The sequence below is a fragment of the Hyla sarda genome, chromosome 2 (assembly GCF_029499605.1).
Source record: "Hyla sarda isolate aHylSar1 chromosome 2, aHylSar1.hap1, whole genome shotgun sequence".
Taxonomy (NCBI): Eukaryota; Metazoa; Chordata; class Amphibia; order Anura; family Hylidae; genus Hyla; species Hyla sarda.
This window is the reverse complement of record NC_079190.1, coordinates 354,080,351-354,224,529: the sequence shown is the minus strand read 5'-3', so window position 1 is coordinate 354,224,529 and position 144,179 is coordinate 354,080,351. Positions and strand designations below refer to the sequence as shown.

The 144,179-nt window shown below is 45.0% G+C and overlaps 1 long non-coding RNA gene across 1 annotated transcript; it reads right to left on the bottom strand.

Annotated features, from left to right (window-relative positions):
- Nucleotides 1–42,762: 42,762 nt before the first annotated feature.
- LOC130357951 (uncharacterized) lies at nucleotides 42,763–104,729 on the bottom strand. Its single transcript, XR_008889335.1, has 3 exons — nucleotides 104,589–104,729; nucleotides 49,537–49,712; nucleotides 42,763–43,960 (listed from the first exon to the last, which is right to left on the bottom strand). It is a non-coding gene; the product is annotated as an uncharacterized LOC130357951 (long non-coding RNA).
- Between the last annotated feature and the right edge of the window lie 39,450 nt (nucleotides 104,730–144,179).

Genomic DNA, 144,179 nt, shown 5'->3' with positions numbered 1-144,179 from the left:
ACTCTCCGCATCACTACTTGGCCACCTAGCGGAGCAAGCGGCGGATGTCTCCTCCCCTTATTGGCTGGGCAGTAGCTGCAGACTGTCCTCTATTAGATCGTCCTCAGTGAATAGTGGAGCTGAACCCACAGTATAAGATACTTCTGTAGGAGAGGGAACAGCATAGGACAAAGGCAATGGGAGGACAGGGACTGAGTCTGAGTAACCCACCAACTTTTGACTGGGGGTGTCAGATGTCACTTGTGATGAAGTGGATGAGCGTTTTAACCAATCGACGACGGCAGATGGGTTGCTGGTCAAGACACGACCGCTGGCTGATAACGGGAGCTCAGACCTCTTGCTGCGACTCCTGCTGCCACTCGCCCCTAGTCTGCTGCAACCTCTGCCTAAAGTATTTAGGCCTCTGCCCCTCCTCTGTGCACATCCTGGCACTTATCTGCCTGACATACTTAGTGCGTATATGAGGGTATTTCAATACGCTTCACTACTCTTTAAACAGTAGTCGTCTAGAACAGTAGCAGGTGAGTACTATTGTTTGGACTTTCACAGTATGTAGGCCCTTGACAGATTAACAGGTACAAAATGGTACACTGTTTAGACGTAGGTATGCGGTATGCACTGATGAGGACAGAAAAATACACTACAATGAGCCTAAAAACTCTGTAATTTTTTTTAAAACACCAGCCGGTGAGTACTTTTGTTTGGACTTTCACAGTATGTAGGCCCTTTACAGATTAAAAGCTACAAAATGGTACAGTTCTTAGATGTATGTATGCGGTATGCACTGATGAGGGCAGAAAAATTGGCCTAAAAACTCAGTATTTTTTTAAAACACCAGCCGGTGAGTACTATTGTTTGGACTTTCACAGTATATAGGCCCTTGACAGATTAAAAGCTACAAAATGGTACACTACTTAGATGTATGTATGCGGTATGCACTGATGAGGGCAGAAAATGCGCTACAATAAGTGTTACGCCGAGCGCTCCGGGTCCCTGCTCCTCCCCGGAGCGCTCGCGGCGTCCATCTCTCTGCAGCACCCTGGTCAGATCCGCTGACCGGGAGCGCTGCACTGACATTGCCGGCGGGGATGCGATTCGCATAGCGGGACGCACCCGCTCGCGAATCGCATCCCAAGTCACTCACCTGTCCCGTCCTGGCGCGCGCGGCTCCGCTGCTTAGGGCGCGCGTGCGCGCCAGCTCTCTAAGATTTAAAGGGCCAGTGCACCAGTGATTGGTGCCTGGCCCAATCAGCCTAATTAGCTTCCACCTGCTCCCTGTCCATATTACCTCACTTCCCCTGCACTCCCTTGCCGGATCTTGTTGCCTTGTGCCAGTGAAAGCGTTTAGTGTTGTCCAAAGCCTGTGTTCCAGATCTCCTGCTATCCTTATTGACTACGAACCTTGCCGCCTGCCCCGACCTTCTGCTACGTCTGACCTTGCCTCTGCCTAGTCCTTCTGTCCCACGCCTTCTCAGCAGTCAGCGAGGTTGAGCCGTTGCCGGTGGATACGACCTGGTTGCTACCGCCGCAGCAAGACCATCCCGCTTTGCGGCGGGCTCTGGTGAAAACCAGTAGCAACCCTAGAACCGATCCACCGACACGGTCCACGCCAATCCCTGGCTGACACAGAGGATCCACATCCAGCCTGCCGAATCGTAACAGTGAGCCTAAAAACTCTGTAATGTTTTAAAAACACCAGCCGGTGAGTACTATTGTTTGGACTTTCACAGTATATAGGCCTTTGACTGATTAAAAGCTACAAAATGGTACACTACTTAGATGTTCGTATGCGGTATGCACTGATGAAGGCAGAAAAATGCGCTACAATGAGCCTAAAAACTCAGTAATTTTTTTAAAACACCAGCCGGTGAGTACTATTGTTTGGGCTTTCACAGTATATAGGCCTTTGACAGATTAACAGGTACAAAATGGTACAGTACTTAGATGTACGTATGCAGTATGCACTGATGAGGGCAGGTAAATGCACTACAATGAGCCTAAAAACTCTGTAATTTTTTTAAAACACCAGCCGGTGAATACTATTGTTTGTACTTTCACAGTATATAGGCCCTTGAGAGATTAACAGGTATAAAATAGTGCACTGCTTTGATGGGGGTATGTAATATGCACATATGATGGCAAAAAAATGCGCCAATATATACTTGGAAAACGTAATTTCCTAACACAAATGCCAGTGATTACTTTGGCATTCACTTTCCCAGTATGTACACTTGTTACAGATTTACAGCTCCAAAATAGTGCTCTGCTTTAAAGTACATATGTGGTATGCACATTATGAGGGCAGATATATGCACTACAGTCTGCTGAAAATACGTATTTTTGCTCACCACCACCAGTACACAACACTGCAGCAACACAGAAAAAATAAATGAAAAATGTATATTAAACACAAAATTGCACTCTGTCAGAGAGTATTAAAAAGGTAATTAACTGGTGGTTATTAGAGACACTGTGTGAACACTACTTTGAAAATGCAGGAAAACATTTTAAAAAATTGCGCTGTTAATCACGGCAGCCTTTCAGAGTAAGCTTCAAAAAGCTGGAGGCAGCTTGTTTTCATGTATGCGTCAAATAGATTCTATCTGCCCCTCTCTGATTAAGGGCAGCATTTAGTCACTAGGAGGTTAATGGCTGGAAAAATCGTTTGCTATGCCACACAGCACTGGCTGTACAACAACGGAGATGGGTATGACGCTGGCTGCCTTGAAAAAGGTGCTGGAATTCACTCCTGCCCCCCTCCGGATGAACGCCTGAATTCAGTCACTAGGAGGTTAATTACTGAAAAAATATACTTTCGTCAGTCACCAAGGAACACTGCTCGCTGCACCTTGATGTGACAGCATGACTGCCAATGACTGGATTGCATATGAAACGCTGTGCTATGATTGCTCCGTAGCATACACTAAACACAGACACTGCAGCTTGCTACCGATCTGTCTGAGTGCAAGGCATGAAATGAGGCTCGGCTAAATGGCCGCCGATACATAGGACTGTGACATCACAGGGCTGAATGGATGCTGATAGGCTGTTTCAATCATGTGACTCAGGGTCATCTCGCCTACATCCCGCCAACAAGGACCTGTTGTTTCTTTGCATATAAGACTGTGTAGTCTCAAGAAATGTCGCAGTGTCCAAGTTGACCCCTGTCCACCACTAAAAGCACCTACAATGGACATATAAGCACCATATTTGGCTTGGAATGCCTGGGTCCTGACATTCATGAGGTTGTTTCTTTGAAATGTATCACCTACCTAGATGCAGACTATATCCGAGTACACCCCTTTATTGTGAGAGTGTGCCTTAGTGACAGTGGCTTCTTTCAGTACTATAATGTGACCTACCACACTATAAAAGTGTGCAGGAATAGTTTGCAAAACATGACAAAAATTCAAGTGGGTTGACTTGGCCTCCAAATTCCCCACTTCAATCCAATAAAGCATCTGTGTGATGTACTAAAAAACAATGATCCATGGATGCCCCACACTGCAACTTACAGGAAGTACAGGATCTACTGCTTAGGAATAAGAAATTGGCCCAGAAATCCAGGTAGTTCCAAAGGGTTCACTTACAATTTCTACCAACTGCACACAATATTAGGCTTGTGGTTTTAATATTATATAACTAAACAACTAAACATAGAATATGTTATACCTAAATATTAGGGGTGTGAATCGCCAAGAATTTGGCGATTCGATTCGAATCGCGATACCAGTGTGGCGATTCGATATATCGCGATATATCGCGATACCGTCTAGGTGACGATACATCGCGATATATCGCCCACCTGGGAGCATTCATAGATCCCAATAGACGCCGCTGTCAGCTTTGACAGCGGCGATCTAGTACTCCGGTGCACACTTTTTTTTATGTTATCCCGTCCGGGCTGCAAAATAAAATAAAACGCACTTTTCTTACCTGCCAACGAGCCCGCGGAGCTCCGGTAAAGGTGTTCGGTCCCCGGGCTGTATTCTTCTTACTTCCTGTTAGCCCGGCACGTCACACGGAGCTTCAGCCTATCACCAGCGGAGGCGGGACATCGCTGCGGCTGGTGATAGGCTGAAGCTCCATGTGACGTGCCGGACTAACAGGAAGTAAGAAGAATACAGCCCGGGGACCGAACACCTTTACCGGAGCTCCGCGGGCTTGTTGGCAGGTAAGAGAAAGTGTGTTTTATTAAAAATTCCACATCCCTAAAAGAATCGATTCAAAAATATTTTGAATCGATTCTGTATCGGCAAATGAAAAATCGCGATTATCGCGAGAATCGATTTTTTCTTACATCCCTACTAAATATACATGTCATAAAAAATATATATACTTTTTTGTGCCTTTCATTGAAACAGTACATTAGGAAATCCCCCCCTAATGTCTTTTGGCTTAATATATTATGATGAACCATTTTCTCCAGACAACAGGAGAGGGGAGAAGACATGTCAGCATGTCTGGAACTTGGGGGTTTCCCTCAGACCTGTAAGTAACAATGTTCAATTCACCGAGACAACAGCCAAAAATGATGAAAGCTGATACTCATGCCAAAATATGAGTAGCATGGGTTTCAATAATATCAGCTTTCAGAGAACTTTATGGAAAGTAAATTCTATTGATCTATTTTAAGTTGGATGACTTTTGCATCAGGGAGAGGAAAATATGTTTTATTGAATTTTATTATATGCCCTATGTAAAATACAAGGAGCTAAATGGAGGATATGCATGGGTAAATATACAATAACACATAGAAGAAAGATTAAAAAAATAAAAGTACCTTCATATGCAGCTACACAAATTATTAGCAACCGTTTTACTATAGAGAAATTCATGAAAAATGTAACACTCACGTTTCAGAAGACAGGAACCCCGGTGGTTGTGGATCCGCTGGACCTGTGTGGCACATGACCCGGAGCGTACCAGGGAGCGGAGTCTAAAGGTGCCCCTGGTTTTCACCAGAGCCCGCCGCAAAGCGGGATGGACTTGCTGCAGCAGGCGGCACCCAGGTCGCTACCCTTGGCACGGCTCGACCACACAGGTGGCTGAGGACATGCGAGGCACAGGAGGCATAAGACAGCTCATAGTCAGGATAGCAGAAGGTCAGGGAAGGTTGGCACAGTAGCAGAGTCAGGAACATAGCAAATGGTCAGAAGGCAGGCAGCAAGGAGCAAGGTGAGGTCACGGAGCAAAGGATCAGATACACGGCAAGACAAAAACAGGAATTCTTTCTCTCAAGGCAACAAAGATCCGTCAGGGAAGTGAGGAGGGTGGAGGAGTTTATCAATGAGCCACCGGTAAATTACACTAATGAGCACACTGGCCCTTTAACCCCTTGGGGACGGAGCCCATTATGACCCTAAGGACGGGAGCATTTTTTGCAAATCTGACCACTGTTACTTTAAGCATTAATAACTCTGTAATGCTTTTACTTATAAATTTTTTTTTTCGTGACATATTCTACTTTATGTTAGTGGTAAATTTTCGGCGATACTTGCATCCTTTCTTGGTGAAAAATTCAAAAATTTCATGAAAAATTTGAAAATGTTGCATTTTTCTAACTTTGAAGCTCTCTGCTTATAAGTAATATGGATATTCCAAATAAATTATATATTGATTCACATATACAATATGTCTACTTTATGTTTGCATCATAAAATTGATGAGTTTTTACTTTTGTAAGACACCAGAGGGCTTCAAAGTTCAGCAACAATTTTCCAATTTTTCGCAAAATTTTCAAAATCGGAATTTTTCAGGGACCAGTTCAGGTTTGAAGTGGATTTGAAGGGTCTTCTGGTTAGAAATACCCGATAAATGACCCCATTATAAAAACTGCACCCCTCAAAGTATTCAAAATGACATTCAGTCAGCATTTTAACCCTTTAGGTGTTTCACAGGAATAGCAGCAAAGTGAAGGAGAAAATTAAAAATCTTCATTTTTTACACTGGCATGTTTTTGTAGACCCAATTTTAGAATTTTTACAAGAGGTAAAAGGAAAAAAATCCTCTCAAAATTTGTAACCCAATTTCTCTCGAGTAAGAAAATACCTCATATGTGTATGTCAAATGTTCGGCGGGTGCAGTAGAGGGCTCAGAAGCGAAGGAGCAACAATGGGATTTATGAGAGTGAGTTTTTCTGAAATGGTTTTTGGGGGGCATGTCCCATTTAGGAAGCCCCTATGGTGCCAGAACCACATTGCACACTATTATGGAAACGACACCCCTCAAGGAACGTAACAAGGGGTACGGTGAGCCTTAACACCCCACAGGTGTTTGACAACTTTTTGTTAAAGTCGGATGTGTAAATGAAAAAAAAATATTTTTCCACTAAAATGCTGGTTTTTCCCAAAATTTTACTTTTTAACAAAGGGTAATAGGAGAAAATGCCCCCCAAAATTTGTAACCCCATTTCTTCTGAGTATGAAAATACCCCATGTTTGGACATCAAGTGCACTGCGAGCGAACTACAACGCTCAGATGAGAAGGAGCGCCATTGAGCTTTTAGAGAGATAATTTGTTTGGAATGGAAGTCGGGGGCCATGTGCATTTACAAAGCCCCCCGTGGTGCCAGAACAGTGGACCCCCCCACATGTGACCCCATTTTGAACATTTACACCCCACTGGCGTTTGACAGATCTTTGGAACAGTGGGCTGTGCAAACAAAAAAATTAAATTTTTCATTTTCACCTACCACTGTTCCAAAAATCTTTCAGACCCCTGTGGGGCGTAAATGCTCACTGTACCCCTTATTACATTCCGAGAGGGGTGTAGTTTCCAAAATGGGGTCACATGTGGGTATTTATTTTTTTGCATTTATGTCAGAACCGCTGTAAAATCAGCCACCCCTGTGCAAATCACCAATTTAGGCCTCAAATGTACATAGTGCTCTCTCTCTACTGAGCCTTGTTGTTCGCCCCCAGAGCATTTTATGCCCACATATGGGGTATTTCCGTACTCAGGAGAAATTGCATTACAAATTTTGGGGGTCTTTTTTTCCTTTTACCTCTTGTGAAAATAAAAAGTAAAGGACAACACCAGCATGTTAGTGTAAAAAAATTTTTTTTTACACTAACAGGCTGGTGTAGACCCCAACTTTTCCTTTTCATAAGGGGTAAAAGGAGAAAAAGCCCCCCAAAATTTGTAGTGCAATTTCTCCCGAGTACGGCGATACCCCATATGTGACCCTAAACTGTTTCCTTGAAATACGACAGGGCTCCAAAGTGAGAGAGTGCCATGCGCATTTGAGGACTAAATTAGGGATTGCATAGGGGTGGACATAGGGGTATTCTACGCCAGTGATTCCCAAACAGGGTGCCTCCAGCTGTTGCTAAACTCCCAGCATGCCTGGACAGTCAGTGGCTGTCCGGAAATGGTGGGAGTTGTTGTTTTGCAACAGCTGGAGGCTCTGTTTTGGAAACACTGCTGTACAATACGTTTTTCCTTTTTATTGGGGGGGACAGTGTAGGGGGGTGTTTATGTAGTGTTTTACTCTTTATTATGTGGTAGTGTAGTGTTTTTAGGGTACATTCACACTGGCGGGTTACGGTGAGTTTCCCGCTAGGAATTTGCGCTGCGGTGAAAAATTTGCCGCAGCTCATACTTGAAGCAGGAAACTTGCTGTAAACCCGCCCGTGTGAATGTACCCTGTACATTCACATGGGGGGGGGGGGGGGGGGGGAAACTCCAGCTGTTTCAAAACTACAACTCCCAGCATGCACGGTCTGTCAGTACATGCTGGGAGTTGTAGTTTTGCAACAGCTGGAGGCACACTGGTTGGAAAACCTTCAGTTAGGTTCTGTTACCTAACTCAGTAGTTTCCAACCAGTGAGCCTCCAGCTGTTGCAAAACTACAACTCCCAGCATGCACGGTCTGTCAGTACATGCTGGGAGTTGTAGTTTTGAAACAGCTGGAGGCACACTGGTTGGAAAATACTGAGTTGGGTTTTGTTACCTAACTCAGAATTTTCCAACCAGTGTGCCTCCAGCTGTTGCAAAACTACAATTCCCAGCATGTCTGATCACAGAAGGGCATGCTGGGAGATGTAGTTATGCAACAGCTGGAGGTACGCAACTACAACTCCCAGCATGCCGAGACAGCTGTTTTCTGTGTGGGCATGCTGGAATTTGTAGTTTTGCAACATCTGGAGTGCTACAATTTAGAGACCACTGAACAGTGATCTCCAAACTGTGGACCTCCAGATGTTGCAAAACTACAACTCCCAGCATGCCTAGACAGCAAACAGCTGTGTGGGCATGCTAGGAGTTGTAGTTTTGCAAGATCTAGAGGGCAGTATAGAGATCACTGTGCAGTGGTCTCTAAACTGCAGACCTCCAGCTGTTGCAAAACTACAAATTCCAGCATGCCCACACAGCAAACAGCTGTCTGGGCATGCTGGGAGTTGTAGTTTTGCAACATCTGGAGGGCTACAGTCTAGAGATCACTATAGTGGTCTCAGACTGTAGCCCTCTAGATGTTGCTAGGCAAATACTCACCTGCTTCCGTCGCATCCGGGAGCCATCCTCTTCTGCCGCACGCCGCCGCAGATCTCCGTCGCCGCCGCCGATCCCCGTCGCTCCGCTGCCTCCGGAGGGGTAAGTGGACTCCGGCGCCGCTCCTCTTCGTTTTCCCCGTTCTGCCCCGCCTATTGTGGGTGGGCAGGACGGGGAAAACGAAAGTAAACCCCTCCGCCCCAGATCTGCTATTGGTGGTCGCGTCTAGATCACCAATAGCAGAGATCGGAGGGGTGGCAACCCTGCCACCTCACTCCTATCGCTTTAGGGGGATCGTGGGTGTCTTAGACACCCGCGATCCCCCTTCTATTCCGGGTCACCGGGTCACCATAGACCCGTAATGACCCGGAATCGGCGCAAATCGCAAGTGTGAATTCAAATTGCGATTTGCGCCGATCGCCGACATGGGGGGGTCTAATGACCCCCCTGGGCATTTGCACGGGGTGCCTGCTGATAGATATCAGCAGTCACCCCGGCCCGGTCCCCGCCCGGCGCGCGGCGGGGGCTGAAATTCCCACGGGCGTATGGATACGCCCTTCGTCCTTAAGTACCAGGATGCAAGGGCGTATGCATACGCCCTTCGTCCCCAACAGGTTAAATCTTAAAGCTCCAGCATGAGCGTGCCCTAGGGAACGGGGACACGCGCGTTGAAGCAGAGAGGTAGAGGCGGGGGCAGGAGAACCACCAGGTGAGTGACAGACTGGGGCTCGCATGGCGGCACGTCCCGCGATGCGAGTCCCAGCCCCGCCGGCAGCAGCAGGTAATAAGACCATGCACTCACGGCCAGCGTGTGCGGCCGGAGCGCATAACGAACAGTACCCCCCCTTTTGGTCTTCCCCTCTTTTTACGAGTTAGAAAACTCCTGAGAAGGTCATGGTCCTGGATATTCTCCTCAGGCTCCCAAGATCTCTCCTCAAGACCATAACCCACCCAGTGGACCCAAAAAAATTGTTTACCTCTCACAGTTTTTGTAGCAAGAATCTCTTTAACCTTGAAGATGTCAGAAGAGCCGGAAACAGGTGTGGGGACAAGATTCTTCTGAGAAAACCGGTTTATGACAAGAGGCTTGAGGATAGAGATGTGGAAGGAATTGGGAATATGTATCGTAGCAGGTAGACGGAGTTTGTAGGAGACAGGGTTGATTTTTTTGTAGAATCTGGAAGGGACCAAGGTAGCGAGGACCGAGCTTGTAACAGGGGATCTTGAAGTGGATGTACTTGGATGAAAGCCACACCATGTCAGCAGGAGAGAAGGACGGAGGAGGTCTTTTACTTTTATCTGTGTGGGCCTTCATGTGGGAAGAAGCCTGGGATAACGACTGTCGGGTCTGTTGCCAGATGGTAGGGAAGTCACGGACCAGCTTATCAACAGCAAGCACACTGGAGGAAACTGGGAGAGGAAGAGGAGAATGGAGATGGAGTCTGTAGACAACAAAAAAGGGGGACGACCTCGTGGACTCAAAATCCTTATCATTATATAAGAATTCAGCTCAGAGGAGAAGGTCGACCCAATCGTCTTGGCGAGCTGAAACAAAATGTCGAAGATAAGTCTCTAGGATTTGATTAACTCTCTCCACTTGACCGTTGGACTGAGGTTGGTAGGCCGAGGAGAAGTAAGGCCAGAACTAAGAGACAAACTGTACACCTTGATCCGAAACGATATGCTGAGGAAGACCATGTAAACAAAAGACATGCAACAAAAAGTACTTCACCAGCTACAGGGCAGAAGGAAGACCTGGTAGACAAAAGAAATGAGCCATCTTGGAAAACCAATCTACAACGACCCAGATGACAGTGTTATTATGAGATGTTGGCAAATTGGTGATGAAATCCATCGCAATATGGGACCAGGGAGTTTTGTCATGGGCACAACTTTCACAGGAACGAACAAAATCAGAAACATCACGTTCAAGATGGGGCCACCAGTAGTGCCGTGAGATAAGAAGTAGAGTCTTGCGTATTCCAGGATGTCCTGCTGCCAAGGAAGAATGACCCCATTTCAGGACCTTGCATCTCAATCTGGTGGGCACAAAGGATTTTCCCAGAGGAACTTGCTGAATCTCGGCAGGAGCGGCAGGAATCAAATGGTCAGGAGGAATAATATGCCTAGGCGTAGAGTCCAAACCAATGACTTCAGAAGACCTGGAGAGAGCATCAGCCCTGATGTTCTTGTCTGCTGGATGGAAGTGAATGAAGAAGTTGAACCTAGAAAAGAACAGTGACCACCTTGCCTGGCGGGGGTTCAAACGCTGCGCAGACTGAAGGTATAGAAGATTCTTATGGTCGGAGTAGATGCTGACCGGATGGGAAGAACCTTCCAATAAATGTCGCCATTGCTCCAAAGCTAGCTTAATAGTGAGGAGTTCCCGATCTCCAATGGAGTAATTCCTCTCAGCAGGAGAGAAAGTCTTGGAAAAGAACTCACAAGTAACAGTCTTGCCCTTGGCGTTTTTCTGAGTAAGAACGGCACCCGCTCCAATAGATGAGGCATCAACCTCCAAAGCAAAGGGCCTCTCCGGATCAGGTCTTGTAAGCACAGGAGCAGAGGCAAATGCAGACTTTAAACGGGAGAAGGCCTCTTCAGCCTCTTGAGGCCAAGACTTAGGATTAGATGCCTTCTTAGTGAGAGCCATAATTGGAGCAACCAAGGATGAAAAATGTGGGATAAATTTACGATAATAGTTTGCGAATCCCAGAAAGCGTTAAATAGCATGTAGGCCTGAAGGACGAGGCCAATCCAATGCTGCAGACAATTTATCTGGATCCATCTGCAGGCCCTGATGAGAGACAATGTAGCCAGGAAACCGAAGACCAGGTTTATCGAACAGGCATTTCTCCAGTTTGGCGTAGAGATGATTCTTCCGTAGTTGCTGAAGAACCAGACAAACATGAGTATGATGGTCCTCTAAGATCAGGATGTCATCTAGGTATACGACAACACAGGTCTAGAGAACATTACGGAAGACATCATTGACAAACTCTTGAAAAATGGCTGGAGCATTGCAGAGACCAAAAGGCATTACAAGATACTCAAAATGTCCGTCACGAGTATTGAAGGCCGTTTTCCACTCATCTCCCTTGCAGATACAAATGAGGTTATACGCTCCATGTAAGTCCAACTTGGAGAAGACCTGAAGACACCATGTAGACGGTCAAAATGTTTTGAGATAAGAGGTAGACAGTAACGGTTCTTGACCATGATTTTGTTAAGGCCCCTGTAGTCAATGCATGGACGGAGTGAGTTATCCTTCTTTCCAACAAAGAAGAAACCAGCTCCAGCAGGAGAAGAGGACTTATGGAAAAATCCCTTTTGTAGATTCTCCTGGATATACTCAGCCATGGCTTTGGTCTCAGGAACTGATAGAGGGTATATCCATGAGGAGGATTGGTACCAGGCAGAAGATCAATAGGGCAGTAGTAAGGACGATGTGGAGGCAGAGACTCAGCCTGTTTTTTGCAGAAAATGTCAGAGAAATCTTGGTAAGGTGGTGGCAGGCTAGGCAAAGGAGGAGGACGAGAAACAATTTTAGACTGAACTGATTAGAGTCAAAGATTTTGACAGGATTGTCCCCAACGAATAGTCTCTCCAGTTCTCCAATTCAGTCGCGGAAAATGGTGTTGCAGCCAAGGAAGGCCAAGAAGAATCTCTGAAGTACAGTGTGGCAGAACATAGAATTCAATCTTTTCTTTATGCGATACTCCCACTTGAATGAGAAGAGATTCTGTACGGAAGTAAACCATACAGTCCAGATTTTGTTCATTAACAGAGGAGATGAACAAGGGCTTGGCAAGCCGAGTATGAGGAAGATGATACTTGTGGACCAAGGAAGCATCAATAAACTCGCCTGCTGATCCAGACTCCAAAAATGCTGTAGCTCTGAAGGAAGACTTGGCGGAAGCGAGGAGAGGTAGTATTCACACCCAGGGACGCCTCTCCCACCAACCCTAGGTGTGAGCATTTCCCGGATGCTGTGGGCGAGCTGTACAGTCCTTGAGGAAGTGCTCCAGGCTAGCACAATACAAGCACAAATTCTCACTACGTCGTTGTGACTTCTCCTGTTGCGTAAGTCGAGAACAATCCACTTAGCCTCTTCGGCAAGAAGCGCAGGAAACAGAAGAGGTGGATGTTGAAACACGGGTGCTAGACACGGATATCTCCTTGTTCGGGCAGGTTCCCTCTCTAAGCGCAGTTCCTCCTGTCTCTCAGCAAAACGCAAATCAATGCGACTGGATAAGTTCAATCAAAGAAGGAGGATCACGTGCTGCGAGGGCATCTTTAATCCTGCTTGACAGTCCTTCTTTCAATGTGGCACACTAGGCCTCATCATTCCATGCAAGTTCAGAGGCAAGAGTGCGGAATTGAACCGCATAGTCACCAACGGAAGAATTCCATTGACAGAGGTTCAGCAAAGTCATCTCAGCAGAAGAGGCACGCGCGGGTTCCATAAAGACACTGCGAAATTCTGCCAAGAAGGCCGACAAATTGGAGGATACCGGATCACCATGGTCCCAAAGGGGTGTAGCCCAGGCCAGGGCTTTTCCGGACAGTAGACTATTGACAAAGGCCACCTTAGCACTTTCCGTCGGAAACTGTTCAGACATGAGCTCCAAGTGCATGGAGCACTGTGTAACGAAGCCTCTGCATGAGTTGGAATCCCCATCATACTTGGAAGGTAACGGCAGAAGTAGCTGGGAGCCAGAAGACACTGCAGGAAACGGTGGTGGGAGGGGGCCAGGTTGCGGTACCTGCTGCTGTTGTAAGGCCAAAAGCTGTTTCATCATAGCAGAAAGTTGAGAAAGTTGATGCGACTGATGTACCACAACAGAGGGAAGATCCACGGCTTCAGGCAGGGGTACCTCAGTGGGATCCATGGCTGGATCGGATCTTACTGTAACACTCACGTTTCAGAAGACAGGAACCCCGGTGGATGTGGATCCGCTGGACCTGTGTGGCAGATGACTCGGACCGCACCAGGGAGCGGAGTCTAGGGTGCTGCTTGTTTTCACCAGAGCCGCCACAAAGCGGGATGGACTTGCTGCGGCAGGCGGCACTCGGGTCGCTACCCCTGGCACGATTCGACCACATAGGCTACTGAGGAGATGCCAAGGCACAGGAGGGATAAAACAGCTCGTAGTCAGGATTGCAGAAGGTCAGGGCAGGTGGCACAGTAGCGTAGTCAGGAACATAGCAAATGGTCAGTAAGCAGGCAGCAAGGAGCAAGGTCAGGTCACGGAGCAAAGGATCAGAAGACAATAACAGGAATGCTTTCACTCAGGCTCAAGGCAACAAAAATCCAGCAGGGAAGTGAGGAGGGTGGAGGAATTAATCATTGAGCCACAGGTGAATTACACTAATTCTCCATACGACCCTTTAATTCTCACCAGTGCGGCCATTTAAATCTTAAAGCTCCGGCGCACATGCCCTAGGGGACGGGAAGACACGCGCCGGAGCATAGAGGCGGGGGCTGGAGAGGCACCAGGTGAGTGACGGATGATGCAAGTCACAGCCCTGCCAGCAGCAGGTAACGAGACCATGCGCTAACGGCCAGCGTGTGCGGCCGGAGCGCATAACATAACAAAAATGTTTATACCCCGAATAAAACTATTCCTACTTTCCTACTGAATCATATATGTATATATATATATATATATATATATATATATATATGGTGGCCTGAATGCCAGAGTGAACAGTGGGCTGTGCTGAGGGCTCCCGCTAACCCTGCTCTGTCACCCTGTATTTGCTTACCCTGAGTGGCCGCTCTTCTCCTGGTGGGCTCCTCTGGAGTTGCGGAACACCCGGGGCTGGTTTTCATCCAGATCCGGTGGCTGGCGGTGGAGGGGGCAGCTTACTCCTCGTGCGGCCTGGGCTGTGGATGGTCGCGCCGCGCATCTCCGGTGGCGATATTGGTGGTGGTGTGCCTTCCCCTGGTCCCGGACATTTTGTGTCATCTGGCAGTGGTCTTCTCCAGTGCCTGGCTCCCTGTTCTCTCGGCCCTCTCTGGCCGTGAATGCCATCACGGGCCTTCGTGGGCATGGTTTCCACCTGTGGGTTACTGTGGGGACTCCCGCCGTGGTGTGTGGCCTGTGCTTGATCCTTCTGGCTGTATGGACCCTGCTTCTCTTCTGCTGCTCCCTGGGGATTTAAAGCTTGGTGCCTGTTGGCACCCTGAATAGACCTGCTGCAGTATCGGCCTCATCCATCTGGGTCTGCTGCCTGCTGCCCTTCTGATACAGATTGTGAGTACCCTGGTGGGAGACAGCTTGTCTTGCTGGGACTTGTGGTGCAGTGCATGCTCCGTGGATATATCAGCAGTGCTGTTGTGTTACTCGATCAGTGACTGTGTTGACATTCTGCCTCTTTCTGTGACCCTGGCTTCCATGGGGGGCTCTTGGGGTAATAAAAGGAACAAGAAGTCCAAACTGGCTGCTGAGGCCTCTCGGCCGACCTTTAATGAGGATGCCTCCTCTGATGATGGGTCCTCTTGCTCTGGTGGCCCCTCTCAAAGAAATCCTGCTCAGACCCTGCTTGCTTCCAGAGTCTCTGTGCAGGTGGTGAAAGCGCTGAGCCAGTTTTCCAGGGCTCCAGACTGTTCTGGGGATGAGTCTCTTGATCCTCAGCTGTCAACATTTGAAGGGTCTACAACCCCACCCTGAAAGGCCTGTCTATGATGCTTCGCTTATGGATTAGCGGTTTACTGAACTTTTGGCTGCATTTACCTCCTGTCAATCTATTATGGTGACCAAACTGCGCCAAGAATTTGTTATCTTGCGACATAAGTCCCAAAAGATCCGTGAGCGCACTGAAGAGGTGGATCGTAGGGTCTCTGTGGTGGAGGGCACCTTGCACCCCTTCCCAGAGCGAGTGGATTTCCTCCAGCGTCAGGTTACTGGGGTTCTAAAACATCATTTGTGATGGAAGCAGAGTTTCCTATTATCTGGACTTTTCTGTGGAACTTCGCAAGCAGCGAGTGCAATTCCTCCTTGTATGCTGCCCTTTCTAAGCCCTGTCAAGGGAAGATTTTGTTTTTCCTCAGGCAGAGGAGTTAGATGCCCCCTTTTCCGTTGAGGAGATTAAACGGGCTATTAGGGAATCTTCCTCAGGGAAAGACCCCTGGTTTAGATGGGGTGATAGGTGATTGGTACAGGATGAATGAAGAACGATTGGCCCATATACTTCTCAAATTTTTCACTACATAGCGGACACAGATGCTCTTCCAGACTCTATCAGGGAGGCGTTGATTGTAGTGCTTCCTAAGCCTCCAAAAGATCTGTTACTTCCTGACTCTTATAGACCTATTTCCTTATTGAATGTTGATATTAAGATTTTGGCTAGAGTATTGGCTACCCGGCTGTATGGGGTCATTGATTCTGTTGTTCATCCTGCCCAAACTGGGTTTATGCCGGGTAGGGCTACTGATGTTAATCTGAAGCGCATGCAACACAACATAGCTGCTGTGGGGGAAGGCTTTCCTACAGGTGTGGTAGTCAGCTTAGATATTTATAAGTCCTTTGATTCGGTTCTGTGGCCCTATCTCTGGGAAGTATTGGGTGCGTTTGGATTTGGGCCTCGTTTCTGTGCTTGGGTTCGTTTACTTTACGAAAGTCCTAGGGCTCGCATTCACACTAATATGACTGTGTCTGCTCCTTTTAGCCTGGGTCGTGGGATGCGGCAGGGTACCCGCTCTCTCCTTTTCACTGGCAATGGAACCCTTGGCTGCAGCTATTCGTAGGGCTCCTAATATTTGTGGTATCCCCAAGGGATCTATTGTAGAGAAGGTTTACCTTTATGCAGATGACACACTGGATGCTGAGGGCTCTCTCCTGTCCCTTATTGACCTTCTTGACAGATTTAGTATCATATCGGGCTTATGGGTTAATTGGACTAAGTCCTCATGGATGACTCTCTCGTCTGAAGTTCCCCTTCCTTAACATCCTCCGGCCGGAGGACAAATGGTTTCCCGTTTCAGATATTTGGGGGTAGAGGTGGCTATGTCCCTACTAGATTATACGTCGTTGAACTTAGATCCACTCTTGAGCTCCACTGTGGAGCAGTTGAACACCTTGTCCTCACTTCCTCTCTCATTAGCGGGTAGGATCGATATTTTAAAAATTATATACCTTCCTAAATTTCTCTACTCTTTTCACTTAGCGCCTATGATTCCCCCTAGGACATATTTTAATACTTTGTGTGGTGATCTGGGATCCTTTTACTGGCGGGGGAAGTCTCCCAGACTCAGTGGGGCTCTTCTCCAGGCCCCTAAAAGGCATGCGCTCATGGGATCCTATGAAGCTCTCACTAATACGCTCTACAGGTATCACCCTCGCTCTTCTTTTCCTGTTCCTCTTCTGACTATTGCTAAAGTGTGGTCCGTGGTGTTGAGCAAATTTCCACAACTGCTGGTTTCTCCTAGGGCACCCTTGTGGGGGAATATGCATTTACCTCACCTACCACGGTTACAGGAGGCTGGTTTTTGGGGACCTCATGGAGTCAAATTTGTGTTTCACCTGTTTGGGGAGGATCAAGTTTTCTTGTCCTTTTCAGATATGAAGGAATGTTATGGCATCCCTGGAGATGCCTTCTTTAGGTATCTCCAGCTCCGACATGCAGTTCAGGTGCAGTTTGGCTCCCTTGCGTTTACCCCTGTGTTTTCTGAGGTGAATCTTCTCCTAGGCACTACGGACATTTCTAAACCCCTTACTCAAGCTTATGCGCTCCTCCAGACGTTGGGACCTAACCCCTTCTTACAGGCCTTTCATAAATGGGTGGCTGATATACCTGATTTGTCTGACAGTCTGGAAGGAGGTTGAGGGTTCTTGGTGCCAGCTGTTGGTGCCAGCTTTTGTAGAGTTGATTCCCTGTCTGCACCTTATAGCTAATCCTCGAGGCCAACTGAGTCGGCTGTTGTTCATGTTTATTATTCCACCTTGTTGGTGATGTATGTACAGTTAACATGCAAAACATAAATAAATGCTTTAAAAAAAAATTAATAATAATAATAAAAAAATTTATGTATATATATATATATATATATATATATATATATATATATAGATATGTATAGTGCTCAAAAAAATAAAGGGAACACTTAACCCCTTAAGGACCGGAGCTTTTTCCGTTTTTTCATTTTAAATTTTTCCTCAACTTTAAAAAATCATAACTCTTTAAAATTTTCACCTAAAATTCTATATGATGGCATATTTTTAGCGCCACCAATTCTACTTTGTAATGACATCAGTCATTTTACCCAAAAATCTAAGGCGAAACGGGAAAAAAAAATAATTGTGCGACAAAATAAAAAAATAAAAAGCCATTTTGTAAATTTTAGGGGCTTCTGTTTCTGCGTAGTACATTTGTCGGTAAAAATTACACCTTATCTTTATTAAACAAGTTTGGGAGAGAAACGGTTGATGATGAGTGGTTTAAGGAGAGAGACATGGAAGGCATTGGGAATACGAAGAGAAGGAGGAAGAAGGAGTTTGTAAGAGACAGGATTAATCTGGCACAAGACTTTGAAAGGACCAAGATAGCGTGGTCCCAGTTTGTAACTGGGGACACGAAAGCGGACATATTTAGCGGAGAGCCATACCTTGTCTCCGGGAGCAAAAATGGGGGGAGTTCTTCTCTTATCGGCAAACCTTTTCATGCGGGATGAAGCCTGTAAAAGAGAATTTTGGGTCTCTTTCCATATGGTGGAAAGATCACGAGTCACTTCATCCACAGCGGGCAAACCAGAGGGCAAGGGAGTAGGGAGGGGGGGAAGAGGGTGACGGCCGTACACCACGAAAAATGGGGACTTAGCAGAAGATTCAGAGACTCTGAAGTTGTATGAGAATTCGGCCCATGGTAGAAGATCTGCCCAGTCATCCTGGCGGGAGGAAACAAAATGCCGTAAATAGTCACCCAGGACCTGGTTAATTCTTTCTACTTGCCCATTGGATTGGGGATGATAAGAAGAAGAGAAGTTTAATTTAATCTTGAGCTGTTTACAGAGGGCCCTCCAGAATTTAGACACGAATTGGACGCCTCTATCCGAGACGATCTGCGTGGGCAAACCGTGAAGACGAAAAATGTGTACAAAAAATTGTTTTGCCAACTGAGGCGCTGAAGGAAGACCAGGAAGAGGAATAAAATGTGCCATCTTAGAAAATCGATCAACGACCACCCAAACAACAGTGTTGCCACGGGATGGGGGTAAGTCTGTAATAAAGTCCATACCAATCAGTGACCAAGGCTGTTCGGGGACAGGCAGAGAATGAAGGAGACCAGCAGGCTTCTGGCGAGGAGTCTTATCCCGGGCACAGACAGTACAGGCCCGCACAAAATCAACAACATCCGTCTCCAGAGTCGGCCACCAATAGAAACGAGAGATGAGTTGCAAGGACTTTTTGATGCCCGCATGGCCTGCGAGGTGGGAGGAGTGACCCCATTTGAGAATCCCGAGACGTTGGCGTGGAGAAACGAAGTTCTTCCCTGGAGGAGTTTGCCTGATGGAGGCTGGAGAAGTGGAGATCAGACAGTCAGGAGGAATGATGTGTTGCGGAGAGACCTCTACTTCCGAGGCATCCGAGGAACGAGAGAGGGCATCGGCCCTAATGTTCTTGTCGGCAGGGCGAAAATGAATTTCAAAGTTAAAACGGGCAAAGAACAACGACCACCTGGCCTGGCGAGGGTTCAGCCGTTGGGCAGACTGGAGATAGGAGAGATTCTTGTGATCGGTGTAAATGATAACTGGAAATTTTGATCCCTCCAGCAGATGCCTCCATTCCTCAAGTGCCAATTTAATGGCCAGTAGTTCTCGATTCCCGATGGAGTAGTTTCTCTCCACCGGAGAGAAGGTCCTAGAAAAAAACCCACAAGTAACAGCATGCCCGGAAGAATTTTTTGTAGAAGGACCGCTCCAGCTCCCACTGAGGAGGCATCTACCTCCAATAGGAAGGGTTTAGATGGGTCAGGTCTGGAGAGCACGGGAGCAGAAGAAAAGGCAGACTTGAGCCGTTTAAATGCGTCTTCCGCTTGGGGAGACCAGGACTTGGGATTGGCATTTTTCTTGGTTAAAGCCACGATAGGAGCCACAATAGTGGAAAAGTGTGGAATAAATTGTCTGTAATAATTGGCGAACCCCAAAAAACGTTGGATAGCACGGAGTCCGGAGGGGCGTGGCCAATCTAAGACGGCAGAGAGTTTATCCGGGTCCATTTGTAATCCCTGGCCAGAGACCAAGTATCCTAGGAAAGGAAGAGATTGACATTCAAACAGACATTTCTCCATTTTGGCATAAAGTTGATTGTCTCGAAGTCTCTGAAGAACCATGCGGACATGCTGGCGGTGTTCTTCTAAGTTGGCAGAAAAAATCAGAATATCGTCCAGATACACAACAACACAGGAATATAAGAGATCACGAAAAATTTCATTAACAAAGTCTTGGAAGACGGCAGGGGCGTTGCACAGGCCAAAGGGCATGACCAGATACTCAAAGTGTCCATCTCTGGTGTTAAATGCGGTCTTCCATTCGTCCCCCTCCCTGATGCGGATGAGATTATAAGCACCTCTTAAGTCCAGTTTGGTAAAGATGTGGGCACCTTGAAGGCGATCAAAGAGTTCTGAGATAAGAGGTAGGGGGTAGCGGTTCTTTACCGTGATTTTATTAAGTCCGCGGTAATCAATGCAAGGACGTAGGGAGCCATCTTTTTTGGACACAAAAAAAAATCCAGCTCCGGCAGGAGAGGAGGATTTGCGGATAAACCCCTTTTTTAAATTTTCCTGGATGTATTCAGACATAGCAAGAGTCTCTGGAGCGGACAGAGGATAAATTCTGCCCCGGGGTGGAGTAGTGCCCGGGAGGAGGTCAATAGGACAGTCATAAGGCCTGTGAGGAGGTAAAGTCTCAGCTTGCTTTTTGCAAAACACGTCAGCATAGTCCATATAAGCCTTAGGGAGACCGGTTACAGGAGGAAACACAGGGTCACGGCAGGGAGTACTGGGAACCGGTTTAAGACAGTCCTTGAAACAAGAAGTACCCCAGCTCTTGATCTCTCCTGTGGACCAATCAAGGGTTGGGGAATGGCGTTGAAGCCACGGTAATCCAAGGAGAATTTCGGAAGTGCAATTGGAGAGGACCAAAAACTCAATTTTTTTGTGATGAGGTCCGATGCACATTAGGAGGGGTTCCGTGCGGTAACGCACGGTACAGTCCAATCTTTCATTGTTAACACAATTGATGTAGAGGGGTCTGGCGAGACTGGTCACGGGGATGTTGAACCTGTTGATGAGAGAGGCCAAAATAAAATTTCCTGCAGATTCGGAATCCAAGAAGGCCATGGTAGAGAAGGAGAAGGTAGAGGAAGATATCCGCACAGGCACAGTAAGGCGTGGAGAAGCAGAGTTGACATCAAGAACTGTCTCACCTTTGTGCGGAGTCAGCGTACGTCTTTCCAGGCGGGGAGGACGGATAGGACAATCCTTCAGGAAGTGTTCGGTACCGGCACAGTACAGGCACAGATTCTCCATGCGGCGTCGTGTCCTCTCTTGAGGTGTCAAGCGAGACCGGTCAACTTGCATAGCCTCCACGGCGGGAGGCACAGGAACGGATTGCAGAGGACCAGAGGAGAGAGGAGCCGGGGAGAAAAAACGCCTCGTGCGAACAAAGTCCATATCCTGGCGGAGCTCCTGACGCCTTTCGGAAAAACGCATGTCAATGCGAGTGGCTAGATGAATAAGTTCATGCAGGTTAGCAGGAATTTCTCGTGCGGCCAGAACATCTTTAATGTTGCTGGATAGGCCTTTTTTAAAGGTCGCGCAGAGGGCCTCATTATTCCAGGATAATTCGGAGGCAAGAGTACGGAATTGGATGGCGTACTCGCCAACGGAAGAATTACCCTGGACCAGGTTCAGCAGGGCAGTCTCAGCAGAAGAGGCTCGGGCAGGTTCCTCAAAGACACTTCGAATCTCCATGAAGAAGGAGTGTACAGAGGCAGTGATGGGGTCATTGCGGTCCCAGAGCGGTGTGGCCCATGACAGAGCTTTCCCAGACAGAAGGCTGACTACGAAAGCCACCTTAGACCTTTCAGTAGGAAACTGGTCCGACATCATCTCCAAGTGCAGGGAACATTGTGAAAGAAAGCCTCGGCAAAACTTAGAGTCCCCATCAAATTTATCCGGCAAGGATAGTCGTAGGCCGTAAGCGGCCACTCGCTGCGGAGGAGGTGCAGGAGCTGGCGGAGGAGATGATTGCTGAAGCTGTGGTAGTAGCTGCTGTAGCATCACGGTCAGTTGAGACAGCTGGTGGCCTTGTTGCGCTATCTGTTGCGACTGCTGGGCGACCACCGTGGTGAGGTCGGCGACAACTGGCAGTGGAACTTCAGCGGGATCCAGCGCCGGATCTACTGTCACGATTCGGCTGGCAGGAGGTGGATCCTCTGTGCCAGAGAGGGATTGGCGTGGACCGTGCTGGTGGACCGATTCTAAGTTGCTACTGGTATTCACCAGAGCCCGCCGCAAAGCGGGATGGTCTTGCAGCGGCGGTAGCAACCAGGTCGTATCCACCAGCAACGGCTCAACCTCTCTGACTGCTGAAGATAGGCGCGGTACAAGGGAGTAGACAAGAGCAAGGTCGGACGTAGCAGAAGGTTGGGGCAGGCAGCAAGGATCGTAGTCAGGGGCAACGGCAGGAGGTCTGGAACACAGGCTAGGAACACACAAGGAAACGCTTTCACTGGCACAATGGCAACAAGATCCGGCGAGGGAGTGCAGGGGAAGTGAGGTATAAATAGGGAGTGCACAGGTGAACACACTAATTAAGCCAACTGCGCCAATCAGTGGCGCAGTGGCCCTTTAAATCGCAGAGACCCGGCGCGCGCGTGCCCTAAGGAGCGGGGCCGCGCGCGCCGGGACAGGACCGACGGAGAGCGAGTCAGGTATGGGAGCCGGGGTGCGCCACCCGCATCCCGGCTGGGAGAGGTATCGCAGCGCACCCGGTCAGCAGGTCTGACCGGGGCGCTGCAATTGCGAGGATGTTGCGAGCGCTCCGGGGAGGAGCGGGGACCCGGAGCGCTCGGCGTAACAGTTTGGCTTAAAAAAAATCGCAAACTTGTTAACCAAATTAGTACATTTAAAATCCCCCTATTTTGGAGACCTATAACTTTTTCATTTTTCTGTATAAGCGGCGATATGAGGGCTCAGTTTTTGTGCCGTGATCTGTACTTTGTATTGATTCCATATTTGCTTATATAAAACTGTTAATACATTTTTTATCATTTTTTTGGGGGAATAAAATGTTATAAAAAAGCAGCAATTTTGGACTTTTTTTTTTTACACTTTAACGCCGTTCACCGTACGGTATCATTAACATTATATTTTAATAGTTCGGATATTTACGCACGCGGTGATACCAAATATGTATATACATTTTTTTCTTTTACTTTTTTTTTACTTTTATTTTTACACTTTAATAGTCCCCATCGGGGACTATTTATAACAATCATTCGATTGCTAATACTGTTCAGTGCTATGCATAGGACATAGCACTGATCAGTGTTATCGGTCATCTTCTGCTCTGGTCTGCTCAATCTCAGACCAGAGCAGAAGACCCGTTGAAGGCAGCGGAGGCAGGTGAGGGGACCTCCATCTGCCGTTCTGGATAACTGGATTGCCGTGGCAGCGCCGCGGGCGATCCGATCATCCATTTTAGTGACTGCAGCGCTGCAGTTGCCGTGATCGCGGATGTCGGCCATTACCGGTGGATCTCTGCCTGCTATCAGCAGCTGGGACATGCCGCGCATTACCCAAGCATCGCTCCGATGCTCGCGGTTATGTATAGGACGTAAATGTACGTCCTGGTGCGTTAAGTATCAGCTCACCAGGACGTACATTTACATCCTGCGTCGTTAAAAGGTTAAAGAGGCATTCTGGATAAGGGATAGGGAATAAGATGTCTGATCCCAGGGGGCCCGCTGCTGGGACCCCCTGCGATCTTCCTGCAGCACCAGCATTCTATGCGGGGCTGCGTCTCCAGTTTCGGAAACCTCCGTATATCCCGGACTGGAGATGTAATGTCGTGCCACGCCCCCTCCATTCATGTCTATGGGAGGGGGCGTTGACAGATAGGGGATAAGATGTCTTAGCGCCGGAGTACCCCTTTAAACTTCCACCATATTTCTCTGTAGGTACTGTGTTCTTTTCTTTGTAGGCCTCATTGCATTTTCGGTAAACAGTAGAATGATGTGCTTTACAAAAAAGCTCTATCCTGGTCTCCGTGTCAGCACTTGAGCTAATCATACAGTCTCTGAATTTAGGGTAGATATTTGCAGATCCGTCTGGATTTAGGGGTATTATTAGGTCCGGTGATGCTGCAGAGTGTCTGGGGATTGATACACTCTAGACTTAGAATTGTTCAGCTGTTGTCGAAAGGCTCGGGCCTCACTCACTGCGTTAGTTGCTGCGCAGATCCTTCTCTCATGACAGCCTACGAGGTAAGAGAGAGAAACATGTCCGCCGCTCCCTTATATGGGCAGGGGGCGGGGCAAATCCGATTAGTCCGAACATCTGCCATTCACCATTACAGGGAGTAATGGGATTGCTTACGTCACAGGGCCTCTAAAGGTCCTTAAGCTTAATACCATAGAGTTCACCTAGTCACATGACCAGCAGTAAAACAAGAAGGAAGAGCGCTCCATAGCATAAAACCGCCACTCCAGGGTCCAATTAGTAATAGTAAAAAACCCTTACCGAAGGCGGTTGTGTGAACTCCCACACAACAATGGTCTGCGTGAATAGGAGAACAAGTCTGTTCTGCAGCCTCCCCAACCTAGGCAATATTCAACAGGGGAGGACTTCCAAGGGGCGGTGAGGGATATTGGCGCTGACCAGGAACAGGCACGTCCGGTGAGTAAAAGATTTTTTATTTAAATAAAAAATCTTTTACTCACCGGACGTGTCCGTTCCTGGTCAGCGCCGATATCCCTCACCGCCCCTTGGAAGTCCTCCCCTGTTGAACATGACCCGCAGGTCCTGCAACGCTATGGCACAGGTAATTAACCATTTATTTACAGATATATCATTATATTTACATTAACCTTATATAGACCACTGGTCTATTAGTAGAAATACAGGCGACAAGGGATTCATTAAATGACAGGGATCCCTACGTCCTAGGGACTCTGGCTATGGGGACCCACACATACATAGGTACCGTATAGGATGCGGTACTGGGACACCACAAACCCCCTCACTAAAGACAAGTCGGCCTCGACGTCTGTCCCCTGAGACAGAGGGACTAGGACTAGAACAGGATGCTATAGAACAGGATGATCTGTACTTTTGCTATACATCCTAAGTAGACTAAACACATTTACATTCTTTTGATACCTTTCCTAGTATCTGGATTAGGCAATTAGAAATCTATCTAGACATATAATGCTATCTAGACATTTAATGCTATCTAGACATTTAAAGCTATCTATACTTTAGTTTCTAGCTTCCTATACAACTTTATAAAACGTATTATACATTTTGAAGCTTACTAGACAATTAGGCAGCTATCTGACATGTAGTTGCCAGCTCCTAAGACACTTTATTAGCTCTCTACACATTTTGATGAGGCTAAACTGAACATTAGCACATACTTCTATACAGAAGGCTAACTAGACATTAGTACAGCTCTCTATACAGTTAGCTTCAAGCTGACTAGGCATTTGTATTATCTCACACAATTTATTTGCCAACAATAAGTTACCTGTTAGTACACGAAAGGTATACTGGCTAGCCGGAAGCTAGGTCACAGTAAGGGTGGCTGTTAGGGTCTATCGACTACACGCCACTTACCCCTAGAGCACTTTCAAAACAACCTACCAGGTTATTCTTAGAATTACGTGTTTATTTTCATATTAGCAAGAGCACCTACTGGCCAGGCAGAGCATCTCACACACGCAATGAAAGGAGAAAAGAAGTGTACCTAACAGTGGCAGGAATTGGGCATCAATATGCCACAATTCCCAAGTGTTTTCTTTAAGTGAGATATTTATTTTTTTGATTTATGTACTAGAGAAATTTTGAGGTAGTACCATTTAAGTCAGTAATCTAGGGTACTGAAAGGTGATTGGTAGAGCATTGAAGTGGGTTATCAAAGGTACTATGTGTGCAGGTACTAAATGTGAGTCCTGGTACCTTATGGGTAGTTTGCCCTGTGTAGTCCTTTGAGACCGCCGCAACACCACCTCCGAGTCATCAGGAGTTCCTTCACTTGAGGATTCTTCAACAACTTCAGTCCCCGAGGGACCAGCTGGAGGGCTGGAAATGGAAGCAACATCTTCGGTTGAACTGAGGGATTCTCTTAAGACAGATGGAGTAGTGACTTCAATGTCCGGAGCAGTCATTGGAGCAGGACTGATGTTGAGTGTAGCAACCAATGGTGGTTGACAGGGGGAAACAGCTTCGGGCAACTGACTGGGTGGTGCAACCAGCGTCAGCTGACTGGATGGAGCTGGGAAAGGTATGCCCCAATACATGGTGGGCTGCTGAGATGGGAACAAAGGAACGTCCATAGTGGGATGAATTCCCTCTCCCAGCACATATTCTCTCACTGGTCTTGGTGGAGGTGGAGTAGAAGTAGCAGGAGGATCAGAAGGAGTAGGAGGAGATGGGCCAAGCATATCTTCTTTCCAGCACACTTTTATCCTATTCCGGTGAACCACCTGTGGCTCGAACCCGTCTTTTTGTATCTCGTACACGTCCGTTTCAGGATAAGGAACCGCAGTGATGTTGTATGGCTCCGTTTCCCACAGGGAGTCCAATTTATGGGCTCTAGGAAATTTTCTGAGCCACACTTTATCTCCAAGCTGCAAGGGCTGAGCCGAAGCATGTCGATTATAGTCTTTCTGCTGGTGCTCATGAACTTCACCCATTTTCTTCTCAACGATGTCCTTGGCTTCCTCAATTCTTCGTTGATGCTCTGACACCCAACCTTGGGAAGCCTGAGGAGAATTGTTGAAAGGTGCCTGTAGCCCGAAGGATCGATCCTTTGGCAATTGGCCATGTCGGCCCATCATAAAAAAAAAGGGCGTATACAGCAGTTCATGCAGTAGCTGAGGCCACTCTTCGCGCTTTGAGACAGAGGCTGCTCTGAGCATCTGGATGAACACTTGATTGATCCTCTCACAGAGTCCATTCCCTTGGGGATGGTAGGCCGTTGTCTGGAGTTTCTTGCAATCATGCAACCGGCAAAGTTCCTGGAACAACTGGGCTTCAAAGGCAGTTCCCCGATCCGTGAGGACTGATTCAGGACACCCCAGCGGTTGACTCCATTGCCGATAGAAGAGTTGAGCAGCAGTCTTGGCGGTAAGATCCTTGACAGGGACCACGACCACCCACTTGGAATAATGATCCACCATTGTTAGAGCATGACAATAGCCAGATCGAGTGGGGGACAGCTTCACATGGTCCAAGGCAACAATTTGATTCGGTCTTTCTGTACAGATGGGATGCAAAGGGGCTCTTGCATCCCTCCGGGGTTCTTTATCACGTTGCACACGGAGCACTCGGCACACCATTTCACGATGTCTCCCCGCATCCCAATCCAGTAAAATCTCCTTCTGACGGTGATCTCCGTCTTATGGACCCCGAAGTGTCCGGATTGATCATGATAGGCATTCAGAACCATGGCTGCATCCCTCCTGGGAACCACAATCTGGGGTATGCGGTCTCCTGAGACTGGGTCCAGGGAATTTTGATAGACCAACCCCTTGTGCAGGAACAGGCGATTTCTCTGCCGCCACAGCCGCTTCAATTCAAAGTCTCCATGGGCCTTGCGCACCCGAGTAGGCACCTTCTTGTGGAGGCAATAATCGAGAAGTTCCCTGATAACTCTGCTCTCATCCTGAAGTGTCTTCCAGGTGGACAGATCTTCAGAGACTTTGGGAGATTCAGGTCCGTCACCCGCCTGGGCAGTTAGAGCATTCTGGCTCATGAACCTTCGGTAGAAGGGAGGCATTTCTACATCTTCCCACACATCTTCAGTAGGGGGTGCTTCTCCCGGGGCCATGCGAGAAAGTACATCCGCATTAATATTGGTTTTTCCACTGCGGTACTTGATGTTAAAATCATAGTTGGCCAACCGAGAGACCCAATGCTGTTCAAGAGCTCCCAACTTAGCAGTGTTCAAATGGGCCAAGGGGTTGTTATCAGTGTAGACCGTGAAGGGAGTAGCATTCAGATAGTCTTTAAACTTCTCAGTAATAGCCCAAACCAGGGCCAGGAGTTCCAGCTTGAAGGAGCTATAGTTATCATCATTCTTCTCACCACCTCAAAGATGCCGGCTGGCATAGGCAATCACCCTCTCCTTGCCATCTTGCACTTGAGATAAGACCGCCCCCAGACCTTCAAAGCTAGCGTCTGTGTATAAACGGAATGGCAGGCTGTAGTCAGGATACGCCAATATGGGGGGTTCCGTGAGGAGATACTTCAGAGCTCGAAAGGCATCCTCTTGTTCTTCAGCCCACTGGATGGGAAGTCTCCCATTATAATTATCCCGGGCAGTCCCTCTCAGTAATTCGGTCAACGGTCCAGCAATTTGAACAAAATGAAATAATATCCAGCAAACCCCAAGAAACTTCGGACATCTCGCACCGTCCTGGGTGTAGGCCCCTCTTTCACAGCACTCACTTTGTCTGGATCAGGCTGGACTCCTTGAGCACTGACGAAATGTCCTAAGTAGTGCACTTGTGGCTTTATCAAGTGGCATTTGGAAGGTTTAACCTTGAGTCCATGTCGGATAAGAACTTGGAAAACTTATTTCAGGTGATCCAGGTGTTCCTGATATGTTCGAGAGTAGACTATGACGTCGCTCCATTAGGCGCTGGAAAGTAGCTGGTGCATTGCACAGTCCAAAGGGCATACTTTTGAACTCGAAGAGACCCATGGGGGTTACAAATGCGGTCTTCTCTCTGTCCTCTTCTGCCATTGGCACCTGCCAGTAGCCGCTCGTCAGATCCAGTGTGGAAAAGTAGGCGGCAGACCCCAATGCAGTCAAGAATTCTTCGATGCATGGGAGAGGATAGGCATCCTTATGAGTTATGTTGTTCAGTTTCCGTTAATCCATGCAAAAGCTGATGGTGCCATCTTTTTTCTTCACCAGAACCAAAGGTGCAGCCCACGGACTCTGGCTTTCCTGGATGACATCGGCCTCTTTCATCTCCACGAGCATTTTCTTTATGGTCTCATACATCCCATGAGCCACAGGGCGATGTCTCTCTTTAATGGGTGGATTGTCTCCGGTGATAATCCTATTTTTGATCATGGTGGTCCTGCCAAAGTCTGTGGGAAATTTACTGAAAGCTTCTTGATGTTTCTTAGCCACCTGGATGACTCCTTCCACCTGTTCCTTGGGGGTATCTTCGTCTCCTATCTGTAGTTGGTTCCACCAAGGTTCCGCAGGGTTCTGGTCAGGTCCTCGTTGGACCACCTGTGACTTCGAGACTACATCTCGGACGTCTAGATGGTGTAAAGTAGCCACTGGGGTGTACTTGGGTAGTTGGACAGCAACTTGAGCGAGATTGATAAGTCTCACTGGGACGTTCCCATTCCGTACGGTTACCAGGCTTCTAGCAGCTCGCACCAAGGGACAATCTTCCAGCAGAAGGGGCTCCAAGAGCGCTTGGTAATCTTGATTTTTCCCCCCGGGTCGGGCACGGCACCAAATCACTGTCTCTGTCTGTGGCTGTAAACTAACGGCTCGGATATCTTGAATCCTTACTCGACAGATTTCACCATGATGATTTACGAACTTCTGTTCTGCTTGGAGGATTTTGAGGTGGTGTTGGGCAGCTCGCCGGCCTGGGGGTGACAAGTGAGGGAGAGATGCATGCAGTGCACAGACAATATCATCAAAACAGTGCCTCATAATATTCATGCCTAAAATGAAATCAGCCGCTCCCTCATCCCTAACATTTGTGACAATCACCCCTTGTCTTCCTAACATATGTTTTCCCACCTGCACTGTGGGCTCCCAGTAACCATGCCTGGGTACTGGTTTTCCATTCCCTGCAATTACTCTAAAGCCCGCTTCCTGAGGGTCACACAACCTTTCCGGGCCCCAGTACTTATAGAGAACCCCCTGTGGAATAGTGGATACCTGAGACCCCGTATCTATGAAAGCTTGTAACCGGACACCTTCAATCATCACCTGTACATAAGGACAAGCAGCTACATACATAGACAGTCCCTTCTTGTCGTTGGTGGATTCTGGACCTTCAACCTCTACTCCTGGGGTGCGGTCCTCGACCCCAGGGGACGCCCTTTTAAAGCCCAGCATTGACTCTTCCAGTGTCCATTCTTGTTACAATAACTACAAACGGGTCTCTGGCTCCCAGGTGATCTCACAGGAGGAATATTAGATGGAGTGACAGGGCGAGGGTCAGCCTTCTTAGGTTGTGGTGTTGCAGATCTAGAAGGATTTAGCCATACCGCCATTTCTTTAAAGGCCTTGACTAACTGTCCAATGTCCTGTTTAATGTCTTGTAAGTCAGCTGTCCAAGGACTAGAAGAAGGTATTGGTGGGGCAGATTGAGAAGGGACAGGCGGCTGGGGCGCGGGTTCCGGAGATTCAGCAGCGGGGACACTAATCTCCTCTGTCTGAGGTCCCGACTCTATTACTTTAACCGTGAGTCTCTTAAAAGCTGGGAAAGCCATTTTGCACGGTCAGCATCCTGAGTTGGGCCTTGTCCCATTTGTTTAGCGCCCCTTCTATAAAATGGTCCATCAGTACTCGATTGCCCTGATCGGGCGTGATGCCGTCCAACTTCTGTACCGCCTCTAATGCGCTCTGCAAAGCCACTGCATATGCTCGGAGGGTCTCACCTGGCTTCTGGCGTCGTTCATAGAGTCGGAGGCATACCTCCGAGGGAGAGTGAGATTCAAACACTTGAGAAAGTCCTTCAAAAATCTGTCCCACTGTGGCCTTATCAGCCACTGGCCAGGTGCGAAGTTCTTCCAAGGCGGGTCCCTGGAGTTGTCCCAGAAGCAGTTGTACCTGTTGATGAGGGGGAAGTGCATAAAATGCAAAGAGGCTGTAGAATTTTTCTTTAAAGTCTCTTAATGTAAAAGGATCACCATTGTAGGTGGGAAGCGAAGGATTCCCCAAGAAGACAGGTGCAGCAACTGGGGCTACCAGCACATAGGGAGAAACTGAAGGTGGACTAGTTGGGTCCTGTTCCGCCTGTGCTGGAGGTCTTGCTGGCATCACAGGCAGAGCACGTCCTTGAGAGGTCGAGAGCGTTGGTGATGGCGGCAACATTCTTCTGGCTTGGGGTGGAGACCCCACTGGTGGGGCCACTGGAGCATCGCCTTCTTGCTGTTCAGGTGGGGGCTGTGGGACTGCAGGTTCCGACATTTCTGTATTTGGTATGCTGGCTCTTTAAATAGATCTTGGATTCCTAGGTCCCAAAGAAATACGTAGTTGCTCTTTAATCTGGAACTTGAGAGCGTAGATTTCAAATTTTAGAGCAGTGACCTGAAACTCAACAGCCTTTAATTGAAATTTGAGTGCGTTGATCGGCAGTTGAAGTGACTCTATACAGGACTTCAATTCGGCAATCTGATGTCTCAGAGTCCCATACTGTTCCGGTTCCTTGCAGCTTCCAGCTCGCTGTCGCACTCTGAACCTCTTCCCTGCAGCTTCCAGCTCGCTGTCGCACTCTGAACCTCTTCCCGTGCTGAGCTGTCTCTCTTTGTTGGTTTCTGGCACTAGGCTCCGACAAAATGTCCGCCGCGGCACAGAGAGCTTCGGTGGGCGGGGTCTCTGGATCACGTGCGCCGGGATGTCCCGCGCTAACTTGTAACTCCGCTGTATTGTTTACCTCCCCCCTTACTTTACATGCGCACTTCCTCCACACAGCACCGTGTGCGCAACTCCTTACTCCGGAGTATAAATCACAGTACATTAATAAAGTTCACTTCTTCGGGGGAGTACACTTTCACTACTGGCAATAGTAGGCACACACCCGAATCCTGTTCGTGCAATGCCAAAAAGGCTTTGTGGTAGCCCTTGGGGGGTGTATGGAAGTGGTGGTATGGTATCGGTATAGGAGGGGTTATAGTTCGTGACGCCAGGCTGAGGGCTGGTATGCTAAGTCAATGCTCCGGCCTATCACCGTCCTTCCCAGTAACGATAGGTGCATGAAATGACTCCAAGGCACAGTAACAGTCTCATATAAACAGTCCTTATCTTGCTTAGTGACTGGCAGTTGTTACAGACCTTGAGCTAGTCATACAGTCTCTGAATTTAGGGTAGATATTTGCAGATCCGTCCGGATTTAGGGGTATTATTAGGTCCGGTGATGCTGCAGAGTGTCTGGGGATTGATACACTCTAGACTTAGAATTGTTCGGCTCGGGCCTAACTCACTGAGTTAGTTGCTGCGCAGATCCTTCTCTCATGACAGCCCACGAGGTAAGAGAGAGAAACATGGCCGCCGGTCCCTTATATGGGCAGGGGGCGGGGCAAATCCGATTGGTCCGAACATCTGTGCCATAATTATTGACGGCTATGCAGTGCTCGCGGAATCTCGTGGAAGACCGATTCTGATGATAATGTTCACTGCGCAGAATTCCACTTGCGGAATGTGAACATACCCTATGGCTACTCCTGATATCATCTAGTAAGTCACTTATTACTTTACTAATGATGTCGCGAACATAAAATGTATCGTTCCCGAACGGCGAACGCGAGTTTCCGCAAAAGTTTGTGAACTGGGCGAACCGCCATAGACTTCAATAGGCAGGCGAATTTAGAAACCCACAGGGAATCTTTATGGCCACAATAGTGATGGAAAAGTTGTTTCAAGGGGACTAACACCTGGACTGTGGCATGCCGGAGGGGGATCCATGGCAAAACTCCCATGGAAAATTACATAGTTGATGCAGAGTCTGGTTTTAATCCAAAGGGCATAAATCACCTAACATTCCTAAATTGTTTGGAATAACGTGCTTTAAAACATCAGGTATGATGTTGTATCGATCAGGTAGTGTAAGGGTTACGCCCGCTTCGCAGTGACAGACCAAACTCCCCGTTTAACACACCGCAAACAACCGCAAACAGTCCATTTGCACAACCGCAAACTCCCCATTTGCACATGGATACCAAGCTAGCCATGTCCCGTTCCTTGTCCTCACTGATGTCATTTAAGGTCTCTTCCTCCACCCAGCCACATACAACACCAAGGGTCCCCGAAAGGTGACAACAAGCCCCCTGGGACGCCTGCTATGTTTGGTCTTCCACCTCCTCAAAGCCACCTTCCTCCTCTGACTCCTCTTCTTCAGACTCCTCTCTCTGCATTATTATAAGGTGTGTTAAGTAGTACTATTCCTATCAGTTTAATCCCTGTTACGTCCCTTGGCATCAATTTTAGGAACCGGGAGATGGAAAAAGATGCTTGGTCGGGCCTCCTACTTCAAATTTGGGGCACTGCGCGTGCAATCTAATGTGCCACCAGATAGGAGTGGTATGTTAAGTAGTACTATTCTTATCAGTTTAATCCCTGTTACGTCCCCTATCAGGGGAGGTGTATAGGGCTTTCGCTTCATCTGGGCCAATATGGATAGAGTCAAGAGGACTGTGATGTATAAGGAGCCCCACAAGGGTGGGGAAAGGAATCCCCGATATCCCCACTCTGCTGAGGGCCTCCTTTGCATGTGTAAGCGTGCAGCGAACTCTTGTTGAAAAGACTGGCTTAGCGTGCAGGTCCATATCTCGCTTGTTCCTCATGCCCCTCTGGAGACAGCTGGGCTGGGACAGGTGGGACAACTCCATTCCTTACAACTGGAACACTCCCTGGTTCTATGGGGATGTTGTCCGGTTTGTGAGGGAGCACCAGCTGGAGGGTCTGGAAGCTGTGGAAGACAAAGACAATCTACAAGCTCATCCGAGGTAAAGACTTGTTGGAGCTTGTTCCGGGGCTCCCCACCGCCACGGCAGAGACTGTTTGGACTAATGTGGCTTCAAAGCGGCTTACCAATGGACATAAGGACTTTTCGTGGATGGTCATTAAAGGGGTACTCTGGCGCTAAGACATCTTATCCTCTATCAAAAGGATAGGGGATAAGATGCCTGATCGTGAGGGTCCCGCCGCTGGGGACCCCCGTGATCGCTCTGGGTCTGATTACTGGCGATCACGGGGACGGAGCATAGTTATGTCACAGCCCGTCCCCTTGTGACGTCACGCTCCGCCCCCTCAATGAAAGCCTATGGAGGGGGTGTGAGAGCTGTCACTCAGCTATCAGGCATCTTATCCCCTATCCTTTGGATAAGGGGATAAGATGTCTTAGCACCGGAGTACCCCTTTAAGGGAGGATTGTCTCTCAGGTCGTTCATGCATGCCCGCGACCTGTGCATAACCCAGTACTGCCCCCGGTGCCCCTTCATGGAGGAAACATCTTTGCATGTGTTTTGGCAGTGCCCCTTTGCACAGGGTATGTTTGATGCCTGGAACACGAAGTCAGAGAGTTTGTACCCAGTTCGTACCATTCGGTGCTTTACGCTTTGCATCATGGCCGTGTAAGAACGCCTGAAATGGCCACACACCTTCCTGGCCTGCTCAGGATGTCCTGTAAGCCTGGGTACTTATGCACAAAGCGTTGTACGATCAGATTACACACATGTACCATGCACGGCACATGTGTCAACTTGCCCAAATTCAATGCCGCCAACAAATTTCTTCCGTTGTCACAAACCACTTTGCCGATCTCCAGTTGTTGCGGAGTCAGCCACTGATCCACCTGTGCGATCAGGGCGGACAGGAGTGCCAGTGCGGTGTCACTCTCTGCTTTCAGGCAAGTCCACCCCAAGACGGCGTGACACTGCCGTATCCGGGATGTGGAATAGTACCTGGGAAGCTGGGGGGGGGGGGGGGGGGATGCCATTGATGTGGAGCAAGACGCAGCAGCAGAAGAGGACTCAGCCGAGGACGTTATGGAAGAGGATGGAGTAGAGGAGGTGGCAGCAGGCCTGCCTGCAAGTCGTGGCGGTGTCACCAACTCCTCTGCAGAGCCACGCATTTCATGCTTGGCAGCCGTCAGCAGCTTTACCCAATGTGCAGTGTAGGTGATATACCTACCCTGACCATGCTTTGCAGACCAGGTATCACTGGTCAGATGGACCCTTGCCCCAACACTGGGGGGCAGACCCGCGGGAGGTGATCACGGCCGTCCTCCCGTGGTTCTGGCCGCTCCAGGCGTAGCAGAACTGCTGGGTCCTCCCGGAGGAAGCGGAGATATGATTCTAGGAGTAGGGAGCGCTCCCGCAGATCCCGCTCATCCCGCTGGCGATCGCCCTCTTCCTCCCGGGACAGTTCTAGTGGCTTCAGTTGGTATGGGGCTTGCTGAGCGATGTTTTATGCCCCTGATCGAGTCATCCATGGCGGCTGCCACATGGGTTGGACACGGTAAGGCATGGGCTGAGTGGTGTGCGTTGATAGCTGGAAGGGAGGTGGCAGTTAATTTGGCTGATCGCCTAGCGGTCACAGTAGACTATTTGCTTTCTTTACAAGAGTCTCAGGTTTCTGCGATAGTTGCCCGACGACGCTTGTCCGGCGTTAGTTTTTTATTTTAAGCTTTTTGGTTGGGAAGATGTTACTAAGCGCTTCTCCAGCATGCTTTGAAAGGCTGGCAGCGCACTCATGTGCGGCGGGACACTCGTCGGCCGGTTTATTTTTCCGTTAGGCCTGCTTTTGGATGCAACGGAACAGGGCTGTTCTTCCGTCTTTGAATTGCGTTTGTATTCTGCCGCTTTTTGCGTTATGTTTTTTGGCGCTTTGAGAATTGGGGAGTTAGTTCCTGCCTCTAAGAGCGGGATGGGTGGTTTGTTGTGGGAGGATGTAGTGTGCTCCAACAGTGTGCTGCAGCTGCGTGTTAGGCGTTCTAAGACGGACCAGGTGGGGCAAGGCGCGTGGGTGCGTGTGTTAGTGGTTGGTGGGGTTACCTGCCCCGTGCAGACAGTTTTGGAATTTTTGGCGGTCAGGGAGTCTGGTGCACATTTTTTTGCGCATGCTGATGTGTTGCTCCTAACCCGTTTTCAATCTCAAGTTGTGTTTAAGCGTTGTTTGGGGTTGGTAGGTGCCCCTGTGGTGGAGTATGGTACCATGCTGGGGCATGCTGGGAGTTGTAGTTCTGCAACATCTGAAGGGCCAGATATTGCAGAACTACACGCCCAGCATCCCTGACTGTCTGGCCATGCTGGGAATTGTAGTTTTGCAACATCTGGAGGGCTACAGTTTGGAGGCCACCATATAGTGGTCTCCAAACTGTGCCACTTCAGATGTTGCAAAACTACAACTCCCAGCATGTCTCAGACAGTCAATGCATGCTGGGAGTTGTAGTTTTGCAACATCTGGAGGGTCACAGTTTGGAGACCACTGTGTAGTGGTCTCTAAACTGTGGTCCCCCAGATGTTGCAAAACTACATTTTTCAGCATGCACTGACTGTCTGGGCATGCTGGGAGTTGTAGTTTTGCAACATCTGAAGTGGCACAGTTTGGAGACCACTATATGTGGTCTCCAAACTGTAGCCCTCCAGATGTTGCAAAACTACAATTCCCAGCATGGCCAGACAGTCAGGGATTCTGGGCGTGTAGTTCTGCAATATCAGGCCCTTCAGATGTTGCAGAACTACAACTCCCAGCATGCCTGTACAGTCTAGGCAGGCTTGGAGTTCTAGTTTTGCAACATCTGGAGGGCTACAGTTTGGAGGCCACTACTTAGCGGTCTCCAAACTGTTCTTCCCCAGTTGTTGCATAACTACAACTCCTAGCATGCCCAGACTGTCCAGGCATGCTGGGAGTTGTAGTTCTGCAACATCTGAAGGGCCAGAAATTGCAGAACTACACGCCCAGCATCCCTGACTGTCTGGCCGTGCTGGGAATTGTAGTTTTGCAACAGCTGTAGGCACACTGGTTGGGAAACACTGAGCTAGAGTCTGTTTCCTAACTCAGTGATTCCAACCTGTGTGCCTCCAGCTGTTGCAAAACTACAACTCCCTGAGTGCACTGACAGACCGTACATGCTGGGAGTTGTAGTCTTGCAACAGCTGGAGGCACATGGGTTGGAATCACTGAGCTAGAGTCTGTTTTCTAACTCAGTGGTTCCCCACCAGTGTGCCTACAGCTGTTGTAAAACTACAACTCCCAGCATGTACGGTCTGTCAGTGCATTCTGGGAGTTGTCATTTTGCCACAGCTGAAGGTTTGGGGCGCCCCCCCCCCATGTGAATGTACAGGGTACATTCACACGGGCGGGTTTATAGTGGGTTTCCTTCAAGGAAACTTACTGTGAACCCCTGCCTGTGTGAATGTACCCTAAAAACACTACACTACACTAACAAATAATAAAAAGTAAAACATTACACATACGCCCCCTTACACGTCGCCCCCCCAATAAAAATGAAAAATGTCTCATACGGCAGTGTTTCCTAAACGGCGCCTCCAGCTGTTGCAAAACCACAACTCCCAGTGTTGCCGGACAGCCATAGACTGTCCTGGCAGGCTGGGAGTCTTGCAACAGCTGGAGGCACCCTGTTTGGGAAACACTGCTGTAGGGTTTTGGTGGAGACAAGCCCCATCCTTGGTCCACCCCTATTGCAAATTCCTAATTTAGGCCTCAAATGCGCATGGCACTCTCTCACTTCAGAGCCCTGTCGTATTTAAAGGCAACAGTTTTGGGCCACATATGGGGTATCGCCGTACTCGGGAGAAATTGCGTTACAAATTTTGGGGGGATTTTTCTCCCATTACCCTTTGTAGAAATGGTAAATTTGGGGAAAAAACTGCACTTTAGTGAAAATTTTTTTTTTTCATTTACACATCCAAATTTAACGAAAAGTCGTCAATCACCTGTGGGGTGTAAAGGCTCAGCGGACCCCTTTTTATGTGCCTTGAGGGGTGTAGTTTTCAAAATAGTATGCCATGTGTTTTTTTTTTTTTTTGCTGTTCTGGCACCATAGGGCTTCCTAAATGAGACATTGCCCCCAAAAACCATTTCAGCAAAATTCACTCTCCAAAATCCCATTGTCGCTCCTTCTCTTCTGAGCCCTCTAGTGCACCCATGGAGCACTTTACATCCACATATGAGGTATTTCCTTACTCGAGAGAAATTGGGTTACAAATTGTGGGGGGCTTTTTCTCCTATTACCCCTTGTAAAATTTCAAAAACTGGGTCTACAAGGACATGCGAGTGTAAAAAATGAAGATTTTGAATTTTCTCCTTCACTTTGCTGCTATTCCTGTGAAACACCTAAAGGGTTAACAAACTTTCTGAATGTCATTTTGAATACTTTGAGGGGTGCAGTTTTTATAATGTGGTAATTTATGGGGTATTTCTAATATGAAGGCCCTTCAAATCCACTTCAAAACTGAACTGGTCCCTGAAAAATTCAGATTTTGAAAATTTTGTGAAAAATGGGAAAATTGCTTCTGAACTTTTAAGCCCTCTGATGTTTTCCAAAAGTAAAAACATGTCAACTTTATGATGCCAACATAAAGTAGACATATTGTATTTGTGAATCTGTATATAATTTATTTGGAATGTCTGTTTTCCTTACAAGCAGAGAGCTTTAAAGTTAGAAAAATGCAAAATGTTCTATTTTTTCATCAAATTTTGGAATTTTTCACCAAGAAATTATGCAAGTATCGACAAAAATTTACCACTAACATAAAGTAGAATATGTCACGAAAAAACAAACAAACAATCTCGGAATCAGAATGAAAATTAAAAGCATCCCAGCGTTATTAATGCTCAAAGTGACAGTGGTCAGAATTGCAAAAAATGCTCCCGTCCTTAGGGTTATAATGGGCTCCGTCCCCAAGGAGTTAAAAAATGGATAAAAAGTGATCAAAAAGTCAGATCAAAACAAATATGGTACCGATAAAAACTTCAGATCACGGCGCAAAAAATTTGCCCTGATACCGCCCTGTACGTGGAAAAATAAAAAAGTTATAGGGGTCAGAAAAGGACATTTTTAAACGTATACATTTTCCTGCATGTAGTTATGATTTTTTCCAGAAGAACGACAAAATTAAACCTATATAAGTAGGGTTCCATTTTAACCATATGGACCTACAGAATAATGATAAGGTCCCATTTCTACCGAAATATGCACTGCGTAGAAACGGAAGCCCCCAAAATTTACAAAATGGCGTTTTTTCTTCGATTTTGTCGCACAATGATTTTTTTTTCCGTTTCGCTGTTGATTTTTGGGTAAAATGACTAATGTCACTGCAAAGTAGAATTGGTGACGCAAAAAATAAGCCATAATATGGATTTTTAGGTGGAAAATTTAAAGGGTTATGATTTTTAAAAGGTAAGGAGGAAAAAAACGAAAATGCAAAAACTGAAAAACTCTGCATCCTTAAGGGGTTAAATGCAAGCTATTGTAACACCAGATATGAGTGGTGGCACTGGGCAAGTGGGCACAGATTACGCTGTGAGCCTGACACATGCTGCCAGGCAGGCAAATGCAATTAGATTACACAGGGGAAGAAAAAAAATGCAGACTGATGTTCTAGCCCTAAAAAGGGCTTTTTGGGGTGCTGTCCTTACAGCAGAGATCAGATGAGTCCTTCAGGACTTTAGTGGACACTGAATACTGTAGTTGATTGACAGAAAAAAAGGTTTCCACCGAAGTACCCCTTTTAACCAGTGGTTCACAACCAGGGTGCCTCCAGCTGTTGCAAAACACACATGTGAAGGTAACTGACTGCTATTATATTAGTCAAAAAAGTTTTTTTTTTAATGCAAGCTATTGTGACACCAGATATGAGTGGTGGCACTGGGCAAGTGGGCACAGTATACGCTGTGAGCCTGACATGCTGCCAGGCAGGCAAATGCAATTAGATTACACAGGGGAAGAAAAAAAATGCAGACTGATGTTCTAGCCTTAAAAAGGGCTTTTTGGGGTGCTGTCCTTACAGCAGAGATGAGATTAGTCCTTTAGGAGTGTAGTGGACTCTGAATAAACTAGCCTAGCTATAGCTTTCCCTATTAAATCAGCAGCAGGTTCCCTATCCCTCTTCTCACTAAACATGCAGCTTCAGAATGATTCTAAAATGGAGTCTGCAGAAGAGGTGGGAAGGTCTGGGAGGGATGGTCTGCTGCTGATTGGCTGGGATGTGTCTGCTGACTGTGAATAACAGGGTCAAAGTTTACTCAATGATGACGAATAGGGGGCAGATCGAACATCGCATATGTTCGCACGGCGCGGCGAATGCGAACAAGCTATGTTCGCCGGGAACCGTTCGCCGCCGAACAATTAGCGACATCTCTATACTTTACCCATAAGAAATAGACCCTAGTGGCAAGTGATTGGCTACAAAGGCATCTCCACATTGATTTATCTTCTGCCTGACCTGGTACTTTGGGGTACTCTAATAGGTTAGTTTAACCCTGGTAGAAAGCGAGATCAAGGAAAGATGAACTCACACATACTATAAATATATATTTAAGGGACAGACTATTGAAATTCGTGCTTGGAAAACCTATGTAATAAATACCACCATTCCAACACACTAATCATATCTTTGAGAATATGCCATTGCGGCTAAACAAGACATATCCAACATGTCCTCTTGGCATAAGTGCATAAAGCACAGTGTAAAGCTTTAGTGTTCCGATCTTGCATACAGTCTAAAGTCTACTGGTGTATGCATTTGTTTCCAATAAGATTATTATAATGAGTCTCATTTCCAACAATTAGATTTTAATTAGGAAGGAGATGGTAGTGTCTACCAGTTAGATTAAGATGTATGGCGGGCTGGAGTTCCTTTCACTTATATCAACAGTTCATTTATGTAGTTATTTAGTCTCATAAAGAAATAATTATATGCATGGGAGTTCAAAACCTTTGGAGGAAAAGGGAGGAAAAATTGGTAATTGTATTTCAATGTATATTTTTGAGTGCTGTAGGCTGTAAGCAGAAAGTCTGGTCCTTTTCAGGGTCTATTCAAACATAATTCCCATCATGATTTAACCTTCAGCAGACATGGAAAGATACACAATGCCAATTAAACCAAGGCAAAACAGTTCACCCTCCCGAGAGAAAAACAATGGCTACAGCAGAATAAGAATTCACAGTGTAGGGGTGTACAATGTACCAGACATGGTAAAACAGATCCTTTTGTATCAGTTTGTCCCATAGAACAGCATAGGACAAGGGAAGATAATTAGCAAGTCTGACAATTTGGGATATGGCAAATCATTTTCCTGGTAGTTATATGTAATATTTGATATGAGAAGGATGCACCTACAGTCCTCCTTTTTCTCTTGTGGGACAGCTTGGACAGAATCAAATTGTAAAAAAAGGAGGGTGCACATCATTGGAAAGCACTCTGTGTGAGAGACTGCAGCCCCTACACTACACCACTAACCGAAAATGCCTTATATTATTGACAATTTTTTTTTTTTGCTGTTAATAAGATTCTGTGACACTGGAAAGTGGTTGTCTCCTCTCAGCACACTCTTGGCAGTCACATTCACCAGGTCTCTTTCCATGCTCTGTATTTGGGGGCCACCATGTTGCTTCCTCCTTCATAGCTGCTCCTACTGTGTCCAATAGGGGGCAGGCACATTCTTTTTCTGTTCCTCTGAATGTGTGCACACCCAAAACCTGTCCTCCACTACCAGGTCCCTGAGCATCATTGTGTTTTTTTCCATCGCAAAGGTGTGCTGTGTATTCTGATCCTGCTATTCCATGTATGATGCCTACCTGTCAATCCTGCCTGACCCTTCGCTCCTGTATTGTCTCTGTTACCTATCTGTGTTCTGTTGCCCACCTAGAATGCTAACAATTGTGGGGTTCCCCCTATTTTCATAATCAGCAAGATACAAACCCAGCAGAAGCGGCCTCACTACCATGGTGTTTTTGGCCCTCCCAAGTCTAAATAATGCCCGATTGTTACTGCCTAGGCACAGGAGCACCATTTTTGATGCTCCTGGCCTATTGGTACTAGCTCATTCTGGCACCCCTGTGGCTGTGAGTAATTTTTTGCAACCGCCACAGGCAAAAAAAGGTTTGCCCTTTTGATATAGGACTTCTTTGTGGCTCTAATCCATCATGTTTAGTTGCTTTTACAAAAACTATACTGCATGTGTGGTGTCCCGGCACAGGACCTAGTCCTGTACCATCCTTAAGTCCCCTCAGCAAGAGTCCCTTGAGTTCATAGGGCTCTCCTGCAGGGTCCCTTGTTCACCTTCTTATTGTTCTATTTAAATGCATTGTATATATTGTGTATGCATTGTCAATATGTATAAAGTTTGTACAAATGTATAAAAGTGTTAGTCATGTGAACCACTGTTATGTGACATACCCAGAGTTCCTTGGGTACAGAACCTACAGGCTTAGCAACCAATGGGCTTTAGTCCAGCCCCCTAGTATATAAGGGGCTGTAGTCTCTCAGTTAACTCTCTTATCTCCTGGATCTAAAGCAAGCATAAAGTCATGTATACTGCAAATTCATCTCATCTAGGCCAAAGCCTAAGGAACAGCAGCCACTTCTAAAACATGAGTTACAATTCTCTCTACAAATCCAGTGACTACTACTCAGCTAAGAAATGTATTAGTAGCACAGTGGCCTGCCTAAATATCTCAATAACTACAAGTCCAAGTAAGCCTGCGAGGTATCCTGTGTTCCGGATGCCTCTGAAGGAACTGCATAATTGTAAAGACTGTACCCTAAGCATTTCAAGTAAAATTTCCAGTTTATTAAGAATCCTTGCTGTGGACATTGCTTTATTACAAAACCGTTTTTGGGTTAGTTGACGGCGGTTACCATACCGGAATAACCACATCTTGGCGTCATGAACACTAAGAGGTTAACAACATCTTGCCCCCAGGGTTAATACCACCAGACCCTGTTACATACTGCAACACCCCAGTCACCACACACGTCCCTAAACACCCTCCGCACTAGCATTCAGCTAAATGAAGAAGCTAAGGCTAGACTACTAATTCAGTCATTCAGTAATAATTAGGATATGGGTATTAACTGCCAATAAATTGAATGGCAGAAAATCCTGACTGAGCTATGAAACCCCACCTGGAATCAAATAAAAACCTAAATAATTTTGTACATTCTGATCACATTAACAAAAAGTGGGTGGATAATGCTGGAATTCTGTTTTTATATAGCGTGTATCACAAGCACAGATTTTTATTTTTTTAACTATCTTTTATTTCTTGTGGTAGAGTTCTGCCAAGAATAACACTGCGTTGAAAAAACAGAAACTACAGAACATTGTTTTAGAAAATGTTTATTTTTTAGAAGCAGTGGGATTAATGAATTCATTTAACCTGTATCCAGGAAAATGTTTAGCTCCAGCTTGCGTAACTAAACACTTTTTACTGTAGCATGTTATCAACTGTGACATGTTTTGGATCTGAATACACACATGGTCACCAAACACCATTGTGAGATTGGCCCCTTCTCCTAACTTTGGATATATATGTGGAACAGCAAAGTGCATATTAGTCTGTTCTCAAAGCAACCTTTTTAGTGTCAGAAGTTCTTAAAAGCAGCTTTTTCTCTTGTTACTGTGCACGATTAGTGTCGACTTCTTCACCAAGTTTTTTCTCTCTTCTTGCAATGCCAAAGAATCCAGTAAAACATTCGCTTGTTGGACCTTTCTCCACAGACAGGATTCATTAGTTTAACAATGCACAGATGTACCCAAGACAGGTTGTGTCACAAAAGAACGCTCTGGCGGAAGGTTCATAAAAGCCAAAAAAGCACAAAAACCCCACACACAATTTAGTTTTACAAGTCTATGGCAAACCAGTGTCATTCCTTGGGAAAGGCGTGCAAGGCGAAATTCAATATATCAGGCTCAAATTTGCAGTAAACTTGGCTACACCCATACTTGTCTCAAACACATATCTCCAAAGGAAATAAAATACATGGATGTCAAAAAATCAGTCACCTGCATTTTGCATTGTTCCTACATTGAAGCTGAAAAGTTCATCAGAAGGGCTACGGCTGACATACAGTACAGTATGCTCAGGTGCCTATTCATTTTATATGGGCATTAAAACACAAATGAAGTCAAGTATGTACTGAGGAACTGTGGTAAGTACTCTCCTTACGGAGACAATATTGCCCCAGTGGAGTGCTAATGGCCTTTGAATCTCCACACACCAGAAATGGTGTCTCTGGAGAGTACTTACCCCTTTTGCCTAGGTGAAAGGCCTCTCACCAGCCAAGCCAGAACAACTCGCTCTCTACTGACGAGGAGCGACACCCCGAAACAATTGTCTGCAAATGGGTCCTCTTCCTTTCTGGAGAAAATTCTGGCTTGGCATTAAATACCAATCAGTTTTGGAGACTCCGTAACTGGAGCTAAAGCTGATGTTTAGGGAATGCTACCTGTTAAGGTGTTGTGATGAGCTGCTTTAAATATTCTTTTTCTGAGGAACTGCAGCACCTAAAATGCAAGAAAGCAACTGTGAGGTCGCTAAATATTAATGAAAAAAATATACTGCAGCATATAAGAGTTTTTTCGTGTTTGCAGGCTATGCTTTTAACCCAGTCCTTTAAGCCCACCGTCAGTCCAGTATTACATTTTTTCCTTGTTCTAATGAAGTAACTAAAACAAACTGGACTGTTTATAGGCCTTGTGGACTAGGTTGCGGACCTCTGTTTTAAAGTGTACTTGCCGTTAACAAAAACGTTTGCTTTAATGTAGAAAATACTATTATATGCATATTTGTAATATATATTGATTTAAAAAAAATATTTTTTTGAGTTAAAAATACAGTCTCTCCAACTATTGCCTGTGTATCTTTATGAGGAGTCCAAATACAGGAAGTGGGGGCAGGACAAGCAGGGTTCTGTGCAGTCTCCAGGCTTGTTAATCATTTTGCTGTGTGAGCCAGGAGCATTTCACATAGCCTTAGTGCACAGAGCCCTGCTTGTCCTCAGGTGTACAGAGCCCTGCTTGTCCTCAGTGTACAGAGCCCTGCTTGTCCTCAGTGTACAGAGCCCTGCTTGTCCTCATTGCACAGAGCCTTGCTTGTCCTCAGTGTACAGTGCCCTGCTTGTCCTCAGGTGTACAGAGCCCTGCTTGTCCTCAGTGTACAGAGCCCTGCTTGTCCTCAGTGCACAGAGCCCTGCTTGTCCTCAGTGCACAGAGCCCTGCTTGTCCTCAGTGCACAGAGCCCTGCTTGTCCTCAGTGCACAGAGCCCTGCTTGTCCTCAGTGTACAGAGCCCTGCTTGTCCTCATTCCACAGAGCCTTGCTTGTCCTCAGGTGTACAGTGCCCTGCTTGTCCTCAGGTGTACAGAGCCCTGCTTGTCCTCAGTGTACAGAGCCCTGCTTGTCCTCAGTGTACAGAGCCCTGCTTGTACTCAGTGTACAGAGCCCTGCTTGTCCTCAGTGTACAGAGCCCTGCTTGTCCTCAGTGCACAGAGCACTGCTTGTCCTCAGTGCACAGAGCCCTGCTTGTCCTCAGTGCACAGAGCCCTGCTTGTCCTCAGTGCACAGAGCCCTGCTTGTCCTCAGTGTACAGAGCCCTGCTTGTCCTCATTGCACAGAGCCTTGCTTGTCCTCAGGTGTACAGTGCCCTGCTTGTCCTCAGGTGTACAGAGCCCTGCTTGTCCTCAGTGTACAGAGCCCTGCTTGTCCTCAGTGTACAGAGCCCTGCTTGTCCTCAGTGTACAGAGGCCTGCTTGTCCTCAGTGCATACAGTCCTGCTTGTCTTCAGTATGAAGAACCCTGCTTGTCCTCAGTGTACAGAGCCCTGCTTGTCCTCAGTGCATAGAGCCCTGCTTGTCCTCAGTGTACAGAGCCCTGCTTGTCCTGTACAGAGCCCTGCTTGTCCTCAGTGCATAGAGCCCTGCTTGTCCTCAGTGTACAGAGCCCTGCTTGTCCTCAGTGTACAGAGCCCTGCTTGTCCTCAGTGCAAAGAGCCCTGCTTGTCCTCAGTGTACAGAGCCCTGCTTGTCCTCAGTGTACAGAGCCCTGCTTGTCCTCAATGCAGAGAGCCCTGCTTGTCCTCAGTGTACAGAGCCCTGCTTGTCCTCAGTGCACAGAGCATTGCTTGTCCTCAATGTACAGAGCCCTGCTTGTCCACCCTCACTTCCTGTATTGGACTCCTTACAGAGACACACAGGCAATAGCTGTAGGGACAAAAATATACACATTGTTAACCAATGTTTATTGCAAGTATACATATAATGGTATTATGTACATTATTTAAAAGTTTTTGTTAAAGGGGTAATCCAGGGAAAACCTTTTTTTTTTTATATATCAACTGGATCCAGCAAGTTAAACAGATTTGTAAATTACTTCTATTAAAAAAAATTCTTAATCCTTTCAGCACTTATGAGCTGCTGAAGTTGAGTTGTTCTTTTCTAAGTGCTCTCTGAGATGACACGTGTCTCGGGAACCGCCCAGTTTAGAAGCAAATCCCCATAGCAAACCTCTTCTACTCTGTGCAGTTCCCGAGACAAGCAGAGATGTCAGCAGAGAGCACTGTTGCCAGACAGAAAACAACAACTCAACTTCAGCAGCTGATAATTATTGAAAGGATTAAGATTTTTTAATAGAAGTAATTTACAAATCTTAGCATATGATCCAGATAATAAATATGGTATTTTTAATGATATAAGTCACAGGTATATATATGTCACTAATACCTGTCCCTGCAGGGCCCTTGCAAGGGACATAGAAATCAGTGCATGAAATTCAGTGCATAAGTATAATACAAATACTCATAAAAAAATAAAATATATAAAAAATATATATTAAAAAATATATTAAAAACTTGCATCCATATGAAAAAATATTGTGCTAGCAGCAGTTCAATGTTCTCATGATAGAGTTCCAGTAGCTAAGTACACAGTTCAATTGTTTGCGATCCTTGTGTGGAATAGACAGTAGCAATCGTTGGTGGTACAGTATGTATCACATTTATAAGAATAACGATACGAGGTCTGGTGCACGGCACCACTCACCACTCCTGAAGCCGTCTATGGGGCTGGTTGTACGGGCTGACACGGAGATGTCAGGTCTCCGGAGGTGCCCGGTGTCTTAGTAGCAGCGCAGATCTCCTTCTCCTGTAGGTCACACAGAAAACACCACCCTAACACGGGTTTCGTGTTACGCTTGATCATAGGGTCACGGTCACGGTCCGTGACCCTATGATCAAGCGTAACACGAAACCCGTGTTAGGGTGGCGTTTTCTGTGTGACCTACAGGAGAAGGAGATCTGCGCTGCTACTAAGACACCGGGCACCTCCGGAGACCTGACATCTCCGTGTCAGCCCGTACAACCAGCCCCATAGACGGCTTCAGGAGTGGTGAGTGGTGCCGTGCACCAGACCTCGTATCGTTATTCTTATAAATGTGATACATACTGTACCACCAACGATTGCTACTGTCTATTCCACACAAGGATCGCAAACAATTGAACTGTGTACTTAGCTACTGGAACTCTATCATGAGAACATTGAACTGCTGCTAGCACAATATTTTTTCATATGGATGCAAGTTTTTAATATATTTTTTAATATATATTTTTTATATATTTTATTTTTTTATGAGTATTTGTATTATACTTATGCACTGAATTTCATGCACTGATTTCTATGTCCCTTGCAAGGGCCCTGCAGGGACAGGTATTAGTGACATATATATACCTGTGACTTATATCTTTAAAAATACCATATTTATTATCTGGATCATATGCTAATATTTCTGATACACCTTGAGGACTGGTCCTTAGTTGTTTTTCAACTATACCTATTTATTATTATTTTCCATAGGCCCTTGGGTGAGGGCAACACCAGTTAACCTCAGGTTCAAGTATCTTCTTTATTACTGAGTGAGCTACACTATCTTTCCTAATTTAATTTACAAATCTGTTTAACTTTCTAGAGCCAGTTGATATAAGAAAAAAAGTTTTTTCCTGGAATACCCCTATAACAACAGGTACACTTTAAGGACCAAGCCCATTTTAACCTTAAGGACCAGGCCAATTTTCTTTTGCGTTTTCGTTTTTTCCTCCTCGCCTTCTAAAATCCATAACTCCTTTATATTTCCATCTACAGACCCATATAAGGGCTTGTTTTTTGCATGACCAATTGTACTTTGTAACGAAACCTCTCATTTTACCATAAAATGTACGGTGAACCCCAAAACATTTTTTTAGGGAGGAAATTTAAATGAAAACCACAATTTTGCACATTTTGGAGGGTTTTGTATTCACACCATACACTTTACAGTAAAAATGACATGTGTTCTTTATTCTGTGGGTCAATACGATTAAAATGATACCCATGGCTAGATACTTTTATATTTTTGTACCGCTTAAAAAAAATCTAAAACTTTTTGTACAAAATCAGTAATCTATAATCGCTCTATTTTGATCACCTATAACTTTTTCATTTTTCCATATATAGGGCGGTATGAGGGCTCATTTTTTGCGCCGTCATCTGTACTTTTTATAGATACCATATTTGCATATATAAAACTTTTCAATCATTTTTTATTATTTTTTTTTTATAAAATGTGACAAAAAAGCAGCATTTTTGGACTTTTTTATTTTTTACGTTTATGCCATCTGGATTGATCACGGCATCTGAGGGGTTAATGGCGGACATCCACGTGATCGCGGATGTCGGCCATTATCGGCGGGTCCCCCGTTTCTACTAGCAGACAAAACCTGCCGTGTATGACGCGAGCATCGGGACAAACCAGGGCGTACATTTACGTCCGTGGTCGTTAAGGGGTTAAAAGATACTTTTGTACATGAATTTGGCTCATGGAAACCTATAGATAAATCACCTATGAATAGATACTGTTTAACAAAGTATGAATTAAGTAGGGTATGCATGTAACTAAAGTGCTATATATAAAAAAAAATTATACCAAACAAAATAAGGACTCTTGGAACAGATATATGTGACAAGATTGACAAAATATTATAAATAAGAAATCAAACAGGACACCATCCCAAGTTTGCCGTGAAGCTCCATTGCTGCTTTTTATGCCTCTGTTGTCTTTTATATATTAACAGACACAAACACATTTTGCATTTCTGTGCTATGATATCACTGTGTGCATTATTATTAAGATTCTACTGAGAAATTCCTCCATGTGTAAAATTACTGTGTTGTAGCTTAATTAAGTAGAGTATTCATCTAGAATGACATCCCTGTTTATTAACTTTATATTGTGACACTGTATGTAGTGTTGAATTAAGTGTCGTAGTAGGGTGAACGCATTGTCTGAATTATTTATTGGCTATGACATCACTATGCACCGTTGGTACCTTGTTTTTGAAGGGTTTGGAATACATGTGAGGTGTCTACTTCATGTTCCTTTAGAGCGTCGGGTGCAGCGCCAGAGGCTCGTTACGTCACAGCTGTCACGCCCCCTCTAATAGACTTGCATTGAGGGGGCATGGCCGTGACGTCACGAGCCTCCACCATGCATCGCCAGTCATCCGGCACGGAGCAAAGTTCGCCCCGTGCATCGGATGTTTTGGGTGCTGCAGCAAAGATTGTGGGGGTCCCCAGTGGTGGGACCCCTGCAATCAGACATCTTATCCCCTATCCTTTGGATAGGGGATAAGATGCCTCCACCATGCACCTGCTCGTGATGTCAAGGCCATGACGCCCCCTCTCAGACTTGCATTGAGTGGTCATGGCCGTGACGTCACGAGCCTCCACCATGCATCGCCAGTAATCCAGCATGGAGCAAAGTGCGCCCCGTGCATCAGATGTTTGGGGTGCTGCAGCCAAGATTGTGGGGGTCCCCAGCGGCAGGATCCCTGCAATCAGACATCTTATCCCCTATCCTTTGGATAGGGGATAATATGTCTAGGGGCGTAGTACCCCTTTAAAGCATAAATGCAACGACTATAAAACTACCTTGAGTAAATGGCCTCAAATGTACAAACACTTTTGTATCAGTAAACGCATTGTCAAAGTTATGGGAATCTGTGGATTGAAGAGAAATCTGAATGACAAGCCAAGTCTTTGCATAAATAGCACTTACACATGAATGCCGCCAGGTACCTCTTCAGGCAGTTTCTTCCATTTACACAATAAACAGTCCATTCTCACACTTTTCCGAATGGGTCCTACTATCTTTCTTGTGCTGCCAAGCAGACTGTAGAGCTGTTTTCTGCTAATTTCCTAATCTCTTTGAATCTTCATGGGTACACATGTAACCTATTGAATAAAACAACACAGCATGCTGATTAGAGCCTTATGGCATCTGTAAAGGTTTAGTGAGCCGACAGCAAGCTGAAAGAGATCGGCTTCATCTCAGACATCGAACTAGTTTCATTAACCTTTTCTTGGAACAAGACATTTTCAGACTGAATGCATGAAAACACAACAAAAAACGTAGTCCAAAAAAAAAGTAAAATCTATATTAAGGGAAAAAATAAGATATAAATTTGTAAGGTAGGTCCACACCTTTATAAATGGTGGTAATTTTAGGAAGGTTTACAGTGATGGCTCTCCAGCGCTTGTGAAACTACAGCTCCCAGCTTGTCAGGGCAGGCTAGTAGCTCTAGTTTAACAACAGTTTGAGATCATTGGAAGAGGACAATGGATTTAAATGGATTCATAAATATTTATTCAGCAAAAGAATATTTAAATGGACACTGTTGTTTAAAACAACTTCACTCCATGTGATTGCCTGGCTGTATTTTTTTTAACACATTTGTAAATCACCTAATTCACCAAAATATGCTGTGACCACTAGGTGTCTCACTTCCCTGCAATCTTCAAAACTGCCTAATGTTAGTGAAATCTTGTCTCTAGTACTACTTTGCTACTTTACTCTACTCTACTTAAAAAAAATAACTTTTTATTTGTTATGACTTTTTTTATGGGATGGTATATGACAAAAAAAACAATACTGACATTTAGTTGTTTTTTTACGCTTACACCATTTGCTGTGCATATTCATTAACATTATTTTTAAATGGAGTTGGGACATCAAATATGTTTCTTTCTGTTTTGCTTACATTTTTGTAACCTGTGGCAGGTTGTTGAAGCAGATCTGTTGTAGCAGCCACAGATACCTTTAAAAGGCCTCAAGCTACCATGGCAATGGATCGGCTCCCTACTAGCTGATCCCCATACCACCAAGGAGGCACATCCATACTTTTTTTTTCTACAAAGGCCTCTAAACAGTTAAAATAGCTGGCAATAGAGATCGCTCAATGCCGGCTATTAGAGGCAACCCTCAGTTGCTGAAACCAATAGGAACTTGTCTTTGGTCATCAACAAGTTAAAAGTGAAATGCATTTATGGGGAGCTTATTGATTACAAAAGTTGCACATTTTTTAACTAGAAGCTTTCATGCCTGACCTTGGTTGTGCAGATTTTATAAATTCACCCTTATTTTTTATCTTGTAAGTTTGAATGTGGAGGAGAGATACAGGAAATTTACCTTAAGAGAAGAATTTTAAGCTTGTGTAAAGAAAAAAATATAAAACATCTGCTCATACTTACCAACACCATTAGCAGTGGCCAGCACTGTTTCAGGGGTCCTTAGGAAATCATGGAATCAAAATCAGATTGGTAGTGGTCTGACTCTATGCATCCCTGCCAATTGGTTGATCATTCGCAATCAATCAACTAATTGGGTTCAAGCAGTTGGACCCCTAATTATCTGATATTGATAGACTATCCCAAAGATAAGGATTTGCTCACATCTGCATTCCAAGCTCTGTTTGCAGAATCCATAGAAATCATGCGACTTGAGCGGGAAAAAAAATACTGGAAGATGAAATTTTTTCTCCACTCTACTGCTAAACAACAGACACCAGACGAAAACCCGACAGACCCCATTCAAAGTCAGTGGGACCCATCAAGACCCGTTGGTGTCCGTTGTTATTCGTAGCTGCCAGCTCCACTGTTTGTGCCTGCATTAAAGCTGTTGAATGCTGATGTGCACATAGTCTAAGCCATCAATAAGAAGGTTCACTATGAAGTTTTATTATACCTAAACAGTTTGTAGGGTTACACAAGGTAAAGCTGAACAGTGCAGACAACCATCCTAAAGTGTGAGCAATATTCTCAAATCACAGATCACCTAAACATGGCACTAATTCTAACTACCATATGCTAAGAATCACATTTGGAAGGTCTTCACACCTTCTTCGCACTTAATCTTTCTCTTTGTGTTCACTGAAGTGTCTACGCTGTATAATGTTTCACATGGTTTAAAAGCACATGCCAAGACATCCAGGAAAAAACATTATCAGCACAATAATATGGGTTTAGATCATGCATGTGTCTATCTTGTGTTTATGTTTGGTGCTATGAAATAGACAAGTACTGCTGTCTTTTCATTGGAAAAAATTCAGAAAATCTTTTTCCACAAAGAAATGTTAATTGCTTTTCGGAGTATTTAGATGCAAACCATATGTCATATTCACTGCCAGTGCAAAGATTTAAGATGTCTGGACTCACCTGCAATATATATATGACCTTTCATGCCATATTTGGTACCTATAGTTTAATGACTAAAGTTAGTAAATAGCAGTATATCTATCATCTATCTATCTTTCAGTCAATCAATCAATCTATCCCTCTATCTATCTAGGATAAATAATGTATCCCACAGCACTCCAGTTCGACCGTCTCCACAATCTTTATTTAGCATACAAAGTGACATACAGTACTTATACTTATATGGAACACAATCAAAATGCAATTTATAAGCAATTAGTGAATAAAGTGTAATACATGACATAATATATGCTGAATGTGCATAAAAAATTGCATGTACATATATACAGTGAAGAATGACAGTATATTCACATCTATCAAAACATATAATGAACAGTAAAAGCTGTACTATAAAGGGTGATGTTAAATACAAGTGAACAGTTAAAACTAATGAGAGGGAGGAGGGGTTTGATCAAAAACACTCACCACTACAAGACGTCATAATGGTGAAAACATGCTGAACGCTGTGGCTGTGTGTGTATACAGCTGGACAGGGTCCCAATGCTGGGTTGGTTTGTAGCCAATCATATGAATGTCGGGGCGGGGCCTCTGGCTGATCGTGGTCCGCGCACACTCACTGTGCTCTCGGATCTCGCGGCCGCTGATGTAAAGTATTGTCCAATCTGTGAAAAACGGCATGCGCATGCGCGAGTTTACGCTATTAGCGTATGCTACGCTAATTGCGTAATGTCAGGCATGCGCAGTAGTTCTAGCGTAGGATCGCGCCTACGCAGTGCGTTACTTGCTTGTTATCAGCGTAGGTGTAGTTTCTTGGATCACCCGTGGATTTTTCATATCGCACATGCGCACTGCATATAGAACCGCGCCTGCGCAGTGCGTTAATTGCTTGTTATCAGCGTAGGTGTAGTTTATTGGATCACCCGTGGATTTTTCATATCGCACATGCACACTGCATTGTGGGTTAATTTCCTCAGAGACATAGTACCCTCACAGCTTACACAGTTAGCGTAAAGCATAACTAAGCAGTTAGCGCAGCTTAAGTGCTACTGCGCATGTGGGAGATTGGACTTTTCCACAATAGATCTAAAGTATTTTCCAATCTGTGAAAAAAGCCATAAAGTTTTTTACAATCTCTTGAAAACGACATACGCATGCGCGATTAGCGTAGGGTACGTTAGGTCTACGCAAATAGCGTAGACTCGTGCATGCATATGGCGTTTTTCACAGATTGGAAAATACTTTACATCACCGCCATCTTTTTCAAGGGAGAATGGGTAGTCAGGATGCGCATGCGCCGTGCGTCACATTGAGGCATCAGCGGACATGTCAGTGAAGGGATATCAGGCTGGTATCCATCCCCTGCTTTAATGATAGCGCTGTCAGAAAGACTGATACAGCTCAGAGGGGAACTCATCTATGTGAATCATGTTATGTATCTATTAAATTAACAATAAACGGAGTAATGTATATAGAGTACAGTATGCATGTGATATGTGAACTAGGACATTATAGTGTAACAGTGTGCATGATAGAGTGCATAAGAAAGGGGAAAGAGCAGAGTGTTGAGTGAAAGTATATAAGAATAAAATATTGACATACAGTAGACTCAACAGGAAGAGAAGTGATGAGGAATAGTGGTATGTCAAGAAAAGGAAGAAAACGGTGTATAGCAATAGTGTGTGCCAGTAAATATTCAAACTAGTAAAGGTATGTGTATTGAGATGATTGCGGTAAAATACCAAACTCAGTATCTGTCAACATATGTGTTGTTACAATGTGGGAACTACTAAACAAAATCTATGGTAGGGATAATGACAAAATAGGAAGACTTCAAAACAGCTGAGGTTCTAAATGTGAATATTTATTATGTTTGAGATTGACCACACTCCAAACCCCAAGGGGTAAAAAATAAAAATAAACATCAAAGCAAAAAAGGGAATCTTTCTTGTTCAGAAGAACAAATACATTGTGGTATACAGTGAGACTTGATCAAGACAGGTATGTATATGGTATGTACATAGTGACATATAGCATTCCTAATCATGAGATCATCGGATATTCACTTATCTGGACAATGCATAAATACCTGGTGTGACAGTAAAGTCTACATTTAAACCAGAGGGACGAAGGGAGCCCAATTCGTGAATCCACCTTAGTTCACAATGTTTTAACTTGTTCACTCGCTTACCTCTCCTTTTAGACATGGTCCACAAGGGTAAATCTCAGGTCATTTTTGTTATAACCCGCCTCCATGAAGTGTTTGGATACAGGTAAGTCCATCTGCTTCTTGAGGATGGAGAACCTGTGTTGGTTGAATCTTGTTTTAAATTCAACAGTAGTCTCTCCTACTTAAAGGAGGCTGCAGGGACATAGACTGCGTAGTCGGATGTGTGTGAGGTACCATCTAATTCTGTATACTTTGTTGGTGGTTGGATGTTTGAAAATGGGTCTTTTATCCATGCATATGCAATTCCTACAAGGGAAACTCCCCTTGTTTTGTACATTAATGTACCTTTGTTGATGGCCCACCACCCCCGTGGACACATCTGTCTTTACCAGTTTGTCTCATCGGTTAGGGGGGGAGACGGTAAGACATAATCGGGTTCTGTTGAAATTTGTCAATTTTGGGAAAACTACTTTTGATAATATGCCAGTGCCGGTTTATAGCACAAGCAATAGAGTTTGCTTTGCTATAGGTGGATACAAAACCCTGTGAATGAAATTGTGGACCATAAGGTCAAGTGCCAGTTCCACTTTGGGCTTTGTGGTCCAAGCTCACAATACGGCAGGCTCTGAGCATCTGGCTCTTTGGGATTGACCTAACCATAGGGCGTGGGTGGTAGCTATAATACCTCAAAATGGAGTTCCTATCAGTAGGCTTGATGTATAAATCAGTGCTAAGTCTCCCATTCTGTGCGATGACTGGGGTGTCCAGGAACTGAACCGAATGTTTTGAGTCTGTCAGGTTAACTCTGGTTCTGGTCCCGTCCAGATGAGGAAGACGTCTATGTACTTCCACCACGTCAGCACGTGGCTGGCATAGTGGGATACATAGACCGACGTCTCCGCTATCTCAGCCATGACCATGTTGGCATAGATGGGCGCACATTGGTCCCCATGGCCGTTCCCGATGTTTGCAAGTAACATTTGTCTTTGAATACAAAATAATTGCATGTTAGGACCAGTTCAAGGATTTGAATGATGTAGGAAACCAGATTAGGTGGAAAATCTGAGGAAATGGACGTGTGTACCCTTTGTAGTCCTTACCAAGGAGGGATGGATGTGTACAAACTAGCGACGTCCAGGGAAGCTAATATTGCATTGTTTGGTAGTGTAATATTTTCTATCTTGGTCGGAAAATCAGAGGTGTTTTTGATGTATGAGCGAGCCCTGTACACATATGGGCGGAGCAGTTGGTCCAACAAAATGGAGATGTGACTGGGCAGGGAATCCCGTCCGAAGGCGATTGGTCTTCCGTTCCAAGTTTTTATGTATTATTGGTAAAAAAAAGTACAGTGACCCCGACTTACGATGGCCCCGACATATGATCATTTCAACACACGATGGCCTCTCAGACCCCATCATATGTTGAAGGCAGCATCGACATACGATGCTGCTGTGTGTCGGGGCCAACGTACAAACAGCTATCTGACAGCGCTGACAACTTCACCAACTGACAGATAGTTGTGTTGTTTAATGTGCCCTGTGCGCCCTGTTCTGCCTCCTGTTACTCACATTCTGTCCTGCTAACTCACGCAGGCTTCCAATGTGAGCTCCGTGTAAGCCCCCCCCCCCCCATTGCAGCCATAGCCAATAGCCTGCAGCATCTTGCTGCAGGCATCCAATGAGCAGCTGGCTGCCCTCCCCTTCCTTTTCCTATGGAGCTGTAGTTGGCAGGATCGTAATGGAAGACATTCTGTCCCCCCTGAAGGCATTTAAAGAACTGTACAGTACTGTATGCGATGTCACACATCACATACAATACATATACAGCCTATACACCCCATACATCAATGTTTCCCTATCATTGTGCCTCCAGCTGTTGCAAAACTGTAACTCCCAGCATGCCCAGACAGTCAATGGCTGTACATGAATGCTGGGAGTTGTAGTTGTGCAACAGCTGGAGGCACCCTGGTTTGTTAAACACTCCCCATACACTCCACATACAATGGTCATCCCAGAACCAATTAGCAGTTTCCCATAGAGATATGCATTCAACATACAATGGTTCCGAGGCCCCAGAACCAATTACCATTTTTACATAGACATATGTACTCGACATATGATGGTTTCGACATATGATGGTTCTCCTGGAACCAATTAATATCATATGTTGAGGGACCACTGTATATCATGGGTGTGGTAGGATGTAATAATGTGAAGAAATTGAAAAGTGGTCTGTCTACGATATGATATCCAAACTAAGGGCTTCTACCAGAACGCCATTGATTCTTCTCTGGATGTCAAATTTTGGATCTTTCTGTACTTTTGAGTATGTGGACCTGTCCTCAAGTTGTCTCATGGCTTCAGTCATGTATTTAGAGCGGTCCATGATCACATTATCTATCTATCTATCTATCTATCTATCTATCTATATAAATGAAGAGGGAGCAGCACACCAGGTGGTGTCACAGGCAGTGGGTGCAAGCAGTCAGAGGGACCCCGGTCCTAGGTCCAATGAAGTAGACAGCAAAAAGGAGGAATTGACTGCCGCACACAGGCGTATCCAGTAAAAATTTGTAGCTTTATTCCAAAGGACTACGTTTCTGTGGTCTCACACCACCATTTTTAAAGACAACGGAGCTGTGTGATGGCTTTTTAAGATTTCTTTTGTATGAATATGTAAAAAAAAATGGTAGGCTATTCCATAACATGCTGCATTAGGCTAGGTTTTCACTTGGTAATTTTTGAGCCAAAGTCATAAGTGTATTCAAAAGAAAAGGAAACTATAAAGGAAGGAATTATACTTCTCCATCCTCATGGATCCACTTCTGCAGTGGTAGTTCTAAAAAAAATCTGCCAAAGGTAGACCTAACTTTAAAGAGGAATTCTTCCCCCTAAATCACATTGTATTTAGGGAAGCATACGAGATGTGTGAAGACACTATATAGTGGTACACAGGAGGCCTTTGGCTTTGCCCTAATGCCTGCAAAGAGAAAAGGTAGTTAGCCTGGCACTGCTACTTCACACACCTGTCAGGCTCTGCTCAGCTCGACATGATGCAGTCATAGATACAACAGCACTGGCGGTGCAAATCTTGGTAAGCAAATGTTTCTCAGAAAAGCATCAATTCAGCAAAGAAGAAATCCAAGTGCACTCACCCTGTAGTTGCTTCTTACTTTATTTCTTTTATTTCATATAGGAAACAGGCAAAGTGCAGGGAGACGATGTGCAGGGTATGTCAGCAATGGCTACGGACCCGTCTCGCGCTACAAGCGCTTCATAAGGCCGAATAGCTTCACAGGTAAAAAGGTGTGGTTAAAATAGGGATATCTACCGGAAGAGTATCCCAGGTAACGTTGTAAACATTCCTTCAGAAGTCAAGGTTACAGGGAAACATTTAAACACAACAATCAAATCAATTAAAAAACACATACGTCATTTAACCTCCTGTAAGGCAATTGATATAGCTGCTAGAGGATGCACTGGACTGCATAATCTACAATGTTTCAGTGCAAAAACGCACCCATTTCATTTCTGTTGTTCAGACCTAATGCGTTTAATTGCACAATCCAGTACGCCTCTTTTTGGAGCAATTGATTATCTTTATCTCCATAGATTATCAATCTTTCTACCCTTTCTAGAGCTGTAAACTTTAAGGTATTGGGAGAACCTCCGTGTTCTTCTTTCATATGTTTGATAAATCGCGGGGCTCCTATACCAGTTTTTAATGAACGGAAATGCTCTCTTATTCTGTGAAATAAAGGTCTTATAGTCTTACCGATATAGAAAAAGCCACAATCACATATAAGGGCATACACAACATGTGTTGTACGGCATGTAATAAACTGTTTAATATCGATTAAATGTGCTCCTAAATGCACTGTACGAATTTTCATATTAAATTTACAAAAAGAACATGTACCGCGTGCCTGCCCTTAGGTGCAGCTCCTTCCAACCAGTTCGAAGATGTATTTCTTAGGGTCTGTTTTTTCTTTATATAGTTTTGCAAAGTTTTATTACTTTTATAGGTAATGATCGGTTTATTTGTTGCATATTCTTTCAAATCTTGGTCTCTTTCGATCATTAACCAATTGTTATTGATTACCTGTTTTATTTTGTTGTTCATTGGGCTATTTTGGAATGAGAAAAAACATCTATTAGATTGAGTGTTCTTTTTTGATTTTTTATTATTTAGCAATGCCTCTCTCGGTCTCTGTTCTGCTTTATTCCTTGCCTTTTCTATTACCGAGGTCGGATAACCACGTTCTAACAATCAACGGGTAAGTTCGGTGGCTTGTGTATTAAAAGTTACGGGGTCATTGTTTATACGTTTTATTTTATTTATTATCGAATAAACTGGCTATATGGAATACTATTTCTAATATGGACTGGATGTGATTGCCCTAATGCCAATGACAATGGGTAAATCAAGGATTGGTTTGAAGAACATGCCCAAGAGTTCCAGGTGTTGAATTTGCCTTCTATTTCTCCAGATCTTAATCTGACTACACATCGGTGGATTGTGCTAGACAAATGATTTAAACCCCTGGAAGCCCATGGCTTTGTGCCAGATACCACAGGACACCTTAAGAAGCCTCATACCGTCCATTCCTCAACAGCTCAGCACAATTTGGGCAGCAGGGGGTACTTAAATGATATTAGGCAGATCAGGTTTTAATGTTATGGCCGATTGGCATAGATTCTAAAAGGCTGTTATTCATGTTCAAACAAAAAGAAACTCCTGTGACCACAAATGTTTCACACACAACGCATATTTTTTACTTTTCCTGAAGACATACTTGAAATATAATTAAATTTAGGTTAATGATCGATGTCCTTTTAAATATTTCTTAAGAATTATATAAAGATGAAGGAAATGGGAAACATTTTTCAGGGTGAAACTTCATATTTGAAACCTCACGTAGCCCCATATAAGCACATAGTGTAACCTCTGTATCACTGCCCCTTGTCTCCTGCTCTCCTTCTCACACTGACCCGGAGAGCTTGAAGGGGAAGCAGCATGCAGTTTGCTGACTGATAACACCAAGATAACATTCCTCACAGATTTTCTCCTTCGTCCCCTTTGGACTTTGTTACAAAATATGTATTTATGAGACCAAGAAAAATATTATTCATGGATGTCATTATATACTGGAAGTTACATAGTTTCTCTTAGTTGTAATGATCAGATTGGCTGTAGGACCTGAGGGTTATACAGCTTATATGTACCGTCATTCTGGTCTGATTAACTATTAGAGTGCCAGAAGTATTCCAAATGCTTCAAATGCTTCAATATTTTTTTAAGCCATGACAGCTCTGACAGATCCTTTGTTAAATTTACTCTATAGCAAATTATATTGACCTATAGTAGATCCATAAGGTTTCCATCAGGTTCTAGTTTTTAAGGCAGGAATAGCACTGAAGAATACCCTATTCATGAAGTCAGGAAGCAACTGATGAAACAAATACTATCGGCAATGTTAGCAGAGATTAAAGAGTATCTGAAAGAATTGTAAATTACATGCTCTAAATCTGAGGGGAAAGGAAAGCTTTTTCTCTGCTCGTAACTATTTAATATTACCTCTATACTTTATATTTACGCCCTGCGTCCTCTAGGGGTTAACATAAGTCAATAATCGGTAATTAATGTTTCTACCCCTTTCAGTAAGTAGATATAAGTCCTATATGGTTCTACTGTTAGGTACAAATAAAATCCTCCATGAAATCACAGGACATTCAATGGTCTTGAACAGTTTCAGCACAATAATTAAATAAAAATTAGGCTTATTTATACAAGTACATTGCCTTTAATGGTGTGAGCTATAGCAGATGTGGGGTTTCTGTACAAAGACATTTATATCTGTCAGCCCTTCGTTCAAGCTGTGGTTTTGTGCTCATTACTTCACTTGGGATAAAGTCACTTTCATGACTAAAGGTAATATAGGGTATTTTACATAAGATAAAAGATTAACTAATGCAAACAATATTCTAAATCTCTAAAAGGCAATAACCACATGTTTTTGTTTTTTTATTATAGATGAGCAAGTTCTTCAAATCAAGATGATTAACCCCTTAAGGACCCAGCCATTTTACACCTTAGGACCCAGCCATTTTTTTGAACATCTGACCACTGTCACTTTAAACATGAATAACTCTGGAATGCTTTTAGTTATCATTCTGATTCTGAGATTATTTTTTCGTGACATATTCTACTTTTCGGCGTTACTTGTATCCTTTTTTGGTGAAAAATCCGAAATTCCATGAAAATTTAGCATTTTTCTAACTTTGAAGCTCTCTACTTGTAAGGAAAATGGATATTCCCAATAAATTTAATTTTTATTCACAAATACAATATGTCCACTTTATGTTGGCATCATAAAATGGACATATTTTTGCTTTTTGAAAAAATTAGAGGGCTTCAAAGTAGAGCAGCAATTTTCAAAAATGTCATGAAAATTGCTAAATCTGAAGGGACAGATGTTACAGAACTACAACTCCCAGCATGCCTGGGCAGTCTAGGCATGCCGGGAGTTGCAATTTGGCCTTCCTAGTGGTTGCCACAGTAAAGATCACTTTACTTTCACTTTTGATTCCCCCCACCGTCGCTTCACTACCTGAGCAAGGATCCAGCAGTCTCCAGCGACGATCAGCTGTTCCCAGGCATCTTCAGGTAAGGTACCTGGCCTCCATCTTCTTCCCACGATCCCCTCGACATCCAGTGGGGGCCAGAACGGGGCAGGGAGGGGTTTGCCATGGCAACCCACTCTCCTGCTCTGCCATTGGTCAGAATCAATTCTGACTAATGGCAGGGGATAGGAGGAGATCGCAGCATTGCGACTTCACTCCTACCCTGCAAGATGATCAGGGCAGCTCCGATCATCACAATTTTCCGGGTGATCAGGTCACCAGAGACCCGATCAGCCCGGAATAGGAGAAAATCGCATGTCTGAATTGACATGGTCCCGGGACCCCCCTCAGCATTTGCACGGCATGCCTGCTGAAGGATTACAGCAGGCATGCCATTCCGATCTCCGCCCGGTGAGCGGCAGAGACCGGAAAACGCCATGACGTACTCATACGTCATGGGTCCTTAAAGCCCAGGGTGCGGAGACGTAGGTATACGTCATGGGTCCTTAAGGGGTTAAAGGTGAACTATTCATTAGATAAGAATTCTGCTGTCATTGTTTCCTAGTTTGTAGTACTGCAGCCTTGCCTCGATACGCTGGAGTTTTCATATTCTTTCTTGATTTAAATAGGTTTTCTATGAATAATTTGTGGTGTCCCAGTACCAGAGTGCATCCTTTCAGGTAAACATTGATTCAGGTGCCTGCGCTTGGCCTTGCTGCTCAGGTGATGCTGTGATATTCCTTGTAATATTTGTTCTGTTAATTTATACTATTTTGCACTGTATCTTTAAGGAATTTACTGGATGTCTGTAAGGAGGTATGATGCAGAGTACCCATGTGTCCCTGATTGCCCAATAGGAACCTCCAAATTGCCCTGTATTTAGTGTAGGGGGGAGGAGCTGTTCAATTTAGTTTCAGTTTCTGCTGTGTAAGCTGCAGTGTGGAAAGGAGTCGGAAGAAGTGTAAGGTGATTCCAAGGGAAGTCTAAAGATAGTCTCTTATCAAATCAACCCTGCCATTCTGCAAGTGTTCCCTGCACAGGAGTTGGTGAGGTCATACCCTGGCAGTGTCAGTAAATTGGACCTTAGCAGAACCCTAGTCAATGTGGGATATCTCCAAGTTTTAAGTCTGTCATATCTAATACCAAGTCAATTCAAGTGAATGAAAAGCACCATAATTCCCAGCAAGGCCTCAGGGCTCCCACAGGTTACACTGCATCCCTTCTGCTCTGCTTTGTATTGCGAGTATTGTACCATCTGATCCTGCCTCAGTAAAAAAGACAGTTATCCGTAACCTGGCATCGGTGTGTTTATTGCCCCATGCCTGGCCCAGGAGAAGCTGTCTCCACCTTGGACTGTGTAGGTCAACGGTGCCCTGGCGTCACAATTTGACATCTTGTATATCTTGCACTCCCATGTCACCACAAAATCGTTTTTTCTTAACAGTGTAAAAATATATTTTAAGGTACAATACATAGTTACATAGAGACAGAAAAATATCTTAGTGGCTCTCTGCTCCAGCTCATAGATAAAGTCACTGATAGGGAATGTTCATAGGCCCCTGAAGGGCATATAGGAAGACCTTTTTATGAGAATAAAAGTTATTTAACTAATAAACAATGGGTACATGAGAGAAGATGTAAACGCAACACTATGGGGCCCAATTACATGATGTGATTATCAGCCAAATAGTCCGATATTGCTCTCTGTAATAAAGCTAGCAATCAGCCAACATACGCTTTTTCTTGATTGATCGAGAGGCTTTGATGTGCTTCAAAATCATCGGCTATCAGCCGCACATGTACCCGGGGCCAATGTCCTTATAAAGGCTCTGTAAATAAATACTGACGACAGACGGGCCAGGGACGTCTAATAACGCCTGAACACAATAATGCATTAAAGTTGAAAACTCCTTTACAGTTCTTCTTAGATGATACTTGGCTCTGTCATATAGTCATAGATTGCTTACATCATACTATGTACTTTATCGGATGATGGGATTTACATTTATATGGGATTTGAATAGATTTTTTCTTTCTGATCTAAACAGTTATGCAATATCCAGTAAAACCTCTGGGAAGCAAAAAAATTATTAAAATGTCTTCCAGCGCCCCTTGCTGTCATTACACTCAAACCTCCTAGGTTATTTTATTTGATGATAGTCACCCATAATGTTTACAGATTCTGTTTTCTTGAACTATTCCTGGATGCCTCGCTTTCTTTCCAATATCATGCCCCTCCTTTTTTCTTTCTGTTTACATCTTCCTTTTTTCCCTCCTCCCTCAATGTGCCACCTCAAAGTATTTATTTGTTCTGCTGCATTGATTTTCTCCTTGCAAAAATGGTCAGTATACTAAACATCCACCTATGAGCAGAGGAATTATCAACAAAATAACAGGTAAGGGAATTTATCATCAGGACAGTTCTTACATTTAGTACACCTCTAAGGTGCTCAAATAATGCTGAACTCCATTTCTGGGAAACAATCCATCACATTGTTTCCTTTGGGAGCCCTCATTAATTGCACAGGGATCAAATGAAATACCTGCTGATCTAACTATATACAAAATGGAATATCTCCGTCTTTAATACATTTAGGAGGAAACATTTCTTTAGAACCCCAGACTAATTAGATAATTTCACCGATTAGATAACCCCTTTAAGGGGTTATCTAATCGGTGAAACAGAGTTCCCCTTTAAATATCTATTTAACATTCAACATGGAAATTTTAAAACCTAAATAGTGCAGGATGGAGAAGGACAGTCCCTCCTTTTTAAAGCTATCCTATTGTTATCTGTGTCTCTTGTCCTCCGTAGTCTTACGTCCTTTAGGTCTCCCCAGCTGATGGACATTTGAGACTATGAAACGCTACAATAGTAGCATAAGGCTGTGTTCAAAGGTTCAGGTTATGAAATGCAATTATTCATATCAAAGCTAGGAACCAATCATAAATGAAGCACACATATAAAGGAAACACTGAGACTTCTCTTTTCAATCCATTCCTGGCTTTGTATTCAATAGTTGCAAATAAAAACCTGAACAGTCTAAATCTCTGGCACAATAATGTACAGTTTAGTAGTTGTTTTGTAATAGGAAAACTGAGGAACCATATATATTATGTGGAAACAACTGGCACACTCAAGGTACTTAAGGAACAATTATGTGAGCAGCATGGCAGTGTTTTCCACTGTTGGCACAATATATTCTGCATAGGTGCTTCCTCGTTCTATGGCCCTGATTGACTAAGAGTGGAGCAATAGTAAATGAGGGCCTTTTTGTACAAATTATGGCATTTGCCACAGTAAGGAGCAATGTTGGTGAAGTATAATTTTGCATGATTTTATTAGGTCATATATGGGCAAGGTATAATACTATCTTGGCAAAGTACATAGTTTTTCTTGTAATTTGGAGGTGCAGTGTACACAGTAATTGGGTGCTGTATGGCACTGTCTAGACAATACAAGGCACAGTGTTTACTTTTTTTCTGGGCACCATGCAACATTATTTATCTCAGGAAAAGTATGTTACTGCACCAGTAATGTATATTCTTATTTAAATATAGCTATATAAGTTGCTATGACTTGGCCAAGGTTAAAATATTGTTTGCAATTATCTAAATGCAACATATATTTCTTTCAGGATCTTGGGGGGGGGGTGTGTATGAAAATGTAATTTTTTGTGATCTTTCTTGCTGCTTAATTTAGCCTAAACATCTAATAAATGAAAAAAGAAAAAAAAAAGAGTAACTGATGGTGCTGAAAAATCCAAAAACTAAACAGCGCTTCTAAAATATCCAAGACAGTTTTGAACAGTTTCAAAAGATTTTAACATTTCAAAATTTTCCATCTTGTTCAAGGACAAAGTTGACACGATAGCATTTTTTCTTTCAGAATAATAAAATAAAGCACTGTTCATTTTAAACTTTTAGACTTAAATAATCCTTGCAGGATGATCTCATATTCTTGTATTTTCCAAGGTGACAAAGCTTTGTATAAATATACTGTTATTAACTGCTTATTTTTGCATGTGACATTGAGATGATACATAGAATATCGACTTCTGCTTAATAAATTTCAAAAGAACAGATTTAACATAATGCTTGGCAAGAAAATGCTGCAAGTGTATAATATATAGGCACTTGTGATTAATACCATAGCGTTCACAGCATTAACTCTTCAATTATTGGGCCTAAAAAAAGCTTGCATTTCCAAGGTTCATTCTGGGTACAAGGCTTAGCTGCAAGTGCCGTTCTTAGATTACTTTGACTTTCTTTATGTCTTTTGCGATATTTCCAAGTGTCGCCATACAATTGTCACCCTACAACTGTGAAAAAAATAAAAGAGATGAGCGAATTGAAGCTGACGAATCCGAATTTGTTACAAATTTCCGGAAATATTAAATTCGCAACAAATTCGAATATCGCCGCGATTCTATCACGCAAATTACTTAATTAAACTCCATTTACCGTGGTGCAGGCTCCAGGGCATCTAAAATGGCAGATCCACGTGTCAGTACATGGGGCAAGGAACGCTGGGAAGGCAAGGCGGGAAGGGAAGAAGGCAGGATGACCCTGAATCACATGCAGGATGCAGCGTATCAGCAGCCAGTCACCCCTGTGATGTCACAGCCCTGTATAATCGGAAGCCATCTTGTGGCCAGTCACTTCATTACAATACACTGCAGAAGGATCATAGGACGCAGAGCCTGTTTGTGTGTGTTACAGCAGAGAAAAGCGCAGTCCAGCAGCGTTTAACATCCTCCTAATCACATCAGCGTTCTCGTGGACGGAGAGCATTGTTTTTTTTTCACTGAGAAGGATTTTTACTGCAGCTGCAGACATGAACCTCACTTTCTTTGGCATAGTATTACAGAGAGGGGCAGATAGCTGTGTGTTGCCTCATACATTTCAACAAGCTGCCTCAACTTCATAAACCTTAGCAGAGGAGGCAGGAATAATTTTTCAGCACAGTGTCAGTGTCTTTGTTCCACAAAAAATCATCTGCTGGTTATACTAGTCAGTAGACGGTATAATACACAGCAGTCCATTCCTAATAGTCTTTGACAGACTGCAATTTTGTGTTTTGTACACAGCTTTTTTTGGCTGCAGCTCTGTTGTGTACTGCTGGTGTTTTACAAAAATACCTTTTTTTTTTAAGGGTACTGTAACGCATTTTTCTGCCCTCATAAGTGCATACCACATACGTACATTTAAGTAGTTTACTGTTTTGTACCTGTTAATCTATTAAAGGCCTACATACTGTGAAAGGACAGCAAAAAGTAATCAACGGCTGGTGTTTTACAAAAATACAGATTTTGTAGGCGTATTGTAGCGCATTTTTCTGCCCTCATAAGTGCATACCACATATGTACATCTAAGTAGAGTACTATTTTGTACCTGTTAATCTGTCAAGGGCCTACATACTGTGAAAGGACAGCCAAAAGTAATCACCAGCTGGTGTTTTACAAAAATACAGTTTTTAGGCGTACTGTAGCGCATTTTTTTCTGCCCTCATAAATGCATACCGCATATGTACATCTAAGTAGTGTACTATTTTTTACCTGTTAATCTGTCAAGGGCCTACATACTGTGAAAGTCCAGGCAAAAGTACTCACCGGCTGGTGTTGTACTCAGATACTTTTTTAAGTGTACTGTAGAGCATTTTTCTGCTTATCAGTGCATACCACATACCTACATCTAAGTAGTGTACAATTTTTTACCTGTTAATCTGTCAATGGCCTAGATACTGTGAAAGGCCAGCCAAAAGTGCACACCTAAGGAGAAGGAAATGGACGGCTACTCACTCTATTCCACAGCAACTTTATTCAAGACATCAGGTGCTTGGGACAAACAGGCACGTTCACAGCAGAAGCGACGTTTCGCGTTTGCACGCTTCTTCCGGCTCACTCAGAGTGCTGTGTGAGCAAAAGAAAAACGTTGCTCCTGCTGTGAACGTGCCTGTTTGTTCCATGCACCTAATGTCTTGAATAAAGATACCGTGGAATAGAGTGAGTAGCCGTCCATTTCCTTCTCCTTTGTTTGCATTTACACTATCTCTGCATCCTTGGGATTGAACACGAGTCGTACGGACTTTTCTATAGCTGCGGCAGCAGTGCATCTATCTAAGGGGTTACATGTGCACTCTGGACAGGACTCAAGTGGTAGTGCTGACTTGATTCCTCCCCCTATTGGATTAAAAGTGCACACCTGCTGCTGTTCTAGACAAATACTGTTTTAAGCTTAGTTAAGCGTATTGTACTCCCCTCAAATACGCACTAAGTATGTCAGGCAGAGAACTGCCAGGACATGCAAAGAGGAGTGGCAGAGGACTAAATCCTTCAGGCAGAGGTTGCAGCAGACTAGGGGCGAGTGGCAGCAGGAGTTGCAGCAAGAGGCCTGAGCTCCCGTTATCAGCTAGTGGTCGTGTCTCGACCAGCAACCCATTTGCCGTCATCGATTGGTTCACGCGGTCATCTACTTCATCAAAAGTGACATCTGACACCCCCAGTCAACAGTCGGTGCTGTTCCCTCCGCTACAGAAGTTTCTTATGCTGTGGGTTCAGCTCCACTATTCACTGAGGACAATCTAATAGAGGACAGTCAGCAGCTACTGCCAAGCCAAGAAGTGGAGGAGACATCTGCCGCTTCCTCCGCTAGGCGGGCAAGTAGTGATGAGGAGAGTGACGTGGGAGGTGGGGTTGCCAGGGTTCAGGATCCTGAAGCAGACACTGTTGAGGAATCTGAGGAGGACATCAGTGATGTGCAGACACTTGTTGATGATGATGAAGCCAATCGCAATTGGGAGCCGGGTGCAGAAGAGGATTCATCATCATCATCAGGAGAAGAGAGTTGCAGGTTGCTTGTGAGGCAGCAGCTGAGCCAGCAAGGCGGTAGCATGGTTGGCAGTCAGTGTGGTGGCCGAAGTGGAAATTCTGGAGCCAAATGTGACCGGGGGAGACCACCTGCTTTGTGGCAGCCTACCATTCCGGGAGGTAGTGGAACATGGGTTCCTGGAGACGGCGGCAGTAGCAGTCAATTAGTGCGGACTGTTGTTGGGAAAATCAACTACTCGGTGGTGTGCCAGTTTTCCATCAAGCATCCGGAGGAGGTTCACATAGCCACATGCAAGATATGTCGGCAGAAGGTGAAGCGTGGCCAGGGTCCCAATGTTGGCACCACAGCCCTGCGTCAACATATGTTTCGCCACCATAAAGCAGCCTGGAAGAACCGTGGCTCCGATGTAGTGGTCCAGCCTGCTGCATCACCCAGTGGCACGCCGCTCCCTCTTTCAGCCAGCCAAGGCTCCACCACCTCAGCCGAAGGGAGCTGTGTGTCATACCCTCCTTCTGTCGCTCCAGATGCTCCTCCTACTTTTAGTCAGCCATTCCGCCAACAATCCACCGGCGAAGCCATGTCCAAGAGTCAACAGTATGCGCCCACTCCTCCAATGGCACAGAAGCTGAATGTGCTCCTGTCTAAGTGGTGGACTCTGCACCTTTCAGAGAACTGATGGCTTGTGCCGAGCCGAGGTGGAGAGTGCCAAGCCGTCATTTCTTTGCGAAGAAGGCAGTACCAGCCCTGCACAATTTTGTGGAAGAGAAGGTGGTCCAGTCCTTGAGCCTGTCGGTGTGCACCAAAGTGCACGGCTGCGCCGACGTCTAGAGCTGTAACTATGGTCAGGGACAATACATGTCCTTTACGGCTCACTGGGTGAATGTGGTTCCTGCAAAGCCACAACCCTAACTTGGACAGGTCACGCCGGAGCATGGCTTACTCCACGAAAAATGGAAATGGGAACAATGGTGACTGACAACGGGAAGAACATTATGCATGCGCTGCGACTGGGAAGGCTGAGCCATGCGCCCTGCATGGCACACATGTTCAATCTGGTTGTGAAGCAGTTCCTGAAGTGTTCCCCCCATTTGCAAGACATCCTAACAATGGGAAGGAAACTTTTCATGCAATTCAGCCACTCGTACACCGCAAAGCACACCCTCCTTGAGCTGCTGCGTCAGAACGGTATCCCGCAACATAGTCTGATTTGTGACGTTGCCACACGTTGGAATTCCACCATCCACATGTTGGACCGACTGTACGAACAGAGAAAAGCCATCACTGATTTCTTGATGATCCAAGCGGATAGGGGTACTCCCCTATGTAACTTCAATGTGAATCAGTGGCAGCTTATACGTGACACCTGCCGTTTGCTCTGGCCCTTTGAGGAAGCCACATTATTAGTAAGTCGCCAGGATTACGGGATGAACAACGTCATTCCATTGCTTCATTTCTTACAACACGTGTTGGAAACGGTGGCTGGTCAGGGCACTGGAGACGTGGTGCCTACAACTCACAGCCACATGAGCCCTGTGGGGGCTGAACTGGAGGAGGAGGGGGAGGGGTACAGTGGAGCACAGTTTAGATATCGCTAAGTTGGCATTTTTTCTAGTTATCTGACAGGAGAGGAGGAGCAGGAGCAGCCAGAGGAGCTAGAGGGTTATGAGGAAGGCGAGGCAGAGAACCCAGACACACCATGGCAGTATGCAGTGGAGATGGAGGCAGGGAGTCCCTCCGAGTCACTTGGCACGATGCATGCTCACCTGCTTGCGTAGTGACAGCTGAATTGTCACCATTCGGCAGCGGGATAACTTCTGAATCTCCACCTTATTGGACACTCTCTACCACCACAAAATAGGGGTCTTTTTTACACCCACTGAGAGGGAGGACAAAATGACCTACCAAAGAGGCATCCTATGTATTCAGTTGGCCGATGCCTATCGGCGCCATCGTCCATCCTCCATCACCCCAAGGAGAACTCGTCTGTCCACGAAAAATGTGGAGAGACTGACCTTTGTGAAGATGAATAAGACATGGATCAGCCAGGATTTACAACCACCAATGCCTGATGCATGAGAGTAGATTGACCATGGTGCCACACCAACACTTCAGAAATATGGATAGTGCCAAACAGATTTAAGGCGCTGCTCCCCAATTACAAACATTCTTCCGCAACAGACATTCTTTTACCCACCTTCGTCACCAGATACTGGCATTGCCGCCCACTGCACCACTCTGTCACCGGGTCATTTTCAGGACTCCTGATGCTGCTGCTGCCGCCACCTCCAGGCTGTCTCATTCAGCCACTATATGGTCTCTTCTTATGCTTCAGCCAACTCCAGGCTGTGTCATTCAGCCACTATATGGTCTCCTCATGCTTCAGCCACATCCAGGCTGTGCCATTCATCCAATATATGTGTCACGATTCGGCTAGCTGGTTGTGGATCCTCTGTGTCAGCGAGGGATTGGCGTGGAACGTGCCGGTGGGCCGGTTCTAAGATGCTACTGGTATTCACCAGAGCCCGCCGCAAAGCGGGATGGTCTTGCTGCGGCGGTAGCAACCAGGTCGTATCCACTAGCAACGGCTCAACCTCGCTGACTGCTGAGAAGGCGTGGGACAGAAGGACTAGGCAGAGACAAGGTCAGACGTAGCAGAAGGTCGGGGCAGGCGGCAAGGTTCGTAGTCAATATGGCAATAGCAGGAGGTCAGGAACACAGTATGGACAAACACAGTAATAGCTTTCTCAAGGCACTAAGGCAACAAGATCCGGCGAGGGAGTGCAGGGGAAGTGAGGTATAAGTAGGGAGTGCACAGGTGCAAGCTAATCAAGGTGATTGGGCCAGGCACCATCATTGGTGCACTGGCCCTTTAAATCTCAGAGCGCTGGCGCGCGCGCGCGCGCGCCCTAGAGAGCAGAGCCACGCGCGCCATTGCATGACAGCCGGGGACCGGGACAGGTAAGTGACCTGGGATGCGATTCGCGGGTGGGCGCGTCCCGCTATGCGAATCGCATCCCCGCCGGCCATGTCAGTGCAGCGCTCCCGGTCAGCGGGTCTGACCGGGGCGCTGCAGGGAGAGAAACGCCGCGAGCGCTTCGGGGAGGAGCAGGGACCCGGAGCGCTCGGCGTAACAATATGGTTTACTGATGCTTCAGCCAGCTCCAGTCTGTGTCATTCAGCAACTACATGGTTTAGTGATGCTGCTTGGCCTAGGACATTACCTATATATGTTTATTGTAGCACTAGCTACCATACATCTTCAATGGAAATATCAAAATTCATCTTTTATTAGAGATTTTGGGGCCCAATTGTCTCCTCATCTGCCCCCAACTCCAGGCTGTGCCATTCAGACACTATATGGTCTCCCCATGCTGCCAAACTCCAGGCAGTCATTCAGCCACTATATGGTCTCCTCATACTGATGCCACCTCCAGGCTGTCTCATTCAGCCACTATATGGTCTCTTCTCATGCTTCAGCCAACTCCAGGCTGTGCCATTCAGCCACTATATGGTCTCCTCCTACTGATGCCACCTCCAGGCTCTATCATTGGACTGCCATGTGACATGCAACTCCTTGTTAGATTTTGTCATTTGCACCCACACGCTGGGGCCTGGGACATTAAAACTTGGGAATTAAAAAGTTCAATTTCAAAACCCTCAATTTCAATAAAAAAATCTTAAATTTTAAAATCATAAATTTCAATGGTCTCCTCATGCTTCTGCCAACTCCTGGCTGTGCCATTCAGACACTATATGGTCTCATCATGCTTCAGCCAACTCCAGGCTGTGTCATTCAGGAAATATATTATTTACTGATGCAGCTGGGCATGGGTCTGGGAATAAAAATGTTTTATGGTAGCATTAGCTACCCAAAATCTTCAATTTAAATTTCGGAATTAATCTTTTAATCTTAGGGATTGTGAAGTCCTAGTGTCTACTCATGCTGCTGCCAACTCCTGGCTGTGCCATTCAGACACTATATGTCTCCTCATGCTTCAGCCAACTCCAGGCTGTGTCATTCAGGCAACATGTGGTTTACTGATGCTGCTGGGCCTGGGTCTGGGAATAAACATTTTGTTATGGTAGCACAAGCTACCCAAAATCTTTGGTTTAAATTTCCGAATTCATCTTTTAATCTTAAGGATTGTGAAGCCCTAGTGTCTACTCATGCTGCTGCCAGCTCCAGGATGTGTCATTCAGCCATTATATGGTCTCCTCATGCTGCCAACACTTCCACGCTGTGTCATTAAGCTACTATATGGTCTCCTCATGCTTCAGCCTCATCCAAGCTGTGTCATTCAGCCACTATATGGTCTCCACATGCTGCCAACAGCTCCACACTGTGTCATTCAGCCACTATATGGTCTCCTCATACTGATTCCACCACCAAGCTCTGTCATTGTGCCTCACCTGCGGCAGTGTTTCTAAAAAATAACAGTATTATTTCACTATCCCAGCACACATCATATGTGTGTTAGAACATAGCAAAGTGTTCTACACCCCTATTGAGACTCTCTGTAGGCCAGAAATAGCCATTTTTAATATAGATTCGCCGCAAATAAATTTTGATCTAAACAAATTTTTTTGAAAATTTCGGCGAATCGGCCGAATCAAATTTTTCAAAAGTTTGCTCATCTCTAGAATGCAACTTTGTTGAAGTAAGAATGGGCAGATCCCTGATAGTTGAAAAATAAAAGGTTAAAGGGTACCTGTCACCAACCTTAAAAACAAAAAAAAACTAATGGACAGTGCTTAAAATGTCGAATGGATCTACTTCATGTGAGGCTCTACACTAGGACCCCATGTTACCACAGCAGGGAATCAATAATACCGTCATACCTTTATTAAATAAAAACCACTATACAATTGCCAATATCGCTAATAATACCAGGTACAAATAATACTTCCACAACATGACCAGACAATACCCCCACATAGTGACTGGGTAATACTACCATGCTGATTCTAAATAAAAACCACTATACATAGACCAATTTTACCTATAACACCACTATACAAGAGACAAATTAGCACCACCACTACTATTAGCACCATATAGTCAGGGCTGGTGTAAGGCTATGTTCACATGTTATAATTTCGGTACGGAATTCCATATTGGAATTTAACACAGAGATTCTACAGCAATTCTGAATTCAATAGGATTCTGCTGCACTATGCACAGGGCGAAATTTCCGCTCCAGAAATTCTGATTCCACTGTCCGCAGAAAGAATGGACATGTCCATTCTTTCTGTGGACTCCACAAGGAAATGCATTGCTATCTATGGAAACAGTGCATTTCTGAGCAGTCTGCACAATGATGCCCACAGTTTGCACAATGTCTTAACGTAGATTTTCTGTGCGGACATTCTGTTGTGTGAACATTCTGTTGTGTGACAATTTTGCGCCTTAGGCAAGACCAGCTACTTGCACATAATAGTTAACAGCGTAAACACCCCCCCCCCCCTAATTCGCTTTTAGAGGATGAAGAGAAAAAAAAAATGCAAAAAAATGTATTTGCAGTATCATTAAGGATTGAAATGCAACAAAAGTATGTTACACAGCTGGAAATATAAAGGGGAGATCATGGAACCTATTCAGTGACCTGGTTGAGGTCAGGTCATTAAGTGTGAAAGAATGGGATGATCACCCAGCTTTACCAGTTTTTTAAACAGAAAATCTATCTAGTAATACAGCAGTATGAGAGCAGTGGATGTGTTTCTTTAGACCTAGGGAGATCAATTCAGGATCCTGGGAAAGCTGAGTGACATTTTTCTTGGATATAAAATTGCAGCCATGTGCTGCACTGATTTGAGTAATGACTAGCTTTATAGAATTTATATTACTTGGGTTTTCCTCCCAGCTTTCTCATGACCCTAAACAACAGATCTGCTTAATTTTGTAGCAATGCATCCCCTGTTCTTATAACACTGTATTGAACACTGATGGGGTGTTTAGGACACAGGAAAAGCTTGGTGGCAATCTGGGAACCATATTGGTAATCACTTAGCTTTGCTACAAACATATATGAATTGGCAACCACCTAGAGAGATTGTCAGTGTCTTTACCCTCAAGGAATGGGTTGGGGGTGCAGTTCTGCACCGCTAGAGTTATCTTCGCGGAATAACTACCGCCCTCAGAGCTCTAACAAAAAATTATGCCCAGTGATTAAAATCTGGTACATTTCATGTACAGTGACCCCTCGACTTATGATGGCCTCGACATATGATCATTTCAACATATGATGGCCTCTCAGAACCCATCGTATGTTGAAGGCAGCCTCGACATATTATGCTGCTGTGTGTCGGGGCCATCGTACAAACAGCTATCTGACAGCGCTGACAACTTCAGCAACTGACAGATAGTTGTTTAATGTGCCCCGTGTGCCCCGTTCTGCCTCCTGTTACTCACATGCTGTCCTGCTAACTCACGCAGGCTTCCACTGTGAGCTCCGTGTAAGCCCCGCCCCCCTAGTGCAGCCATAGCCAATAGCCTGCAGCATCTTGCTGCAGGCATCCAATGAGCAGCTGGCTGCCCTCCCCTTCCTTTATTAAGGAGCTGTAGTCGGCAGGATCGTAATGGAGGACATTCTGTCCCCCCTGAAGGTATTTAAAGAACTGTACAGTACTGTATGCGATGTCACACATCACATACAATACATATACACACACTATACACCCCATACATCAATGTTTCCCTATCAGTGTGCCTCCAGCTGTTGCAAAACTATAACTCCCAGCATGCCCAGACAGTCAATGGCTGTACATGCATGCTGGGAGTTGTAGTTGTGCAACAGCTAGAGGCACCCTGGTTTGTTAAACACTCCCCATACACTCCACATACAATGGTCATCCCAGAACCAATTGGCAGTTTCCCATAGAGATATGTATTCAACATACAATGGTTCCGAGGTCCCAGAACCAATTACCATTTTTACATAGACATATGTACTTGACATATGATGGTTTCAACATATGATGGTTCTCCTGGAACCAATTAATATCATATGTTGAGGGACCACTGTATATTGCATGCATCACCACTCACATTACATTCTTAAAGGCTCGAAACAGACCCCCAAGCTCCCCCACAGTATGTTAATTGGCACATGATAAATGCAGCAGTCCACTCACAGATTTTGAATAGCTACCCAACAGCTTTAAAGTGTACATCCAGTTCTAATTATATCAGCTATGGGGGTGGTGAAATTTTTTATGCTCAAAGGCCTCAAGCTGACTTGCTTGTACATTCCTTTGCCAGGACTATGCTGTGTGATCGGGAGCGTTCACGTAATAGGGGTGTGTGGCAACAATATGAAGATTTCACTAGACTACTGATTCTGAGGGGGACTGAGCCAAAGCTGAAGAAGTAACTCAGCACTCTTTCCTGGAAACAAGACATAAGGCTTTCAGTACTGCATTCAGCATAATAATGGGGTTTCGAGAATGGCTGTAAAAGATCAAGGGGTAAGTATATTTGATTAAATAGGTAATAAATGTAATGTATAATGTTTTGTAGAAGTATATATAAATAATAATTTAATAAATAGTTTGTATAATTGAAAAGCTCAGTATTTATCTACTTGCTTTATTATTCTTTTTTTCTTATTGGCACTAAATAAATGTCTATGTCATTTATATTAAGTAATGTGTGTGTGCACTTCCCCCCCCCCCCCCATTGGAGTATTGGAAATGTATTGTTTTCTTAAAACACTGTTTGTATGTATGTTTAATGAAAATGCTAATAAAAAGTATTGAAACATAATATGATTTTCTTGCAAGGTTATTTATGCTTAAAGAGTACCTGTCACCAAAAATAAAAATAGTGTTCCTTCTGTAATTAGCAGACACTTTCCTATTCACTTACTTTTAAAATTATCAACATAAATGTGACGGATCCTAGAGTCACCCTACCTACTTGGATGGACTTTAGGACATCACTATTTGCACCCCTCAGTTCTCCAGAAGGAGAAGTCACTTTTGGCGGAGTCAGTCCGTCACAATTGGTGGCAATGGTGGGATCTGACTTCTCCAGGATCGACACTGAGACCAGCCCAGCTGGGGGAGTTACAGCCGCTGGCTTGACCCCGGTCTAAGCAACTTACCCTGGCGATGAAGAGCCTGTAAGGATGGAGGATTTCCGAAGAGAGGTGCAATGGTTCCTGGGTCTCTTCAAAGATCCTCCACGAAAGAGTGGGAACAGGGTCCTTACACAGCTGACACAACTTCGTATAGTAAAGCTGCAGTATGCCATGGAAGAGATGTCCATGCAAGAGAGAGCCTTAATTCGCTGGCAGATTTGGGAAGTTGTTCTTGAGGAGTCGGTGAGAAGCCGAGCACAAGTCCTGTCCACCCCAGAACAGCACTTCAGGGAACAGGTCCACTTGCAGCTTCGCTACCTCAGAGAGCAACCCACGGGCAGCGAAATGGTTGAGTTGCACAGATTTGTGCCAAAAGAAATGGAGCTCAAGGCTCATTACCATGCCCTGTACTGGTGGGCAAGCTTCAGGCAGTCGGAGCCAAACACAGCCTGTTCTCCGGAAGGGACAGACTTCGGCTGGCCTGGTCTATTGTGGGATGCATTCGAGGAGCGGTACGACTTTGGCCGTACCGAGGCATACAGACTCTGGGACATCCAGGACAAGCAGAGAGAGATGCTGCCGCAGTCAGAGGTGCCAGACCTGGAACCAGATCTATCTTGGCTGACGTATCAGGAATGGTACCTCGAGGAAGACTACCTGTCCTTGTTTGAGGGGGATTTCTACGGTCACGAGCCATGTACAGCAGAGGAAACCAGCACAGATGAGACGGCTGGTCTCTGTCTTCCTCTTCCCCTGGACTGCACACCGGACCACGACGCTCTAGCAGTATCCGGTCAGGACACCAGGGTGGAAGCCCTGGCATTAGGTTCTACTACACTATGTCCAGCATCAGACATCAGTGCCAGCTCTACAGCTACAGAGGGGTCAGTGATCCCTGTACCAGTCCACCCTCGATCGCAGGCAGTTGGCCTGGATCCACAGAGACTGTTTAACAGCACAGGAGCAAGCACAGACGGTGCGGCTCCCCAGATGGAGAATTTTACGCCGGGAGATGGAGCGGTCAGCTCAACTCCCCAGTGCAAGAGGTTGCAACCAGATGAGGAGGCAGTTGACCTCCCTCTCCACCTACTGAGCACAGCCCCGGCTGAAGCACCGGCTTCAGGAAAGAGTCCTACTGTCCTCTGCTCAACAACGAATACTGCAGCTACAGAGGGAACCGTGATCCCTACACTGGTACAGCCGGGATCGCAGGCAGTCGGCCTGGATCCCCAGCGGCTGTTTAACGGTACTGGTGAAAGCACAATTGGTGCAGCTTCCCCGCTGCAGAATTCCATATTGGGAGATGGAGTGGTCGGTTTACCTCCCCAGCGCCAGACATTGCAAACAGGTGAGAAGGTAGTCGACCTTCCTCTCCACCTAGTGATCACTTCTCCGGCTGAAGTGCCAGCTTCAGGGCAGAGTCCTATTATACTCTGCTCAACAATGAATACTGCAGCTACAGTGGGAACCGTGATCCCTACACTGGTACAGCCGGGATCGCAGGCTGTCGGCCTGGATCCCCAGCAGCTGTTTAACGGTACTGGTGAAAGCACAGTTGGTGCAGCTTCCCCGCTGCAGAATTCCATATTGGGAGATGGAGTGGTCGGTTTACCTCCCCAGCGCCAGACATTGCAAACAGGTGAGAAGGTAGTCGACCTTCCTCTCCACCTAGTGATCACTTCTCTGGCTGAAGTGCCAGCATCAGGGCAGAGTTTTGCTACAATCTGCCTAGCACTGAAGACTGCCGGCAGGTCTGCAGTTACAGACTGGACTGTGGCCCCTGCATCGGTCCAGTCAGGATCCCAGACGGTTGACCCGGATCCCCAGCAGCTGTGGAACAGTACAGGGGTTGGCACAGTCGGTGCGGCTCCTCAGTGGCAGATATTGCAACCGAGTGAGGAAGCAGTCGGCCCCTGCCCCTTCAACTGGTGACAGATGGAGTTTTCCTTTGGGAAATGTTGCTTGGGAGGGGGTCGGAAGCTAGCCTCCTTCCCACAGACTACAGGCCAGGCCTTCCCCCTCCCCTGGCCGGGGAGGGGGGGGGGGGGGGGGAAAGCAGAAACATTTTCTGAGGGGAGCCCCAGTAAGCTTCATACAGGGTTTGCTGGTGTTGGATTACATTGTTGCCGCACACCCCAACCAAGAGGAGGACCAGGACAACTGCGTCTGGTGGTTGAAGCCTGGACAGCCCCAAGTGGATCCGTTGGGATCGCACTGGGTTTGCTGTTTTTAAAGGGGGAGCACTGTGACGGATCCTAGAGTCACCCTACCTACTTGGATGGACTTTAGGACATCATTATTTGTACCCCTCAGTTTATGTTGTCCAGTGAAATAAAGCTCAGAGTTAAAATACTTGTATTTACTGTTTTCATACACTTTCTGTGCACAATACACCTTTTGCACTCAAGGCACTGAATAGGGAGAGCTAATTACCTTTGTTGGATTATCTCCCAGACTATCTGTCACCTGTATTGCCTTTATTGGATTATCTCACAGACTACCTGTCACCTGGATTACCTTTGTTGGATTATCTCCCAGACTACCTGTCACCTGTATTGCCTTTACTGACCCTTCCCCTGTGATGTCCTTCCTATAAAAGAAGACACTTGTTCCACAATAAACAGTTCTGATTTTATACCTGAAGACTGGTGTTGCCTGGTTCTTTGGGTATAAGGATGCAATAATCTCTAGTTCTGCCTGAGGATATTGCCTGTGATACGCTGGGGCTTGTCATCCGGAAGTCACTTTTGGCGGAGTCAGTCCGTCCCAATAAATATGTTTTAAATGTAATAGAAAAAAACGGCCACTAGCTGTCTCTGTTCTGTTCCCTGCTGCAATTAATATGGGGAGTTTGGTCTCCTCCTGGCCTGGCAGGAGTCCAAATTCAAGAAGTGCTTCTGGCTGCACTGAGCTTGATTGCAGCTTTCAGTGAGGTTCTGTGCAGCTGTCATAGAGCCTCACTGAAAGCTGCACAGACTGAAAGCTGCACAGAACCTTACTGAAACATGCATAGAGCCTCACTGAAAGCTGCACAGAGCCTCACTGAAAGCTGCAAAGAGCCTCACTAAAACATGCATAGAGCTTACTAAAACATGCATAGAGCTTACTAAAACATGCATAGAGCCTCACTGAAAGCTGCACAGACTGAAAGCTGCACAGAGCCACATTGAAAGATGCATAGGGCCTCACTGAAAGCTGCACAGAGCTTAAAGGGGTACTACACCCCTAGCATCTTATCCCCTATACAAAGGATAGGGGATAAGATGTCAGATCGCGGGGGTCCCGCCACTGGGGACCCCCGAAATCTCAGCTGAAGCGCCCCGCTATCATTACTGCACAGAGCAAACTTGCTCTCTGCGCAATGACTGGCGATACAGGGGCCGGAGAATCATGACATCACGGCTCCGCCCCCTCGTGACATCACAGCCCGCTCCCGCAATAAAAGTCTATGGGAGGGGGCGAGGCAGCCACCACGCCCCCTCCCATAGAGTTGTATTGAGGGGGTGGGTCGTGACATCATGAGGGGGTGGAGCTGTAACATCACGATGCTATGGCCACCGGAAACGCTGGTCATTACGCACAGAGCGAGTTTGCTCTGTGCAGTAATGATAGTGGGGCGCTGCAGCGGAGATCCCGGGTGTCCCCAGTGGGGGGACCCCCGCGATCTGACATCTTATCCCCTATCCTTTGGATAGGGGATAAGATGCTAGGGGCGGAGTATCCCTCTAAGGTCTTCTATTCATCACAGTACTGCAATGATGTGAGGGTGGAAGTGGTCCCCCATCAAGCTTTAGTAATGTCATGCCTGCTGGGAAATGCCCACATTCTCCAGCTGGGAGATTGCACTTGTGAGCAAGAAGAACAGTAAGATACAGAGCTTTTTAAAGATCTGAATTTATTTTTTAAGGGTTGGAGGGGTGTTAAGAGTAGTTAGGAAACATAGCCTGAGTTAGTTTAGAAATGTTTATTTGGTTACAGGTACTCTCTAATTTATGTAAAATGTAAATTGCTGTGTAAGATGTGTACCAAGGAACATGACAGAACAAGTCAATTGAATATATGATTGCTTGCAGGGTTTTTAATCATTTGTGAAGTTATGGACAGTCCCTAAAAAATGAAACTTATAGTCACAACCTATTTAGTCAGCTGATCAGTGGGGCGGTTGGGAGTTGGACCACCACTGATTGGATATTAATGGCCTATACTGCAGGAACAACATGGCTGACATTATGCAATAAGATATGGGATAATATACAGTTGCTTGCCAGCAGGGTTGCCAGCCATCTGTAACTTCATAGAGAGGTATAAAAAGTAAAGAACTTTAAGGTGCGGACTCTTAAGTCAGCTGATCAATGAAGGTGACATGACTTGGACTCTGACTGATCTGGAATGATTTTCTTAAGAAAAAAAAAAAAAAAAAAAACGAAACGCTAAAAATAACTGAAGCAAACACAGACTTCACTGAAGAATTAGTTGCCATAAGATCTTGTTGCGTGAATTATTCTGGATCTCATTTGTCACAATTTTGAGGCTTTTGTTATTACTGTCTGGTGGTGATGTTAAAATGAATCTCAAGTCAGTTTTTTCCCATTAATCATAGGATAACTAAACACAAAAAGTAATAAATGTGTAGCATAACAAAATGTTCAACACCCAAGGTGGCACCAAGGTTTCTATGAGACTTCTATGACTAAGGCATGGTAGGGTGGAAACTCAGCAGAGGTTGTTGCTCCATGTTGTTTTTTGTGTTTGCACGGATGCTTCCTTCACTGACTTTTAATATTGAAATATAAGTGACATTTTAGACATTTGAACTTAAGCCGTATTTTCCTGTCTTAGCAATAACGTTTAGTTTATTTTTGTTCTTAATACAGTATTTTATATTCATTGGCATCTGTAACAAATGTATCCAGCCTCACTACCATGCCACGTCTGGTTCCTGCAGAGAGGCACTAGGAGAGTTCTGGGGTCTTTATGATGACTTTGCTTTGCTTTTGCTTTGCTTCGTGCAGAGCTGTTTGTCATATTACTGACAGCTCTGCTTACCAATCAGGAGGTGGAAGTGCTGGGACAACTAGCTGTGTGGCTGGCACTCATACCTCCTGGTGTGAGAAATTTAAATCAGCAGTTCCCCTGCTGCCATGCCATTGATTGCTCTTCATTTAGTTTTTCTTGTATCCTGACTGTTTTTCTGTTCCCTGACTTTGACTTCTGCCTTTTGATTTGAACCTCACATTACTCTCCTGATTTGACCCCCTGCCTGTTTAATGTTCTGTCTCTGGTTCTGACTTGTTTCTGCATTGTTCTGTGGGTTTTTGACTTCTGGCTTGTCCTTGGTTTAGCCCATGTCTACTGATTTAGTCCCGTCTCTGCCTGTTTGTTGCTGACCATGCCTGTCTGACCTTTCTAATGTCTTGTGCACTTAACTTGGTATAAGGATCATTAACCAGGGGGCTGCCATTTATAGTGGATTGTCTAAGTTGGTAGGGACAGTGGTTGGGGTGAGCACTAGTCATGCTCTGATCCCTACCACAGATGTGACACAATACTTAAGTAGAAGTTAGCATATTCTATAGGGTATTAGTAGGAGCTTGCACCCTACCTACTAGTAACATGAACAAAAATATATTTATCTACCTATCTATATGTTTTTTTAATAGGCTTTATCCCATTTTAACTGCAAGCCACCATACAATGTCAGTGATTGTGGCACTGTTTTATGAAGGCAAAGCCACTTGCACTGAACCCTTTATGTAACACACATCCCTAATTCCCAATGAATAACTAAAAAATTGGCAGTAATACTACAAACATATTATTGTGCAAAACCAGGCTTTAGTGGAGTTTTCCAAATTTTAAGGAGTTTTTTTGTAATGCCCTATGAAGCTGAGTATGTACTTGAACTAAGGAAACACTTGTCATGAAGTCATAAAGACTCAGTCCCCATTTGGCTGCACAAAAAAAATCCATCAGTGCTTGCTTTGCAAACCCCAGTCAGTTGAAAGGACTGGAAATCTGAAGAGGATTTCATCAAACTGGATAACCACTTTAATATTTTTCTGTATATTTGAGATACCAACTGAGCCATTTAGGAATAATAAATGCGTATCAGCTATTCTTACTCTGTAATTCTCATGAAGGCAAATTATTGTGTGACGGATATAATCGGGCCCTTTGAAAACCCATAAATCAAATATATGGAGAATTTTAGTTGTTAAAAAGCTTGCTATTATACAAGACGGTTTCTTGGATGATAATTTCAATACATCGCTTAAACAATGACAGCTGTAGACTGTGGGCCAGATTTTCCCTTATCTTCAATCAGTTTCCCATATTTTCTGCTAATAATCCAACAACCAAACTGCCAACCTGAATTTGTATCATAAAGCTTTTAAAAATTTTTTTTTTTTTTTTTTTTAAATAAGAATAAAAAAAATAAGAAGCTGTTTTATTATGGAATACTCTATTGTTCTCTGAGCTTGTATTCTTTGGGTAGAATGTTGTTCAACCTTCAAAAAGTAAGATAGATATTCCTGACTATGCACATACCATGACCACAAAACACACTGACATCATGGTACCAGCTCATGGGTGTCCTGACAAGGGCTTCTCAGACTTTTCTACTAAGGCCTCTTTAGTGTATGTTCACTATGTGAGATTCAGACTGGCAGCCGGCGGTGGCGGTAGGACCGCGTGGCACTGCGCCGTCACCATTGACGGCTATGCAGTGCTCACGGACTTCCGGCAAAGAATGAACATGTTCTTTCTTTGTGCGGAACAATTTAATCGACGGAATTGTCCGCTGCTGAAATTCCGCAGTATGAACGGGTCTCGCGGAAGATCCATTCACACTGATGGTAATGTTCACTGTGCGGACTTTTACTCGCGGAATTCCACTCGCGGAATTCCACGGGGATTCCGCAGTGTGAACATACCCTTAGCCAGAAAGCCCATGCCCATTTAAAAATATATTACACCTAGTATAATGTCAAAAAAGCACTCTGGTTTTTGCCTATATCATGTACACTCACCATTACTAGTCATACAGGACAGCTGCATCCAAGTGTTTTATTATCCTAATTTGGTCCTGTGATCACAAGTCTGACTCTTAAAATCTTCCAGTGCCTAATGGTAACTACAGGATATCAAAATCCTCTGGACTACAGAATGACATCATCATATACCAGATCCAGCCTACTAGTTCCCAGTCCCCTCCCTACCTCTCCCCTCCCAGCACCATGCGCTATGTCTATGGTATCAGAATATAGTAGCTATACACCCCCCAGAAGTTGTGTTCACACATTGGGATTAATTAACTATAAGTGGCTTGTATTTTTTTTTCAACAACTGCATTTACTATTTTTTACCTAGGTTTTTTTTTTTTTTTTTTTTTTTAACAACTGTTCTGAGCTTTGGGATTTTCTCAATTTATGTGAAAACTTTAGTAAATATGTTGGGGACACACCTCTTTTGTCAGAGTCATGCCGTTTTTGTCGGGACAAATCCTTTTCGTCAAGGGGGGGGGGGTATGGGTTGGTTCAGATTTTCTGAGAAAAGTGGAGAGTTGTTCTTGTTTATTGTTTTTTTTTTTTGGGGGGGGCGCAAAATTCAGCCACAAAACCTGACAATTACCCCCGTAAATTACCCCCATTGTGTTTCTTTCTGATCAGTTTTTTGCTGTGATTATCCCCATATCCTGCCAAAAATGGAGATAGTACTATAACTGTGCAAAATATGGTAAAAGCATGTACTTTTTGCTAGTAACTGATCTATAGTGTTTTACAGTCACCTGTGAGTTACTCTGTGTATTTTAGATGGGTCGGCCTAGTTCAGCTAATTTTACAGGGCACATTACTACTTAGGCCCCCTTCACATATATGCCCCCTTGTCTCTTCACTACGGCACTGTAGAAAAAGCATCAGAGGGAAAATGATTATAGAAATGAGCCCATTAATTTTACTAGGCCAGTTTACATCATCCGGCATCTAAAGTTGGATGCCGAAAGGTGGAATACATAGCATGGGCGCCGGACAGGGGAACACATCTTGCTGCATTCTGCTGACCCGCATGCACAACTAATGAATGCCAGATCCTTTACAACTGATGCCAACTAATGCACTTTTGTCATCAGTTGTGGCGGGCGAAGCCTGGGTTCACTGTGTTGGATGCCGTGACATATGTGAGCCCAACCTTAGAAGACAGAAGTATATGAATTATTTGCACATTACTCTTTTATATTTATTATGTTCTCCATTCAAATAACTTACTGATATTGAAGTACAGTGAATAAGACTGGTTTTCCGTTTCCTAAAAATAAGATTCCATAAATGTGACACAACTGTGGAGGAGGCACGGAACACAAGAATGGGTGTTACCCTTAGAAAAACATGATCACAGGTCCAGTTCTTGTCTGGAACTTAATGTGATTGGGGTGAATCACTGAGCAGTCCTCTCCCTCTGTTTAGAATTATTATACATATCTAGTTTTGTCTTCTATGGTGAAATATCCTTTCAGAAGTAAATAAACTGAGGCTTCAAGGCAAAGCATCATTAACCCCTTGGGGACGGAGACCATTATAAGGACGGGAGCATTTTTTGCAAATCGGACCTCTATCACTTTAAGCATTAATAACTCTGGGATGCTTTTACTTATAAATTTAATTCTGAGGCTGTGTTTTTCGTGACATATGCTACTTTATGTTAGTGGTAAATTTACGTCGATACTTGCATAATTTCTTGGTGAAAAATTCCCAAATTTCAGGAAAAATTTCAAAATGTTGCATTTTTCTAACTTTGAAGCTCTCTGCTTGTAAGGAAAAGGGACATGTCAAATACATTACATATTGATTCACATATACAATATGTCTACTTTATGTTTGCATCATAAAGTTGACATGTTTTTACTTTGAGAAGACATCAGAGGGCTTCAAAGTATAGCAGCAATTTTCCAATTTTTCCTGAAAATTTCAAAATCAGAATTTTTCAGGGACCAGTTAAGTTTAGAAGTGAATTTGAGGGTCTTTATGTTGGAAATCCCCTATAATGGACCCCATTATGAAAACTGCACCCCCCCAAAGTATTCAAAATGACATTCAATAAGTTTGTTAACCCTTTAGGTGTTTCACAGGAATAGCAGCAAAATGGAGGAGAAAAATCTAAATTGCCATTTTTTTACACTAAAATGTTATTGTAGCCCCATTTTTTTCATTTTTACAAGGAGTAAAAGGTAAAAAGGCCACACAAAACTTATAAGTCATTTTCACTCGAGTAAGGAAATACCTCATATGTGGATGTTAAGTGCTATGTTGGTGCACTAGAGGGCTCAGAAGGGAATGGCATTTTGGATGATACCAGAACAGAGAAAAAAAAAAACACATGGCATATTATTTTGGAAACTAAACCCCTCAAGGTATGTAACAAGGGGTACAGTGAGCCTTAACACCCCACAGGTAATTGATGAACTTTTGTTAAAGTGGGACGTGAAAATGAAAAATTTGCTTTTTAAAACTAAAATGCTGGTGTTACCCCAAACTTTTCATTTTCACTAGGAGTAATAGGAGAAAATGCACCCCAACATGTATAACACCCATTTCTCTCGAGTAAGCAAATACCTCACATATGGATGTAAAGTGCTCTGTGGGTGCACTAGAGGGCTCAGAAGGGAAGGAGCAACATTGGGCTTTTGGAAAGCAAATTTTGCTAAAATGGTTTTTGGGGGGCATTTAGGTCGCATTTAGGAAGCCTCCATGATGCCAGAAAAGTAAAAAAAAAAAAAAAAAAAAAAACATGGCCACATGGCATACTATTTTGGAAACTAAATCCCTCAAGGAACATACCAAGGGGTACAGTGAGCCTTAACGCCCCACAGGTGATTAATTGGGATGTAAAAATAAAAAGCCCCCAAAAATTTGTAACCCCCTATGGAATACCCCATATGTGAATGTAAAGTGCTCTGCATGCGAACTACAATTCTCAGAATAGAAGGAGCGCCATTGAGCTTTTGGAGAGAGAATTTGGTTGGAATGGAAGTCGGGGGCCATGTGCTTTTACAAAGCCCCCCGTGGTGCCAGAACAGTGGACCCCCCCACATGTGACCCCATTTGGAAACTACACCCCTCACAGAATTTAATAAGGGGTGCAATGAGCATTTACACCGCACTGGCATTTGACAGATCTTTGGAACAGTAAGCTGTGCAAATGAAAACTTACATTTTAAATTTTTATGTCAGACACCTGTGGGGCGTACATGCTCACTGTACCCCTTCTTACATTCTGTGAGGGGTGTAGTTTCCAAAATGGGGTCACATGTGGGGGTTCCACTGTTCTGGCACCATGGGGGCTCTGTAAACGCACATGGCTAATTCTCTCTTCAAAAGCCCAATGGCGCTCCTTCTCTTCTGAGCATTGTAGTTCGCCCGCAGAGTACTTTACATCCACATATGGGTATTTGCATACTTAGAAAAAGTGGTGTTAAAAATTTTAGGGGGCTTTTTTCCTATTACCCCTTGTGAAAATGAAATATTTGGGGTAACACCAGCATTTCAGGGAAAATTTTTTTTTTTAATTTTCATGTCCAACTTTAACGAAAATTTGTCAAAGACCTGTGGGGTGTTAAGGCTCCCTATACCCCTTGTTACATTCCGTGAGGGGTGTAGTTTCCAAAATGGGGTCACATGTGGGTGTTTTTTTTTTTGAGCTTATGTCATAGCCGCTGTAACGATCAGCCACCTCTGTGCAAATCACCAATTTAGGCCTCAAATGTACATGGCGGTCTCTCACTTCTGAGCCACGTAGTTCGCCCGCAGAGCATTTTACATCCACATATGGGATATTTACGTACTCGGAAGAAATGGCGTTAGAAATTTTGGGGGTCTTTTTTTCCTTTTAACTCTTGGGGCAACACCAGCATGTTAGTGTTAAATTTTTTATTTTTTACACTAACATGCTGGTGTAGCCACCAACTTAACCTTTTCATAAGGGGTAAAAGGAGAAAACTCCCCCCAAAAATTTTTTACGTGATTTTTCCTGAATACGGAAATATCCCAGGCTCCGTTTAGGAAACAGTGGTAGTGTAGTGTAGTGCTTTTAGGGTACAGGCGGGGGTTCACAGTGAGTTTTCTGCTGGGAGTTTGAGCTGTGGAGGAAAATTTGCCGCAGCTCAAACTTGGGGGGGGGGGGGGGGTGTCAGGGGCACCCCAAACCTTCAGTTGTTGCAAAACTACACTACAACTCCCAGAATGCACTGAAAGACCCTACATGCTGGGAGTTGTAGTTTTGCAACAGCTGTAGGCACACTGGCGGGGAACCACTGAGTTAGGAAACAGACTCTAGTTCAGTGATTCCAACCCGTGCGCCTCCAGCTGTTGCAAAACTACAACTCCCAGTATGTATGGTCTGTCAGTGCATTCTGGGTGTTGTAGTTTTGCAACAGCTGGAGGCACACGGTTGGAAACACTGAGTTAGGAAACAGACTCTAGCCCAGTGTTTCCCAACCAGTGTGCCTACAGCTGTTGCAAAACTACAATTCCCAGCATGCCCAGACAGTCATGGATGCTGGGCGGTGTAGTTATGCAATATCTGGCCCTTCAGATGTTGCAGAACTACAACTCCCAGCATGCCTGGACAGTCTGGGCTATGCTAGGAGTTGTAGTTATGTAACAACTGGGGAAGAACAGTTTGGAGACCGTTAAGTAGTGGTCTCCAAACTGTAGCCCTCCAGATGTTGCAAAACTACAACTCCAAGCATGCCGAGACTGTCCAGGCATGCTGGGAGTTGTAGTTTTGCAACATCTTGAGGTCTACAGTTTGAAGACCACCAAATAGTGGTCTCCAAACTGTGCCACATCAGATGCTGCAAAACTACAACTCCCAGGATGCCCAGACAGTCAGTGCATGCTGAAAGTTGTAGTTTTGCAACATCTGGAGGACCACAGTTTAGAGACCACTACACAGTGGTCTCCAAACTGTGGCTCTCCAGATGTTGCAAAACTGAGTTGTAGTTTTGCAACTTTTAGAAGGCCACAGTGAAGATCACTTACCGGCAATCTTCACTGCAACCTCCTCCACTGCCGCATTTTCCGGCCGCCGCTCCGATGACGCCGCACCTCCATGCCGCCGCCGGTCCGGGAAGTCACCCATGCTCCCCCCTCGCCGCACGTGTTCCCCCCCTGCTCTGCCCGGACTTCGATCGGTGGGCAGAGCGGGGGAAATGAACTTTAACAGTTGAACCGGCAGTTTCACACGTGAATGTGTGCTTCTTGCGGAAGAAGCACACTTTCACGTGTGAAACTGCCGATGTAGCCTCTGAGCACCACTACACCTGCGCTGATGCTGTGATCCAGCTCCCCGAACACCGGACTTCTACACCGAACTGTCTCCGTTGAGCGGTGAGTGCACATACGTGCCTTCTTTTGTGTCTAGATTTATAAATTAGTTCTATTAAAAAATCTTTACCCTTTTAGCAGCTGTATGCTACAGAGGAAATTCTTTTCTTTTTGAATTTCTTTTTTTGCCTTGTCCACAGTGCTCTCTGCTGACACCTCTGTCCATGATTGGAACTGTCCAGAGCAGCATAGGTTTGCTATGGGGATTTTCTCCTGCTCTGGACAGTTCCTGATACAGGCATCAGTTATCAGCAGAGAGCACTGTGGACAAGACAAAAAATTTATTTAAAAAAAAAGAATTTCCTCTGTAGTATACAGCTGCTAAAAAGTACTGGAAGGGTAAAGATTTTTAATAGAACTAATTTACAAATCTGTTTAACTTTCTGGCACCAGTTGATAAAAAAAATAAAAATCCACCGGCGTGCCCCTTTAACCTCTTAAGGACCCATGACGTACGCATACGTCATGAGTCCGCTCCCGATCTATAACGCAGAGCCACGGCGTGGCCCCGCGTCATAGCGGGTCTCTCCCGGCCTCTAACAACGACCGGGACCCATGGCTAATAGCGCACGGCATTGATCATGGTGCCGAGTGATATTAACCCTTTAGATGCGGCATTCAAAGTTGAAAGCTGCGTCTAAAGTGAAAGTAAAACCATGGCGGTTAGCTCAGGGAGCTGTTCGGGATCGCCGCTGCGAAATCGCGGTGTCACGGACAGCTCACATGACAGCCGGAGGATCCCTACCTGCCTCCTCGCTGGCCGATCGCCGAATGACTGCTCAAAGCCTGAGATCCAGGCATGAGCCGTCAAACGGCAGAATCATCGATCAGTGGTTTCTTATAAGAAACCACTGATCAATGTAAAAGATCAGTGTGTGCAGTGTTATAGCCCCTATGGGAGCTATAACATTGCAAAAAAAAAAGTGAATAAAGATCATTTAACACCTCCCCTAATAAAAGTTTGAATCACCCCCTTTTCCCATAAAAAAAACAGTGTAAATAAAAATACACATATGTGTAATCGCCGCGTGCAGAAATGTCCGAATTTAAAAAATATGTCATTAATTAAACCGCAAGGTCAATGGAGTACGCGCAAAAAAATTCCAAAGTCCAAAATAGTGCCTTTTTGGTCAGTTTTTATATCATGGAAAAATGAACAAGTCCTATCAATGCAAAAATGGTACCGCCAAAAACTTCAGATCATGGCGCAAAAAAATAGCTCTCATACCGCCCTGTACACAGAAAAATAAAAAAGTTATAGGGGTCAGAAGATGACGATTTTAAACGTATAAATATTCCTGCATGTACCTTAATTATGATTTTTTTTCCAGAAGTACGACAAAATCAAACCTACATATGTAGGGTATCATTTTAATCATATGGACCTACAGAATAAAGAGAAGGTGTCATTTTTACCGAAAAATGCACTTTGTAGAAACGGAAGCTCCCAAAATTTACAAAATGGCATTTTTTTTCTTCAATTTTGTCTCACAATGATTTTTTTTTCTGTTTCGCTATAGATTTTTGGGTAAAATGACTGATATCATTACAAAGTAGAATTGGTTTTGCAAAAAATAAGCCATCATATGGATTTTTAGGTGCAAAATTGAAAGAGTTTTTAAAGGTAAGGAGGAAAAAACGAAAATGTAAAAACGGAAAAACCCCGAGTCCTTAAGGGGTTAAATGAATCAGTGAATGGACTCAATAAAGTATATATAGCAATGTCCTCAGATCCCAAGCTCTATAGGATGGTCCACAAGTATTAGGACATGGACATTCTCTTTGCATCCCAAAACAAGTGTATGTTTCCCATCAATCTAATGGAGTTTCTAATGATAAATCGCCTCAATTACTTTTAGTAGACAATGGCCCTCATTTACTATTCTAAACCTGACTTGTTTTGTCGTTTTTTTCTGGCGCATCTTTGTCTACGACATGTCGCAGACATTGTGCGCCAGTCTGCGACATGATGTGACATTTTTTCCCAACGGACCCGAGGTGGATTCTCCCAAACCCGAAAAAAGGGTGCGTAACCCGACATTTCTGAGCTTTCCCACATATTTATAAAGGTTTCCAACCCGAATTTGTTGAATTGTTGTGGATTTTTTTCCTGACAACTCAGAGGAGTTGGAAACCAAAACCAACAAAAACCATGTGCGACAAACAGGATGCGACATAATAATAAATACCAGGGGAAAAAAGCAGTCGGGTAAGAAAGCAAGATAGACTTAAAACGCGATTTTCTAAGTAAATGAGGGCCTATGTGGGCCTCATTTACTAAGATTGTCGGGTTTTTACTAGTGGGAAAAGTTGTTTCAGACACGTAGGATTCCGCTCTATTTACTATTGGGAAAAATTGGGAACATATTCTGACAAGCTTTTTCTAGGTCAATTTTTCCAGCCATTTACCCACAGGATTTTCTGTGAATTCCATAGTAAATCGGTCGGGTTGTGAAACCACGCCCATTTTGGCCGGCCACCCCCCTTTTACGACAGACCACGCCCCCTTTTCGCACACTGTCGCACACTGGCGCAGACATGTCTCAGGCAAAATAACCAGACAAAAACTGGTCGGTTTCAGCTTAGTAAATGAGGCCCTGTGTGTTTGTTCAGTGAAAACTAATTTGGCTATTTAAGTCTGTTGGTTGATAATTAGTAGATCACAATCAGTCAGAAGGGAAATGTATGAAATAAAGACAAGTAAGAGGCATCTCTATGCACAGATACAATGCTGTGTAACCTAGAGGTTCTCTACTCATGTGCTGTCTAAGAATATCACAGAAAATGTAATCTATATGGTATGAACAGAGACTATAAGATTACTAACAAGCAGGAGCGTTGTTAGGTCTCCAAAAGATCCGAGGCTAGAGCCCAAGGCCCCACCCATACCGTAACTATGCCCCCCAACCATACCCTCAGCCCAGCGCCTGACCACACAGATACCACTGTCATCCCTCCATTCATTGTTTATAGAGCAATGCATCTATATATACAATGAAAGGAATGCTGGTGCAATCCCTTTATTTTGGGAGACATTCTCCTTCATTCTAGATCAGTGGAGGTCCCAGTGGTCAGACCACCACTGATCCCTTAGTTATCAAAATCATGTTACTAAGAGATATTTTAAATTGTGGGAATATCTCTTTAACAGTAATAATGTTGTCACATGAGTTTTGGATATAAGCTATTACAGTGCAGTTGGATCCAGTGAGGCCCCTACATCAAAGATGTGCTCACAGGGTGTGCTCGGTGTGTCTGGGCACCCCTTATTTACCCGGGCACAACACTGAATGTTCACTAGCTGCACTGCATTTGTCTATAACGCGCCCATATGACGGTGCTATGCTTACAGCTTAAAAAGAGAGAGAAGTCCCTAGTCACTAGAGATCTGGAGCCCCTCTTTCCCTGTTCTCCGGCATGCGATGAAATCATCATTGTGCAGAGAGCAGGGAAATAGCAGAAGAGTAGACAGACAATGGAAGCAGGGGGGGGGGGACTACATACATACAGGGGGGCTTCCTATATGGGGACCTATATCCAGTGTGAAATACCTACGTAGAGGGACTACCTATATAGGGACCTGTGGTGAGGGTGAGATGAAGGGCTGATGTTATTACCCTTAGGGCAGATGTTATTAACCCTTGGTATTTGTGACGCCAGGGAGTGGTTATCCTCTACACCAACCGAGGTATGGCCGCTGGTTCCTGGGCCAGGCACGAGGCAAAAAAATCTCTCCAATGCAAGGTTACGGAACAAGTCCCACGCTGACTTTAGACATGACAGACTTGACTATTCTGACTAGACTTCTTCCCTGTGGTTGCTTACCAGGTTTTGACTTTCACTTGAAGGTGGATCACTGTTGGTTGAAGTGTGGCTGCATGGTTAGGCCTTGGTCTCCCTCAGGACACCAGCCACTCTCAGGTCTTGACTGTACTGTAGTTTAGCATGCACTCTACTGATCTGACTAAGCTAGCTCCTCCCTGCCATATATGGGAGCACTTTGGTGGACTCCCATAGGTCACCAACAAGTCACCTGGTCACTGGCACCTTCCTTGGTTACAGAGGCTTAGTAACAACACTTAAAAGGTATAAAACCTTATTTACCACATTACTATAATATATTAACTCTATACAGAACATAAGAGGGTGATGAGAGTCCTGAGGAGTGTGGGGCCAGGGGACTGGGACTGAGTCCACCTGAAAGGAGCAAACAGTGTACAGAATGGCCACTTCTGTACGGGTCCACCACAAACTCCACCTCTTAAACAAAGCCGTCCTCTGCATAAAGTCCTTGAGGATGGGTGAAGGACTAGGCCACTGGCCCAAAACAAGACTAAACATTTCCTGGGGCATTTGGTAAATGTCCTGCACAGGGCTGGTGAGCTTTGGAAAATAATTCATGTGGCATTTCGAACAACGTCCTTACATGCTCATGTGCAAAGGGGTACTCAACCAGGATGAAATCAACAATTTACTGTGTAAATTTTTTTCACTTGAGAACTGCTTTTCTTTTTGGTGAGAATTGATGTGGATCGGGCTGCCTGAGACTTTCTACCCTAATGCCTGTGCTAACGGTGCCCATCGGCATGTGCTACTTCTCCCTGTAACAATTGAATAGAAGGTATATTTACTTTTTCCCAATACATGACAACAAAATATATGTACACAATAGTTTGCCACTTTTATGTGCTACTTACGACCTCCAGGTGATCTCTCTGGCCACAAGAGAACCCTGTGCACATTGGACAGGAAAATTATAGACATTAGACATGTTGGTGACTACTATAATTTGACATGGACTATGGACTGAGTATAAATGTATTGGCTATAAGATGACAGTCCTAACTAAATATGACATAAGACTATATTATGTTCATTAAATGCAATATTTACATTACTGACTAGTGTACATTTTATACTGACTTTCTGTGCATGGAATTACACAATATGTAGAAATTTTTGAGTGACTAAGAATGACTAGACAATCAGGACGTAACTGTAGGTGTTATTATGAACTATTATATAGATGTATTACTTTACTCTCTATATCTAGCTGGTAGTTTACCCTGGGTGGACTGTTGAGACCAGCATAGCACCACCTCTTGGGGGTCAGGAACTGGAGAGACATCTGGAAGCTCCCGATGGAGCTGGAACTTGATCTTGCACAGCATCCAGGGCCGGTTGGATAGAAACTGCTGGTAGAGTAGATGCCGGAACATAGACTGGAGTTCAAGGGATTACTTCCGGAGTTCTTGGAACTGGCACATAAGGTAGAGCCAATGGCGATAAGCCAGTAGTTGGAGGTTGACAGATGTATGTGGGTTAAGTGGGTGCCTTTGTCGGGCCTCATCCATCTTTTTACTGAAGATTTCTTTGAGCGCTTGAATCCACCATTGGTGTTCAGAAACCCACTCATGGGATGCTTGAGGAGAATTGTTGATCGGGGCTTGCAACTTGAACGCCCAATCTTTAGGTAGCTGTCTGTGGCGTCCCATCATCATGTAGAAAAGGGTTTAACCAGTGGAACAGTGCACGGTGTTGTTGTAGAACATCTGGGCCGCCATCTTGAATGTGAGATCTTTGACAAGGACAACAACAACCCACATAGGTAAGTGGTCCACCATGGTAAGAGCATAGGTATACCCGGACCGGTTAGAAGAAAATGTCACATGGTCTAGCGTGACCAACTGGTTGGGTCTGTTACTCTGTATGGAGTGGAGGGGTGCTCTTGAGTCCTTACAAAATTATTGTTGACGTTCCAGACAGAGCATTCTCAATGTCACTCCGCATTCCAATCCAGTAGAATCTTTGCCGGACAGTGGCTTCAGTCTTGTGGACTCCAAAGTGTCTTGACTGGTCATGATATGCGTTGAGGACCATCGCCATGTCTCCTCAGGGAACTAGAATCTGATGAAGTCAATCACCAGAGACTGGATCCAAAGAATTTCGGTACAATAGTCTTTTGTGCACAAACAGTCGCTTCCTCTGTCGCCACAGACACAACTCGTAGTCACAATGGGCCCGGCATAGACCGGATGGTACCTTTTTCGCCAGAAGGTAATCCAACAGATCTCCCATGTCTCGACTTTCGTCCTTTAGAGTCTTCCAGGTGTACAGATCTTCTTTAACCTTCTCAGACCTGGGTTCACCATCCACGAGGGCGGTAACAATGTTCTGATTCACAAACAGTTGATAAAATGGGGGCATCTCCACGTCTTCCCACTTGTCTTTGACAGGTGGTTCTTCACCGGGGGTCATTCGAGACAGGACATCGGTATTGAAGTTTGACTTGCTGCTTCTGTACTTAGTGAAGCCGTACTTAGCTAATCTTGAAGCCCATCGCTGTTCAAGGGTGCCCAATTTGGCAGTGTTCAGGTGAGCCAAAGGGTTATTATCCGTGTAGACAGTAAATGGCGTGGCAGACAAATAATCTTAGAATTTTTTGGTCATGACCCAATTGGTATTGTTCTTCTCCGCCCCTCGCAGATTTTGACTGGTGTAGGCAATCACTCTCTCCTGGCCATCTTGAACTTGGGATAAGACAGCTCCTAGACCTTCAAAATTGGCATCAGTATATAACCGGAATGGCTGACTGTAGTCTGGATACGTCAAGATGGGTGGCTGTGTAAGCAGACACTTGAGAGCTTGGAACACTGTCTCCTGCTCTTCATCCCATTCAATAGGTAGTCTTCCATTGTAATTCTCCTTTGCCATTGCATGTAGGAGAGCTGTAAGGGGTTCTGCGATTTGGGCGAAGTGTGGGATGAAACGGCGGTAGTAGCCGGTGAATCCCAGGAAGCTCCTGACATCCTTCACCATGCACGGTGTAGGCCAGTTCTTGACAGCATCCATCTTCAACAGGATTTGGCTAAACTCCCTATGCACTGACAACGTGACACTATGATGGCTTGATCTTCAGCCCGTGTTTGATCAGGACTTGAAAGACGTCTTACAGATAACTGAGTTGTTCCCGGTAAGACTTGGAATACATGATGACATCGTCCAGGTACAATAAGACACTTTGGAAATTCAGATTTCCCAGGCACCTTCCATCAGACGCTGGAACGTAGCAGGAGCATTGCACAGCCCATACAGCATACTTTTGAACTCGAACAACCCCATGGGTGTCACGAAGGTGGTCTTCTCCCGATCCTCTAAGGCTATGGGCATTGCCAGGACCCGCTGGTTAAGTCCAGGGTGGAGAAGTAAGCAGCAGAGCAAAGGGCAATAAGTGACTCCTCAATTCTTGGCAGAGGATAAGAGTCCTTATGTGTGACATTGTTCAATGTCCTGTAGTCAACACAGAAGCGGATAGTTCCATCCTTCTTTTTAACTAGGACGGGTGGCGCCGCCCAGGGACTCTGACTTTCTTGAAACACGCCCGCCTCCTTCATGTCGGCTAGCATCTTCTTGACAGTCTGATACATGCCAGGCGCGACTGGACGGTGCCTCTCTTTGATAGGTGGGCTGTCGCCTGTGAGGATACGGTGCTGGATCATCACAGTTTTTCCAAAGTCTGTTGGGTGCTTACTGAATGCTTCATGATACCTCTTGGCGACATTGACGACTCCATTGACCTGGTCCCGTGGGGTAGTGGGGTTCCCAACCTGGAGTTGTGCCCACCAGGTTTCTGGGGGATTAGTACTAGATCTACTGATGACTTGGGCCTCACGCTGTCGGCCACCAGACTTTCAGTCACCATGTCTCTCTGGGTATGACAGTAGCAGAATTAGACAGGTTCACTAACCGTACTGGTACTCTTACGTATGAGACGGTGACAAGACTTCTCGCAGCTCAGACTAATGGATGACCTTCTAGCTGCATGGGTTCAAGCAGGGCCTGATAATAATGATGCTTGATTCCGGGATGTGCACGGCACCATATGATGGTCTCAGTGTTGGGTTGCAGGGTCACGGATCTGATGTTTTGGACTCGTACTCTGCAGATCTCGCCTTACTTGTTGGCAAACGTCTGTTCCGCTTGTAGGACTTTCACGTGGTGCTGCACAGCCTGCTGGTCTGAAGGGGGCATATTGGGAAAAAGACATACAAGGCATCTAGAATCTCAGTAAAACAATTTCTCATAATGTTCATCCCCAATACAAATTCAGCAGACCCCTTATCTGTCATGTTAGTTACAATCACACCCTGCCCTGTAAGTACATGTTCACCCAACTGAATGGTTTGCCCGAGTATCGATGTCTGGGGACTGGTTGCCCATTACCTGCAACTACTCTGAAATTAACATCCTCGGGCTCACACAAACTAGCATCCCAATGCTGATAGAAAGCACTTTTAGATATGGTAGACACTTGTGACCCTGTATCTATTAAGGCTTCTAAAGGTACACCTTCTACAACAACCGCTATAAGGGGGCAGGAAGCGACATAATGAGAGTCCTAATTTAGGTCGTTCGGGGGTTGGAACTGATGACTGTTTTCCTGAGGGCCGGTTCATGACCTCAGGGTGAATCCGTTTAAATCCCAGCACTGCATTTTCTAATAGCCGGGCTTGTTACAGTAAGTGCAAAAAGGTCTCTGAGTCCCTGAATATCTATTGGGTGGAGGATTACGGTAACTGGGGTTGCAGGGAGCAGGGGCAGTTTTCCTAGGCAAGGATGGTTCAGGTGGAGCAAGATGGGCAGCAAGCTCCTTAACAGCTTTAGTCAGTTGCTCAATGTCCTGCCTCACACTTTGCACGTGGTGACTGATAGAGTAGGTTGCACTGGGGAAGGGACAGGGGACGGTGATGGTATAGGACACTTTTGGTTCCTCCTCGCTGGGCTGAAGAGGCATCCCCACTGGGGACTGATGTGGGCGGGGCAGTGATCAGATTAACTCCTTCAGGTACAGATTTAACACAGGGCTGCACAACTTCAACACTGTTAACAATGGCAGACAAACATTTCTTCACCTCCCCCTCTATTCCTCTCAACATAGAAGTGTTTGCAGACAAAGTCCCGTACAATTTTGGCATAATTTATTTTCGCATCGGCGTGGGAATTTTCGTCAGTACAGACACAGTTCAGACTGGGGGGGGGGGGGTACTTTTCGCATAAGGCACAAACCTGTATCCTGTTCGTAGGATGCCAAAAGTTGTTGTGAAGGTGTAATGAAGGGCCGATGTTATTACCCTTAGGACAGATGTTATTAACCCATGATATTCGTGACACCAGGGCGTGGTTATCCTCTACATCATCTGAGGTATGGCCGTGGATTCTGATGCAAGGTTACGGAACAATGGCAGCTTTACTGAGGCAGACAGATGGCATAGTCTTTACAGCTCAGTTAGGCCCAAGGAGATGATCAGTGACTTTAGGAGGCTTTCGGGCTCGCTGGGACTTGTAGTGGACTTGGACTCAATTATGCAGTCCCACGCTGACTTTAGACTTGACAGATTTGACTATTCTGACTATACTTCTCCCCTGTGGTTGCTTACCAGGTTTTGACTTTCACCTGAAGGGGGTTCATTGTTGATGGAAGTGTGGCTGCGTGGTTAGGCCTTGGTCTCCCTCAGGACACCAGACATTGTACTGTAGCTCAGCATGCACTCTACTGATCTGACTAAGCTAGCTCCTCCCTGCTATATATCTGGGAGCACTTTGGAGGACTCCCAAGGTCACTGACAAGTCACCTGGTCACTGGCACCCTTCTTGGTTACAGAGGCTAAGTAACAACACTTAAAGGTATAAACACTTATTTACCACATTACTATAATATATTAACTCTATACATAACATTAGAGGGTGATGAAAGTCCTGAGGAGTGTGGGGCCAGGGGACTGGGACGGAGTCCACCTGAAAGGACCAAACAGTGTATAGAAGGGCCACTTCTGTACTGGGCCACCACAGACCTATATATAGGGGGAAACTACCTACAAAGGAGCAACTACCTATGGAGTACCTCTATATATTTAGAAACTACAAACAGGAGGAAACTGCCTATAGGGGGCCCTATCTTCAGGGAGCACATTACCTACGGGGGGTCCTATACACAGGAGGCAAACTACCTACAAGGGTTGCTATATATAGGAACCAAACTACCTACAAGAGGTCTAACATAGAGGGGCAAACTACCTGTAGAAGCCAAACTACCTACAGGGGGAGACTATCTCCGCGGATCTACGGACAGGGGGCAACTATTTACAAAGAAAACTACTTACTGGGCAGGGGTGTGGAAATTTTATAAAAAACTACTTGTCCACGGGACTAAAAGGAAGCAAAATCTACTTGTCCCTCATGACGATCCACTTGTTCCGGCCAATTTTCGCTTTTACGGTCTGATTTTTTCCTCCTCGCCCTATAATAGCCATAACTACCTACTATAATGATACCTTTTAATTTTTCAATAACATATTCTCTGAACCAAAAAATATATATATATTTAGGGAAGTGAAAATGAAATAGTAAAATTGATTACACCAATACCAGATTTGTATCGTTTACGTCATGTTTTACTAATTCTGAACTTTTTCTAATTTTTATTTTTTAACCCCTGTAGCTTTATTTTTTTCCGCATACCAGGCTGTATGAGGGCTCATTTTTTGCGCCATAATCTGTTTTTTGTATCGGTACCATTTTGGTATTGATCTGACTTTTTAATCGCTTTTTAACTTTTTTTTCTGGGATATTATAAAAATTGCAAATCTGTGGTATTTTTTTTCATTTACCGTACGGGATACATAATGTTATATTGTAATAGGTTGCACAATTACGCACGAAGCGATACCAAATATGTTTATTTTTATTATGTTTGCATGTTTTTATATAGGAAAAGGGGCTGATTTGAACTTTTAACATGGAAGGGGTTAATGCAGCGGTCTTCAAACTGTGGCCCTCCAGATGTTGCAAAACTACAACTCCCAGCATGCCCGGACAGCCAATGGCTGTCCTGGCATGCTGGGAATTGTAGTTTTGTAACATCTGGAGGGGCACAGTTTGAAGACCACTGGGTTAATGTGTGTCTTTCAAACTTTTATTACAACTTTATTTTTTTTTTATTTTTTTTTTACACTTTATCACACTTATATGAGGAATCATTAGATTCCTCAGACAGATGAATAGAGTTCTACTGAACTCTATTAATCTGTGTGCTCTGTGATCCATTGATAGAGCCTGGTCCAGCCAGGATCTATTAATGACAGAGCTGGGACTGGAGGAAGCAGAGGTAAGTCCTCCGGCTACCTTCATAATGGATCGCCCCCCTGCGATCGCGCTGCGTGGGGGCGATCCACCCCACTAGCCCACCAGGGAGCGTTCACATCTCCCTTTAGACGCTGCTGTCAGCTTTGACAGCGGCGATCTAAAGGGTTAATAGCCAGCCGCGGCGATCGCCGCATGCTGGCTATTAGCGGTGGCCCCCGGCTACTGAGAACAGCCTGGGGGCTGCAGAGTATGGAGCGGGCAGGAATCCCGAGCCCGCTCCATACTCCCCTGTGAGCGCCGCATACATCTCCCCGTGCAGACGCGCCTCCTCCCCTCAGCTCTCCGAAGCTACAGCTGGGGGGAGTGAAGGCAGAGGACGCAGGTCTGCACGGGGAGCAAGAAGCCCTCATCTCCCCCCGCACGTCTGCAGAGCAAGAAGCCACGCCCCCTCATCTCCCCTCGCACGTCTGCAGAGCAGGGGAGAGAAGACAAATAGAGTATTTTGAATTTATTTTTCTATCTGAGCACAGTGCTCTCTGCTGACACCCCTGTCCATGTCAGGAACTGTCCAGAGCAGGAGAGGTTTGCTATAGGGATTTGCTCCTACTCTGGACAGTTCCTGACACGGACAGAGGTGTCAGCATAGAGCACTGTGGTCAGACAGAAAAGAACTATACAACTTCCTCAGTAGTATACAGCAGCTGATAAGTACATGAAGGATTAAGATTTTTAAATAGAAGTCATTTACAAATCTGTTTAACTTTCTAGCACCTATTGAGTAATAAAACATTTTTTTTTCCCACTGGAATACCCCTTTTACATTGTCTCCCTTTTCCCTCATATGCCCATATTCCCTCATATCCCTTACATTACCCTCATATTCCTTCAAATTGTCCCCAGATTACCTCATATTGTCCACATATTCTTTAACATTGCCCCCAAGTTTTCTCTCATTGCCTGTGTGGTGCCCCACTGGGGTGCGATGTGAGGTGTATGGGGCAGATGCTGTAGCCCAGGGGAAGATGTTGTTAACCCCTAAATGTTCATGATGCCAGGGCGTGGTTTTAACCGAGAACCACCTGAACGGTAGCACCGCTAGTCCTAGTTAGACAGGGCAAATAAGAGTCCAAGGCCAGGTCAGGGTTAACGGTAGCTATACTGAGGTAGACAGATGGTACAGTCTTTACAGCTAGGCCAGGATCCCAGAGAGGTGACCAGTAACACAGGGGACCTCGCAGCTTGCTGGGACTTGCAGTGACTGACAGACTTTAGGACAGCCACGCTGACCATAATAGACTTGATTGAAGATAGTGACAGCAGATAGAGATGACTTAACTTACGGGCTTGTGGCTGTAATTTAGGCTTGAGGCCTCCAGATGTGCTGGACACTGGCTCCGAGACATCTGGAATGGACTTGACCTCAGGATTTAAGAGCAATGAATGATCAAAGAGAGAGATTGCAGCTCCTCCCTTCCTTATAAAGGGGGTCTGTACAAGGAGCGCATAGGCTAGCTGCGGGTCATCTCATCACCTGGTGCTATCTGGGTAACAAAACATGTGACTTTAACATGTGACAATCATTATCATGTGACTAACAACCATGTGACCATATCAAAGGTCCTTTACATTCAATGTACAACTAATTACATTATGGGGGTCCACTGCAGGTGAGCCCTGTGGACGTGCAGGGACTAAAGCTCACACCTGCCATATTCACTCCCATCCCTCATATTTTCTCATCTTACTCTAATATTTTCTGCTTCTTCCCCCATATTCCCTCACATTGCCACTATATTCCTGAAAATTCCCCCCATATTCCCTCACATTACCCCCGTATTCCTTGAAATTGAACCAAAGTTTCCTGCCCCTGCCCCCATATTCCTTCTGATTGCCCTTAAATTCATTCACATTGCCCCCATATTTTTTCACATTTCCTCCCATACTACCTCACATTGCCTTCATATTCCCCAACATTGCACTCATATTTTCTCATATTGCCCCCATATTCCTTTACATTGCCCACTTGTTCTCTAAAATTGCCCCCATATTCCATCACATTGCCCCTAAATTTCTTCACATTGCCACCTTATTCCCTCACATTCCCCTTATATTTCATAACATTTGCCCCATATTCCCTCACATTTTCCCCCAAATTCCTTTATATTGCCTCAATATTTCTTCACATTGCCTCAATCTTCCATTACTTTACCTTTATATTTAAACACATTGCCTCCCATAATACCTTACATTTTCCCCATAGTCCCTCACATTGCTCCAAATTCCTTTATATTCTCCCATATTTCATTATATTGCCCCATATTCCCTCACATTGGACCCATATTCCTACACACTAACCCATAATTCTTTACATTCCCCCATAGTCCCTTACATTGCATTCATATTTCCTCACATTGGGGGAGATTTATCAAAACCTGTTCAGAGGAAAAGTTGCTGAGATGCCCATAGGAACCAATCAGATCACTTCATTGATTTTTCACAGGCCTCTTAAAAAATGAAAGAAGCAATCTGATTGGTTGCTATGGGCAACTCAGCAACTTTTCCTCTGGACAGGTTTTGATAAATCTCCCCCATTGCCCCCATATTTCCACATATTGCCCTAATCATCTTTCACATTGACCACCATATTTTCTAACATTGCATCCCATATTCTCTCACATTGCCCTAATATTCTCTCACATTGCCACACTATTTTCTTACATTGTCCCTATATTCCTTTACATTGCCCTCATATGTGGTCACATTTTGAACCCATATTTTATCAAATTGCATTCATATTCATTTACCGTATTTATCGGCGTATAACACACACTGGCATATAACACGCACCCCCATTTTAATAGGGAAATTTAAGTAAAAAAAAAAATACATATAAGATAAATGAAAGACTAAATGCCATATCATCCCTCTAACTTTGATTTTGCCTGAACTTCAGTTTGGTCCCCCCTTCCAGTGCCACATAATTCCTCCCCTTTTATCAGCCCGTGTGCCACATTTACACCCCCCCCCCTTACCCTCTCATCATTCCCCACTGTCTTATCATTCCCCCACCCCTCTCTTATCATGCCCCCCTCTCATCATGCCCCTTCTCACCATGCCCCCTCTCATCATGCCCTCTTCTCACCATGCCCCCTCTCTTATCATGCCCCCCTCTCATCATGCCCCCTTCTCACCATGCCCCCTCTCATCATGCCCTCTTCTCACCATGCCCCCTCTCATCATGCCCCCTTCTCACCATGCCCCCTCTCATCATGCCCTCTCTCATCATGCCCCCTTCTCACCATGCCCCCTCTCATCATGCCCCCTTCTCACCATGCCCCCTCTCATCATGCCCCCTTCTCACCATGCCCCCTCTCATCATGCCCCCTTCTCACCATGCCCCCTTCTCACCATGCCCCCTTCTCACCATGCCCTCTCTCATCATGCCCTCTTCTCATCATGCCCCCTTCTCACCATGCCCCCTTCTCACCATGCCCCCTCTCATCATGCCCCCTTCTCACCATGCCCCCTCTCATCATGCCCCCCTCTCACCATGCCCCCCTCTCATCATGCCCCCCTCTCATCATGCCCCCCTCTCATCATGCCCCCTTCTCATCATGCCCCCTTCTCACCATGCCCCCTCTCATCTTGCCCCTTTCTCATCATGCCCCCCTCTCATCTTGCCCCTTTCTCATCATGCCCCCCTCACATCATGCCCCCTTTTCATCATCCCCTTTCCCTACGTTTTTTATATATATATTTTTCCCCATCTTCCTTACTTAGCCGCGCTCGGCAGGCCAGGTCCGGTGTCGGGTCTTGCGGGCTGCGGTCAGTGAAGCTGGATGAGTGACGTACTCTGCCGGCTGCACAGCATCAGGGACGTCACTCATCATTCGCTGCATCCGCCGCTGGTCAGTGTGGTCGCCGCTGGCAGCCCAACCGCAGCCACCTTAGAATAGTCACAGCGGCAGCAGCATTGAATGAGGGACGTCCCTGATTCTGTGCAGCGGAGCTAGCAGAGGACATCACTCATCCGGCTTCACTGACCGCAGCCGACACCGGACCTGGCCTGGCGAGCGCAGATTTAAGATTTAAAAAAAAACAAAAAAGCAGAGGGGAAAAGAAGGAAAATGTAAAAAAAAAAAAAAAAAGGGGGAGCCGCGCGCTGGTCACTGATTTAAAGTGGCCGCGGCCAGGCTGCTAATCCTTAACAAGCAGCCGCTGCTGCGGCCACTTTAAATCAGTGGCAAAAAGATTTATCTGTGTATAATACACAGACATTTTGCCTTGAATTTAAGTTTTAAAAGTGCGTGTTATACGCCGATAAATACAGTATATTGCCCCTCTATTTCTTTACATTGCCCCTATAGGTCCTTGTGTAGCCTTTATATTCCCATACATTGCCTCCATATTCTCTCACATTGGGGGAGATTTATCAAAACCTGTGCAGAGGAAAAGTTGCCCAGTTGCCCATAGCAGCCAGTCAGATCGCTTCTTTCACTTTGCAGAGGCCTTGTTAAAAATGAAAGAAGCGAGCTGATTGGTTGCTATGGGCAACTGAGCAACTTTTTCTCTGCACAGGTTTTGATAAATCACCCCCATTGTCCTCATATTCCCCCAAATTGACCCTGTATTTTTTTCACATTGCCCCATATTCCTTAACATTGCCCCCAAATTCCTTCACATTGCCCTCATAGCTCAACACTTTGCCTCACCTATTCCTTCCCATTTCTGCCATATTCCCTCACATTGCCCCTATTCCTTCACAATGCCCCCATATTCCTAGAAATTGCCCCCATAAATCTACATATTGCCCTATATATTTTTTTTACATTGCCCTCATATCTTTTCTATATGCTCCCAAATTTTCTCACATGTCTCTCATATTACCTTATACTACCCCCATTGTTCTTAACATCACCCCCATATTTTCTCACATATTCTCTCACATTGCCCTTATATTTCCTCACATTGCCTCCATATTTTCTCAAAGTGTCTCCGTATTCCTTTACATTGCTCCATATGCCTTCACACTGCCCCCATATATTTTTTCACGGCCCCCATATTTCCTCCCATTGCCCTCATATTCCTTCACATTATCCCCATATTTCTTAACATTGCCCCCATGTTTTCTCACATTACAACCCATATTTTCTAAAATTTCCCCTATATTCCCTCACATTGCCTGCATATTCATTTGCATTGTCCTCATAATGCACTATATAATATACCGTCATATAAGGGTTAATGTATTTGTATTATCTATGTACTTGTTGCCTTAAAGGGGTACTCCGGTGGTTAATTTTTTTGACTATATGGCATCTTCTTTGTAAGTTTTGTTTTTTTGCAATATACATGAGTTATATGTTTTGGCAGCATGTATGTGTTTTTCTTACCTGTTTGTTGGGCAGGAAGTTCTGTAGTTCAGAGGGTTCTCTTTTACTGTCGTCCACCATGTTCTGAATCTTCTGAATCTCTTGTGGACAAGACGTCAAAGCTTTTTTTTTTTTCTCTGTCTGCATGACAGGAATTAGCCACGCCCCTCATCTCCCCCCTCCCGGAGTTCTGCATGAGAGGCCATAGTACACAGCTCCTTATCTCCCCTCCCCCCTGCTCTGCTCCTGAGGACGCAGGTCTGCACAAGAGAACGGAACACAGAAGATAAATGTGTTATCTGGAGGGAAGGATTACAAGGTGCACAGGCCGGGGATGTACAGACTGCAGGGGAAGAAATCTCATACTGGATCTCTGTATGTGAAGGGGGAGGGGGACTCCTGAATGACACATGCTGTGTGTTGTAGGTTGCAGTTCCTGTTATGTGTGTGTATGCTAGTGTTTCCAAACCAGTGTACCTCCAGCTATTGCAAAACTGCAACTCCCAGCATGCCCTGACAGACTTTGGGCATGCTGGTAGTTGTACATTTGCAACAGCTGGAGGCACACTAGTTGGGAAACACTGTTCTAGCCTATTCAGCATACATATCATGTTACACCAGTGTTTCCCAACCAGTGTGCCTCCAGCTGTTGCAAAACTACAACTCTTAGCATGCCCAAAGGCTGTCAGGGCATGCTGGGAGTTGTAGTTTTGCAACACCTGGAGGAACCCTGGTTGGGAAACACTGGTGTATGCCCTATAGAGGTGTGGTGAACTACAACCCCCAGGAGACTACAGAGGCAGCATGCTGGTGTTATACCACAGACTGAAGACTCCTGAATGACACATGCTGGGAGTTGTAGTCCCTTTTGTGTGTGTATGCCAGTGTATCCCAACCAGGGCTGATATATATTAGTGTGCTGTGTATAAGGGGGCTGACCCGGGAAAATAGTAGGGTGGGTAAAGGGCGGAACAAACAACAACAACAAAAAAAAAAAAAAAGCCACCCCAAACCAGCAAGGCATGTGGCATGCTGGGATTTGTAGTTTTCAGCACAGCAAGAAACAGGAAATAGAAGCAAAGATAGGAAAACAAAGTGGGGGATAAAAAGACAACAAAGAACGGAAATAGAGTTGCCTAAACAACAAGAATAGAAATGAAACAAAACAAATAGGGTAAGTTAAAAACGGAAAAACATGTTGACCACCGGAGTACCCCTTTAACCCCTTGGGGATGGAGCCCATTATGACCCTAAGGATGGGAGCATTTTTTTCAAATCTGACCTTTATCACTTTGCATTAATAACTCTGGAATGCCTTTACTTATAAATTTGATTCGTAAATTGTTTTTTCGTGACATATTCTACTTTATGTTAGTGATAAAATATTTTTGATGCTTGCATCATTTCTTGGTGAAAAATTCAAAAATTTCAGGAAAAATTTGAAAATTTTGCATTTTTTTTTACTATGAAGCTCTCTCCTTATAAGGAAAAGGGAGATGTCAAATAAATTATATATTGATTCACATATACAATATGTTAACTTTATGTTGGCATCATAAAGTTGACATGTTTTTACTTTTTGAAGACATCAGAGGGCTTTAAAGTATAGCAGCAATTTTCACATTTTTCACAAATATTTCAAAATCTAAATTTTTCAGGGACCAGTTAAGTTTAGAAGTGAATTTAAGGGTCTTTATGTTGTAAATCCCCTATGATGGACCCCGTTTTGAAAACTGCACCCCTCAAAGTATTCAAAATGACATTCAGAAAGTTTGTTAACCCTTTAGGTGTTTTCCAGGAATAGCAGCAAAATGGAGCAGAAAAGTCAAAATCTCCATTTATTGTAGCCCCATTGTTTTCTTTTTTTACAAGGGATGAAAGGTAAAAAAAAAAAAAAGGCCCCCCAAAACTTGTAATGCATTTTCTCACGAGTAAGGAAATACCTCAAATGTGGATGTAAAGTGCTCTGTGGGTTCACTAGAGGGCTCAGAAGGGAAGGAACAACTTTTTGCTTTTGGAGAGCGAATTTTGCTGAAATGTTTTTTTTTTGGGGGGGGAATGTTGCATCTAGGAAGCGCCCATGATGCCAGAACATTAAAAAATAAAAAACACGTGGCATACTATTTTGAAAACTACACCCCTCAAAGAAGGTAATAAGGGGTATAGTGAGCCTTAACACCCCACAGGTGATTGACGAACTTTCGTTATAATGGGACGTAAAAAAATAAATAAGAAAATGTTTCAACAAAATGCTGGTGTTACTCCAAAATTTTCATTTTCACAAGGGGTAAAAGGAGAAAAAGCCCCCAAAAATTTGTAACCCCATTTCTTCTAAGTATGGAAATACCCCATATGTGGATGTAAAGTGCTCTGTGGGTGCACTACAATGCTCAGAAGAGAAGGAGCGCCATTGAGATTTTGAAGAGAGAATTTGGTTGGAATGGAAGTCGGGGGCCATGTTCGTTTACAAAGCCCCTATGGTGCCAGAACTGTGGACCCCCCCCCCCCCCCCACATGTGACCCCATTTTGGAAACTACACCCCTCACAGAATGTAATAAGGGGTGCAGTGAGCATTTACACCCCACTGGTGTTTGACAGATCCTTGTAACAGTGGGCTTCAATTCCAGCCTAATTCTCTCTCCAAAAGCCCAATGGAGCTCCTTCTCTTCTGAGCCTTGTAGTTCGCCAGCAGAGCACTTTATGTCTACACATGGGGTATTTATATACTCAGAAGAAATGGGGTTGCACATTTTGGGAGGCTTTTTTCCTATTACCCCTTGTGAAAATGAAAAATTTGGGGTAACACCAGCATTTCAGGGGGAAAAAGCAAATTTTTTATTTTCACATCCAACTTTAACAAAAATGTGTCAAAGATATGTGGGGTGTTAAGGCTCACTATACATTCCTTGAGGGGTGTAGTTTCCAAAATGTGGTCACACGCAGGTGTTTTTTTTTTGCATTCATGTCAGAACTGCTGTAACAACTACCCCTGTGCAAATCACCAACATAGGCCTCAAATGTACATGGCACTCTCTCACTCCTGAGCCTTGTTGTGCGTCCGCAGAGCATTTTACTTCCACATATGGGGTATTTCCGTTGGTCAATTTTATGGGTCTTTTTCTCCTTTTACCTCTTGTGAAAATGAAAAGTATGTGGCAACACCAGCATGTTAGTGTAAATTTTATATATATATATTTTTTTTTTACGCTAACATGCTGGTGTAGCCCCTAACTTTTCCTTTTCATAAGGTGTAAAAGGAGAAAAATACCCCCAAAATTTGTAACGCGGTTTCCCCTGAGTACGGAAATACCCCATATGTGGCCCTAAACTGTTGCCTTGAAATATGACAGGGCTTCAAAGCAAGAGAGCGCCATGTGCATTTGAGGCCTAAATTTGGACTTTGCAATAGTGGCGGACACGCATCCAAGGAAGGTGCTTGTATCCACCAAAACCCTACGACAGCGTTTCCCAAACAGGGTGCCTCCAGCTGTTGCAAAACTCCCCGCCTGCCAGGACAGTCAATGGCTGTCCGGCAATACTGGTAGTTGTTGTTTTGCAACAGCTGGAGGCTCCGTTTTAGAAACACTGCCGCATGAGACGTATTTAATTTTTATTGGGGGGGGGGTTAACTGTGTAGGGGTATATGTAGTGTTTTACTTTAAATTTTGTGTTAGTGTATAAGGTACAATCACACAGGCAGGGTTCACAGTGAGTTTTCCGTTGGGAGTTTGAGCTGCGGCGAAAAAATGTTTGCAGCTCAAACTTGTAGAAGGAAACCCACTGTAAACCCACCTGCCCAAACCTTAAGCTGTTGCAAAATTACAACTCCCAGAATGCACTGACAGACCGTACATGCTGGGAGTTGTAGTTTCGCAACAGCTGTAGGCACACTGGTGGGGAACCATTGAGTTAGCAAACAGACTCTAGCTTAGTGATTCCAACCCTTGTGCCTCCAGCTGTTGCAAAACTACAACTCCCAGCATGTACGGTCTGTCAGTGCATTCTGGGAGTTGTAGTTTTGCAACAGCTGGAGGCACATGTGTTGGAATCACTGAGTTAGGAAACAGACTTTAGCTCAATGTTTCCCAACCTACAGCTGTTGCAAAACTACAACTCCCAGCATGCACTGACAGCCGAAAGGCATGCTTGGAGTTGTAGTTATGCAACAACTGGGGAAGAACAGTTTTGAGACCGCTAAGTAGTGGTCTCCAAACTGTAGCCCTCCAGATGTTGCAAAACTACAACTCCAGGCATGCCCAGACTGTCCAGGCATGCTGGGAGTTGTAGTTCTGCAACATCTGAAGGGCCAGATATTGCAGAACTACACCGCCCAGCATCCCTGACTGTCTGAGCATGCTGGGAGTTGTAGTTTTGCAACAGTTTGTATAGATCATTGTATAGATGTATAGAGACCATTGTATAGATGTCTACATACTGTGCCACTTCAGATGCTGCAAAACTACAACTCCCAGCATGCCCAGACAGTCAGTGCATGCTGAAAGTTGTAGTTTTGCAACATCTGGAGGACCCCAGAGTTGTAGTTTTGCAACTTTTAAAAAATCCATATGAGGGCTTATTTTTTGCGCCACCAATTCTACTTTGTAATGACATCAGTCATTTTACCCAAAAATCTACAGCGAAACTGAAAAAAAAAAATCATTGTGCGACAAAATTTAAGAAAAAACACCATTTTGTAAATTTTGGGGGCTTCCGTTTCTATGCCGTAAATTTTTCGGTAAAAATGACACCTTATCTTTATTCTGTAGGTCCGTACAATTAAAATGATACCCTACTTATATAGGTTTGATCTTGTCGTACTTTTGGAAAAAATCATAACTACATGCATTAAAATGTATGCATTTAAAATTTTCCTCTTCTAACCCCTACAACCTTTTTATTTTTCTGCATACGGGGTGGTATGAGGGCTAATTTTTTTGCGCCGTGATCTGAAGTTTTAATCTGTACCATTTTTGTTTTGATCAGACTTTTTGACCACTTCTCATTCCTTTTTTTTTATGGTATGAAAAGTGACCAAAAATAATTTTGGACACTGGAATTTTTTTGTGCATACGTCATTGACCTTGCGGTTTAATTTACGATATATTTTTATAGTTTGGACATTTACGCACGTGGCGATACCATATATGTTTATTTTTATTATGGTTATATATTTTTTATTTTGAATTTGGGAAAAGGGGGGTGATTTAAACTTTTAATAAGAAAGGGGTTAATGTGTGTGCTTTTAAACTTTTTTAAAACTTTTCTTTATTACACTTTTAGTCCCCTTAGGGGACTTTTAGGAGGAATCATTTGATTCCTCATACAGATCAATGGGGTTACATACAATTCCATTAATCTGTGTGCTTTGCGCTCAATTGATAAAGCCTGGCCCTTCAAGGCTTTATCATTCTGAGCACCGGAGCGGCCGCAGCAGTAGAGGTAAGCCCTCAGCCTACCTCAGTAGTGGATCACCCCCCCCCCCCCCTGCGATCGCGGATTAATTGACGGCCGTGGCGATCGCCGCATGTCGGCTATTAATGCTGGCCCCCAGGAATCAGCTGGGGGCTGGCCAGTATGACGCGGCTCTAGTCGGGACATAGATGTCCATGGTCGTTATCGGGTTAAGTACCAGGACGCGAGGGCGTACTTGTATGCCCTCCGTCCCCAACAGGTTAAAGGGGTACTCCACTGGAAAACATGTTTTTTTAAATCAACTGGTGCCAGAAAATTAAACATATTCGTAAATTACTTCTATTAAAAAAATCTTTAAATCCCCCGATCAACGGCCGGGACCTGCAGCTAATACAAGACATCACCGATCGGGGTGATGCCCTGTATTCGCGGCATCCCGAACAGCTTACAGGACACCGGGAGGGAACTTACCTGCCTCCTCGCTGTCCGATCGCCGAATGGCTGCTCAGTGCCTGAGATCCAGGCAGGAGCAGTCAAGTGCCGATAACACTGATCACAGGCGTGTTAATACACGCCTGTGATCTGTGTAAAAGATCAGTGTGTGCAGTGTTATAGGTCCCGTGGGAGCTATAACACTGCAAAAAAAAGTTTTAAAAAAAGTGTTAATAAAGATCATTTAACCCCTTCCCTAATAAAAGTTTGAATCACCCCCCTTTTCCCATTCAAAAAATAAGTGTAAATAAAAATAAAAAAACTATAAAAAATATATCGTTAATGAAACCGCACGGTCAATGGCGTACACGTAAAAAAATTCCAAAGTCCAAAAAAGCGTATTTTTGGTCACTTTTTATACCATTAAAAAATGAATAAAAAGTTATCAAAAAGGCAGATCAAAACAAAAATGGTAGGGATAAAAACTTCAGATCACGGCGCAAAAAGTGAGTCCTCATAAGGGTCAGAAGATGACATTTTTAAACGTATAAATTTTCCTGCATGTAGTTATGATTTTTTCCAGAAGTACGGCAAAATTAAACCTGTATAAGTAGGGTATCATTTCAACCGTATGGACCTGCAGAATAATGATAAGGTGTCATTTTTACCGAAATATGCACTGCGTAGAAACGGAAGCCCTCAAAAGTTACAAAATGGCATTTTTTCTTCGATTTTGTCGCACAGTGATTTTTTTCCCGTTTCGCCGTAAATTTTTGGGTAAAATTACTAATGTCACTGTAAAGTAGAATTGGTGACGCAAAAAATAAGCCATAATATGGATTTTTAGGTGGAAATTGAAAGGGTTATGATTTTTAAAAAGTAAGGAGGAAAAAATGAAAATGCAAAAACTGAAAAACCCTGCATCCTTAAGGGGTTAAATCTCTTGTTGCTAAGGACCTTGTTGTTAAGGGGAGTATGCAGTGGTGAAGATGTGACTTATCCACCCAATGGGATCTCTCTAAATTCCTCCCTTACATAGTGAGGTCAGAGTTCAGTTAGTCAGTCATAGTGCTTGAGGTACAGTTTGGTGAGGAGTGAAGTCTGTCTGTGAGGTGGATCTGAAAGGAGGCCTGAGGCCTAATCCAGCAACCACGCATCCACTACCAGTTAACCCCACTACCAAAAGTCAAAGTCTTGGGGATATTATATAAGTCAAGTCCAGCAAGTTAGTCAAGTGAAAGGGGGGGATTTATCAAAACCTGTGTAGAGGAAAAGTTGCTGAGTTGCCCATAGAAACCAATCAGATCACTTCTTTAATTTGTAAAAAGGCCTTGGTAGCTATGGGCAACTGGTCACATGCCTTTATATTTCTTCTCCTTGCCCCCATATTTATACACATCACCCTCATATTTCTTCAGATTGTCCCCATATTCCCTCACATTGGCATCATAATCTTTACTACTGGGTGACACACTGTAACAAACCCCTCCTCATGTAATCTCCTTGCTACTGTGGTGAAACACTGTAACAAACCTCCTCATCATGTAATCTCCTTACTACTGGGGTGACACACTGTAACAAACCTCCTCCTCATGTAATCTCCTTGCTACTCGGGTGACACAATGTAACAAACCTCCTCCTCATGTAACCTCCTTACTACTGGGGTGACACACTGTAAAAAACCTCCTCCTCACTTAATTACCTTACTACTGGGGTGACACACTGTAACAAACCTCCTCCTCATGTAATCACCTTACTACTGTGGTGACACACTGTAACAAATCTCCTCCACATGTAATCTCCTTACTACTGGGGTGACACACTGTAACAAATCTCCTCCACATGTAATCTCCTTACTACTGGGATGACACACTGTAACAAACCTCCTCCTCATGTAATTACCTTACTACTTGGGTGACACACTGTAACAAACCTCCTCCTCATGTAATCTCCTTACTACTGTGGTAACTAGTGTTGCTCGCGAATATTCGCAATTCGAATTTTATTCGCGAATATCGCATATTCGCGAATTCGCGAATATTCGCGAATATAGCGCTATATATTCGTAATTACGAATATTCGTTTTTTTTATTTTTTTTATTTAATTTTTTTTTTCACAGTACACATCACAGTGATCATCCCTCTCTGCTTCCAGCTTGTGTGGTGTAAAGAAGGCTCTAATACTACTGTGTGAGACCGGTGTGCGAATGTTCGCATATTCGAAAATTTGCATATGCTAATTTTCGCATATGCGAATATTCGTATACTCGAATATTCGCATAAGCGAAAATACAACGAGAATATTACGAATATGCGAATATTCGCGAATATGACGAATATTCGTAGATATATTCGCGAATATTCGCGAATTCGAATATGGCCTATGCCGCTCAACACTAGTGGTAACACACTGTAACAAACCTCCTCATGTAATTACCCTACTACTGTGGTGATACACTGTAACAAATCTCCTTCCATTACCTTGCTGGGGTGACATGTCTCCTCCAGCTCAGCCCCGCCTCCTCCACAACATCACACAGGTCCTTCAGCCACCATGTCTCTTTTTTCTCCACAGCTAAGCTCCGCCCCAACATGTGATGGTGACATCATCACAGGTCCTACACCTCCAGCATCTAGCAGTCTGGCCTGGGGAGGAGATGGAGGGAGGGTAAGAATAATTCAGAGGTCGTTCCTGCAGGACTAGTGTAACAGGGACGACGTTCCTCCTCTGGAAAAAGCAAAGGAACGCCGTACCTGTGCGTTCCTGCAGGACTCGAGCCCTGCAATATTCTCTCACATTGCTCTATTGCCCTCATATTCCTTCACAGTACCCACAATATTCCTTCTCATTGCCCCCATAATCCTTCAAATTACCCCTATATAATAATTTTATTTATATAGCGCCTACAGATTCCCTTAGATGGCCACCAATACTCCATCACATTGCCCCCATATTCCCTTACATTGCTCCAATACTCCCTCACATTGCCCCCATATTCCTTCACATTGCCCCCATATTCCTTCACATTGCCCCCATATTTTCTTGCATTGCCCCATATTTCCTTACATTGGGCTGCATTCACATCTCGTTTTTGCAACACGGTTCCCGTATCCGGTTTCACTGAAAAAAACGTTTCGAACCGTATTGCAAACCGTATATATAGACATTTCATTGTAAACCGTTGTAGTCTACTATGGTTTTGTGTCCCGGTGAAAAACCGGATACAACCCGTATATGGTTAATTTAAAATGGAGCTCTATGGTAACCTTATTGAACCGTATGTGCGTACGGTTACATCCGGTTTGTAAAATATGGTTTTTCATTTTTTGGGGGGGAAATTCAAAAAACAGAACTTTATTTAAAATGTTGACAAACAAAACCGTATCCGTTGTTTTTTCAAGGAAAACTTATTAAAACGTATGCAAACGGACATCCGTTTTCAAACCGTAAACGGTTTAAAAACATGAGGAGGCATATACGGTTGCATATGTTTTGGTCCAGTTTGGAGACATATGTTTTTTGTACGGAAACGGGATACGGGACCGTATTGCAAAAACGAGATGTGAATGCAGCCTTACCTTCATATTCCCTCACATATTCCCCCATATTCCTTCAAATTACCCTGATATTCCATCACATTTCCCCTATATTCCATCACATTTCCCCCCACATTCCCTCACATTGCTCCGATATTTCTTAACATATCCCTCATATTTATTTATGTTGCCCTCATATTCCCTCACATTGCCCTCATATGGCCCCCATATTTCATCAAATTGCCCCCATATTCCTTAACATTTTCCCCATATTTTTACATTGTCACCATAGTCTACCACATTGCTCCCATATTTCCTCACATTGCCCCCATACTGCAGGCCCCATGAAAGAAAAAAACACCACTCCATCTCCCCCCCCCCCTCCCGAAGCTCCAGCCATAAATCTCCCTGCGGCTTCTATTCTTTCTTTACAGGTAACGTCATACAGAGACGCTGCATGCGCGGGAAGCACTGGCTGAAGTAAAAATATGGTGCTGTAAAGATTTAGCCTGTTACGCACACAAAGTTTAAAGGTGTGCTGGCTTTGGGCGTTCAGGACGTGTTCTGGATCCCGAGGCTGCACCCTCATCCACTCAGCGCTCTAGTCCTGTGCCTACCTCTCCTATAGGTGGCATATGGGATCTCTCCCCGCTTCTTTCTCTCATATAAAGATAAGAGCTTTCTCCTATGTTGCTTTTTCTCTCCCACATGGTTAGGTAGGAACAACCAGCAAGGAGTCAGGCCTTGAGAAGCAAAGCATCCACACCTGGGACTAGAAGCCCTTATCACAGAGCTGGTTTGTACTGTTTGTGAATTGTGTCTGTCTTAGAGTTCTTAAAGGGGTACTACCGTGCTGACAACTTATCCCCTATCTAAAGGATAGGGGATAAGTTGCCTGATCGCGCGGGGTCCCGCCGCTGGGGACCCCCGCGATCTCGCACGCAGCACCTCGCTCTCATCAGGCCCCGGAGCGAACATCCGCTCCTGGTCTGATGATGGGGCCAGTGATTGTGACGTCACAGCTCCGCCGTCGTGTGACGTCACGCTCCGCCCATCAATGTAAGTCTATGGCAGGGGGCGAGACAGCTGTCTCGCCCCCTGCCATAGACTTACATTGATGGGGCGGAGCGTGACGTCACGATACTCCGGCCCCGTGATCGTCAGTCATCAGTCCCAGAGCGATGTTTGCTCCTGGGCCTGATGAGAACGCGGTGCTGCGTGTGAGATCGCAGGGGTCCCCAGCGGCGGGACCCCGCGCGATCAAGCAACTTATCAAGCAACGGTAGTACCCCTTTAATCCAGTAAATGATAGTGGAATCTGCCCTTTAACCCCTTAAGGACAGAGCGTTTTTCTGTTTTTGCACTTTCGTTTTTTTTCTTCCTTACCTTTTAAAAATCATAACCCTTTCAATTTTGCACCTAAAAATCCATATGAGGGCTTATTTTTTGCTCCACCAATTCTACTTTGTAATGACATCAGTCATTTTACCCAAAAATCAACAAAGAAACGGAAAAAAAATAATTGTGCGACAAAATGGAGGAAAAAATGCCATTTTATAACTTTTGGGGGCTTCCGTTTCTATGCAGTACATTTTTCTGCAAAAATGGCACCTTGGGGGACATTTACTAATCTAGTCTATTCTGGGCATGCTTATAGACCAGCGTATGTGGTAGTCTCCTGTCTATTGTGCTCCTAATTTATCAAAGGTCTCACAGCCCTTGATAAATTCTGTGCTCAGACTTCAGGGTCTACAGCTTAAAGAAGATATCCCATGCAGCAAAGAAAAAAAAAATACCTAGCCATTCCATAGTATATTCACCTACCACCTCTCTGACATGTTTGTGATTTTTTTTCCGGCCCCCATTCACTGGCTATTCAGCTCATAAATTGCAGTTACTTCCTGGTTATGGTGGCTATGCCTGTGATCTCAAAGACTACATTTCCCTGCATGCACTGCTCACATTTCCTGCTCTCAGCTGCCTGAGCAGAGAACTTGTTACCACCCCTAACTTATGTTAGTCACTCCCACATAACACTGAGCTCCAATCATAGCCCTATACAGCAGGGTGGCCAGGAGGAAACAAAATGTAATCTCAGTGCTCAGAGAGAGGGACCCTGGAGTTGAAGCTGCAGTTTTACACTGTAAAATCACTCCCTCCCCCTCCTCCTCTCAATGAAACAGCTTTACAGTGGCACAATCACCTCCCCCCTTCTCTGCCCTGCACTCCTCTCTCCCCAGTGCTCAGTGTGACAATTCTACTCTCCCTCCCCTCCATTCTCAGTTTGACAGCCCTACGCTGGCAGCTCCCTCCCCTCCCCCCTCTCCTCCGTTATCAGTGTAAAAACATTAGCAAGGAGAGGGGAGAGAACTATGATCTGAATCAGCCGGCATATAGGCAGTGCTGCTCAGCCAATCACTGCAGAATAGAGGGAGGACAGTGTGAATATTCATCAGATGGGAGGGGCTAAGCACGAGCTCAGGGAGCTCTCTGCAGCACAGGGGTTTTCTGGGTAATTGTAACGTCACGGCCCCTGGATGCTGCTGATAACAGCCTGAATAGGGGGTCGAAAGTCATGAAAACATGGAACAGCTGATTTTCCTGTCAGACAGAAGAATGCAGATAAAGCTGGTTTCTAAGCAGCATTGGTAATGGAAGTGATTTACAAACCTGTATAACTTTACCTTCTGCACTAAAAGCTGAACAATTTTTTACTGTGAGACTTGTCCTTTAAACTGCATTTAGACCTGCTCCAACATGGTCTGATATTTCAGCGTATTTTGGGCAGATGCGACTTGTCGCACTTGATAAATTCAGCACCAATGCATTTTCCAATGCATTTCCGTCTAAAATAGACTAGCATGCATCATGTTCTAAAAATCCTCTACAGCAAAAGTCGCAGAAAAGTCGCACATATTTAGACTGCGACTTTCTGTGTGCCAAATTTCGACAGGAAAAACCAGTCTAAATCCTTTGATAAATCTCCCCCCTTATCTTTATTCTGGTCCATTATTATTAGGTCCATACGGTTAAAATGATACCCTATTTATATAGGTTTGATTTTGTCGTACTTCTGAAAAAAATCATAACTACATGCAGGAAAATGTATACGTTTAAAATTGTCCTATACTGACCCCTATAACTTTTTTATTTTTCCACATACGGGGCGGTATGAGGGCTCATTTTTTGCGCCTTAAAGGGGTACTCCGGTGGTCAACGTGTTTTTCCGTTTTTGACTTACCCTATTTGTTTTGTTTAATTTCTATTCTTGTTGTTTAGGCAACTCTATTCGCGTTCTTTGTTGTCTTTTTATCCCCCACTTTGTTTTCCTATCTTTGCTTCTATTTCCTGTTTCTTGCTGTGCTGAAATCTACAAATCCCAGCATGCCACATGCCCTGCTGGTTTGGGGCAGCTCCTTTTTTTTTTTGTTCCGCCCTTTACCCATCCTACTATTTTCCCGGGTCGGCCCCCTTATGCACAGCACACTAATATAATGTGTCTGTAGTCTCCTGGGGGTTTTAATTCACCAAACCTCTATAGGGCATACACCAGTGTTTCCCAACCAGGGTGCCTCCAGGTGCAAAACTACTACTACCAGCATGCCTGGACAGCCAAAAGCTGTCCGGGCATGCTGGGAGTTGTAGTTTTGATACAGCTGAAGACACCCTGGTTGGGAAACAATGCACTTTGTTTGTAATATACTGAATAGGCTAGGCCAGTGTTTCCCAATCAGTGTGCCTCCAGCTGTTGCAAGAATACAACTCCCAGCATGCCCAAAGACTGTCAGGGAATGCTGGGAGTTGTAGTTTTACAACAGCTGTAGGCACACTGGTTTGGAAACAATGGTGTAACATGATGTGTATGCTGAATAGGCTAGGACATTGTTTCCCAACCAGTGTGAATTCAGCTGTTGCAAAACTACAACTCCCAGCATGCCCAAAGTCTGTCCAGGCATGCGGGGAGTTGTAGTTTTGCAACTACTGGAGGCACACTGATTTGTAATCACTAGCATACACACACATAGCAGGGACTACAACTCTCAGCATGTGTCATTCAGGAGTCCCCCCCCCCCCTTCACACACAGAAATCATCCCCAGTCCGAGATTTATTCCCCTGCAGTCTATACATCCCCAGCCCGTGCACCTTGTTATCCTCCCCTTCACATAACACTCTTATCTTCTCTGTCTTCTTTCAGTGCAGACCTGCGTCCTCAGAAGACAAAGCAGGGGGAGGGGAGGTGAGGAGCTGTGTAGGAGCTTCTTGCTCTCATGCACACCTGCGTCCTCCAGGAGGGGGAGATGAGGGGGTGTGGCCTATCTCCGTCATGCAGTTCTGAAAGAACAGAGAAAAAAAAAGCTATGACATCTTGTCCACAGCCTAATCCTAACCTGTGGACATGTGATAGCCTGGGGGATGTAGGGTATGGGGAGTGTAGCTGTGCAGTAATTAAAGGGTGCTTGTTAACCCTTGCTATTTGTAACGCCAGGGTGTACGGCTCCTCAATAACGATTGTCCTACCGCCACCCTTCCCAAGAGCGATAGGGAGGTAGAGAAGAATAGATTGTCTACAACCGGACAGTTTTCTGAAACTGTATTAACTTTTACTGAAGGTTTTCTGCAAGCTTCAATAACATAACAGTCTCTAAGCATAACAATGGCTTTCCTTGGAGACTGACAAAGCTTGGGACTTAAGCATTTAGAGTCTTTTAGTGCTGTGCGTTGTTCCACTGGATTTAGGGGATTTATTTGTGGTCCAGTAGTCACGCTAGCATTAGCAGGGATTTAGATTTGAACTCACGGTTTTGGTTCAGCTGAGGCCGGCAGGTTTTTGAGGCCTAACGTATCTGAACCGTCCTGTTAGTCCGGCATCCACGAGAGCAGCAACCCAAGATAGCGATAATTGGACGCAGCTCCCTTATATGGGCAGGGGCTGGACTAATGCTAATTGGTCCATACTGATGTCAATCACCATTACAAAGATTTGTGGGTAACACATGACCCAAGGACCTCCAAAGGTCCTCCAACATACCATAGAGGTTATTAGCATGGTCACATGACCGAAGGTCCTGCGACGCCGAACAAGGTAAGTACTATACATTACTATAAAATATATATATAATTATTAAATATACACATATATTATCATTAGAGATAGACTTGAGGGGAGGCGACTAGGGGCTGTCCCACCTGAGGAACCCTACCTGAACGTACTTACTCTGACTTTGGGGACCTCTACACTAGGTGCTGTATGCAATACAGTGCTGGGACACCACAGACAACAGTAAGAGATCCAACACAGAACTACAGAACTTTCTGGCCCACAAACAGGTAAGAAAAAAAGACACATGCTACACAAACGTATAATACATGTCAATTGCAAAAAACATGAACATTAAAAGAAGATGCAATATAGCCAAAAATCTTAACTACCGGAGTACCCCATTAAGGACCAGGCCAATTTTCATTTTTGCACTTTTGTTTTTTTCCTCCTCCACTTCTAAAAATCATAACACTTTTAATTTTGCACCTACAGACCCATATAAGTGCCTGTTTTTTGCGTCACAAATTACTTTTTACACGATGGTCCCAATCAGCTCCGCTGAGCTGCTGGGACACTTTTACTTACGTTTTCAACTTTGATTGCGGTGGCTGAAGGGTTAATGCCAGGCATTAACCCTGGGTCCTGGCTGCTGATAGCAGTCGGATCCCCCGGGTTTGAAGCGAGCTTTGCTTCTGAGCTCCCTTGGTCCCCAATAGGTTAAAGGTGATGGTGTTTTCATGTAGTTCACAGGAGGTATGTAACACATGTTATTTTCTGATGATCTGACTGGTGGTCAAAGGACACAGCTGCAGTAATAAAATGTAAGGTTGTAGTTGATCTGATGAAACAAATGAAACTATAGAAATAATCATGGCAAATTATCATTGATGTGCAAAAAAAATTACATTGAGTGCTTCTAATAATCTTGCATAGATGCTGACATTGTTTTTAGCCAGGTGACTTTTTTCCAAAACATTTTCTAGGGAAGCCCCGTTTTCATCTATCTTGATCCATGAAGTAATTCCCCCGGAAATACTTATGAATCATAATATCTGTTTAGAGAATCCAGTACCAAGCTGCTCTTAATGAAAGCTGAGTGTTACATATATCTCTCTAGGAGACATTGCCCTCCATGGTAGATCTATACCTATTTATTAACCCCTTGGGGACCGAGCCCATTTTAACCTTAACCCCTTAAGGACCCCTAGTAGTTTGGGACCCAGGGCGTACCTGTACGCCCGTGGGAATTTTGGTCCCCGCTGCGCTCCGGGCGGGGACCGGGATGCCTGCTGAAATCATTCAGCAGGCATCCCATGCAAATGCCCAGGGCGGGGTCATCAGACCCCCCCATGTTGGTGATCGCCGACGATCTGCGGCCATACGGGTCACGTGTGACCCGCTGACCCAGAGATTCTTGGTGATCATGTAGGATACACCCCCAATCACCTCCTGTATCTATGGGGAGGTGGCGATTTCATTACCCCCCCCAGGAGCGCTGCTATTGGCCGGATGATCGTCGCTAACTGAGTTCAGTCAGTGGGCAGAGCATTGAGAGAGAGCCAGGAACCCCCCATCTGCCGAGATCTATGGCCCTCAGGGCTGAAGAAGTGACCATTTAGTCAGGGTGAGTTGACAGTGAAGGGAAAGGTAGGAGGTTAAAAAAAATTAGTTGAAATCCCCCGACACCCTAATAGGTCCCTAAGGGTCTGCTGCAGCTTTTTCAGCATGACCCGGGCCCTAATAGGGGTTCATGGCACTGTGATTTGCCCCCCCCCCCTTTTTTGGGGGGGCCCACAGCGCTTTTTTTCTCCCCAAACACACGCTACATATCCCCCCCCACACACACACACCCACCCACCCCCCCGCCACCATCTGAAAAAGGTGATGGCTAGCCGGGCATTTTTGGTAGCGGAGACATACGCTTTCTTTACTTGCCTGCGACTCCGAATCTGCCAGTGAGGACGAGGAAGATCCTACATTCCTGTGTTCTTCCTCGTGCTCTTCATCATCTAGTACTGATGATGAGTCACCTGTACGGCGGCGGAGATGCCGCCAGGCGAGGCCAAGCACCCCCTATGATAGTGGCCCAGTGGCCGGCACTAGTACGAGCCACAATGCCACTCGTACTAGGAGTCCAATCGACAATGCCGCTCGTACTAGGAGTCCGAACCCCCAGACAAGTGTACTGGAGCCCCCTTCCGGTGAACCTTTACGGAGTTTGTTGGTGACTCCGGAATCCGGATTGACATGGCTGGATTTACTGAAATTGACTATTTCAGCTATTTTTTCAGTGGCAGCTTTGTCAATCACATGGTGGAGCAGACGAATCTGTAAGCCCAGCAGTTAATACCCATCACCCTGATTCTTTTTTGGCCAGGTACAATGAATGGTACGCCATTGATGCAGCAGAAATGAGGCCATTTTGGTGCCTCTTGCTGCATATGAGCCTGGTCAAAAAGCCCAGTGTCAGACAGTACTGGAGCGGGGACATCCTATACCAGACCCCGCTTTACAGTATGGTCATGACATGGAAGCAGTTCGAGGCCATTCGGAAATGCCTTCATTATACAGATAATGAGGCATGTCCACCCTGAAGTGATCCCGCCTATGACCGGCTTTACAAAGTGAGGCCGGCCATAGATCACTTTGGGGCCAAAGTTTGGAGGCCTACGTACCACTTAGGGAGCTCTCAGTAGATGAGTCTCTTATCAGTTTTAAGGGGAGACTCATATTCCGCCAGTACATTCCCTCGAAGCGGGCACGGTATGCCGTGAAGCTATACAAACTTTGTGAGAGTACCTCCGGGTTCACTTACAGGTTTAGAGTATATGAGGGACGAGATTCCCGTATTGAACCCCCAGATTGTTCCCCCACTCTGGGTGTTAGCAGAAAAATTGTTTGGGACCTTGTGCACCCATTGCTGGATAATGGTTACCACGTGTACGTGGACAACTTTTATACCAGCATCCCTCTGTTCACATCCCTTGCCGCCAGATCCACGTCCGATTGTGGGACCATGCGGAAAAACCAGAGAGGCCTCCCTCTAAATTTTGTTCACACACCTATGCCCAAGGGTGAGTCCCGTGCCCTTACCCATGAAAACCTGTTGCTGGTCAGGTATAAGAGGGATGTCCTTATGCTGACCACAATTCATGGTAACGGCAGCTCATCAGGGACTTTTTATGTTGCCTCAAATGCGCAGCGCTCTCTCTCCACCAGAGCGGGGTGCGCATTTGAGGAAACAGGTTAGGGACGGCCACACACATCACATTCCCAGAATGGTGATTCAGAGCATAGGGTTTGGGGTGGGCATATTTTTTAGTTTTGGCTATGCTCTGGGTCATCATTCTGGGAACATAACCTTTTTTATTATATTACGTCCCACTGTACCCCATTTTAGTTATTCAGTGTACCCCATGTAATGCCCCTTGAGGGGGGGTCCCGCTGTTCTGGCTCCATAGGCAGCTATGCAAAAGCGGCCCCTGACTGCGCTGCTGCTCCTCCGAGACCTGGTGTGCACCCTCAGAGCTGTTTACGCCCAGATATGAGGTAATGTATCTACAAATTTACAGTGACATTTTCTCCTTTTACCACTTGTGAAAATGAAAAATTTGGGGTAACCCCAGCATTTTAGTGTAAAAAATAAATGTTTTCCTTTTCACATCCCAATTTAATGAACATTTCTCAAACACCTGTGGGGTGTTAAGGCTCACTGCACCCCGTGTTACGGGCCTTGAGGGGTGTAGTTTCCAAAATAGTATGCCATGTGGGGGATTTTTTGCTGTTCTGGCACCATAGGGGCTTCCTAAATGCGACATGCCCCCCCCCCCATTTCAGCAACATTTGCAAATGTGACTCCTTCTCTTCTGAGCATTGTAGTGCGCCCGCAGTGCACTTGACATCCATTTTCTCCTATAACCCCTTGTAAAAATGTTACATTTGGGGGAAAACTAGCATTTTAGAGAAAAAAACTAATTACACATCCAACCTTAATGAAAAGTCGTGAAACACCTGTGGGGTGTTAAGGCTCACTGGACCCCTTGTTACATTCCTTGAGGGGTGTCGTTTCCAAAACAGTAGGCCATGTGGGGGATTTTTTGCTGTTCTGGCACCATAGGGGCTTCTTAAATGTGACATGCCCCCCAAAAACCATTTCAGAAAAAATCACTCTCCAAAATCCCACTGTTGCTCCATCCCTTCTGAGCCTTGTAGTGCACCCACAGAACACTTGACATACACATATGAGGTATTTCCTTACTCGTGAGAATTTGGGTTACAAATTTTAGGAAGATTTATCTCCTTTTACCCCTTGTAAAAATTCAAAAACTGGGTCTGCAAGAATATGCAAGTGTAAAAAATGAAGATTTTGAATTCTCTCCTTCACTTTGCTGCTATTCCTGTGAAACATCTAAAGGGTTAACAAACTTTCTGAATGTCATTTTGAATACTTTGATGGGTGCAGTTTTTACAATAGGGTCATTTGTGGGGTATTTTTAATATGAAGACCCTTCAAATCCACTTCAAAACTGAAATGGTCCCTGAAGAATTTCGATTTTGAAAATTTTGTGAAACATAGGAAAATTGCTGCTATACTTTGAAGCCCTCTGATATCTTCCAAAAGTAAAAACATGTCCACTTTATGATGCAGTCATAAAGTAGACATATTGTATATGTGAATCAATATATAATGTATTTGGAATATCCATTTTCCTTCTAAGCAGAGAGCTTCAAAGTAAAAAAAGAATTCTAAATTTAAAATTTTTTCATAAAATTTGGGAATTTTTCACCAAGAAATCATACATTTTACCACTACCATTTTACCATTTTGTCACGAAAAAACAATCTTGGAATCAGAATGAAAAGTAAAAGCATCCCAGAGTTATTAATGCTTAAAGTGAAAGTGGTCAGATGTGCAAAAAAATGGCCGGGCCCTACACTGAAAATTGGCCCTGGGTCCTTAACCCCTTAAGGACGCAGACCTTTTTCACCTTAAGGACTGAGCCCTTTTTCGCAATTCTGACCACCGTCGCTTTACGAATTAATAACACGAAAACGCTTTCACTGAATATTCTGATTCTGAGATTGTTTTTTCGTGAGATATTCTACTTTATTTTGCTGGTAAATTTTCGGCGTTACTTGCATCCTTTTTTGGTGAAAAATCACAAAATTTCATGAAAATTAGATAGTAAAATGGATATTCCCAATAAATTTTATTTTTATTCACAAATACAATATGTCCACTTTATGTTGGCATCATAAAATGGACATATTTTTGCTTTTTGAAAAAATTAGAGGGCTTCAAAGTAGAGCAGCAATTTTCAAAAAATTCATGAAAATTGCTAAATCTGAAGGGACAGATGTTACAGAACTACAACTCCCAGCATGCCTGGGCAGTCCAGGCATGCTGAGAGTTGTAGTTTGGCAACATCTGGAGGGCTACTGTTTGGGCACCACTGTAACAGTGGTCTCCAAACTGTGACCCTCCAGATGTTGCAAAACTACAACTCCCAGCATGCCCAGACATCCTTTGGCTGTCTGGGCATGCTGGGAGTTGCAGTTTGGCCTTCCTAGTGGTTGCCACAGTAAAGATTACTTTACTTTCACTTTCAATCCCCCCCACCGTAGTTTCCCTACCTGAGCCAGGATCCAGCAGTCTCCAGTGAAGATCGGGGGGTCCCCAGGCATCTTCTCCTCCAGATACCGGCCTCCATCTTCTGTCCATGTTCCCCTTGACTTCCAGGGGTGGACAGAACGGGCATTGCCATGGCAACCCACTGTCCTGCTCTGCCATTGGTCAGACTCAGTTCTGACCAATGGCAGGGGATAGGAGGAGATCACAGCACTGCGACCTCACTCCTAACCCTCAGGATGATCGGGGCTGTCCCTGACAGCTCCGATCATCGCTATTTTCCAGGTGATCGGGTCACCAGAGAACCGATCCGCCCGGAAAAACAGAAAATCGAATGTCTGAATTGACATGCGATTTTCTGCAATCGTCTCAGGACCCCCCTGGGCGATGTGCCGGGATGCCTGCTGCGGGCCTAGCGGCAGGGACCAGAATTCCCACGGGCGTATGCATACGCCCCACATCTTTAAGGACTCGGGATGCAGGGCGTATGCATACGCCCGGCGTCCTGAACAGGTTAAGGACCAGAGAATTTTTTGCAATTCTGACCACTGTCACTTTAAGTATTGACCCCTTAAGGATGCAGGGCGTATCCATATGCCCCCGTTTCCGAGTCCTTAAGGACTCAGTGCATATGGGTACGCCCTGCGTTCTTCCGGCCCCTACCGCTCACTGTGCAGCGACCGGACCCGTATGCCTGCTGATATCGTTTAGCAGGCATCCCGGCATATCGCTCAGGGAGGTCCTGAGGTCTGTTCAATTCAGTCCGGCGATTTGCTGCGATTCCATTAACTGCCGCTCACCGGGCGGGGATCGGAGCCGGATACATGCTGAAATCATTCAGCAGGCATGCCGGCAGAGTGCCGAGGGGGATCCTGAGGACCCGATGACCTGGATAATGATGATGATCGGTGGTGTAATATACATCACCAATCATCATCCATACAGTACTGGGGGGCGGCACTGTTGCCACCCCCCAGTACAGCAGTGATTGGGTGGCCATAGTGACCGCACCAATCACTGCAGTATAGGGAGGGGGGAAGTGGGTACAGGAGCACGCTGTTCCATTCTGCCCACCATTTCACAGATCTGGTGTGCAGGATGGAGTCCCGTGCTGCCATCTTCCCCCTCAAAGCAATAGATTAGGTAGGGACAGTTAGGGGTTAAAAAATAATAATGATTATTATAAATTTTTTTGGTGCAACGTCTGTAGGTGTCCCTGGGTCCGTAGCACCTTTAGCTGCGTGACCCCCGCCCTACAGGGTCGCCGCAGTCTGCCCGCAGCATTTTTTGGGGTGCAGACCTTTTTCTTTTTTCAGCGTACCTACTGTAGATGTCCGCAGGTCCGCAGCACCTTTAGCTGCATGACCCTGGCCCTACAGGGTTGCTGCAGTCTGCCCCCAGCATTTTTTGGGGGCGCAGGCCTTTTTTTTTTTTTTTTTTTGCTAAACGTGTGGCCGTGCCCTCTTAGCTATAAAAGAGCGGTCCACCACCGTTAGTTAAAGTCCACCTGCTGCTGATCAGTCTCGTAGTACTGATCCTTTTTCTTTTTTTTTCCGGGTTATAGCGGCTTCTTTAAAAAAAAATTTGCACCTATAGGTGGTCCGTGCCACCAGTAGCAGGCCTGTACTGTGTGGACTGACCGTACCTCTGGGTGCGGTCTGCCCCACCGCTGTCAGTGATTTAACACTGATCAGTGTTTTTTTGGGGGTTCAGGCGGGTGCATTTTTTCGGGGTTAAGCGTTTTATTAGGTAAACTTTTTTTTGGTGCAGGGTTTTTTGCGCTAGAAGTCTTTTTTTTTTTATGTTTCTTTTTCCTTTTTTTTTTAGTTTAGTTTTATTTTATATTTTTATATTTTTGTTCTTAGAGCGGGTTAGTTAGGTTAGGGTGGGTTAGGGAGGTAGTATTGCACCACACCACACACAGCACATACACAAATAAAGTTTTTCCCCCCACATATATACACTTCACCCCCCATTTGAGTAGGGAAATGGCCCGCAGGGCGTTTTCAGCAGAGGAGGCATATGCCTTACTTGCCTCCGACTCTGAAAGCGTCTTCCTTTTTTTAAAATTTTTTTTAGGTTGGTTATTTTTACTCTTTATTTGCATATTGCTGACATATGCTGCAGTGCTGTACAACCAGGTGCACAACAAACACCCATAACAAATACAAAAAAATAACAATTATACAAGAAAAACAGAAGGTGGGAGGATTCTTCCCGTTCACACTCAGAATCTCAAGATCTTTAATTCATATATAAGAAATGAATAAGGCAACCAGAGCAGTAACGGGAAACTCCTTGATCCCAATGTATAAGCTGTATGAGCCTCTCCATCTACCAGTGTAGTTTATGCTGCTGATATCTTTATGGGCCGAGAGACCTTGTGGTCCTTTCAGGAGGTTTCATGGTTGTAGTTGAAACTTCTCCAACGCCAACATTTGGACCACTCAGGACCACTCAATATTCTGGTCTATAGTGACCCTTTACCATGTGACTGATCTTCTATTGGCAAAGGACGTTTTTGGCACGTTAACTGGGAGGGGCAGGGCCAGCAAATTGTAAATGCCAAAAATTGTATCTGGCAGATTTTATTCTCTTTCTTTTTTTTTTTTTACAGCTGCTGTATGATCCACAGGAAGTTCTTTTATTTTTGAATATCCTTTCTGCCTGACAGTGCTCTCTGCTGACACCTCTGTCCTTTTTTTTTTTTTTATTCAAGTAAAGAGAAACAATACAACACAATATATCAATCATCGTGATTCTTACCCCTATCTCCTCCTCCCCCTTCCCTCCCCTATTCCCACCTTTGCACCCTTTTCCTAGGGAAAACAAAAGCAACAAAAAAAAAACAAAAAACATTTCTTAATCTAATTTTAACTTTTCTGTCGCTTTTCTTTTTCTTTTCCCTTCTTCTTTTCCTTTCCTTTCATACCCTGAGGAAAAACATACGGCTCTGGAGTTGGTTTCCTTACATGTACTATACCCCTACTCTATATTCTTTTTTTATCCCCACTCTCCATTCACCAATGTTTGGCTCATTTTTAGATATCCACTGCCTCACTATCATTAGTCTGGCATAAAAAAGTGCTCTTTGTAAATTTCTATTTATCTTCCTATTTGGTACATCCTTTACGTCGTCCCCTAATATTGCACCTAGAGGAGTCAGATCTATCTTAATCTTCCATATTTTTTCCATTTCAGATGTCGTAATTTTCTCGCATGTCCAAAACATGTGTAACCACCCTGCTCCCTCTTCTCCACATTTTATACAGGCATTTGAGTCAATCTTTCTTATCTTATGTAAAAATAAGGGTGTATAATATAATCTGAAAACTATATTAAACCTTTCCCATTGTGCTTCTTCTATCACACCCACCTCTTTTTGCCATACATTCCTACTGTAGTGTTTTAATTTAACTGTCATTTAAACTTTTATATATATATGTGACAATATTCGTTTCTTTACATCCGTGTCTAATACTTTTTCAAAAAAAAAAAACTTTCTACCGGAATTATTCTTATACCTCTTTCTACTGTGTCCTGTATAATACTTTTTAATCTAATAAACTCAAACCAAGTCCCTGCTCTTATTTTTTTTATCTTCTTTTATTTCCTCCCATGTTATAAATTTTCCCCCCTGATAGATCTCTCTTATTCTACTGATACCCCAGTTTTTTAAGGTCTCAAATTCAGATACTCTTATCTCCTCTATTAGGTTTTTGTTGTTCCATATGGGTCCAATATCTAGGATTCCTGTGATTCCTAACTCTTTTTTTAGCGTTTTCCATAACTTCATTAGAGATGAAGCTATTATACAGCTTTTCCATTTATCGTCCTCTAACTGTCCTGATTCTATCAGCAAGAAAACATCCTCATACGCTCCTTTAGTGTTCCTCAGTAGATAATCAAACATATGAAAACTTTTCCATTCTTTTAGGAAATAAATTTGAGACACGAGAAAGTATTTCTTTATATCGGGGAACGCCATTCCTCCGTTTTTCCTAGGTTGGCACAGATATTCTATTTTGATTCTAGTCCTCCGACGTCCCCAGATCAAAGAATTAAATATTGACAAGATTTTTTTTAAATGTATTATTATCGCACCAAATAGGCGATGCCCCAAATATATAAAGCAACTTGGGGAGTACGATAGTTTTTATCAATATCATTCTATCTGCTCTAGAGATTTTCAAGTCTCCCACACCTGTTTTTTTTTTCCATTTTTCTAATCAAAGGCATCAGATTTAATTTGAAATGATCTTTCAAACTACCCGATATCTGTATTCCTAGATATTTAAATTGTCCATCTCTATTTAATATTTTCACCTCCTTCTCTACTGATATTTCTTCCTTTCCTAAGGGGAGGAGCACTGATTTGGCCCAGTTTATTTTTAGTCCTGAAAACTCTCCGTGTAAACCAATGATCTTCATTACCCTCTCCAAATCTGAATGATTCTCCAGGAAAAGCAAAATATCATCGGCGTACAAGGATATTTTGTCCTCTCTCCCCCTTGCACCAAAGCCGCCTACCTCCTTTTCTTCTCTGATCTTAATCGCTAATGGTTCTATGCTTAGGGCAAATAGCAAGGGGGAGAGAGGACAACCCTGCCTCGTTCCTCTAGAGAGAAAAAATTGTCCAGACAACTTCCCCTCTATCATTACTCGTGCCCCAGATCCGGAGTACAACAATCTGATCATACTTATAAAGTTTTTACCGAAACCAAATCTTTCCAAAACCCCCCATAGGAACTCCCACTCCACCCTGTCAAATGCTTTAGTTGCATCCAAGGACAAGATGGAGTGGGAATCCCCACCCTGTAAATTGCTCAAATCAATATTAGCTAGTAATCTATAGATGTTATGTCTTGCCATCCTCCCTGGGATAAACCTGGGATTGATCATCTTGAACTAGTTCTGTTATATGTTGTTGTTGTTGTTAATGCTATAGCTTTTGCATATATTTTAATGTCTGTGTTTAGTAAAGATATAGGCCTATATGAGCCCATATCCTCTTCCTCCTTTCCCTCCTTCAAAATTAGTATTATGGAGGCCTCACGCATTGACTGCGGGAGTTTCCTAATTAGCATGCTTGAGTTAAAAACTCTAAGCAATGCTGGAATCAGACATTTTCCATACCTCCTGTATACCTCGAATGGCAGACCATCATTTCCTGGTGTTGTGTTATTCTTGATTGAGGCTAATGTGTTATTTAATTCTGCAAGTGAGAGTGGTGACTCCATAGATTCCTTCGCTGATTCCGGTAATCTGGGGAAATTAATCTCGTCTAGATATTCTTTTAATTCTTTTTCCTCTCTATTATATTCCGAAGTATATAATTCCCTATAATACTCCCTGAACTCTCCCACGATCTCCTCTTTTCCATTGCAGCTCTTTCCTCTACTATTTTTATTTACTGCTATTTTTTTCCTTATCTGTTGATTTGCGGTAATTGTCATCAGGTATTTGTTTGGCTTCCCTGCTTGAATGAACCTTTGTTGACCCTGGAATATTAATTTATTTCTACTTTTGGCTATCAAGTATTTAGTTTATTTAGTATTAGTTTTTCTACTAATTTTTCCTTATTTGTCTCTGAGGGATGCTGTATATAGATACTCTCTCGTGTTCTACACGTATTCTTGAGGCCCTCCTCCTGTTCCCTGAAATTTCTTTTTTTTCTTTTTATTGCTCTTATTATTTCCCCTCTCAGGTATGCTTTGCAGGTCTCCCAAACCACCAAGTCGCTGGCTGTGCCCCAGTTATTTTCAAAAAACTCCTCCAGGTTTTCCAAGATGTCTTCATTCTCTATGAGGCTCAGCCAGTGAGGGTTAGTCCTTGGAAACCCCTCCTTTAACTCCTCTCCTGTTTTAATTACCACCTCCAAAGCCGCATGGTCCGACAGGCATCTTGTCCAGTAATGAATTTTATTAATTTTGTCTAGACTACAATTATTACCCAGGCAAATGTCGATTCTCGACATTGTCTGACAGGATTTATTCCAACAGGAGTATGTTTCCTTATATGGATTATGTATTCTCCAAATATCACAAAAACCCAACTCTTTTTAATGTCCCTATAGGATAACCGTTTCCTTTGTGTCTCTGTGGCATAGTCTGGGAAAATCATCACTTTGCTTCCTTCATGTATTATTTCCCTTTTCCCTCTCAACGTTGTCAATGTATTGTCCCGGTCTTTATCATTTAGAAGTTTTAGAACAATTGTTCTTGGTCTACCTGGAGGTGGATAAGCTGGTACTCTATGAGCTCTTACTACAGCGAACTGGGGTGAGAGATTTTTCTCTCCGCATTGGGAGAGCAGCCATGTTTGTACAAAAGCTGTTACTTCCTTTCCTTCTAATCCTTCTGGCATTCCTACCATTCTGAGATTCCCTCTCCTTGACCGATCTTCTAATTCTATCATTTTTTGGGACAGAGATTTATTCTCCCCTGTTATCCTCTGAATCTCCATTTTCATCTTATGCACATCGTCCTCTACCCCTGATAATCGTGTCTCCACCTCTGTGCACCTCTCTCTGATATTCTTCATATCTTCTTTTATAAGATTAATATCCACCCCTATATCACCCACTTGATTTGATAGGGCATCTATAGAGACATTACATTTATTGATTGCTGTAAGTATAGTGTCTAATGCAGATTGTGACACTTCTCTCTCTCGTTCCTCCAATGTCTGGTCCGCTACATTACTTTTCCCCTGTCCCTTATTTCTAAGTGGCATTCCCGGGGAAGAAAGATATTTTTCCATCTTTCCCGTATTTTTAGGATCTTTGCTTGGGCTGATTGACTTATGAGGTTTAGGCCCCATTATACTTCTTTTAATTTCCCAGGTGAACGAGGATTGTCAGCCGTACACAGTCTGTAAGCTTCCAAGGGCCCCAATATCCTCTACAGACAATTGGAGAAAGGTTCCCTCGGTCGAAAGTTATATACACCAGCGGTGAATATCCCAGGATAAAGATTGTCTGTAATTTCTTTTAAGGGAGGTGTCCCGGGCAGAGCATTTAAGATCAACAGTTAGCTGTCTTCTTAACTGGACAGTACCCCACTATAATGCTATACACTGCCTTATATTTTAAGGGGGAGCACAAGATATTACTCCTTTTTCTTATGCCCACTATTGTTTCCCCTAATGGCCAGTGGATAAGTAGTTCATCTGTAACGAGTGCAGCTTTACACACCACTTATAGTCAATTTGAGCATGTCGAGAGCGGAGGAAGAGAGAAAAAAAAAAAAGAATCAGATGGATCTCACCCGCAATTTTCTAAGCCTCTCTTCCTCATGGGGCTCCAAGCTTGCGCTCAGCCCGGGCGTCCCGGACAAGAAGTATACAGTCGCTCCCGGCGTCTCTCCATGCCTCGTCCCGGTGCGCACCACCGCACATGCTAGTCTGCGCTCCGGAAGCGCTCCACTTCACTTCCGGGCCGGGGCTTCACAGATGGCAGCGTTCGTCTCCGCTGTATTGGTCGCTCAGGCTGCACCTACCCTCGGCACTCCCCGCTTTCCTCCGCGGCATCAAACGGCAGGTGGACAGCAGTTAAGCGGGTTTCAGAGACTTCCTAGATTCAATTGTCTGCACCTCTCCAGAGCATCCACAACCAATCAACGAAATAACGGCCCAAAGCAGAGGGCTAGAGGCGGCAGGCTAAGGACGGAGCACATCACAGGTATCGGATCACCTGAGGCTTCAGGTGGGGGGGGGGGGGAAGAGGAGGGACCTATTCACCCTCCTCCCATTGCGTCACCTTATTCTCTTTCGAAAGCGTCTTCCTCATCATCTTCTGATGATGAGCCACCAAGGCGACGGAGATGCCACCAAACGAAGCCGCAAACCTCCTCTGCTCCTGACCCTGTGCCCCATGCTAGTATGAGTCCCCCTGGTGCTCATACTAGTCAAGCCCCCCAGCCAAGTTCACTGGTGCCCTGTACCGGGGAACTTGTCTGGACTCTGACCACGAGCCTGTGATTATTGAGTTTGTTGGCGACTCAGGAATCAAGATTGACATTGTCGGGTTCACTGAAATAGACTATTTCAGTCTTTTTTTCAGTGACGACTTTGTCAATCTGATGGTTGACCAGACAAACCTGTATGCCCAACAGTTCATCACCGCAAACCCGGACTAATTTTTAGCTAGACCCAATGGATGGTACGCCGTCAATGTGTCCGAAATGAGGATCTTTTGGGGCCTCGTGCTGCATATGGGTCTAGTTAAAAAACCCAGTGTCCGGCAATACTGGAGTTGGGATGTCCTTTACCAGACCCCGCTCTACAGGCCATGACACTTCCCCGGTTTGAGGCCATTCGGAAATGTTTGTATTATGCTGATAATGTAGCATGTCCCCATCAGGCCGGTCATCAACCAGTTCGGGGCCAAATTTTGGGATGCCTATGTCCCAGGGCGGGAGGTGGCTAATGATAAGTCTCTCATCAGCTTTAAGGGGAAACTCAGCTTCTGGCAATACATCCCTACCAAGCGAGCGCGGTAGGGCGTGAAGAAGTATAAACTTTGTGAGAATACCTTAGGGTACACTTGCAAGTTTATAGTGTATGAGGGACGAGATTCCTGTTTTGAACCCCCAGAAGGTCCCCCAACTCTGGGTGTTACCAGGAAAATCGTTTAGGGCCTTCTGCACCCATTGCTAGATAAAGGTTACCACGTTTACGTGGATAACTTTTATACCAGTATCCCTCTCTTCACATCCCTCGCCACCAGATCCACGGTCGCTTGTGGGACATTCCGGAAGAATCAAAGAGGCCCCATCCCCTACACGCTCCTATCCCCCGGGGTGAGTCCCGTGCCTTTTTCCATGAAAACCTGTTGCTGGTCAGGTATAAGGACAAGAGGGATGTCCTTATGCTCACCACAATTCATGGGAACGGCAGCACCCCTGTCCCTGTGCGAGGTACCGTGGGACCGGTCCTCAAGCCGATTGTATTCTGGACTACAATCGGTATATGGGGGAGTGGATCTTTCTGATAAAGTCCTCAAGCCATATGATGCCATGTGGAAAACACGGACATGGTACTTAAAAGTTGCGGTCTATATGGTACAGGTTACCATGTACAACTATTTTGTACTGTCCCAGTATGCTGGCAACACAGGGACATTCTGCAGTTTCAAGAGGTAGTTCTAAAGGCCCTCATCTTTGGTGACCGCCAAAGAGCAGGTCAGAGCACTTCTGGAACTTCAGTGCCCCAGATCGTCCCCGGCCATCACGTTCCAGGTGAGGTCCCCCACACTGGAAAGAAGGGACGATCCCAGAAAAAATGCAGTGTGTGTCACAGGAGGGGGATTCGGAAGGACACCACCACTCAGTGTGACACTTGCCCCGATCATCCGGGCCACTGCATTAAAAACTGCTTCAGGGAGTATCACACTTCCATGGAGAACTAAATTTTTAATCCTTTTCCCTGATTTTAATTCCCCTGAATTATACTCCAATGTACCAGTCCAGAGTACAACCCCCCCCCCCCCCCAAAAAAAAAACTATATCCCTATACCCCTGATAAAAAGGGTCATGGGATACAGAGTCAACAGCATTGGGGGTTTGCAGTTGCCTCAAATGCGCAGCGCTGTCTCCCCACCTGAGTGGGGTGTGCATTTTAGGTAACAGAATAGGGACGGCCACACACCTCACATTCCCAGAATGATGATTCAGAGCATAGGGTTTGGGGCGGGCATAATTTTTACTTTCGGCTATACTCCCCCCCCCCCCCCCCATAGTACACTTCATCCATTCCTGGAAAATAAATTTAGGGTGCACCCGTCTGTTCCAAATCTCCACTTCTCCAATATACACCTTCCCTAGGGAGTGTACTGTTTGTAATAGGCTCACATGTGGGTGTTCCTTTCTTGTATTTTCCTCTGAATGTATGTAACTGTCAGGTCCGTAAGAATCATCGGCCTCAAATGCAAAGAGTTCTCGCTCGTGAGCTCTGTCGTATTTCCAGACGACAATTTGGAGTCACATGTTAGTTGTTCCCAGAAAGATGAAGCAGAGCATAGGTTGAAAACTGCAATTTTCAAAAGCTACCCTTCATCCATTCCTGGAAAATAAATTTAGGAAACACCTGTGCGTTCAAAATGTCCTCTTTACCCCTATACCCATTCCTCAGGGTGGGTACTCTCTGTAAAGGGGTCACATGTGGGTGTTTCATTCTTGTATTTTTCTCTGAATGTATGTAACCGTCAGCTACTGATATGCCATAGGCCTCAAATGCAAAGAGACCTCTATGACTTCTGAGCCTTGTTGTGCGCCCGCCCAGCACGTTACCCCATATGTGGATGTGTTTCCATAGTCAGGAGAAAAAGCCCTCCAAAATTTGTAACCCAATTTCTCCCATTACCCCTTGTGAAAATGTAAAAAATTTTATGACCCGCTGTTCAAAAAACCTGTGAGGTATAAGTACTCATTGTACCCCTTTTTACATTCCTTGAGGGGCGTGGTTTTAAAATTGTGGTCACTTGCCAGGGTTTTTTTTTAATAGATTTTACGGAGCTTTTGTGGAGCTTTTTTTCTCTTACTACTTGTGAAACTGAAAAATTTTTGGTTAATACCAGCAATTTAGTATTACAAATCAAATTTTTCACTTTTACGGCCCACTGTTCAAAAAACCTGTGAGGTGTAAGTACTCACTGTAACCCTTGTTACGTTCCTGGAGGGGTCTAATTTCCAAAATGGTGTCACATGTGAAGGGTTTCTGCTGTTCTGGCTCCATGGGAGGTTTGAAAATTCCCATGACCCCGACTTCAATTTCAGCAAAATTCTCTTTCAAAAAGACTAATGGCGCTCCTTCTGTTCTGAGACCTCTAGTGCGCCAGCAGAACAGTTAACATCTACATATGGGGCATTTTCTTAATCGGAAGAAATTGGGCTTAAAATTTTGGAGTCCATTTTCTCCAATTACCCCTAGTGAAAATGAAAAATTTGGGGTAACACCATCATTTTAGTGTTAAAAATCCAATTTTCCATTTTCACATCCAAGGTGTTAAGGCTCACTATACCCCTTGTTACATTCCTTGAGGAGTGTAGTTTCCAAAATATTATGCCATGTGGGGGTTTTCTTTAGCAGTTCTGGCACCGTGGAGGCTTCCTAAATGCAACATGGCCCCCAAAAACCATGACATAAACCATGACAGCAAAATTAGTTTTAAAAAAATCCCACAGTTGCTCTTTCCCTCTTGAGTCATGTTGTGAGCCCACAGAGCACTTTATGTATGAGGTATGTATGTATGTATGAGGTATTTCCATACTTGAGAGAAATTGGGCTACAATTTTTTTTATTTTTTTCACCTAATACCCCTTTTAAAAATGAAAAAAAATGGAGCTACAAGAACATGTTAGTGTAAAAAATGCAGATTTTGATTGTTCTCCTTCACTTTGCTGCTATTCTTGTAAAACACCTAAAGGGTTGACAAACTTTCTGAATGTCATTTTGAATGCTTTGAGGGGTGCAGTTTCTATAATGAGGTCATTTATGGGGTATTTCTCACAGAAAGGCCCCTCAAATCCACTTCAAACTTAACTGGTCCATGAAAAATTCTGATTTTGAAATTTTTCGTGAAAAAAAACTGTGTAGTGGTCTCCAAACTGTAGCCCTCCAGATGTTGCAAAACTTCAACTCCAAGCATGCCCAGACTGCCCAGGCATGCTGGGAGTTGTAGTTCGGCAACATCTGAAAGGCCAGATGTTGCCAAACTACAACTCCCAGCATGCCTGGACAGTCTCGGCATGCTTTGAATTTACATATGGAGTGCTACAGTTTGGACACCACTGTATAGTGGTCTCCAAACAGTGCCCTTCCAGATGTTGCAAAACTTCAACTCCCAGCATGCCTGGACTGTCTGGGCATTCTGAGAGTTGTAGTTTTGCAACATCTGGAAGGACAGTGGTCTTCAAACTGTGGCCCTCCAGATGTTGAAAAACTACAGCTGGGAGTTGTAGTTTTGAAACTCCTATAAGCAACAGTGAAGATCACTTTACAACAATCTTCACTGCTGCCTCTGATGCTGCGGGTGCCTCCACATGCCTGACGGTCTTCCCCTGCTCCACTCACCGGACCTCGGTCCCCGTGGTACCTGCCGCCAGTCCCCACGTGCCCAAGGTACCCTCCGCCATCTTCCCCTGCTCTGTCCCGGCTTCCAGGGGCAGGCAGAGTGGGAGATCTCAACTGTCCCCCCGCCCCCCCCCCGCCCCTACCCTGCGATTCGGCGGTCAGTCGCAGAAGATAGGACGAGGATGGTCGGAGCTGTTTATTACCGCTCTGATTATTCCTATTTTCCAAGCTATTGGGTCACCAGAGACCCGATCAGCCCGTAATCGCCGCAAATTGCCGATCTGAATTGATCGTCGATTTGCGGAGATCATCGACATGGGGGTCTCAGGACCTCCCCAGGCATGGTTACGGGATTCCTGCTGAATGATATCAGCAGGTATTCCTCTACGGTCCCCGCCTGGCGGGGATCAAAATTTCCACGGGCGCATAGTTACGCCCTTGGTCCTTAAGTACCAGGAAGCAAGGGTTTACCTGTACGCCCTTTGTCCCCAACAGGTTAAGGATCACCCTACATGGAAAATGTGACAAATAAGCTCAAAAAATGATACTCCACAACTTCCCTCTGTGATTCCTATGCACTGACTTACCCGCATAAATGCTGCCCTAGCTTAATTTTTCCCCATGTTTGCCCATAATTCTTTCCTTCCGCTATAGGGTACTGTTACGTTATGCGCTCTGGCCGCATACGCTGGCCGTGAGCGCATGGTCCCGTTACCTGCTGCTGACGGCGGGGCTGGGACTCACAAAGGCTTGGCAGCAGCCAGTAGGTGGACAATAAGGTGATCTCTATGTCTGCAGAAATTCGTAGTGGGTCTGCCAAGGAGAGCGACATCAGGGGTGAGGGAGATGGGGGACGTTACAATTGCATTGATCGTCATTTCTAGGTCTCTCCAGAATGTCTGAATGACAGGGCAGGTCCACCAAATATGAGCATGACTGTGACCCACATCTCCAACAGGAGTTATTGGGCGACAGACCATGGGTGTAGAGGAACTCAGGGGTCCTATACCATCTTGACAACAATTTGAAGTGTAATTCCCTCAAACGGATACACCTCGAATACCCCTGCGAGTGTTTAAGGATATAAGCAACATCGGCGTCAGTCAAACTGAGGTTCAATTCCTTTTTCCAGGAAGCAATGTAACCTTGTCGCGTCGATGTGGAGGACGTACCGCTCCATCTTTTAAAGAATGAAAGCTTAAGGGAATCCCTAGGGGGACACACAAGCTGGGACTCAAAAGTCGTTAGATCCCTCATCTCACCTACCTCCGTCAGGAGTAACGTGCAACAATGTTGGATGTGTGCAATATGAAGGAATGATAACTTCGGCGAGGACACCAACGTCCGTAATGTATCCTCCGTCGGAACCCCTCCATCCAGGAGCAGCCTCTGTATGGGTACATGAGAGAGTCGAGACCAAAGTGCAGTATGAGTCGGCTCGACACAATTCACGATCTCGGGTATCAAAAGGAAGGGAGAAGAGGAGAGACAGAAGGGGAAAGATAAGAAGCAAGTTTGCTCCACACAGAAAATATACCGGAGAAAAGAAGGGAAGAGTCCGAGTGGGAGTAGCGCCTCCTACCAGGTAGCCAAAGCTTCTGCTAACAAATTAGGACCAAACGCCCACAAGGACCAGGATAATTCAGAGGAGCAGGAGTTCAAACAAGACAAAGAGGAGAGAGGAGAGGCACATGCATACCATCTACGCAATTGAATCGCTCTATACAGTGACGACACATCAGGTATGCCCAAGCCACCCTACGTGGCCGACCTGTTTAGTAGGGAGTGGGCCATCCTGGGTCACTTATGGCGTCAAAGATATGTCGAGAACATTCTCCTAACGGCTAGAAAGAATGATTGAGGTAGGGCTATAGGAAGCATGTGGAGTTTATATAGAATTTTAGGTACTACCTACGTTTGGATAACGTTTCGCCTGCCAATCCAGGAGATGAGAGGGTTGTCATAATCATGCAATACCTGCTGAATCTCTGAAAGAAGGGGGTGAAAGTTCGCTTTGTAGAGTGCACCGAGGGAGCTAGTGATGCGTATCCCTAGATACTTCAATGAGGAGGGTGCCCAGGGAAAGGGAGACAAGTGTTTCAATTTTGCCACCCTGTCCGCAGCGAGCGTGATGTTGAGCAACTCAGACTTAGAGATATTTACTTTGAAATTTGAAAGCGAACCAAAGTCGTCAAACAAGGACACCAGGCAGGGCAAATCCAATTCCGGATTTGTAAGGAGAAAAAGCAGATCATCAGCAAAAGCTAATGTCTTCAATTCCCCACCGGGGGTAGCCATCCTGCTTATACCATTGTGCTGCCTTACTCTCTGGAGTAATGACTCCATGACGAGAACGAACAGCGTTGGGGAGAGAGGACAACCCTGCCTGGTGCCATTGGTGATATGAAATGATGGTGATATGGAGTCATTTATCAGTAAAGAGGCGTAAGGATGGGCATAGAGAGAAAAAATGGCAGAGATCAATTGCTGGGGAAAACAAAATTTCATGAGAACAGCTTTCATGAAGGACCACCTAACTCTGTCGAAGGACCAGGGGAGAGTGAGTTGTCTGAGCACGATGTATGGAGGCCAATAGTTTAAAAGTGTTAGACCTTCATTCCCTACCAGGCACAAAACCTGATTGCTCAGGGGTGATCAGATGAGGAAGAAATTTCTTGATTCTATTAGAAAGAAGTTTGGCCCAAATCTTCAAATCAAGATTGAGAAGCGATATTGGCCTGTAGCTACCACACTCCGACAAATCCTTCCCCTCTTTCGGGATAAGGGTAATATGAGCTTCTTGGGACTGACGAGGTAGTGGTGTCCCCTGCATCAGGGATTGAAGAGATTTAGTGAGGTGAGGGAGCAAAACTTCAAGGAACGTTTTGTAATAAATCAGGGATAGACCATTCAGTCCTGGACTCCTACCTGGGGGGAAAGACAGCACCACCTTACGAACCTCCTCCAGGGAGACAGAGGCAAGAAGGGTTTGGGCCATAGTGGAATCTAGGCTCGGGAGAGTAAAGTCAGAGAGAATTTGTTCCTAACAGGAAGACTCGCTGGAACGATCATTCCCCCCTTGAGTAGGCTGAAGATTATAAAGTTTTGAGTAAAAAACCTGGAATTGTCAAGCAATATCCACTGTAGAGGTGAGCATTGACCCTGAATCATTTTTAATCCCGTGGATATGATGTTTGGCCCTAGCTTTCTGAATGAGGGACGTCATGAGTCTTCCCCCTTGTCACCATGAGCATAGATACGGTGTCTATGGTGTAAATAGGCCTTCGCTGACTGATCGTGCATAAGTGATAGAAGTTTTCCCTCTTGGACTTTAGGGTGTCTAACGTGGCAACAAGTTGAGTGCGCTTATGGGCCCTCTCTAAGGTAGAGATGTCATATAGGAGGTCATCTACCCGCCTCCTACTCTCCTTTTTTAATGCCGTCCCCTGCAAGATGATGACCCCACGAATGTAGGCCTTATGGGCCTCCCACACCACGGGGGGGAGCTTGGGCCAGAGCTCCCATTCAACTCAAAGTACATGTCAAGATGTTTGTTGATGTCAGCTGTAATACTACCATTCTCCAAGAGCCGTTAGTTCAGTCTCCAAGAAGGGGGAGAAGAGGGAGAATTTAAGAGTGAGAGGGAGATAGAAACAGGAGCGTGATCCGAGACCGTGATTGAGCCAATACCTGCATCGGTGAGCATCGGGAGGAGTGATTTGTGAATAAGCAAATAGTCTAGGTGTTGATAGGATGAATGCACTGCGGAGAAATAGGAATAGTCCCGGCTGGAGGGGTTCAGAGTATGCCAGATATCTAAAAGAGAATTTATCTGCAAGTTTGGTATGCAATTTAGACAAAGAGCGTTGAGCAACTGCAGAGGTGGCGGATGAGGTATTTATACAAGGGTTCAAAGCAACATTAAAATCTGTGCCCAAGATAATGGGACCTTCTGCAAATACACGTAAATCAGACAAAACAGAAAGAAGCCATGGCACCTGGGCATGATTGGGTGAGTAAATATTGGCTAAAGTGTATTTGGATTGATGGAGTCAAATATGTAGGAATAAAACACAACCCTCTGAATCAGAGTGTTGCTTAAGAACTCGTACTGGGATGGAGCTATGTATGTCAATAGAAACACCCTTGGAAGACGAGGTGCCATGGCAAGAGTTTTACCAGTGGGAGTAGTACTTAGTGGGCAGTTTCGGGATTTTATCATGCTGGAAATGCATTTCTTGAAAAAACACAATTGACGCCCTTTGCTTTCTCAGAACTGTCAGCACATGATGCCTTTTTTCTGGGGTATTTAAACCTCTAGCATTAAATGAAACTATTGATAAGTCAGACATCAGGGGTTACCAGAAAAGAGAGGGAGAAAGGCAGAGGAGAGGAGTCAGGAGAAGGGGGGGGGGGGAAGAAGGAGAGGAAAAGGGGTATAAGGAGGAGTAGGAAAGATAGGAAGGAAAGAGATGAGGGAGCCGAGGAGGGAGAGAGGGGGGCGGGATGCGGGAGCAGTCAAAAGGAAAGAAGAAGAGGGGGAAGATGGAGAGAGGAAGGGTAGAGAAGAAAAAGGGGGGAGGGGAGGGTCAAAGAACGGTGACGGGCTGGAGGATGGAAAAAGAGAAGGGAAAGTAAAGAGGTCGGTGTATGGGGGGGGGGAAACGGGAAGAGAAAGAAAAGTAGGGAAAGGGTTAGAAGGAGAAGCTAAAGAGTAGACTTCTAAAAGACCAAGAGAAGCACACAAGAAAGGGGGAGGAAGGAGGAACACTTAGCAGAAAGGGGAAAAGAGAAAAAAGTATAAACAAGCAACCATCAATCACCGCCCCGGTCACAACTATCTATGACCAGACCCTTGAGGGTGAGGCGGAGGGAGTGTCTCAGACACAGCCTAGTCTGTGGCACTCATGAACCATACCTCGTGAGAACTGAATGGTCAAAGAAATAGCTAAGAATTGCTGGTAACAGAACTGGTAACAATTTAAACAGCTACATAGACAGAGCATCCCTGTACACATAGCATAAAATAAACATATCCTAATGGAGGAGAGTGGGAGAAGAGGAAGGGAGGGTGGGGGGCGGAGAGAAATGTGGTGAAGGGTTGGATGAGAGGGTGTGGGGGGAAGGGAGGGGAGAAGGGAGGGGTTGGGAAGGGGGAGAGTGAAGGGGAAGAAAACATAGTGTAATACATATCAGGGTAAAACAATCCTTCTATGACAAGCTATAAACATTATTGGGGGGGGGGGAGGGTTGTCAACTAAGGTATGCTGAGAAGCAATAGCAGTGGGGAGCCCTGTAAAGCTGGGGGGGGGGTCCTCGGAGAGTCCAAGATCTTCTGCAGCTGCAATCCTCCAGTAGCCCGCAAAGAGTCAATAAAGAATACAAGGAGAGCCGGGGGTTGTAGCAGTTCGAGTCCCGCAAATGAATCTCGGGTGGAGGGAGTGGGGGGGGGGGACCAAGTCCAGCAACCAAGTCCGGTATGGCTTGACAAGAAAAGAAGACCTGGGGGGGGACCAGCGGCGGTCCGTGTAGAGTGATAAGGATGCAGCAAATAGAGTCAAACAACTAGACTAACTGGATGTTTCTCCAACGAAGAGCAAGCACAGCAGGCAGGGGACTTCAGCCAGGCACCACAAAGCAAAAGCCCACAGCAGGTAAGTAGCAACTTCAACGTGGTGGAGGACCCTCTTCAATCAGGGTATTCTTCTTCTTTGCCGATCTGGAGCAGGACACAACCTTCCATTCGTCTGGTTTCGGGAGAGTAGGTAGAGGCTTCAGGTCAGCGACCAGTAGCCAAGATGGTACATCCACCGGTGGTATCTTCAATGCGGACCAGACGTGTTGCAGGTCATCTGGCATTCGGACATTCATGCGTCGGTTGTTGTAGGAGATAGAGAGACCGAACGGGAATAGCCAAGCATATTGGAGGCCCATGCTTCTCAGCGTCTCTAGTAAAGGCCGCAGGAGCCGTCTCTTCACCAGAGTGGAGGGAGCAATGTCCTGATAGAGGGCTATTTCCGCCTCACCATATGTAATTGGTCGCTGCTCTCTGGCCGCTTACAATATCGCTGCCGTATCCACAGAAGAGAGAAGTCCACAAATCACATCTCTTGGTGGGTCCGAGGTCTTCGGTTTAGGACGTAAAGCGCGGTGTATCCTCTCAATTACTATCAGTTTGGCCCGGTCCGGGCCCAACAGACCCGAGAAGATGTCGCTCGCTACCTTAGGAAGAGCATCGCCAGCCCAAGACTCCGGTAAGCCCTTGAAACGAACGTTCTTTCTCCTACTTCTATTTTCTTGCTCTTCTATAATGGAAGTAGGTGGCGTTCAGGTGGGCCTCCATAAACTCAGTATGGTCAGAGACAGCAGCCGAGTGGGCGGTAAGGGTTGCGCAGATCGCCTCCAGGGCCTCCGTTCTGGCTCCCACAGCGTAGACCTCAGCTTTAATCTCAGCTAGCCCCGTCAGAACCGGCTTCACAGCTTGCGTAAGTGCTTTTTTCATAAAGGATTTCAGGAAGCCCTGCGTAACCGCTGCTGGTGACCCTCAGTCCACATCGCTTTCAGGTTCTCCCACATCTGGGCGAGTCTGGTGCGAGGGAAGCGACCGGCGCCATCTTGGCCGCTCTGGCTGGTGAGATTCCACCCTTTTTTAAAAAAGAATTTAGCCATGTCCGCCTGGCTCTTGCCCGGTCTAGGCGATTCCCCAGGGTCACCCAGTGTACCACGTCCAATTTTGACCATTTCGTGCTAATAATAAGGCAATTAGAGGTAATAGGGCACGAGGCAGACGAGAGAGTTCAAGCTCGCGCGTCCATTCCAGTCTATGGCTAGGCCGGAGCTTTCAGATGTAAAGGGCCAGTGAGCTCATTAGTGTAATTCACCTGTGGCTCATTAATAAATTCCTCCACCCTCCTCACTTCCCTGCAGGATCTTTGTTGCCTTGTGCCTGACCGAAAGCATTCCTGAGTATTGTCTTGCCGTGTATCGGATCCTTTGCTCTATGACTCGACCTTGCTCCTCTGCCGCCTGCCTACTGACCTCCTGCTACGTCCTGACTACGCTACTGTGCCGCCTGCCTTGACCTTCTGCTATCCTTACTACGAGCTGCCTCATCCCTCCTGTGCCTCGCATCTCCTCAATCGCCTGTGTGGTCGAGCCGTGCCAGGGGTACTGACCCCGGTGTCGCCTGCCGCAGCAAGTCCATCCCGTTTAGCAGCGGGCTCTGGTGAAAACCAGCGGCACCTTAGACTCCAGCTCCCTGGTACGGTCCAAGTCATCTGCCACACAGTTCCAGCGGATCCTATCTTCTGAAACCTGAGTGTTACAGGTACCAATTTTATTGTGAAATGTTATACTGTTTGATTGCTATTTGCTCTTTGTAGCCTCTCTTTTCTGTATATTTCTGGATTTTTACCTTATTAATTGTGCTTGTCATACCTAGTTTTCCTTCTGTTTTTCATTGTCATGGAAAATGAAACCAAACACTG